The following is a 108,364-nucleotide window of genomic DNA, read 5'->3' on the forward strand; positions in this document are numbered from 1 at the left end:
GTTTTAAGTCTAAACCAATTTTTCTCTCGCACGTTTTCTCCGTGTCACTTAGTCCTTTATAGGCTCCCATCTCACACCTTATCTCATTCGTTCCTTCATTGCCTCCTCGTCCATCTCTTATATCCTTCCTCTCTTTTTCCTTCTCTCCCTTCCTCCCTCTCTCTTCGTTCCTCGTTCATCACCATTCCCCCATCTATTATCTACACTTATTCTCTATTTCGTTTCCCCTGTTTCCTCCGACCAATGTCATCCTCCTTTCTCACCTCTTCTCTCATCATTGGTCTTCAGCCTCGCTTCTCTCCATTGCGAATGACAGCAGAAAAACACGGGTAATGTCGCACCATGAAACATTATTATTGCATTGGAAGCGTTTTGCTAACACACCGATCATACGACTCTTCAACGATCTACGCCTTGAATTTCCCTGGCTGGTTGCAGGCTGGGCTGCTCCTCACCTCAACTCTATTGTTCGTGGCTGAGGGACGATGATACTAAAACGAGCTGGGTAACTGGCTAAACGTGATTTTTAGTGAAACACACAAACATTAAATTCGGTTGAAACGGCGGAAGCAGTTCAGAAGACGATGTTATAGATACAAGTATCAAAGAGGTGGGAGTAACGATTATAGAATCCAGTACGGACACAGTTAAGTTAAGACTTTTCAGTGTGTGCTCCTCTTAACGTAATTATTTCATCAACATTCTTTAGATCCGAGAGAATGCTTTTTAAATCCTTTATATTAAGTTCACTTGCTTGCTTGCGCGCTTACGACCGTGCAAATCTTTCGGTCGTTTTTTAACCCACTTCCCGTGATCCAGTCGAGCTGACATTTCGCACACAGACTCGTTGTGCGTGACAATGTATTTTCGTGAAAAAAAATTCCAAAATGTTACACTTTTTAGGAAAAAAATAATTATATTTAATTACCAATTGCTTAATGGTGGCAGGCAATCATCTGATCCATAGGTGGCAGCCATCTCAAGCCAGAGGACGAGAGGACTCTAGCCGCCACGCATATAAAGGATTTATAGTGAAAAACTTTGTTTTTACGGGTTAATTTTTTTCTTACTTTACAACACATATTATATTGGTAATTTATTTCGTAAAAAATAATCTGAGTACAGGATTGTGAGAAGAGTAGTTGTGTATGTCAATGTCAGCTGTCCACTACAAAGCAAAGTATTTTCTACACGCAATCATCATTATAATGAAATTTATTTCTTTAAAAAAAAAAGTTATATCGATGCTTAAGACCGCTTTCCTGCAGGCTGCTGCATTTGGATGTTTAATCAATTGAATGTTGATTGTTGTTTTGGAACTTTGGAAACCCTCCACCATACAATGGGGATGGCACTTTCAGGTCCGCTCCTCAGAACAGGTCGGGAACTCACTTGCTGTACTGCCATCTCCTGGCCACCTGTCAGAAGCAGGCTTGTGATTCTAGATTTGAAGCTTTCGTGACTGCAAGGATTCATATTCTTGGGTTTTTTCGGTAAAGTCACGTAGGCAAAAATTTAAATTAAAATTAATAAAAGTCAAATAAAAATAAAATAAAAATCACGACGTTTCAGAGGCAACACAAGCTTCCGTCTTCAGGTGGAACCGTCACAGCACGCTTGCTGTATCAAGTAAATTAAAAATTCCAAGAGATCCGACCCCGGATCTCTTGTGATTGCCACAAACCTATTCACGACCCAGCAGCCCCGTGCGCTGAATCGTTGGCATGCGGCCTGCGTCACCACGTCCTGCTCCGAGTCTAAGACGAGTGTCATCACTCATTGTCAGCTGGGTCCTCCTGGCGATGTTCGGATAATTCCTTATAGAGCTCTCGTTTTGTTTATGTCACGTGGGAGGGAAAACTTTTCCATGAGAAACCCCACGACAATTATTGGGCCGTCCATAAACGACGTCACGCGATTTTGGACGATTTTTGACCCCCCTCGTCACACAGCGTCACAAAAAGGCAGACCCCCCATAAAATATGACGTCACAAAGCTCTGCCCCCCCCCCCCCCCAAAAATAAAACATGCTTCAAATCGCTTTAAACTATTGTCATTGTAGTGCGTATTTTATGTGCTGCTGCACTCTGATGTTGTAATAGAAAAAGTCTATTTAATTAAGTAGAACGTGTTGTCTATATTTCTTTAAAGTTGCGCATTTTGATGTGACGTCACATTTCTCCCCCCCCCCTCGTCATACATCGTCACAAATGTCTGACCCCCCCCCCCCTAGGTGCGTGACGTCATTTATGGACGGCCCCTATAGGAGGCCACTTGGCCACCAAACCTGGGCGGTGCTTTGAGGGTTTGAGTCAGCACCTGCCCCAGGATTGTAACTCTCAAATTCCCTGCTTGAAGCTAAAAGTGGATAGAATACTGCCTTATCCACATACATGTTTTATTAAAACAGTATATTTCTGTAAAAAGATGTAACACCCATTCTTGTGCTGCGCTTGCTTGTTGATACATCTGAGTGACAGATCTCTTGTAATGTTACAACACTCCGTTAAATTAAAATATATAATTGCGATATTTCAGGCAATAGCCATCCCAAGATGTGCTAATAAGGACCATTGTCCAAAACGTCAACAACTGAATGTACATTTTAATTTTAAGGCCGCTGTGTTGTTGAGCATTGTTTTAATGATCAAGTTTAAACAAATGAAACGCGTTCATTTTGAACTGATTTTACGTCTCTCACCCCGCACCTCCGATTAGTACGGTTGGCTATGTACGGTGTGAAAAAAATAAGAACATACATACGTAAATTACATTGTTAATTGCGTAAGATAGTGTGAGTGGACGAAGCGTATACCCCTCGTCTGCTCTCAGTCAAAAGGCGGCATGTATATTCCTGGTAATAACCCGACTGTTAAATTTCACAGCAAAGTAGTACAGCATCCCCTGGTGGTCATGGTGAAAATGACGATGGTGATCGAGTGCGAGGACAGAGTTTATTATGGGGATGATGACGATGATGATAACGAAATTTGTAAAGGTGATGGTGTTAATGACGAGGTTGATGATGGTGTCTGTGATGTTGATGATGGGGAATTGGATTAGGTCAATGGCGTATTTTATGGCTTTGTCACTGCTGCTGAGGATTACTTACAAAATAGAGATGATATTTGGGTTCATAGGAAAGTGACATGGTTCATAATAGAGTTGTTTTGGTTTAGATCGCGTAAATATACAAATGTGTCGTTAAACCCGCCACCACCCGACATAACCAACTAGAACTAGTAAGGGTTGTCACATTAACAGAACGTGCCAATTCGTCACTAGTACAGCACTAACCGGTGTGTTGGAGAGCCAAGCCACAACATTTACAATCTGATTACGACGTTTCGCCAGTAATTACAACTAGCTTCATCAGGCGACAGCCAGATTTGTGGAGAAATCTACCTGTTTCGTCCCTTATATAGAGGCGTAGATGTGGTGACCACACTTATGCACATTTGCGCAAACTAGGGGGGGGGATTCATGAGTCAACGTACATTATGCATGCGCATTATGCGAGCCCATTGATCTTGTCCTTTCTGTCCATTGTGTGTATTAAAATAGCCGTACCAATGGTAATCTCTATTGAATTATGGTGGCCTGCATTTAAACAATATGTTATTTTGATTTGAAGCTTTCGTGACTGCAGGAATCCATACTCTTTGGTTCTTTCGGTAAAGTCACGTAGGTATAAAATGAAGTTAAATTTTATTTTAATTTTATTTTATACCGACGTGACTTTATTTGATGATTAGCTTCCACGCATCACGAAGTCGGTAGCTTTCCGAACGGTTAAAAGTTTTTTTTTTTTAAATTTCGATATATTCTCAAATTATTCTTGGCCAGTAGTACCTAGTTTTGCACAGAACTTCAACATTATCAAAATCAATTGAGTGTCCTTGTTGGCACGCGTGTTCTGCTACTGCTGACAGTTGTATTTGTGAGTATATATATTTCTCACGCTGGCTGGAAATACTTCAAGAGTGCTCGTTCCGAGTTAGATATCGTAAAGGGGTGCGACATTGTAATGCGGATGCGTTGTCCCGCTTGCCCCTGATGGAGCGTTGTGCATGTTCGTCGGGCGCGGGCCACTGTAAACCACCCGTGGCGGGGCCACTGAACGTCATGGCAGCGCTCGGTTAAAGGGGGAGCCCCCCAAGGTGGTAGCGCCAGGGGACAGCACTTTGAATCTCACGAGCGCCGAGTGGGGGCGGTTGCAGATGGAGGATGGGTCCATCATGGTCTTGCGGCGTCGCGCTGAGTTGCAGCACAAAGGGTCTGCATGTTGAGCGACGTGTACAATCTGGTAAAAGGTTGCACGGATTGCACGCGCCGGAAACCGCCGCTGAGGAACTCCCAGCCTCCGTTGCAGTCCATTTCGGTGTCTCGGATTAACGAGTTGATCGCACTCGACATTCTGGGACCCTTCCCGGCCACGCAGAGTGGGAATACATTTCTCCTAGTAGGGGTTGAATATTTCTCTAGGTGGCCTGGCCATTGCCCGTCCAATCGGCCGCATCTATTGCCGATGCATTTTTGCACGGCTACGGAATGGATAAGGAAGCCCCCGAGCAGCTTCTCACGGATCAGGGCCGAAATTTATCATCGAAACTGCTGCGTGAGGTGTGCGACGCGCTAGGCACTAAGAAGGTTATAACGTCACCATACCATCCCAAAACGGACGGTATGGTGGAACGCCGGCACAGAACTTTGACACCTATGCTCTGTAAGGCGGTCAAGGCGGCACAAACCAATTGAGACTTGCACGTTCCAGGGGTCTTGGCGGCGTACAGGATGGCCCCACACGCTCCCAAGGGATTTTCGCCATTTTTCCTCATGAATTAACCCCCCATTGAGGTCAAATTGGGCATGTCAGGGGGCAGGGTAAAAACGGCCTTGCCCACGCCCCTGCAAGTTACGTTGAGTTGCATGTTGGCAGCATGTGACGCGGCTAGGGTAAATACCGCCAGAGCGCAGGTGGCCAATGAAAAGAACGCAGTGCAGCACGAGTGTGTGCTTCCATGGACCATAGGGGACAAGGCATGGTTGCACTGCCTGCAGGTGCCCCTGGGAGCGTCCCCTAAACTGCATCGGCCATGGCAGGGTCCCGTGGAAGTGGTGGAGATTAAACGGCCATAGTGTGTGCGTATACAGGTGGGCCGTCGCCGTTGGTTTGTCCATCCGTCGCGGTTGAAACCATACATTCATCCCCAAACTGACAGCTCATCTCCAAGCACCGTACGGCCAGTGTCTGATGTGTCCGACGAGCCGGGGGAATTGGCCACAGAGAATGTGCATCAGAAGGATTTTGTTGTGCCGCCTACAGTTTCCGATCCCCTGAACCACCGGCTTCAGCCCGGTTCACGTCTTATAAGGAATCAGGGGAGGAGCCGACCTCTTTAAGGCTTTTATGCAAGTCCCCATCGCCCGGAGAGAAGAAAAAATGTGCCCCCAAGGATGAACCGGCGTCGAGGACCAGGTCGAAATGTGCTATGTTCCGTTCATAGGAATCTCCCTGTGTGTGGGGGGAGTACGTTGGGGTCGGGTTGCCAGCAACGCGCGTCGGGTTGTATTTTATTTCTATCTCTCTATCCCTTACAGTTATTATGGATGTTAGGATTTCTTCTTTCAATTTTGTTCTCCTTTTCGATAGCGGATTTTGTTCTGCCCTAAAATGTGTTATTATCGGGATTTTATGGGGTTCTTGTTTACGGAATTGTTCTGCCTAAATTGTATAATTGTTGGTATTAGCCAGGACGGCTATCTTTTAAACATCGGGGGGGGGGGGGGTGATGTAGTGACAGAGTGCCGTCTGCTGACCATGGAAGCTAATTACGGGTATGGGTGCAGTATAGAACAGCACACATATGTTGTATAGTACTTCTTGACACCCAGGAGACTTGTAGAACCAGACGGAGACAAGGATTCTTACTTAAGGCTGCTTGCCGTTAATTCACACTCTTACACACACTGTCCACTGTACACTCACTGGTTGTTTACACTCTCTGCACTCGACGCTTACACCCGTTATGGCGCACGTCAGAACTCTGTCCTTAACGCGGACATCCCTTCAGCTATCCACGCCCTGGTACGGCTCCCCTTTGTCTACCCCCTCGTCTGCCCCGGGCGAGGGATCATCCATCACCGCCCGGCGACGAGGTGAGACCTCTACATCTCTAGCCAGAGGTGTGGACTCGAGTCATGTGACTTGGACTCGAGTCAGACTCGAGTCATGAATTTGATGACTTCAGACTCGACTTGGACTTGCATAACAATGACTTTGTCCCACCTCTGAGGTGTGGACTCGAGTCATGTGACTTGGACTCGAGTCAGACTCGAGTCATGAATTTGATGACTTCAGACTCGACTTGGACTTGCATAACAATGACTTTGTCCCACCTCTGAGGTGTGGACTCGAGTCATGTGACTTGGACTCGAGTCAGACTCGAGTCATGAATTTGATGACTTCAGACTCGACTTGGACTTGCATAACAATGACTTTGTCCCACCTCTGTCTCTAGCCTTTCTTCGGCGGCAGCTGGGATGTCGTCCACGCAGGCTCTCCTTCCTCTCCCACGCTGTCGTCATGGGGTCCCCCTTAAGTACCCCTTGGCGGCTCCTCCCCCTAGCTCGGACCCGCCTTTGTTTCACAAAGGTGTACCCCCTTACAGCATCCGTGACATGACGTCATTCTCCACTGTCAACTCGCTCGCACCTCCCTGTGTATGCCCTCTCATGAAGTAACTTAGTGCTTATGTTTAATCCGTGACCGTGTCCTTAAAGTATCGAGAAATAAATAAGAAATCCTCTACAAGTCTCGGAAGTCATCTCATTACACATGTACAAACAAATTCGCTATCACAGGAGACAAAGGAGAGCCCATTGCTGCTCCTTCCTTTTGTTTATAAAAGTTACCTTTCCACAAGAAATAGGTGTTCTTTAGACAGTGTTCAGCTAGTCTTCAGATATCTTTGGCTAAACCTATGTTCGGTACCAGAGTGTTCTCTGCAAGCCATCTGGCTATCATGAGAGATTCGTTCATGAGGCGATCCACATATACAAACACAGAGACAATTTCAACCGAGAAGATGGATTCTGGCTTAGCAATCATTGGAAGGACGTAATAAACCATTTCGGATCTTAACTGATTGTGTTCACGTTTACGGTGACTTTCAGACCGCGTTCCACTCACTGGCATGGTATTCTCCGCAGGGAATGGATTCTTTGCTCCGCTGCAAGTTTCCCCCCACGACTCACCCATTGACACGACGGTCAATGGTACAGTGTATAATAACAAATAGTATAACATTTATATGCTTAATACAATGTACAAAGTATTATATAGTATCGTAATTGTATAGTAAACATATAGCAGTGTGATACACATTAGGGTGGATAGAATAATACATAGTGTTATATTAAAATGTATAAGGTATAGGGTGGTTTATAGCAATACAGTATATAATTTAATGTTGGGTTTGTCTATGGCAGTATATAGTACGGTGTAGACTCGTGTGATGTAAGAGAACAAAGTTTAGATGGAAGCATATTATATAATTTTTATGACGTAGAATTGTAATGTATTACTTACTGTTAGTAACTCAGCTTATTGTAGAGTATAGTAAGTATACTGATGATGCTATGTAGTTTATACTTTAGTTGTTTATGTAGTTTATACTTTAGTTTTTTACGTGGTTGTTTAGCAACTGCAGCTACATACTATTAACATTCATTTCCTTTGTTAATGCTACCCCCGTTCCCCCTCCCTTTGATGCTGCTAATCCTGCATAATGCACGGGCATAATATTAATTTGAAACCCCCCCGCCCACCTCCTACGCATTTTCCATATGTTAAATTCCTCTTGATATGCTAATTATTTTGTCTAGGCACTCTTCTTCCCACCTCCCCCCCTCCAACCCAGCTTAAATATACGCTCCAAGCTTGGTGGTGTTTCATTCTTCACCTGAGGACGGCTGCTTGCGTTGTGGCCGAAACGTCGTGAGAATTATTTTATTATGTTTAATTTGTATTATTTTATTACTTCCCTTCTACGTGACTTTACCGAAAGAACCAAGAAGATGAATCCCTGCAGTCACGAAAGCTTTAAATCGAAATTTGCACTGTCCTTGAAGTTGATTGGTCCACACCCGAGACAGCTTTCCTTAGAGCCTAGTCTCACATGGGTTGGACCAGATGACGCCAAAAAAAAAAGGTGTCAGTTTTGTTGCCAGATAGAAGGGTTAAAAAACAATTATCAAGTCACATCAAAGCTTACGAGAATATCATTAGGGTTAAGCTTAATATATTTAATTACTAGCTGTACTACCCGGCTTCGCCCGGGTCTTGGATCCACGACGCCAGGCCGCCTTTGTCTCCCCAGTGGCAATGTTCATACGCCACACCAGTTACTCGTTTTGAGGCTGAGTCGACCTAGGGGAGGCCCACGACCGGTTCAAATAATCGTCACCGGCGGTGGCCGTGAGCGGGAATGGAACTTGGGTGGCCGGGTTCGTAGCGCGGCGCGCTAACCACGACACTCCAATGCGTTACGCTTACATGACATATTTGACGTCACAGGTAAATTGGTGTGCCAAAATATATGCATTATTGAGCTCACCCCCTCCCCTAAAAAAAGTGTATTTTGAGAATGTTTGCATGGTGTACAGTCCACAGGCTACAGTGTACATTATATACTGGCAGTCCGCTCAGCCAGCTGAATGACTATTTGCACAGTCAACTTTGAAAGAAGAGATTTTTTGCGCGTCGGGTTAAAAAGTAATTAGACAGTTTTTTTGTCATTGCTATGTAATGTTGAAAAGATTTATTAAGATTTAAAATGTATTTTCCCCCCGGGCAACGCTGGGTATAGCGACTTTATACGACAAAGTCGTCGCTTGACACGGGTGTGGAGGCGTAGTACTGTGCAGAGCCTCTGGCCTCGCCTAAATTGCCTGCCAGGCATGACGCTGGGTCGGGGTGGCGTCCCCCCCCCCCCCCCGTGCTACAATAATACTGTGTAATCGCTATAATTTAATAATGTAGCGACCCTATAAAAGTAATTTCACACATTGTGGTGGGGGGGGGAGTCAAGAGGAGGTGAAACTTTGATGCATTTACCTGACAGTCGCGTGTTGGGTGTCGAGGCGTAGTAGCGTGCAGAGCCTCCGGCCTCGCCTAAATAGGGCACCCGGTCGTGAAACTTTGATGAATGAACGTGAGAGTCGCGTGTCGATGCGTGCGCCTATTTGTAAGGGTAATTAAAAATGGCGACACACACACACAGACAGACAGACAGATTCGCGATTTTATATATATAGATAGTTACGAGATGTTCAGAGATTTTGATGAATGAAGAGGTCCTACCGATGTAGGACTATTTTTGTGTCCTTACGTATTGTGCTAATTTGTATGTGGCACAGCCTATTCTACTATGGGTCTTAATGGGACATTAGGTTTGTAATGTTTTGGTAGCCCATTAAGTCTTGGTGGTTTTTATGCCCTTGGTTTGATCAGGTATTGCTCTTCCTTGGGAATTGATGACTTGGCAATGATTGCCGTTGTTTTACGTTCCAAGGTGTTGGTTGGGTCTCGTGTAATTTTAAGGTAGGTACCTTCATCGAGTAAATCTTTGATTTTATATTCGTAGTCCTATTCAGATTGTAAATGTTGTGGCTTGGCTCTCCAACACACCGGTGCGCTGTACTCGTGACGAATTGGCATGTTCTGTTTACGTGACAACCCTTACTAGTTGGCTGTGTCTGGTGGTGGCGGGTTTAACGACGCATTTATAGATTTAGGCGATCTAATCCAAAAAACCTCTATTATGGATATTGGTCACGAAAGCCTCCGTATTAAACTGACATGGTTCAGAGGTTTATGCTTTGAATTTGCAAGGCTGCCCTATTGACATTCCAGACCAATACAAATAAGTGGTGATTATATTAAAGAAATGATTTGATGATACTCAATTGGCAGTGGTGCTCAAGCACACATAACGAAAACACGCAACGTATTCGTCAATAACACAAGTTTTTTGCACGTGTACTTTTAGGCAGGATGCAACCACTCCTGACAAAACATTGTCGCCTACAGAAATCAAGATGGATGCTGTGCTTGCACTAAGCCTACTTGCGGAACCGCACTGTGAGTTTGATCGTCCATTGGGGTGTCAGGGTAGCGAGACGTTAACTACCTCGCCTGGTGTACAGGCCAGAGGTGGGACAAAGTCATTGTTATGCAAGTCCAAGTCGAGTCTGAAGTCATCAAATTCATGACTCGAGTCTGACTCGAGTCCAAGTCACATGACTCGAGTCCACACCTCAGAGGTGGGACAAAGTCATTGTTATGCAAGTCCAAGTCGAGTCTGAAGTCATCAAATTCATGACTCGAGTCTGACTCGAGTCCAAGTCACATGACTCGAGTCCACACCTCAGAGGTGGGACAAAGTCATTGTTATGCAAGTCCAAGTCGAGTCTGAAGTCATCAAATTCATGACTCGAGTCTGACTCGAGTCCAAGTCACATGATTCGAGTCCACACCTCAGAGGTGGGACAAATTCATTGTTATGCAAGTCCAAGTCGAGTCTGAAGTCATCAAATTCATGACTCGAGTCTGACTCGAGTCCAAGTCACATGACTCGAGTCCACACCTCAGAGGTGGGACAAAGTCATTGTTATGCAAGTCCAAGTCGAGTCTGAAGTCATCAAATTCATGACTCGAGTCTGACTCGAGTCCAAGTCACATGACTCGAGTCCACACCTCAGAGGTGGGACAAAGTCATTGTTATGCAAGTCCAAGTCGAGTCTGAAGTCATCAAATTCATGACTCGAGTCTGACTCGAGTCCAAGTCACATGACTCGAGTCCACACCTCAGAGGTGGGACAAAGTCATTGTTATGCAAGTCCAAGTCGAGTCTGAAGTCATCAAATTCATGACTCGAGTCTGACTCGAGTCCAAGTCACATGACTCGAGTCCACACCTCAGAGGTGGGACAAAGTCATTGTTATGCAAGTCCAAGTCGAGTCTGAAGTCATCAAATTCATGACTCGAGTCTGACTCGAGTCCAAGTCACATGACTCGAGTCCACACCTCAGAGGTGGGACAAAGTCATTGTTATGCAAGTCCAAGTCGAGTCTGAAGTCATCAAATTCATGACTCGAGTCTGACTCGAGTCCAAGTCACATGACTCGAGTCCACACCTCAGAGGTGGGACAAAGTCATTGTTATGCAAGTCCAAGTCGAGTCTGAAGTCATCAAATTCATGACTCGAGTCTGACTCGAGTCCAAGTCACATGACTCGAGTCCACACCTCAGAGGTGGGACAAAGTCATTGTTATGCAAGTCCAAGTCGAGTCTGAAGTCATCAAATTCATGACTCGAGTCTGACTCGAGTCCAAGTCACATGACTCGAGTCCACACCTCTGGTACAGGAGGTTGTGGGTTCGATCCCGATCCCGACCCTGACGCCTGGTGTATATTTGGAGTTTGCATGTTCTTCCCGCGCTCATGTGGATATTTCTCCACCTCCTCCGGGTTTTCCCCTCCATATTTAGAAACATGCATTCATAGTATTTGGCTGCTATAAATTTCCACGTGATAAGCCACTTCTTTGAGCTATAACTTTTGGCCAGGTTGCTTCTGAAAAAGAGCTATATAGCTTTGCGGTCAAATTTTAAAGTTTAATTTACATTTATTTGAAGATGGCTTTTGACTCTGTGGATCAACCTGCTCTCTGATCTGCCTTCAGGGATTTGGATCCCTGGCATCCTGCTGGACACTGTGAAAGATTTACATGCAGGCACCAGCACAAGGGTCCGTGTCGGGTCCGTGTCGGGTCCGGACTTTCCCCACAATTCGAAACCACATCTGGAGTACGTCAAGTGTGGGGCCTTATCCCGGCGCTCTTCTGTTGGATTGACATGGTGTTTGAAAACATGACCCACTACCTTGGAGTCACGATTTGCCGGCACCACTTTACTGACCTCAATTACACTGATGATGCAGCTCAGTTTGTTGAAAAGTCTGAAACATGCACACCAGGCCTCCAAAATGTACACAAAAATGTGAAAAAAATGGTTCATGGCAATAAACAGAAGATACAACTTGAGTTTCAGTCCTAAAAAAGTACCCTGTATAATCAAAGACAACACTGTCGAAGAAGTGGAGAACTTGGTCTTCCTGGGTTCTGCACAGAGCCCTGATGGATGATGTAGACCAGATGTCACACGCCGAATCGGCTTAGCCTCAGGCGTAGTGACAGTTTGAACCGGATTTAGTCTCAGAAATTATTAAATCTGAGCACGAACTTGAGGGTCTACCTGTGGCTGTGTCGTCAGCTTCGTTGTGTGGTGCAGAGGCCTGGACATTGCTTCAATTCTGGTCTGGATCAGCTGCAGTCCTTCCACATGCGATGTCAAAGAGAGCTTCTTGGCATCTTCATGTGGAATTTCACCATTGCATCTACGACCGGTCTACTAGCCATTGAGAGCTTAGCACGAAGGTGATGGCCGTCACTTTTTGGAAACGTCGCCTGTCTTGATGCGCCCTCTCCAGCAAATTGCGCACTTCGGTTGGCGGTCGACGTTCGAAGTGGAATGCGACCCTCTAAAGAATGGTGCCACTTCCATGGGCGCCCCACCCCGTGAGCTTTGGATCAAACAAATCACTGCAGACTCCGGCATGGCAGCAAAAGCAGCTTGTGCAAATGCTTCTCGCAAGAGACCACACGGCCCTTCACTGACTATGCGTGATGAATGATTGATTCACTGTGCAAACTGACCTACATTCCTCAACCACTTCGTGCTATGGATAAAAACTCAATGGGGAGGTTTCGTCTGGAAAAGGGGCTAAAGTCTCACATTCGCCCGTGTCTGCTGAGGGAGCCAGGGCGTTGTATTTAATGTGTGGAGTGTGTTTGCTGGAAGCACAGCCTTGGCGTCACAAAGAATAAGTCAAACACAGACAATTCTCAATAAATAAATCAAGCTTCATTTCATATATCGCACTTCACAAGAAAACCGTTGCAGAGCACTTCATAGCATGCCATCACAAACACTTTTATAAATACAAAAGTACGAAGCAGACTCCAGGGAACACGATGGGGACCCCCCCCCCCCCCCCCATTGCACGGGTACTGCCTGGAGTTCATGGGTCTGCACGTTGAACGGTCTCTCGATTCACCCCGCTCGAGTGACCGTGCGTCTGCAGCTTGGTGCAACCTCTACAGATGTCTCACTGCGTACGCTTTGATTCGCTGCCAGAGGCCTTTCTTCTGGCTCTGCCCTGCAACCGGCTCCTGTGCCGTCTCCTGCTCCACACACCTGCCCTTAATCAACTCCGCCTGGCACTCAGGTATGATGATCTCCGCAATCCCCTCTTTGCCGATGCGCATAAACTCAAGCCTGATTGTCTTCTGCGGCTGTTGTTGTTGTTGCAGCTGCTGCAAATAATCATGGTGCTCCTGCATGTCTATTCTCAGCCGCTCCTCCTGCTCCTGGTCTGCATGCGTGTTCTTTTGCAGTACTACGTGGCTGTGCAGCGATGAGCCGACATTCAGCGTGTGCAGCGCCCTTGCGGAGACTGTGTGATACAGTGGGGAAAGATTAAATAGAAGACAGCAGTCAATATTGGAAACACAGGCACATTGCGTTCACTGCAGCAATGGTCAAAAAAACTTTTTTTTATCAAAGTTGGAATTTTCTTTCGGAAGGTTACCAAAATCCTGCCCGGCTCTGCTCAATGGATCCACCATGAAGCACTTTGATCAATTGATGTTGCTATGCTCATGCCAGCCATCCTCTGTCATTTATTTACTTCCTTGCCACTAATTTATAGGTATTACCACAGCCATAGTTCTTATAAATATCCTGTATTGATACCTCTGCTAATGTCAAGTACTCAACTGACAAAGGTTGACCTTTGCTGACCTCTACCATATTCACCCATCATTAGAGAATAACAGATTCATCTTCCTCCTTTCTGTCTGCACACTGCTTGACTTTAAAACTCTCTTCCAGTTCTTATAACCTTGTTCATTATCATATGACCTTGCTTATTATCATAAATAACGCATTCCTGCGGAGGGAGCTGGTAGGAACGTTGGGTTGCTCGGTCAATGGCCAGGGTCAACGGCGGCGTGGTGTATTCCGCAAATATGCCCGACTGTGAGGGCGGGCACAAGCCGGCGTGAGTAGGTTAAACGTTGAGTTTTATAAGGGCACCACGGGGTGACCAGCCCCTCCCCACCCAGCCCCACCCCTCCCACCCCCCACCCAGCTCCACCCTCCCCACCCAGCCCCTCCCCAGCCCCAACCTCCCCACCCAGCCCCACCCTCCACACCCAGCCCCACCCTCCCCACCCAGCCCCTCCCTGCACGACGGACGGACACAATAATCCCCTGTGAGCTGGTGTAACCAGGAGGTTCCTACCAGTAATAAGCAACTTACAGCCCGTTGGCAATCCATTGCTTCATAATGGCCTCCTCCTGCCATATAAGTCATGGGAGTTGTTATACCATGCCAGTCACCCCAGATTGGTGAAGGAGGTAGGCCATAACCTGTTTTGATATCACCAGCCAATGATGTTAGCTGTGGCTGAGACTCAAACGCCGGTCACCGCGTCATAGTATCACTGTGCCACTGCTCCGTAATATAATGGGTACCAACGTCATTATTTCTGGCTCTCCCCTGCCCCGAGTTGGCAATGTCATATGCTGCTTACCCTGCAGCAGCGGGTCGCAGGGCTGCCTGCGCTGTGGATACGCACTGCCTTTGATCACCAGGCTAGCATCCGGAGCAGTGGCGGTGGTCCTCCTCGCGATGCGGATGCAATTTTTCATGCTGCGGATACGAGAAACAAAAAGCGGGCAGAATGTCAAAAGGCTGAATTTTGGCAATAGAATGGAGGAGATGGGCGAGTAGCTCATCTTTAACAACTAGCCAAGCAGCTGCTTGGACTGGCCCACCCACTGAAGCTAACTAATTTGCCAACTATATACAGATCAGAGCCCTCCCAATGACCATACTTTCAACCCCACCCATACATCTGGAAATTGATTATATTGATTATGACCACTTTTCAATAAATGCTTGATTTTCAGTTCATGGTAATCATGGTGCCCCAGTAGCAAGGGTAAATTTTCTGGGTTGGAAAATGAAAAGAAAACAATTCCATTTATGATAAAAAAAAAATATGTATTGAACCTCCGCTGGGTAGTGCTACGACTATTTCATATTTCAATACACGATACAGGTGAGCATTGAAATTACATGTACGAGTTACTGCGTAAATGAAATAAATATATAAAAGCATCGTGAAGCTGAGGTGAATGGTACAATCCAATGGTACTCCTCTGTCAGTGTCATGCATTATACGTACGATATAAGTGAGATGAAGTTGCGATAGATTGTGATGGATATAACACGCCCAATATTCACTGCTTCCAACAAATCAGAGACGAGCGTGCTTGTGTAGCCCAGCATTCGGAAACCCTCCACCTTGAACAACACGTCTCCTGTAGGGTGGAACAGACACAACGTTCATCTGCTGTTAGCTCGTGTTTGTGCATGGGTGTACGTGTGTCTGTGTCAATCTGCCCCATGACCTGTCAACGTGCCTTTGACACTTCACGTGGCTTCGAATATATACGTAGACTCACACAAGTACCGTGGTGAACAGGGGCGGTTTCTTCATTAGGGCGATTGGGCGACGCACCACCAATCTCATTCAACCACAGAGTTCCGCGAGCCGTTACTGTGCCTCTGGATATAGTCCAATCAGCGTCATGTCACGTTCTGTGGAGTACCGCCTCTTTTTGGGCGATTTCACTCCGGCTGAGAATCGCCCAGAGTGTCCCCATAGACTTACATTCAAAGATGTTTTTTATCGAACGGCGGGCGCTGCAATGCATTCTCTATGGCTTCCGGGAGGGCTCGCACTAACGTGCTTACGTCATCATATGTCAGCACGTTTCAGTCAACAATATTATTTGTCGCCACCTAGTGGAATCTTTAATAAAAGAAACTGAGTGGATTGTAATAATAGTGAGTATAGAAACAAACAAGATGTATTGTAAGAGTCACTTTATTTTTCATTAATATTAAAGAAGTGAAGTTGCCTTTACATGCTTAAGCTGTTAATTTATCCATTGCATGGGTGGATTATCAATCATCCAGATATTTGCCCCCCCTGAGAGATTTTGCAGGAGCCGCCACTGGTGGTGACATTTCCACCATCTCGTGAAAGATCATGCTTCACCCTAAATTGCATCTGCATAAACCGAGGCAGATGTGGATACCTGCCCATGTAGAACTTGCCCCATCGGTCTCTGAGCTGGAATTCACCGGAATAATTTGAACATCAAACTTAACATGATGTTACCAATCTTGTCATTGATGACCGAGCTGAGACCAAATCAGTTTTACTCGCAGGCAGCTGAAACCCAGATTCAAAAACCAGGATATTAATGCTTCCAGCTCCGTGATCTCTGATCGACCCAGCCATGTCTGATATAGTGTTGTTGTTATCGTTTTTTTTAAAACATGATAAACCCAATGGCCATCCCTGCACCCCATCTTATAGTGTTTTGCCCGTGCATATTTTTGCAGTGTCTCACCTGGCTGAAGTTTTCCTCTTAGATGAGCATAACTTCCTGGAGCAAGGACAACCAGTTGCACATAATCTCCACGCTGTACAAATTCCAGCCCATAGCCAACATATCGCTCCCTCATTATTGTTGCCCGAACAGTCTTCGCAAAGTTGGGCTCCAGTTCCAAGCTGTGCTTGATGCATTCACCTGGAGGGGGGAGAGAGGAGGAGAAGGGAGGAAAGAGAGTTAGCAATAGAAGTGGTGATCAGCATGATTAAAACTGTTGTTTGTGGCGAGGTTTTTTTCATTCAATTAATCAAAATAGCATTGCTGAGAATAAGAAATGTTTGGTCGAGTTGATTTCGTGCGTAACGAGCACTGAGGCAGTGCTCGTTTTCCTTTTAAAGCCCAAAGCTAACCAGCAGAACCTCCCGATTTTAAATCCTTTATATTAAGTTCGCTTGCTTGCGTGCTTGCTTGCTTGCTTACGACCGTGTAAATCTTTCGGTCGTTTTTTAACCCACTTCCCACGATCCAATCGAGTTGACATTTTCCACACAGACTTGTTGTGCGTGACAATTAATGTTCGTGAAATTTTTTTTCCAAAATTTTACACTTTATAGGACAAAAAAATTACATTTAATTACCAATTGTTTAATACTGCAGACAATCATCTGACCCATAGGTGGCAGCCATCTCAAGCCAGAGGACGAGAGGACTCAAGCCGCCACGCATATAAAGGATTTAGAGTGAAAAACTTTGTTTTTACGGGTTTACTTATTCTGAATTAAGCAGCATTTTTTTTCGTGCAAACCACACGTGCATCGCTAGCCTGCAACCTTCGAGGTTACCAAGGCCCTCCATATCTGTATTTGACTTCAAAGCGGAATACAATTGTGTATCATCAGCATATTAATGGCGCTTAATGTCATGCGACCAGATGACATCAGCAATCGGCGAGATCTATGTTGAAAATAGGAAAGGTCCAAGGACGGACCCCTGTGGAACGCCAACTAGGCATAGACGCAGCTTTGTGGGCAGGACAGTATCCAGCAGTGGGTTGATAATGGCTAATAATGATGGTGGGGGTGAGTCTTTCCACAGGACAACCACTGTTGACATTTCCATGCAGTGATAGTGAATTTATTGACCTCGGAAGCATGATGCGTTGTCAACCCCAAACCCAGGTTTCAACTCACAATGTGATTACGAGCTGATCATTCCGAGCCATCTGGCTGGTAGTTTTAATATACATTCCATAAATAGTTTTTGCGGGGCAACTAAAATTGTGTGGGCTTAGCGTGGATACATCATCCTGAAACATTATCTGGTGCAAGGTGGTAGACTGCTTATAGTGACAATTCACAGAAATGCCCTTCTGATGTCATGCCAATAGCAAATAATAAAATGTATCACCCATAACAGCAACAAACCCACTGTTATCATCCACAAATCCCATGAACACATCACTAAGAACGCGCCCGATGTCATCACATGTCAAAATCTAGGCAGAGTTAGGTCTGAACAAAGCTGGGATGGGCAACCACTCTGATTAAACAACCCACGAGGTGTATGTCGGTGGTCCTCATCCAGCAGTAGATTGATAAAGAGATACAAATTGTTACAGAATAACTGTTATCCTTGGCCCTATTATTAGCAACTCCTATTAACTTATGTTTCCAATACAGTGGTACCTCGGTATACGACCGCTTTGGAATACGTCAAATTTGGTATACATCGTGTTTTGACATGAAAAAAATGTCTTGGGATACGACGCGCTTGCTATAACTTGTATGGGTCTGGATGAGTCACCGCTTACCCGCGTACAGTATATCCCGTTCACGACTGAAACAAAGCGCCGCTCCTCAGTCTGCCTGTAAGTCTCGTTCAGTGCACAACCCTTGCTATAGCTCTGTGAATTTTCACGTGTTTTTTGTCATTTTAACGTACATTTTTTGCGAATTAATTCCTGAGAAGGTTAGTGAGAAAAGCAGAAAAATACTACCCCAATAAAGCTCTAACAAGCCATAACAGTATTGTGTGGAATGACCAGACAATGTCACACTTCAGGAACATTCTTAGAAGAAGGCAAAAACAAACTTCAATGGACAGGTTTAAAGTAAAACTCAAACCTGGTGAACCTCAACCAGGTCCATGTCAAGAAAAAAGACAGAAAAGAGAAAGAGAAAAAACCCCAGAATTTCAGCTTCCTGAAGTTTAAATGGAAGGGGACTCTCCTTCCAAAAAATAACATCTCCTCCTCCTCCTCGCCTTCCTCACCACCATCCTCATAGGCTATCAACTCCTCTCAGCAAGGTAAAGTGACGTTAAAGTTTGTTAAAATTTATTTATTTATGCGTTTATTTTAATTTATGTATGCATTTTAGTAATAAGTAGTGTCTACATTTATATTTAAGACTGCAGTCCACTCGCTGGCATTGACTATATATCCTTTGTATTCTCCTCAGGGAATGGAGTCTTTGCTCCGCTGCAAGTCTCCCCACACCACTCTCCCATTGACATATTTCGTTGCTTCCTCTTAGTACCTTTCACGTGACGGTCAATGGTATAGTGTATAGCAGATTGTATTATAATAATAATAAATAGTATAAAAGTGTAATGTTTAATATAATGTATAAGGTAACATATAGTATCGTAATTGTATAGTGAATATATAGCAGTGTGGTATACAGTAGGGTGTGTAGAATAATACATAGTGTAATATTACAATGTATAGTCTAAGTAACGCAGTGTATAATTTAATGTTGGGTTTGTCTATGGCAGTGTAAAGTACGGGATATATCCGTGTTTAGCTGGAGGAATTGTAATGTATGACTTACTGGTAGTAGCTCAGCTTATTGGAGAGTATATTGAGTAAATTGATGATATTGATGCAGTTTATATTTTAGTTTTTTACGTGGTGGTTTGGCTGCTGCAGCTCCTTACTATTAAAATTTCCCTCCTTTTATTACTGCTAATCCTACTTCCTCCCTTTATTATTGCTAATCCTACATAGTACACGAGCATAATAGGACTTTGAGACCCCCCCCCCACCACCTACACATTCTACAAGTAGTGACTAATCCCATATCTGAATTTTCCATAAACATGCTAAATTCCTCTGTTGATATGCAAATTCCTTTGTCAAGGCGCTCTCCTCCTCTACACAAGCTTAAATATACGCTGCCAAGCTTGGTGATGTTCATTCGGACGCTGTCTTTCCGACAGCCCTGTTCTTCACCTGAGGACGGCTGCTTGCGTTGTGGCCGAAACGTCGTGAAAATTGTATTTTATTATGTTTTATTTTTATTATTTTATTATTTCCCTTCTACGTGACTTTACCGAAAGAACCTAAGAAGAAGTAGTGTCTAAATTATTTAATACAACCCCATTAATGTATAATATGCCATATAAAATATCATTTCTTATACTCTGGAACGGATTATTTCCTTTCCCTTTATTTCTTATGGGAAAAATTCGTTTGGTGTACGTCATTTTCGGTATAAGGTCCTCCTACCTTCTGGGACGAATTAACGACGTATACCGAGGTACCACTGTAAATAAGTCTTGTGCTAAATACACCTGGAGACACCCAGAGACGTGGATACACAGAAAGACGCAGAGACACACACAGAGACACATTCACAGAGGTACACACAAACATACGGGAACAGAGAGAGAGACACAGAGACGCAACATATACACAGGGAGATAGGGACAAAGAAAGGCAAGGTCCAAAGACAGAGATGGAGACACGTACAGCATAGACAGACCTAGGGGAGGCCCAGGACCGGTTGTGTAAACATCGCCACTGGGGAGATAACGGCGGCCGGGCGTGGTGCTGGTCACCCACCCCCTCGTGTGCCGTGCCGGACAGCCTCCTAAGGCTACACGGGGGGGGGGGATCTTTGTCTGTGCCCACACACAAACACCCACACACGGTGGTACCTACGTAGGCCTCGACAATCCGCTTGATGTATTTCGTTTTCATGTCGAGAAACTTTTTTCTCGTCGTCGACAAAAGGCGCGGCGCTCGATTCGCCACCAAGCACGCGTCTCGACCACAGCTGTTGTCGTCACCGCGACCACGTGGGGTGCTTCTGTGACGTTACAATCTTCTGCCCGCCCCCTGCAAGGCCCCGCCCACCTACGCTCGCCCCTCCCCCTTCCAACGCTCGCCCCTCCCCCTTCCAACGCTCGCCCCTCCCCCTTCCAACGCTCGCCCCTCCCCTTTCCAACGCTCGCCCCTCCCCCTTCCAAAGCTCGCCCCTCCCCCTTCCAACGCTCGCCCCTCCCCCTCCAACGCTCGCCCCTCCCCCTCCAAAGCTCGCCCCTCCCCCTTCCAACGCTCGCCCCTCCCCCCAACGCTCGCCCCTCCCCCTTCCAAAGCTCGCCCCTCCCCCCAACGCTCGCCCCTCCCCCTTCCAACGCTCGCCCCTCCCCCTTCCAACGCTCGCCCCTCCCCCCAACGCTCGCCCCTCCCCCCAACGCTCGCCCCGCCCCCTTCCAACGCTCGCCCCTCCCCCCAACGCTCGCCCCTCCCCCCAACGCTCGCTCCTCCCCCCAATGCTCGCCCCTCCCCCCCAACGCTCGCCCCTCCCCCTTCCAACGCTCGCCCCGCCCCCTTCCAACGCTCGCCCCTCCCCCCCCAACGCTCGCCCCTCCCCCTTCCAACGCTCGCCCCTCCCCCCAACGCTCGCCCCTCCCCCTTCCAAAGCTCGCCCCTCCCCCTTCCAACGCTCGCCCCTCCCCCCAACGCTCGCCCCTCCCCCCAACGCTCGCTCCTCCCCCCAATGCTCGCCCCTCCCCCCAACGCTCGCCCCTCCCCCTTCCAACGCTCGCCCCGCCCCTTCCAACGCTCGCCCCTCCCCCCCAACGCTCGCCCCTCCCCCTTCCAACGCTCGCCCCTCCCCCCAACGCTCGCCCCTCCCCCTTCCAAAGCTCGCCCCTCCCCCTTCCAACGCTCGCCCCTCCCCCCAACGCTCACCCCTCCCCCTTCCAAAGCTCGCCCCTCCCCCTTCCAACGCTCGCCCCTCCCCCCAACGCTCGCCCCTCCCCCTTCCAACGCTCGCCCCTCCCCCTTCCAACGCTCGCCCCTCCCCCCAACGCTCGCCCCTCCCCCCCAACGTTCGCCCCTCCCCCTTCCAACGCTCGCCCCTCCCCACAACGCTCGCCCCTCCCCCTTCCAACGCTCGCCCCTCCCCCCCAACGCTCGCCCCTCCCCCTTCCAACGCTCGCCCCTCCCCCCAACGCTCGCCTCTCCCCCTTCCAAAGCTCGCCCCTCCCCCTTCCAACGCTCGTCCCTCCCCCCAACGCTCGCCCCTCCCCCTTCCAACGCTCGCCCCTCCCCCTTCCAACGCTCGCCCCTCCCCCTTCCAACGCTCGCCCCTCCCCCCAACGCTCGCCCCTCCCCCCCAACGCTCGCCCCGCCCTCTTCCAACGCCCCACCCCTCCCCCTAACGGTAGCCCCCTCCCCTGACCCCCCCCCCCCTCTCCCTGCTGCTGCGATTGTCCCGAGTCGCCGCTGTCTTTGATTTTTTTCCGCGCTTGCTGAGCACAGGGCCCAAACAAATTACACAGATCTCGTAAAGAAATAAGATGTAACACGGATCTCGAATTGAGAACGGTTATAAGAGCTTGCCTGTATCATGGGACCTTGTTGCCAGGATCAAGGTATTCGAAATAAGAATCTTTTACCCATTCTGGCAAAACAACAGGTGGTGTTAAGATGTTGAAACACTAAATAGACACCTTTCAAAGACAATGCATATATGATCAGAGCATTTAAATTTCGATTAAAAGCTTTCGTGACTGCAGGGATTCATCTTCTTGGTTCTTTCGGTAAAGTCACGTAGAAGGGAAATAATAAAATAATAAAAAATTTAACATAATTTAATAATTCTCACGACGTTTCGGCCACAACGCAAGCAGCCGTCCTCAGGTGAAGACTAGGTCTGTCGGAAAGACAGCGTCTGAATGAACACCACCAGGCTTGGCAGCGTATATTTAAGCTGGGTTGGAGGGGGAAGAGCGCCTTGACAAAGGAATTTGCATATCAAGAGGAATTTAGCATATTTACGGGAAATGCAGATATGGGATTAGTCACTACTTGTGGAATGTGTAGGAGGTGGGCGGGGAGTTTCAAAGTCATATTATGTCCGTGTGATGTAAGAGAAAAAAGTTTAGCTGGAGGCATATTATATTTTTGCGACATAGAATTGTAATGCATGACTTACTGTTAGTAGCTCAGCTTATTGGAGAGTATATTTAGTATATTGATGATACTGATGTAGTTTATATTTTAGTTGTTTACGTGGTGGTTTAGCTGCTGCAGCTCCATACTATTAACATTCCTTCCTCTTGGTTCTTTCGGTAAAGTCACATAGAAGGGAAGTAATAAAATAATAAATATAAAACATAATAAAATAATTCTCACGACGTTTCGGCCACAACGCAAGCAGCAGGTGAAAACCAGGTCTGTCGCCTCGACAGACCTGGTTTTCACCTGAGGACGGCTGCTTGCGTTGTGGCCAAAACGTCGTGAAAATTATTTTATTATGTTTTATTTTTATTATTTTATTACTTCCCTTCTACGTGACTTTACCGAAAGAACCAAGATGATGAATCCCTGCAGTCACGAAAGCTTTAAATCGAAATTTAACATTCCTTCCCTTTATTAATGCTAATCCTACTCCCTCCCTTTGTTGCTGCTAATCCTGCATACTGCACGGGCATAATATGACTTTGAAACCCCCCGCCCACCTCCTACGCATTCCACAAGTAGTGACTAATCCCATATCTGCATTTCCCATAAATATGCTAAATTCCTCTTGATATGCATATTCCTTTGTCAAGGCGCTCTTCCCCCTCCAACCCAGCTTAAATATACGCTGCCAAGCGTGGTGGTGTTCATTCAGACGCTGTCTTTCCGACAGACCTGTTCTTCATCTGACGGCTGCTTGCGTTGTGGCCGAAACGTCGTGAGAATTATTTAATGTTTTATTTTTATTATTGTATTATTTCCCTTCTACGTAAATTTACCGAAAAAACCAATAATATGATCAGAGCATGTTTGTTTGCATGTTCACCACAAGCACGTGTGATTAATGCAGACTTAATTACTTGGAAAATGTATATATTTGCTGTTTGATCATCTCAACACCTGTTGTATTGCCAGAAAGGGTAAAACTTCCTCTTATTTTTCAAAAGCTTTCCTGTAAATGAAAACCTCAAACCATCGCAATTTCTGAATAAACTTTCAAAACGAGCCACACTTATGAAGAGGGTGTGCGTTCAATGGCAGTGTTGCATGATCCATACCCCAGTGCTGTTTGGTGTGCAGAATGATGGTACGTGATGTACATGATATGTTTGTCTTTTGCAAATAACACGCTGTGATTTGCTTTTGATGTTATTTGATGCTTTACACAAAGGGGAGTTTGGACTTGAAAGGGGCCCACTGGCTTCAGTTAAACGGGACGAGATGTCATGAGTGGTCCCAGTTAAATCATCCACTCACCCCTCCCTGGACTTCCCTCCCACTCGACTTTCTCCGCCACTTGCCCGTGTCTCTTAGTCCTTGATTGCCTCCCTCCTCTGATGTGGTCATTCATTATCATCTTTTCTATCTCTTATTCCTCTTCAATACCCGTCCCATTTCTCATTTCCCCTCTCACTTCTTGGCTCTTCGTTCCTGTCCAATCTCCCCTCTCTCCACGGCAAATGCCAGCGGCAAAAAAACATTTTATTTCGAACAATGTTATTGCATTTGAAGATGTTTGTTTACACAATGTCATTTATTCATAAAAAGCCTTCTCAATGTGTAAGACTCATGGGAAAATGTAACACGTTTAAAACGCACTATCAAGCCAGCAGACATTGTGGATGTTTTGCCTGTACGAGACAAGCCAATTCAACGGCATTTCAAATAAACAACGAACTCAATGGGCTTTTAGTCTTTAATTTAAATGTAATAGTTGTTCAATAGGTTGCCTTTGACAGTGAACATCACGTGTTACTGTTAAGTCTTCGAGAAACGTTTTCCTGTACTCCAGTGGCAAATAATTAATCTCATTAGTGCATGTTGGTATTGACAGTTTGAAAATAGTTTGCCTGCAATATTTACTTGTACATAATTACAACTCACATGATTTAGAAAATTAACATGCAAGGGTCTATTTCATCACGTAACCAAATAACATTATAAGTGCATTGGGCTATGGGACTTCTTGACCAGCATAATTTGTTCAATCTGGCAGAACACACAATGCTTCATGATGCTAAGCGGTAGAAAACATTGGGGCAGAATACCCTTTCGCCAAATTGACTGAAATAAAATGTACTTAGTTTTTTTTTTTTACAAAATCGACGTTCATTTATTATCTGATCATCCACAACCTACCAAAATAACACACGTTTTGTATTTACACGAGTCAACACAGCCATCAATACAATGCTCACACACATGCACAAGAGACTCTTAGGCATTCGTTACAGCACTGATTGTGGAGATCGGCACTCACATGAGTTACGGTACAGCCACTGTCATGCCTATCAATGTGCCTGTGTCAACGCCTATCTTCTATCCAGTGTCAACCTCATAATTGAGGGTCAATGCTCATGACAGATGCTTTCCACCTTGTGATCTTCAGCGTCTCTCACAGAGAGTCCTGTTCTGTTATTGTGAATGTTGTTACAACTTTTGCGGCTCAGAAAAGTAAGCGACAGTTCAATTTTCAAACATGTTTTGATAGAATATTCCACAGATAACACAGTGAGATGTGAGCGGACAAACAAGAGCATCCAGGAAGCAGAGGTACGCCGACGTGTGTACACCACAAAACGATCGTTAATTTTATAGGGGTGAACGGACTGTGTTTAACACAAGGATAATTACTGGCCCCAGCAAGTGCTCAATAACACATGATACAGCACTGCACCCCCGTTCCATTCCTAAAAACGATCACATCAACGGTCATAACTTGGGATTGTAATTCATAGCAAACATTGATTTTGCCTTTTATTTTTGACATTCCATTTGCCAAAATGTGAGTCTCTTCATTTGCATTACAATTTTAAATCGCACATAATCCCATTGTACGATTCATTGCGTATATGGTGTTAACATTTTTATCGATGCATCGATGAGTTGTTACAGTACTTGGCTAATTAAGAGTAAAAGTTGATTGCCATTAGGGATGCAAGACTTTTCAATCACATAAAACACCAAGCATATCAACAGCATAACTGAGCACTGCCTTTCACCACACACCGTTTATACAATAATGCTGTTTTTGCAACGCCACCTCAGAGGTGTTCAATGGATAGGCTGCTGTGACATTCAAGGTTCACTGATCCACCGCGTATGCAGCTTGCAGTCACAAGTTCAACCGCAATGAAGCTTGTAGAGCTGAATGGAGTTCAAAATAACTCACAAACACATTGTGAAAGACCCAACGCAAAGATCTCTGGGTTTGATCCTACACGAAGTTCATGGTCCACTCTAAACCGCATCCACAAAAACATAGCAGATGCAGATACCCGATGCACAAATGGAAAATTAAAAACTCTCCAGTGTGTGACTGTGGTCGTCCAGAACAGACCATACAACATATACCAATGTAATGCCTGATTGACAAATACCAAAGAGACATCACAGCGATACACTCTGATACTCCTGACGCGGTTATCTGGCTTCACTACCTTAATGTCAAATTGTAGTTGTTGCTTTGAATCTACATCAGCGACATGAAAGCTGGGTCACAATTCAAGTTGAACCCATCGAAATAAAAATGGAGCACTACATTCTCACAAAATGTACCATTTTGAATAACTTTTCAAGCACCGATCTTATTTAGTAAAATTGTTACAAATTACCCGACTGAAATATGCAGCTTTTAAAAATAATATCGATAACAAGTGTCACCAAACTGCACTGCACTTTGGACCCACAATATTAATACCACGTTCCATCAATCGGCAATGAAAGCGCAAATCAATTTCCTAAAACACATTAAGTTTGTATAAATTAAAAATTATTTACACCCATTTACCTTCCCACTCTGTTGTCGATGTTGGTGTCAAATCATGTTCGTCTTCTGTTACCGCCAGTGGTTGCCCAGCAGAACCATTAACCTTTGATTACTTATGCAGTCACATCAATGCTTTAACAAATTCAAGAGTTGGTGCAGACAAAGGACATTATTGCCACTCGCATACAGTAAAGTCCATTCCTACCGATCAAAAGATTTCCGCAAAATACATTTCGCTTTGCGATTCATAGCTATTTGGCAGGTTCAGAGGCAATAAAAAAAAAACCTTTTGCAGAACAGATGGATGCTTGTCTGCAAACCTAGCCTCAATTGCACCGACGGCCACACAGCTGTCACTTGCGAGAGCCGCCAATGTCTCCGAGAAGCCCACAAGAGCTGCGGGAAATCGAACGAAAGCGGCGAGCCGACGGATACCATCGCTACCAATGCCGCGTGTGGACCAGCTCAGCCCTCAGGCTAAGGCGCTTCAGAGTCTCGTATCCCAGGACGACAAGCATTGACGTGGGCGCAGAGGATGCGATGCGCGCCGACAGGCCCTTGGTGAAGCCCCACATGCCCTCCTGTGCCCACAACTGCCGCAATGCTTCCAAGATGGAAGAACGGCCCTCCACCTGCAAAGCCGGTAGCACACAAAGAATAAGCAACGCAAGGTGTGCGTGTAACAGCATATCGTCTCTGACTGCAACTTAAGTCTTTGGTGGCTGGGTGGCTTACGATGTTAATAATGTCTGTGAAGCACTAAGCCAGCGCCAGAGAATTTGAATTTAGGTATTGACCACCTGTGATTTAACTGGGCTCACAAATATGGTGAGATTATTTTGTAGCAACATTCACGAAACAGGTAAAAAATTAAACGATTCACGTGACGAGAACACTCTTTTAAGAGCGAATAAAATCTATGCCGGAGCGTGGAAAAATACCCTGACTGAAAGTTACTTTTTAAGTGCAATACAAAACGCAATTCCATCCGGGCTCACCTGCAGACGAGTCCGAATAACGTCCATGGGGTTTGTCAGCACGGAGGCTGTGACGGACGCCATGGGACCGGCGACTGCTTGGAGGACCAGGTGAGGACAGTTGCTGGGGGCCCTACTAGACAGCTGCTCTGCACAGCAACGTGGGAAGTGGTTTGAGTTGGGACAGCAAAACTGAAATCGACTGGTCAAACCAAGTGCACGAGCATACTCCGAGACACTGCAAAGCAACGATTCAATTGTACGAAATGTAGACAATCATCTTTTTTAAAGTATCAGGTGTACAGCACCAACTCACCAGCATATAAGTGATAGAAGGGCCACCAGACGGCGCTGCTGGGGATGTAGGTGAGCAGTGAGGCCAGGTAGCCCCTGTAGAACCCTCGCATGCCGTCCACCTGCCGAATCTGCCTCACAATGTCCCTGGCTTGCCCAAAGGACGGGCGCCCCCGTCTGCCCTCCGTCGGATCGGTGCCCACCTGGGCCGCGTGGCCGTTCAGACCCCGCTTTGGATGGTCCTGCACTTTGAAGCGCCCGCCACCCTCCCCGGCCTGGCCCTGCATCATGAGGTGCTGTGACACGACATCGATGGGCACCGTGATGCTCTGCGCCACCAGTGAAGCCACCCCGCCGCCTGCCAGTGACCTGAAGGGAATACCGGCGGTGAGGCTGGTGTGCCAACGGAAGCGTGCATCTGTAATCGAGCATTTGAAAGTAGTGCTGTTGGATTGCCTATGACTAGATCATCCAGAATACGCCCGATTTCGTCAGACCCTGGATGATAAACAGGATTCAGCCTGGATTCTGCTTGGAATGACTACTATGCATAATATAGGTGCAAACAAATGCTGCAGGGCCATATAATGGGCAGCAGAGGGCAGTACAGAAATGATTTTGCGTACTCTCGTATGCTCTGTCGATGCTCACCACATTCACCAACCTACAATGACCGGCGTGGTGACGCATGGGCAAATAATCCCCACAACTCACACAGCAAAGGGAGAGCCTTATCCAACAGTGCATTGACAAGAGGACTCTAAATTATCGTGAAAAGTACAAGGACGGAGTCATCAGGTGTGTGAGACTCCCAACTGTGTTAGAAATGTATAAATCTTACTTAAGGTGTAGGAAATAAAGAAAAGCTTCCCACAGGGGCTGCGTACTTCAATGTGTTGTCAGCTCCCAGCCTGCCGGCTTGGTCTCGCACGAGTTCATAGGTCGTGATGTAGAACTGTCCTGACACCAGAGTTAATGCGTTGACAGCGAAGCCCCGATAGAGACCCAGCACTCCCTCCCTCTGCAGGATCTTGATGAAGGCGTCTGCCGTACCGCGGTACTGGCTGCTGCCTCGCTGCACCTGAACAACATATTCATATCAAATTACGAGTTGACACAATACATTTACAGGTGTTTACAGATTACCATCCATTCACAATCACCAAAAAATAATATGTTGTAACATTCACATCCTATTCACATGCAATAATGGGTTCACACAGACATTCACATTCATTCACACGCCATTCATGGGCTTCCATGTTCATATACCTGACATCTACAAAACTGTGCGCATGTGCTCACACACCAGACGCTCACATGATATACAACATTCACACTGCTCATATACAACCGTATGTCCACACACCACATGAACTCACAAACCATTCTCGGCTCACATGCCGCCACAGTCAGTTGCCAGACGACCATGCATCATCACGTTTTCACAAGTGTTCAAATGTCACCACTCATTCACACATCAGATGTTCACACGAGTTGACATGCTACCATGTGTTCATCATCTTAACATACACGCCCACATTGCTACGACAGTGGTAACATAAAAATACCAAATGAAACAAAATAATACTTTAATACAGGGTGTCCATAAAATCCCAAACTATTTTATTGAAATCAAAGCAATTCAGGGTAAATTATGCAATAATTGAATCAAAGGTATATTTATTAATAGCTGTTAAGAATTAGATTATACATGAGCATCCTCAATATTTCTGCACAGCCCAAATCTGTCAGCTGCATTACAGCATCTATGGAGTTATTTTTGCAACTGCTGCTGCTATACAATCGAATAAATCATGCAGATCTGTAACTCTCGTTTGATACACCTCTGACTAGATGAGGCCCCATACAAAGACATCCCAAGGTGTTAAATCCGGAGATGGAACCGTTTGGGGCCTTGTTGCCGCTGCGTCCAATCCAGAAATTTGGAAAACGTTCGTTAAGGTGCTCCGGAATCATGTTTGTGTAATGCGGTTGTAAACGGCCCTTCTGAGGTGCCGTCAGGGGGGGAGGAGTTAGGTCACGTGGGGGGAGAGGGGTTGAGTATAGAAGGAGGGGAACCGGAAGAGCAGAGGGAGTGACTGGGAGCCAGGAACAGAGGAAGGCCACGTAGGGCGAAGCGGGGTGTGGCGAGATCGCCACGAACACGGGGGAAGCGAGGATCGGCACCGTTGGCCAGCGGTGACCGACCCGAAGCAGCAAGGAGGCTGCAGTCAGCAGCGGGGCTGCACAGAGAGAGTGGGCAGCGGGTCTGCATACAGTGACAGCCAGAGGGTCTGCACATAGGGGTAGCAGCGAGTCTGCAGGGAGGAGGTTACAGTAGATGAAGCAGAGAGTCAGAGGGGTGAGGAAGCTATAATAGCAGTGAATAGCCGGGGGCTACAAATACAGGAGTTATAACAGAGTGCCGTGTGGGTAAAGACGTGAACCTGAATAAAGACACGAAGACAGAAAGAAGTGTTCGAGTCCTTTTATTACACTGGAGTCAGAAGTGAAACGGCATGGCGAAACAACTGAGGAAGAAGAATATCCCATCTCCGGCGTCGGCTTCATCATCGGACGACGACGATCTTCCTCCTGAGGTCGGCTTCACTTCGGCGGAGGGAGAGATCCGTGAGGGCCCGGGTGTGGAGGAGGTTGCCGCTGCGCCCGACCCATCTGCGTTGAAGGACGAAGATTTAAGATGGACCCGGATGGCGGAGCAACTGGCGACCCTAAAAACCGTCATCACGGAGTTGTGTGACCTTGTCACGCCAAGGGCGGCGTTGGAAGGTGATGGTGGTGATCGGCAGGAGCCCGGGTCGTCTTCGATGGCGCCGCCATCGACCACGCGGCGTGAAGACGCCATCTTGGGCGTGGCGCACCACGGAAGGCGGGAAGCCGCCATCTTGGGGCCGCCACGAAGATCGTCCGCCATCTTGGCGACACCGCGTTGCGACGCCTTGCTGAACTTGCCGCCGGAAGAGTCGGTGACGGACGGAAGCAGGCCAAGGAGCCGCAGTCGTCACCTTACAACTGTTAAGGAGTTCTCCATCGGGGGCGATTGGAGTGCGTTCGCTTGTCGATTTTTGGCGGCGGTACGAACGGCAAGGTGGACGGACGCCGAGGCGCTGGAGGTGCTTCCGACTCTCCTTGACGATGAGTCTGTTCGTTTTTTTCGCTCTATAAAAGCTGCGAAGAAGAAAACATTGCGTGGAGTGTTCGACGAAATGGCGGACGCGTACGAGCCACCGGATGACGCCCATCGCCGCTTCGTGCAGCGGCAACGCGCACCGGAGGAGTCGCCTGTAGCGTACAGGGGCGCCGTGCTGGAACTCGCGATGGCCGCTTACCCGGAGACGGAGCCTGACCTGCTGGAACCTCTCATCTTGGGGAAGATGTTGGAGTTATCCCGGGATCTGGGCATTCCTATGCCGGCTTGCGGTCACGAGAAACTCACGTCCCGGACCGCGGCTAAGTGTTTGGACGCCCAGTTCAATCTCCGCCGCTGGAAACAAGTCACGGCGTGGACGGGCGGTCCTGTCGTCGATGGGGGGGCCGTAGGGTGGGACCCTACAAAGGCCGTGTACGTGCCGGATGCGACCGGCCCAAAGGAGCTGTCGGCCGCCTCCACTCCGTGGCCGGCTCGAAGCGAGCCGGGGCCGCGGGCTCCGCCGCCGGCGCGGCCACGTCGGGACGGGGTGCCTGCTGCGCGCCGACCCGACGTCGACTGTTTCCGCTGCGGCCGTCGGGGCCACTATGCCAGGGACTGCTGGGCCCGGGTTCCGGGGCCGCCCCAGCAGGAGGCCTCGATCGCGGACGTCCCAAAGAAAGACCCTCCGGCACAGACAAGCCGGCCGTGACAGCGCAGGGAGGAGGACCTTCCGCTTGTGGGACGCCGACCGGAGCCGCAGAACCCACGGGACCTGCAGCTCTTCCTATCCCTCCGCGGACGCGAGTACGGGATGTTTCTGGACGCGAGCGGGACAGTGGCGGGCCTCCAATGGCGACGGAAGAACTTGCGCCCGTCGCCCCTAAAACCCTTCCACGTTCCCGCTCGGCGGGTGGGCCGCCGACCGTCCGGGACGGCCCGGCTACCCGTACTCGCTCGAAATCCCTCACGTTTCGTTAGATTGTGTTGCGTTGTGTTATTGTTATAATGTCTTCAATGCTTCGTGTCTTTTTGCGTGTTGGCCCTTTACACCCGCATTGCTTTTCAGGTTGCAATTCAGCCGAGGTCGGCTGGATTTTCTTTAGGGGGGAGGGTGATGTAATGCGGTTGTAAACGGCCCTTCTGAGGTGCCGTCAGGGGGGGAGGAGTTAGGTCACGTGGGGGGAGAGGGGTTGAGTATAGAAGGAGGGGAACCGGAAGAGCAGAGGGAGTGACTGGGAGCCAGGAACAGAGGAAGGCCACGTAGGGCGAAGCGGGGTGTGGCGAGATCGCCACGAACACGGGGGAAGCGAGGATCGGCACCGTTGGCCAGCGGTGACCGACCCGAAGCAGCAAGGAGGCTGCAGTCAGCAGCGGGGCTGCACAGAGAGAGTGGGCAGCGGGTCTGCATACAGTGACAGCCAGAGGGTCTGCACATAGGGGTAGCAGCGAGTCTGCAGGGAGGAGGTTACAGTAGATGAAGCAGAGAGTCAGAGGGGTGAGGAAGCTATAATAGCAGTGAATAGCCGGGGGCTACAAATACAGGAGTTATAACAGAGTGCCGTGTGGGTAAAGACGTGAACCTGAATAAAGACACGAAGACAGAAAGAAGTGTTCGAGTCCTTTTATTACATTTGTATAATGACAAGGAGCCCCATCTTATGAAAAGTCGTATTACCATCACGCGTTCTTGTATATACATATTCATATGGTCCTGAAAATAAACATTATATATACCGTGAGTTCAATCAAATACATAGGGACTTTTTGGACACCCTGTATAATACATATGACTGATATTGCTGAATAGGCAGGCTACTGCTGCTGGACACTAAAAGGGACCCTACCTGCAGCCTCGTGCGAATGAGCGTGAAGGGGTAGACCGTGGCCCGCACGCTCAGCATCATGAACACGCCAAGGGAGTAGAACTTGTGCTTGTCCAGGTCTGCCCACTCGATCACGCGAATGTTCCTTTTCTCCTGCATTGTTCCACCCTTGCAGCGTGCGGTGCTAACAGGAGGTCCTGCGGTCTTCCACTGTCAAATCTTCAAGCCTACAACGACCACTGAAATGGGTAAAATTTGAATGACTATTAACATTCGAACACCATGGATGTATAAAATAGGAAGTATTCAACTTGAGGCATATGTGGCAGACCGATTTGAGGTCTGTATCATCATCGATCGTCTACCCACTGCTGGATGAAGGTCTCCCCACACACCATCGTCATTCCTCATGGTCCTGTGATCACTGAGTCCATGTAACTCCTGAACATAAACACATCCTATTCTTGGGTGCATGCTCCCTTTTAGCATGCCATCACTAGCTAGTCTTGTCCATCGGACATCATCTCTTCGTGATGCATCCTACCCAAGGCTACTACTTACTTTTCTCAACAGTCAATGATGCCTCTAATTTGCAAATGTTCTCCAATCAATGTTTCCGTCTCTCGGTATGGGATGTACGGGTGTATGCAGAGGACATATAGAAGGCTAGGATGGGACAAGCTTGAATCACACCATACTTGTTGGGTCTTTTCACACGAGCAAAACTGACGTCGATTTAAGTATGTCGAATCGATTTAAGGATGATCAAAGTGCCAAGTGAAAAGGTTTCGGGGTCAAAAGGCGTAAAATTTAGGAGGGTTTTTTTCCCCCTCGGGAAACTAAAGGCTGCATTTCGTGTCGACGTCAAGTCCGGATTTATTGTGTCTAACCAGGGGAACATTCAAGAGACAAGGACAGACTCAATTGCAAGTTTACTCGGTCACCAAAATTACAGAATTATAACAAGAACAAAGACGTTTAAAAAAATTCAAGATTTGAAGTTCATACTCTTTGGTTCTTTCGGTAAAGTCACGTAGATAAAAAAATAATAATAATAAAAAGAAAAATAACTAATTTAGTTATTTTCGGTTTTTTTAATGCTCTGGTTCTTTCGGTTAAGTCACATAGACGAAAAAAATAATAATAAAAATAATAAAATGAAAATAACTAATTTAATTATTTTCATTTTATAATGTAGTTATTTTCATTTTATTATTTTTATTTTTCATCTACGTGACTTTACCGAAAGAACCAAAGAGCATTATAAAAAAACTTTCATTCTGAATCACGAGGAATTGAAAATGGAGCATATCAAAGGTGAATCAATGTTCAGTCAAACTTCACTTTGTCGACGAGTTCGTTCGACACAAACTTCACACCTGGCCAGGCGTGGTGAGGATTAGAAACTGGCGTTCAATACATCAAATGACAACCACTGATCACTTACATGTGGCCCGTGTTTGTGTCAACCGAGTCAACTCCGGACCGGAATATGAACGTGGGCTGCTGAATAAGTTGTTTCATCTACCAAGCAGAATCACAAACGTCCACTGCTGCAAGCAGTGAGCACTGGTCACTAATACTGAAATAGCTCTTCAGACGAAACCGGTCCACAGTCGTGCATCTGTTCATCGCTGTTGTGAGTCGGTCACGTTTACTCAAATTTATTAAATGGTGACCCGAGAAAAAAAGAACAATGCACTTCTTCAAAAAATCGTAGTTTTTTTTTTACACACAATTCACAAAAGTTACGTTTACGGAAAAACAAAACTTCCACATCAGCGTTAGGAAGGTCATTTTAGGCGCTCTAGTGACGCTCCTTTCACGTTCCCAAACGTCAGTGCACCGACTCATGGACGGACAATGTCAGCAACTTCGGTCATTTTGATTCCACTCATCCGACATCAACCCTCGTGCAGGGGAGCCTGGGGGGGCACACACTCCCCACAGCAGCCCACTGGGTTACAACGTTGCATGTCACTTCGCCACAATGGTCACCAACCCAGCCGTAAAACAACTAAAACACAGCATCAATGACAGCAGTGACCGTTGGCGTGACCGCTAAAGTCCATTGCTGCCCGTACAGTAACCATCAGTTCCATACCATTAGCAACGCCCTGGCCGAGGAAGAACCAGCCGTACCTTTCGTCCGGCGTCGGCTGAACCACGAGGGTCCCCGTGTCTCTGTCCGTCTCTCTCTCTCTCTCTTGCCCGGGAGACTCGGCGTGGTGTCAGACCCCCCTCCCTCACCTCCCCGTCAGTCTTCGCGCGGGGTTAAGAGGTGGAGCAGCGGCAGCAATCGGCGCCCAAGTCGCTCAACGCCGATCCCACGCTGGCCACTGTGCCGCCGTTCACCGGGAGGCAGAGGGCCTCCGTTCAGCTGATCGGTGACGTCACCGCGGCATCGAGTTGTGCTGGGTGACGTCATTCGGCGTTATCTTTGCGGTGACGTCACGACGAGAGGATGGGAGTGGGATGGTCGGTGACGTCACCGCGGCATCGAGTTGTGCTGGGTGACGTCATTCGGCGTTATCTTTGCGGTGACGTCACGGCTATGGGAGGAGAGTCGGATGATCGGTGACGTCATTGCCGCGCGTGTGTAAATCGATCGCTTACGGCAAGACGAGAGGGATACAAACGCGTTTCGTAAAGCTTTTGAAGATTAAATTTCGATTTAAAGTTTTGGTGACTGCAGGGATTATTATTCTTGGTTCTTTCGGTAAAGCCACGTGACTTTACCTTTTGAAGATTGTGAAAAGTGTTGTGTTTTGGTTAAATTAGTTTTGAGGTTTTTAATTTGTTTATTGCTACACGGATCATGCCGTTTAGTCAGTTGCCCGGTTACTTTACAGCAGCAGCAGCAACAAAAATAAACGACAAACGAATCAATATTGCAGAGAACGAGTTATTATATAGGCTCGATAATGAATATTGCACAGTTAGCAATCGAGGTACGGTATTTAACGCTGGAAAAGGAAGCGCTCAGGTTTTAAATAAACAGCGCAGATATAATGTGAGAGTAAGAGACACCAGAAAAAGTTGGGTGTCTGTACTCTTAGGTTTTTTCGGTAAAGTCACGTAGGTAAAAAATTAATTATAAAAATTAATAATAAAAATAATAGGAAAAAAGATTGTATTACTATATTATTTTATTTTTATAATTTTTCCTATTTTTATTTTTTTTATTTTTTACCTACGTGATTTTACCGACAAAAACCTAAGAGTATGAATCCTTGCAGTCACGAAAGCTTCAAATCTAGAATCCGTACAGAAGGTCACTCAAGTCGGGAGTCGAACCCAGGGTACCTGCTGGGTCAACGCCGCCTGGATGGTTGACTGGCCCCGGATACATTTTAAAGGTTTTGTTGACCGAGCATGAAGCAAATGTAACAACATAAATCCGCATTGTCTTCTTCGTATATACCAAGGCCATAGCCATGGAGTCAACATTGGGGGGGACCAAATCTTCCAGGGGGTCTGGGGTCCTCCCCCAGAAAAATATCTAAATTTGAAAACTAATTTCCTGCCTAAACTATTAAAAAATTCACTAACACATGGGATGGACTTTTTATTTATTTTTTTGAATAATGTCTAATAGTGTATTGCATTACATTGCTGTTTTTTTTTACCTTTTCTTGTTTCATTGTATGTAATGGCAGAGGTTAGGGATTCATAAAGTACAACCATAATCACAAACATATAAACGTAAATTTATGCATTGTTATATGAAGACAAGTCCAGATATTGTGGCCAAGGTTTAGCAAATTGTTGTTTTTATTTACATAGCATAGCAAATTTTATATTTAATAGCAATATATTGGGGGGGACATTTTGAGCATATTTGATTATTGGGGGGGGGACACACCCCCCCCCCCCATAATCAATATATATTATAATTACGGCCTTGGTATATACAATTGTTTTAAATTAATATAAACCATACGAACAACTTTGGATAAATAAAAGAGGAAGTGGTTCAACTTGAGGCATATGTGGCAGACCGATTTCAGATCTGTATCGTCATTCATTGTCTAACCACTACTGGATGAAGATCTCCCCACACCACAAGTGTTTTATTCACAACCCATCAGCAGCAAGCACGATCTTCTGCAAGTGCATAATCTCAGCGGCATTGATTCAATCAAGCCTGGCTGCTGCTGATGAGATACTGAATGTGGGAAACCCGTCTCATTTGCTTGCCTTGAACCAATGCTGCTGAAATGATGCACACTCGAGATGCTGTGCGGCCGATGGATTGTTTCAGCAATACTTTACTTTTACGTGGAAACGGATATATTCAGGCATATTGTGTTTATTCTCTACAACGACGCTATTGATTATATTGATGTGGTTAATTACAGAGGGCGTGACGCGTGATAAAAGGGGCGCGCGATTATCAGTCACTGCTCAAGAGCAGAGCGTCATGTATCGATTGCCCAAGTGTTGTTTTTAATATCACAGTTTCACGTTTAAGTTTCATCTTTTCAGTCTCCTTTGTCCAATACCAATAACCCGCCATTCGCCACTAAGTAACGGTGACGTCACCACGGCGCCTGTGCCAGGCTAGGTGCACTTTGAGGCCACGTGAAGTGTCGAAAGTTCGCTGCTGACAGGTCACGGGACAGACCCAGCAGATGCCATGGGTTGGCTGACTGAGATGACAGGTAGATGCACCACCAGCTGTACCCCCCTAATGTGCCAGGCTAGGTGCAGGAGGAGGTCTCGGGACAGACCCAGCAGGTGCCATGGGTTGGCTGACTGAGATGACAGGTAGATGCACCACCAGCTGTACCCCCCTACTGTGCCAGGCTAGGTGCAGGAGGTCTCGGGACAGACCCAGCAGGTGCCATGGGTTGGCTGACTGAGATGACAAGTAGATGCACCACCAGCTGTACCCCCCTACTGTACCAGGCTAGGTGCAGGAGGAGGTCACGGGACAGACCCAGCAGATGCCATGGGTTGGCTGACTGAGATGACTGGTAGATGTACCACCAGCTGTACCCCCTACTGTGCCAGGCTAGGTGCAGGAGGAGGTCTCGGGACAGACCCAGCAGGTGCCATGGGTTGGTTGAGTGAGATGACAGGTAGATGCACCACCAGCTGTATCCCCTACTGTGCCAGGCTAGGTGCAGGAGGAGGTCTCGGGACAGACCCAGCAGGTGCCATGGGTTGGCTGAGATGACAGGTAGATGCACCACCAGCTGTAACCCCTACTGTGCCAGGCTAGGTGCAGGAGGAGGTCTCGGGACAGACCCAGCAGATGCCATGGGTTGGCTGACTGAGATGACAGGTAGATGCACCACCAGCTGTAACCCCTACTGTGCCAGGCTATGTGCAGGAGGTCTCGGGACAGACCCAGCAGGTGCCATGGGTTGGCTGACTGAGATGACAGGTAGATGCACCACCAGCTGTAACCCCTACTGTGCCAGGCTAGGTGCAGGAGGTCTCGGGACAGACCCAGCAGGTGCCATGGGTTGGCTGACTGAGATGACAGGTAGATGCACCACCAGCTGTAACCCCTACTGTGCCAGGCTAGGTGCAGGAGGTCTCGGGACAGACCCAGCAGGTGCCATGGGTTGGCTGACTGAGATGACAGGTAGATGCACCACCAGCTGTATCCCCTACTGTACCAGGCTAGGTGCAGGAGGAGGTCTCGGGACAGACCCAGCAGGTGCCATGGGTTGGCTGAGATGACAGGTAGATGCACCACCAGCTGTAACCCCTACTGTGCCAGGCTAGGTGCAGGAGGAGGTCTCGGGACAGACCCAGCAGATGCCATGGGTTGGCTGACTGAGATGACAGGTAGATGCACCACCAGCTGTAACCCCTACTGTGCCAGGCTAGGTGCAGGAGGTCTCGGGACAGACCCAGCAGGTGCCATGGGTTGGCTGACTGAGATGACAGGTAGATGCACCACCAGCTGTAACCCCTACTGTGCCAGGCTAGGTGCAGGAGGTCTCGGGACAGACCCAACAGGTGCCATGGGTTGGCTGACTGAGATGACAGGTAGATGCACCACCAGCTGTAACCCCTACTGTGCCAGGCTATGTGCAGGAGGTCTCGGGACAGACCCAGCAGGTGCCATGGGTTGGCTGACTGAGATGACAGGTAGATGCACCACCAGCTGTAACCCCTACTGTGCCAGGCTAGGTGCAGGAGGTCTCGGGACAGACCCAGCAGGTGCCATGAGTTGGCTGACAGATGATAGGAAGATGCACCACCAGCTGTAACCCCTACTGTGCCAGGCTAGGTGCAGGAGGAGGTCTCGGGACAGACCCAGCAGGTGCCATGAGTTGGCTGAGATGATAGGTAGATGCACCACCAGCTGCACCGTGCCAACTTGCTGTGTTTTAGCCGCCCGGCATAATCTCACGTTCACGCGACTATTATTGTTAACACGCACGATTCGATACACGTTACATACGCGAGTGTACGAATCTCAGTGAGATTTGGCGAGGTCGCGCTGTTGCCGTGGCTCGGCGGCAGGGGGTAGGTCTCGCCTGCTGTTGGACTTCTCGCCCGAGGTCGGATGAGGAACCCTCTCTCGGTGGGTGGTGTGGTGGGGCGTGCGATGTGGGCTGCTGTGGGGCAGTAGCTATTGGGCAGTGTGACCTCTCGGCTTTTGGTAGGCGCGGTCTGGGGAACTTGGGGAATTCATTATTGGTCTGTGGGATGTGGCCTGGGCCGAGCTATGGACAATTCCAATTGGTTGGCTGGGCGGTCGTTGACGTCGTCTCGATGGGTGGGCATTGTGAGTATTTATTTGGGCGCAGCCAATTGGGTCCGGTGGACTTTTTTTCGTCGAGGCTTTTATTCGGCGTTGCTTGGGTCTTGTCTTCTGCGGGCGTGGCTTCTCATCGGTAGGCGTAGCCTGACCTACGGTGGGCGTGGCTTCTTATCGGTAGGCGTGGCTTCTCGTCGGTAGGCGTGGCTACTCGTCGGTAGGCGTGGCTTGACCTACGGTGGGCGTGGCCTGGCCTGCTGTGGGCATGGCCTGACCCGGCTTTCGACGTTGTCTGTCCTAATGTGGGCGTGGCTTGGTCTGATGTGGGCGTGGCTTAGTCTGATATGGGCGTGGTTTGGTTTTATGTGGGCGTGGCTTGGTCTGATGTGGGCGTGGCCTGACCTGCTGTGGGCGTTGCTTGGTCTGAGTGGGCGTGGCTTGGTCTGATGTGGGCGTGGCCTGACCTGCTGTGGGCGTGGCTCGTAGGAGGAGGGCCCCGAGGCCTCGCTCTAGAATCGGAAGCGCTTCGTGCGGCTCCAGTGCGAGGCGATGGCGGCGGCGGAGGGTGAGACGGTCGCAGGTGGGAGATTCATCATCATCATTATTATCACCACAACAACAACATCATCACAATAGTCAACAACAACATCGCAGCCTGAATCACCGTCCTCGCATCTGTCATCAGGACCACACCGGTATCATCACCCACCAGCATCGTGGTCAACAACATCGCCCATCAACTCGACAGCATCACCACGATCGTAACCTTTGTCATGTTCATCATCACACGATCATAATTATTCTTATCGTATACATCACGTCAACAACACAAACATCGATATAGTACTTGTGACCGTCATCGGCACCATTGTTATCAACATAAAATCCAACATTATCGTCAACAGCATCATCGGGAACGTCATCAAATCATTAATAATTGTAATTCACGATCATCGATATTTCCACCATTTGCATCATAACGCATTAACATCAACATGATTACATCCACAACATACTCATTCACCATCGCCGTTCTTATATAATTAACCACAATTATCAGCCGCAAATGATTATCAACATCAATACCATCACCAGACACCTTAATTATAACCAGAATGACCATCATAAACGTCACTGTCATCACAACCACCATTACCATCGCAACCACTACCATCTCAAACTATCAAAAACATAACCACAACTACCACAATCATCACAATCACCATATACAGAGCCACTGTAATCACCACACCCACTGTAAAGCCATCACGACCGCCATCATCGTCACAACCATCACCACAAAACCATCATCACTAAAACCATCACCACAAAAACCATCATCACTAAAACCAACAAAGACAAAGATCCCCCGTGTAGCCTTAACAGACTTGGGGCAAGTGCTGTTAAAGGCCGGCACGGCACACGAGGGCTGAGTGGCCAGCACCACGGCAGGCCGCCTTTGTCTTCCTAGTGGCGATGTTTACCACACTAGGTACTCATTTGAGACTGAGTCGACCTAGGGTAGGCCCAGTACCGCTGTTGACCGTGAGCCGGAATCGAACCCTAATACTGCAACCACGAATTTCATTACAACCATACATAACCCACTATCATCGCCACAACAACCACCACAACCATCGCCCACCAACATAACCACTGCAGCAGTCGCAGCCATAAACAAAAATCACGCGTCGTTTTCACAATTTCCACCATCATCACCACTAGCGCCATCATCATCATCACCACTACCGCCATCATCATCATCACCACTAGCGCCATCATCATCATCACCACTAGCGCCATCATCATCATCACCACTACCGCCATCATCATCATCACCACTAGCACCATCATCATCATCACCACTACCGACACTGGAAAACGCCTTCACCACTAGGCCGAGGAGTCCCTACGGAGTGAGCCGACCTCGACACTGGCTGTCTTTGCCAAAGTGGCTTTGTGTGTCCTCTCCGTGTTTGTGCCTCTTCTTGAATTTTTTTGGAAGAGGGCCGGCGATGATGTGTGTTGGGGTTTTTGTTGTTTGTGGGTAGCGATGTTTGTTTTAACGGCTGTTGTTGGGTGGTGTGTGTGTGTGATGGTGCTTTTAGTTTTGGTAAATGTATTCCAATTTTGGAACATTTTCCCAGGAAAGCCTCACTTTCAAGGAGGGCGGATATTTGTCAGATATTTGTCAATGCCGCCACTGTAATCGGTAGATTCATGTGGGAGGAAACCGCCGGAGTACCTGATGAAAAGTTACTCGTCATTGTTGTGGCGGTGTTGATCGTGGTGGTGATCATGTTGGCAGTGGTTGCTGTGTTTGTTTGAGACAATGTTGTTGATGGTTGATAGTGTTGGTGATGATGTTAGTACTAGCGTAGTGGCTAGTGGTGTTAAAGGTGATCTTGACGGTGTTGCTCGTAAGCCTGTTGATGTTGGGTGGTGTGATGCGTTCGTAATATTGATGTTATTATTAGTAAATTTATTGGTGGATGGTGGTGATGGTGTTTCTAATGTTGATGGGAGGTAGTATCAGTAGTGTTGATGGATGGCGGTGATGGGTGTTGTTCATAAGATTTATGTTGGTGATGTTGCTAATATTCATATTGGATGGTGTTTTTTGTGTCGATGATGGTGGGTATTTAATATTGATTGTATGGGGTGTTTTTTATGGCTTTAATATAGTTTGTGTGATTAGTAATATTGTTATGGTTGTGAATGTTGGTGTTGCTAATATTATTGATGATGGTGATTTTGTTGATGTATTCATCGTGATGGTTGTGATCCTGATGAGGCTAGTGATACTGTTGATGGTAGTTATAATACGCTATTGCTGTTGTTAATGTTGACGTTACTTATGACATTGATCGTGGTGGTGTTACTTTTTATGGTGGAGTGATAGTCATGATGATGTTATCGATATACTCTATTTGTTTTTGATAGTGATAATGTTGGTAATGGTGGAATTGGTGTTGAAGGTAGTATTATTTTTAATGGCCATGTTTCTATTCTATTTCTGTTAGTGGTTTGATGGTTATATTGTGGTGATGAGTTGAAGGTAGTGTTGATGATGGTTATGTATCTGTTGTGATATTGATGATAGTGTTGGTGGTGATGTATTGGTGTCGATGGTGTTGAAGGTAATATTTATAGTGTGGTGTTGATGGCTGTGGTATTGGTGAAGGTACTGTAGGTAGTGTTGATCGTATTGATATGTTCTCATGGCTGAACACTTTCCAATATTCCATATTGTCAGACCTTTAAAATATATATTCGTCGTTATGTGACTACTGTGACTGCACATTTTATATGTGGCTTTTACTTTGCAACTTGATTCACATCACCAATTATACTGAATATTTTTCATGACCATGCTAATCTATCTTTTGGGCCCTGCGTCCTGTCCCCTTTAATTGGCTTCCATGAAGCATTCAAGCACACTTGCTTTTAAAATAAGGAAAATCATTGTCTGGCCGGTACTATAATATACATACATTCAGAGTTAGAAACCTCTCTTCCAAATATGCTTTGATGTATGGGTTCTGAGACGGTCTTTTTTTAGCGTTACAAAAGCCAATTTTGTGTTTTCAATTTTCCGCAGTCGCGAACCGTTTGAAAACGCATCTCAATATCAAAGGTTAATCGTTAGCGTTTTTTTGTGCTTAAATTTGAATGGTTTATTTTAATGCTCGTCCAATCAATGGACAAGCTGACGCAAAGGCTCCATTTAAGCTGTGCCGTACACAGAAAATTGACGATCACAAACACGAATCATTAGAGACCTTTTCATTTACACAACGTATGCCCAAATCTCTTGTCCACCACAGTGTATGCTGTGGAGGGCAAGAGCTTTGGACATCTGTAAGGACACATTATTATTGCACCGAGCCTGTGCTAGGTCAAGTCGTCACTTGTCATTGTGTCATGGTCACGATGTTTAAACAATGGTTAACCTACTTTTAGTGTCCCTTGCCCAACATCGGCACCTTTTACCCCCAATGTCTTCTCCCCCCCCCAACTCAGCCTTAAAAACTCCTTGAGTCAGCACACCTGTGTGTCACTACCTGAACCTCCCTACAGGTTTACTCGCGTATTTAAGTGCGCAGTTTCTAGGTACACAATTTTAAGGCTATTTATGTACGTGAGGTGTGAACACGAGTCCGGCAGACGTCAGGAGTATTGGGTAACACTCTTGGAAAAGTAAGCTTTGGTTAATTGTGTTTCAGGAATTCAATGTGGCTAGAGAATACATGAACCATACGCATTGTTAAATATGCATGCTCTGCGTTTAAGTTAACGTTATGCTGAGTCACTGTGATTGGAAGCGCATCGGCGTTGTCACGGGACACCCCCCCCCCCCTCCCCATGGCGAATAGTTTAGAGAAAACAATTTTTTCCGATGGAGCCCATCGGTGGACCCCCTGGGGGTGGGGAGGAGGGGTTAAGACAAATAATGAACATGCTTTCGAGGCTGTGTGTGCGGTTACTGCTGGGTTACACGGAAACTCGTGTTTCACGGTTCAGTTTTCCTCCCCCCCCTCCCTCCAAATAGATCGCTTTGTGACTTTTTACCTTGAGCCGTGAGCCGCCATTTGTGGCAGCGTTGAGTTCAAGTGGGACGAACTTTTCGATTGTCATGCAGTGATGACCGATTGATTATCGACTGAGCAAATAAGCGGTTGTAAAGTTTTCTGTAAATGAAGAGAAACACAGCTGACGGAAAAGTGTTTAACAATCTGGAAAGAAAGAAGTGATAATACACGCAAAAGTAGTTTTTTTAGACAGCAAAAAGGCAAAATTGCGACATTTAGTATGTTAACAATAATTTCAACATCTCACAGCACTATACCAAAAATATATCAGATTAATAAGAAAAAAATGACAAGACTCGAATTGACTATTCGCTTTCTTTCTAAGAAAGAGGGACTCGGGAGACACGAGGAACCACAGACAAGCAGGAAAGGCAGCCACGCAGTTGGCCTGGGCCAAATTCACCCCCCCCCCCCAAAGCTCTGAAATCCTCTATATATTAAGCTGTTATCAACAAATTAACGAGTGTTTACATGATTGTTCCTCGTTGTAAATGTGTAAACACGCATACATGTACTGAAGCTTGTCAGGAGATTGGCAGCAGCATCATCAAAGGAGTTTGCTTCTAAATTTTAAGGAATGTCATCAGTCAGGCTGGAGCAGTTTGAGAGCGGAGATTGCTTGATATATTGTCCATTTCGGAGACACGTTACCTAACGCTTTCCCAGTATTCATTGGAAGCTTTACACAAACGCTGCCTTACAACAAAACACAATTGAGCTGGGAATGTTTACAGCCCTGGACAAACAGTTGTCTTTGTGTGTGTTAAGAGACCCTTGTTATCATGGTGACCTTGTTCTGAGAAAAATTTGAATTTCTCACGTCAGGTTTTTTTGTTCGTTGTCACTTCCAAATTGCTGTTATCAATCTAAAACTAAACTCAAAGTGTAGTTTTTATGAGAGCTTCGTTTTTTTCTGCAGTTTAGCCGTGAAATTATAGCAGTAAATGTGGTTATAGCTTTTGATGAGATTCATTTGATCTTGTCTATGTTATGGATTGATTGCTATCCAGTCTGAATCCGCTGCTAGATCAAGGCCTCCTGGTGCCATGTTAGTCATGATGGTCGTTTGACCATACTTCACGCTGGTCAGTGCAGGTTGCTAAATGAATCTGGTGGGAGGTCCGCACTCGTCACTGATGTTAGCAGTAGCTGGAAATCAAACTGAGGTCACCAGGTTCATCACACAGTGCGCTAAACCACTGGGCCACCATTCGCCCACCCCCAGTCCATAACATGTCTAACCACAATTTTTAAATGAGTGTGCCGTATGGGAAAATTTAATTATGTGGGTGTGCAGAGCATGCTCGTAACTCGTGACAAGCCTGCCTGTTGTTTTATCCAAGTAGAGTATTCAACTCGGGTCATTTTAAAATGCTCTGTTTAGGGACATGTTGATACTCTCATCCATGTTTGTCTCAATTATGCAAGCGCTGTTGGGTTGAACTGTGCACAGACAGCATATGTTCTGTTACTGATAGCTTGCTTGGAGGGGAGATAAAAACAGTGCTGGCAGAAACTTGTGGAGTTGTGCAACATTCCTCAGCTGTGTCAAAAGTGACCGGCTTAAAAAGGAGTTTTTTTTTAAGTTTAATAAACAAGGTGAAAATACTGGTAAAATATACGAGTGTAATTCCAATGATTGTTTTCTACGTTTGAGAGCTGCCCAGTTTGCAAGGTAGTTGCCTACTTCGTCTTGTGGTGGCTTTGCTTGTTCGATTGCTCAATGCTTGCACGTTGCCTAATATGCTGTCCGGACGTCAGTTGTGTAACGCTATACTGTACGTTGTTGAACTGGACGTGTAATTTTAATTAACTTTTCAGATTGTGTATTGTTTCATGTTTATGACCACCATAATTTAAATTCATTTATAGTAATTGTGCGTTTGCTTATCTTCATTCGATGACTGCGCAACTGAAATTTTTTGGTTTTTCAGAAAATCCATATCTGCACTTGGTGGAACCTCTACATGAAGACAACCCAGACCACAAATTCTTTAACCTCCTAAAGTTGAATGATCCCCGATACGGTAAGAAAACTTATCCTGATTTAACCAAGTACACTTTTGATGCCCATAAATATAACTAATACAATAAACTCCTTAAAAAAGTTTATTTTTAAACAACGGTTTTATTCACAACTTCGTTTAACTCGCCCTCGAGAAGTACCTCAATTATGCGGTGCCTGCTCCCACATCAACGCTTACTTGAAATAATTGGTTATTTTATAAATTAATCTTCAATGTACTATTTTTTGTGTGGAGTGATGGTGCCCTTACTCGTTCACACGGAGCAGATGTGCCTGAGATACACTCGCCTGCTTTTTGTGCAAGGTGATTTGACAGTTTAGGGACCGCGGCGTTTTTTACCTACGCAAAAATATATAATTAATAAGGCGTCCATACTAAAATTGTAATTGCTTGAAACGAGCCAATTAATTGATGAATTCATGCCGATTTTGATACGGGCATGTATTGTCTCCGGATCTGAGAGTGTGTAAAATTTTAAATTGATTGGACAACAGGAAGTAGACTAACTTTTGATTACAAGATTTGACCACAACAAACATGAGTGAAGTTAAATAAAACCGTTGATTAAAAATCAGTTCTTTGGCTTAACGTCCATGTTTGAGGGATTTTTTGTGTGTTTATGAATATGGTTCCAGAGAGATTACCTTTCTGCATTCGCATCCTGCTGGAGTCCACGATCCGGCACTGTGATGGCTTCCACATTCGCCCAGTCGATGTTGAGAACATCCTGGACTGGAGAGAAACAGGGACATGTAAATTGGAGGTCCCATTTCGCCCAGCACGTGTCATCTTGCAGGATTTCACGTGAGTGTGTCACCCTCCATCATTATCCTCACTGCTGCCACCACCACTTTTTTGCTTTCACTGTTAAACAGCATGTGCAAACTCTCATCTCACTATCAGCACCATCACCACTAGCACCAGCGCCATCAGCACTGCCATTACCCAAGCACCTATTATTCCTTTATTGATTTTTATAAACTACACCAGATACTGACTCATTTAAGACTGAGTCGACCTCAGGTAGAATCAAAACCAGCTCTTATCACTCACCATTGATGTTGGTAATCAAACTCGTGTTACTGGGTCCGTAGCGCAGTGTGCTAACCACAAACCAGCTGCTAGCAGTACTGCCAGCATCATCATCACCACCACCAATGGCAGAGCAGCGATTGGTGAAGCCAAACTGTTGAACGATGCCCACAATGGAACTAACACAGGATCGCACACATTTGCAGTGGCATCCCCGCGGTGGTGGACTTTGCGGCGATGCGAGACGCCGTACAGCGTCTGGGCGGAGATCCCAGCCGAGTGAACCCCACGTGCCCAGCCGACCTGGTCATTGACCACTCGGTGCAGGTGGACGTGAGCCGCAAGTGAGTGGAAGAAACCCTCTCCCCCAAACTGCCCTGCGCATCCTGGGACCTGGCCCCCTCTCAGTCGTAGAATTTCAACCGTTGCGAATATAACATGCGGACGTTAAATTGTAGTATTAAGCATGTAACGATGCATCGATTCGTCGATTTAAAATAGATTCTTACACTCATTGATTGTGTGCTAAATCGTGGCTGTGACAGTCTGTTATTTTGCATTTGTAGTTGTGGTACATCTTTAGTTCACGTAAACCATTTTACATTGCACATTCAGTCTAAAGGCATGAAATAAAATAATCTATGTTTGAATGTAATTGCAACCCCAATTTGAGATAATCGAATCACATGGCACGAGAATCATCGTTACATGCCTATTAAAGTATATTTTGATGCATTGGATCAGAACTATGTTGTTCGTAGAGAGCCGGGCAACAAATGCCATTGTTTTACCGCACTCTACTCTAACATCTGTGCGACCCACCTGCACGAGCCCACACTGACCAGCATCGTGAAATATGATCAAATAACCACGCCATGTAATGGGGTGAGGATGCTGTCATCCAGCAGTAAATTAACGAAATGACTGCACATGCATTAGGCAAGGTCCAGTCCGTAATTTTACATTCAGGGAAGGATATGATGGCGAGCTGCTGCTACGGGTTGTCACGTGCCAGCCTCTTGTTATTTGCATTGCCTAGAACACCTCTATTGACCTTTGTCTCCCACTCACACTGCTACTCGCTTTCTGGCTTGCCGTTCTCCCAAGTGAGATTAACCATTTTTGTGTATCTGGTGCTTCTACCTCCCGTTGGCATGCCACACAACAAACTTACACCTGGGCTTGTCCTCTAGTTTTATGAAAGCTCCTATTTTTAGACGTGGCATTTAATTACAAATTGGTTATAGCCACATCATTTTAGTATCATTGTCATTCCAGCTTATTTCTATGAAAGATGAGATGACGTCTGGTGGTTCCAGTGAAATATTCATGAATAATACAGATGCTGTGAGAGTTTAATTGATTTAGGATCATAATTTTATATCCTGGCAATACCTATTGTGGAGCCCATCTGCCAATGGAACCGCCAATTGGGTTTTGAAGGGGTGGGATTTATTCCGATATAACTTGATGTTTATTGTACTCGACATTGACGATGTATTGGTCATAGTTCGATTTAGCCAAACTCTTAAACACCTCGAATAACATTTTGGTTTGTGCCATTTCTTGGTGAATCGCACTGGTAAAACTAGCGGACAATTTCGGTCTATAATATAATCACACGCATGTTGTCGTATGAAATGGCAGCGTTAATATGCAGTGGTGCGATCCGTTAAAACTCGAGGCTTTTTTCAAATGCGCCCACCCCCACCCCGTCCCCCGTGTTCTGTCTGCCTTTTCCCTGTTCTTTCCCCCCCACCCCATGTCTCCGGCTGCCGGTGTGCTAGCGCCCCCCCGATTGCCGCTAGCCCAGCTTCGTGGGCGCCCGCCACAACAGCAGCGGGCTGTGCGGACTGCAGCGCTCTGTGTCAGAAAATGAGGCACAAAGACCCGAGCCCAGCCAGCCTGCCCGGCCACGTAGACAGCAGCTCACTCTGCCCCTTCCACTTACAGCCGCTGCCAGGGTACAGCTGTCTTTTAGCATTTCTCCTTGTCGAGAGGGCTTCCCCAAATTTGGGCAAATGCTTTTGTTTGTTTTGTTGGGTTTTCTGAGTATTACTGGGGAAACTTACGTATGTGGGTGGAAGGACATGGTGGGTGGTGGTGGTTAAGAGATTATTACCCTTTCTTAATCTTGCCATTGTTTGCTGTTGGCTTGCAGTGTATTCCTCACATTTGCATTTACATTTGAAGGTGCCCATGTGAGTTCTAAAGTTGTTATGAGTTGGGCAACAACAAAAACACTTTTTGTTTGTATTTTTGTTGCAGGCCTGACAGCCTGCAGAAAAACCAAGAGCTGGAATTTGAAAGAAACAAAGAGAGGTTCCAGTTCCTTAAGGTACAGTTCAAGTTTAACTTTAAATGTAGTTTACATTTGAGGTTTCCAAAAGCTGAAAAGTCTAGCAAGCCACGATTGAAATACAATCTATATAAATAAAACAATACACAAGTTTATGCATATTGCATATATGAATACACATGTACTGTATAGTATGCAATTTAATATACATGATTGTGTGTAGTGTCTTAGTGTACAGATCAAAATGTTTACGGTATGGTTTTCTATTGAGAACTGTACTATATATTTTTGTATGTTGGTCCGAGGGTGCCGTCAGTGACCACCCATCCCCCTTCCCCACAATTCTCCACCAGCCCTTTCTCACAACTAACCTATTATTTTAAGTCAATTTAACACGCTTTGACTACGCATTTCACACGCTGTAAGAGTTGTATTGCATTTTATTATGCATTATATATTTAATGGCACATTACAAAGTATTTAGTTTGTCACTTCTCTTATTTTTACATATATAGAGTTGAGATTTTTTACGAGCCGACCAAGTGTAAAATCCATCTAGCTGGGATATTACCATTTGTATCGTGAGCTTACTAAGTTATAAGAATCAATTAATCTGTTGCATTTTTCCACCCTTCTCATCAATGACAGAAAATGTTGCTTTGATGTGTTTCGTGTTAGGCAAAGTCCTGAAGTTAAGACTGCCTCTAATCCAGTTACACACAAGCCAGCTCCACGGGCACTAACATGGTCAATTCTATGCACGCACTTACGTGTGTGTGTGGGAAGTGGTAGTGTAGCGGTTAGCGCACTGCTCTACGAACCCGACGGCCCGAGTTGGTTTCCTGCTCCCGGCCAGCACCAGGGACGATTATCTGAACCGGTCCTGAGCCTCCTTTAGGTCAACCCACCCTCAAATGAGTACCCGGTGCGGTGTGTAAATATCAGCACTGGCGAGACAAAGGTGGCTAAGCGTGGTGCTGGCCACCCACCCCCTCCGTGTGCCGTGCTGGCCTTCGTAAGTGCTCGCTAACAGCACTTGCACCAACAGTCTGTTGAAGGCTATATTGGGGGATCTTTTGTCTTTGTTTGCGTTTGTGCCAACAGTGGGGGTCTCACACGTTCAAGAACATGCTGGTGGTGCCCCCGGGCACGGGCATCGTTCACCAGGTGAACTTGGAGTACCTGGCCCGACTCGTCTTCTTGCTCGATGGGCTCTACTACCCCGACAGCCTGGTTGGCACCGACTCCCACACTACCATGATCAACGGCCTTGGCATCCTTGGCTGGGGTCAGTTTGTAAAAATCTACTCTTGTTACATGAGAGATCGTTGTGTTGTAATCGGTTGTTGACGCCCACGTAGATGAGCGCTGACTGATAGCATGTGTATCCTTTCCCTGTTGTTGATGGTTTATGGTGTCGGCCTGATCACCAAGGAATACACAAATACATCAAAATAAGTTTGTTTTTCCACTTCACTTAGCTTTTTCCAGCACTGAGGATTAACATTTTGGTGTGATTGATATGCAACGAATAATCTTTACACGGTAGATGAAAGATGTGCCATAGTGTGGCTTTAGAGAGGCCTATCTATCTGCTGTCATCCACTGGGGCCATTCTGTAAAACGAAGGGTGATGTTCTGTTCACTGTGAGTCTGAAGTGAAAATTCGTAATCTTGTGGCAAAACGCTGATGGGAAATTTTCAGTAAAATTGATAAAAAATAAACTGAGCGGCAAGTCATCCTTCAAATAAGAATGAGTTAAAATGTATAAGTTTGAGATGCTGCTGCGATTAGCTGCCATTATTATCTACATTGCATTATCAATTGAATTGCTTGTTCATCAGGTGTGGGTGGCATCGAGGCTGAGTCTGTGATGCTGGGCCAGCCGATCAGCCTCATGCTGCCAGAGGTGGTTGGATACAAACTAACAGGACGGGTCAGCCCTCTTGCCACCTCCACCGATGTGGTGCTCACCATCACAAAGGTGAGTACATTGGCAAGGCAGTTGCTCCGTTTCCTGGGCCTGTAGCGTAATATAAAGTGCTCGGTAGTAGGAGATATGATGATTCATTTTACGCTATAAGAGGTGATGGCGAATGGATTAGGCTAGTGATGGAGTTCCAGTCAAAGGAGCGAATATGCTCCAAAGTAAAGAATGGAGCTTTGAGGTCAATTCATTCACAGTAGTCGACTGAATTGTGGCATCGTAGGACCATGGGGGGTTGGCGATGATATGAGGATGTCTTCATCCAACAGTTAATAGTCAATGGGTCTATGATGGAACAATTCACTCCCTCCACAATTTAATAGACTTTATACTCTTTGGGTCTTTCGGTAAAGTCACGTAGATAGAAAAAAAATAAAAAAATCACGATGTTTCGATCGCAACACAAGCAATCGTCTTCAGGTGAAAAAATACATCAGGAGAACTGCTGAGGCAGGAGAAATATTGCGGGAGAGCTGCTGCAGCAAAAGGTTATATATGTTTGAGATGGGTGGCAAGATGACAAACTTGCCATCTACGTATCTATTCCACAAGGAAGGACGTAGGATGGATGCCTGGATGGCATCTGTCTCAAAATTTTCCATGAAAATATTGGCTACCACTAGACTTTCACAATGCAGCTCGCATAATTAACTTTATGAATTGATTCTACATTGATTCTTGAGGTGCAAGTGTAATATATTATGGCTGCAGAATTTCCATGAACAAATCATGTCCAACATATATAAATGCTATACTCTGTGAACATCCAAAGGTGTTTTAAAGACCTATTTGGCCATAAGTAAGGAAAATGGTTCCCCACCACTGTTAGCTCCAGTGTTTAACATTCCAAGCCTTAAATTGTATTTGTGTAAACCATTTACAGCACCTGCGACAGGTTGGGGTGGTGAGCAAGTTTGTGGAGTTCTTCGGGCCAGGAGTGGTGCAGCTGTCTATCGCCGACCGCGCCACCATCGCCAACATGTGCCCCGAGTACGGAGCCACGGCCGCCTTCTTCCCTTTTGACACCGTCGGCATGATGTACCTTCAGCAGACCGGTGCGTCGCCCCGCTCCCCACACCGCCTGGCTTAGGCAGACTTAACAGCATTAGCGCCTGGAAAGCTTCGACATGTGACCAAGCTTTTAAGCTCAATGAACCATTGATGCTTTAACGCACCGTGGCCAAAGCAAGTTGTAATTGAGACGTTTCATCTGTGCTTTTCTCTACAGGTCGAGAAGAGGCCAAAATGAAATATGTCGAGGACTACCTAAAGGCTGTCAAACTCTTCAGGGACTACAGCGATACGTCGCAGGATCCCGACTACTCTCAGGTAACCCATACTGCCTGGTTTTACTGGTAGGAACCTCCTGGTTACACCAGGCCACAGGGGATTATTGTGTCCGTCCGTCGTGCATCCAAAAATGGGAGGGGTGGGGCTGGGTGGAGAGGGTGGGGAGGGGCTGGGTGGGGAGGGGCTGGGTGGGGAGGGGAGGGTGGGAGGGGTGGGGCTGGGTGGGGAGGGGCTGGTCACCCTGTGGGTGCCCTTATAAAACTCAACGTTTAACCTACTCACGCCGGCTTGTGCCCGCCCTCACAGTCGGCCATATTTGCCGAATGCACCATGCCGCCGTTGACCCTGGCCATTAACCGAGCAACCCAACGTTCCTACCAGCTCCCTCCGCAGGAATGTGTAATGGGTTAACACGGTGTTTACTACTCGAGTATCAATGCAGGACAGGCAGATTTGCTTGGGTGCAGTGTCCATGCCTTCAGGTTAATTTGTTGATACCAAGTGAGTCACTTTTTATGAGAAGTCAGCTTTATTCTTGCAATAGGAATGTGGACCCCCCCCCTCACTTTTGGGTTAAGAAAGACGGAAATGTAAGTAACCTAAATAGATTAACCACCAGTGCTCTCCAGTTGGTTCTCTCTTAAAGATAATTGCATATAACCAATCGTCATGCCAAGTCCCAAAAATAATTCTGAAATATATACATGTCTTTTTTAAAGTATAATGCTCCCATTACTTGGGACAAAGGGAAATCCTGTCAATATTTTCTCATCTGCAGTTGATCCCGCTCGATACAATTAAATGTTGTTCAAGGTTTTAAAAGTTGGGCTTAAGATAAATGTGAGCAAAACAAAATTAACGTGCAACATCCATTAGAGTGTGTATACCTGGGACAGTTACTCGGGGCGGACTCGGATCAAAATGATAAAATCAATGTTGATGTGCCTAAAGGATCAGAGAACGAATGCTGATTACTCAACAGAACGTAGCGAAGCTCTTGTCTTGTTCTGTCCCTCGGAGAAGAGCACTGTAATCAATACTGGTGTGTGCGTGCGGACACCAGGTGGTGGAGCTAGACCTAGCGTCGGTCGTGCCATCGGTGAGCGGCCCGAAGCGACCCCAGGACCGCGTCGCCGTGGAAGACATGAAAACAGACTTCCAATGCTGTCTCAACCAGAAGGTGATGTGTGTCCGCGTGATCAGATTTTTTAGATGTGTTACGGATGTCAGGAGATCTACTGGGATTGTCGCAAGTTAACGCTTGGTGTAAAGGTCACTTCACAACGCTTTACAACACCATAGTCTCACAGTTTCATGTCAAAAATGCAAAAAAAAAATACCCTTGAATTTGAGAAATATAACCATGAGCTACTTATAAACTGATGGTCGAGTGATGCAATGCATGTGATGTCTCTTGCAATTGGAAATTTGCGAGGTCAAGCCTTGACTTGGAACTTAATTCCCCTCGGGTGAATTAAAGGAGAACCACTCTTTGAGAAGTTAATAGACGTGTTTATAAATGCACTTAGGAATAGATGCCCTGTGCATTGACTCCCACCCATCTTGGTAATGTGGAATTTACATCCTTGCTCAAGGGCTGTACACTGGAAGGGTAGGTGGCTGTGCAGAGAATAAAAGTAAGGCTTACTTGACATCAAATTACAGACTACCACTTCCAGTAAAAGTTTTAGTGAGCACTTATCTGCACAGCAGTAGTAAATACAACAAAGAATATACGAACGCTGTTCATGAACACCACGTGGGTGCTTATTTGAATGGGAAACCACTTCTCACAAAGCTGACTTTGAAAGATGAACCTCTGCGTAACGAACGTCGCTTCACGATCAGCTTGGCAACGTCAAAGTTAAGCCACATGACTTCTTGCGCATTTGAAAATCTAAACTCCGTGTCATAAAATCGGGGTGTGCGTCGGGCGATTGCTGCGCAGGTTGGCTTCAAGGGATTCCAGGTGCCTCCCGAGAGGCAGAGGGACGTGTGCCCGTTCCGGTTCGAGGAAGACGTGGAGCAGGCCGAGTACGAGCTCGCGCACGGCTCCGTGGTCATCGCCGCCATCACCAGCTGTACCAACACGAGCAACCCGTCGGTCATGCTTGCAGCTGGTAAAGGCTTCCTCGCATTTCACGTCTTCGCACTGTGACCAAATCTCCCTGAATTTGCCCTCGATCTCATCAGATCTCGGAAGATAATGAGGATTGAGCCTGGTTATTAGTACTAGGATGGGAGACTGTTTGGGAATACGCAGGTGTTGGAGTCTTAATGCACAATTATTGTGTTTTAGATATTTTCTTATTTGATTTGGAAACGTATCTTAATTGGTATATTGTTTGTTAACTTTTTGTTTACAGTTTAGCTATTTTTATACATTTGCTCACTTGAAAGCGACTCCTGGATTGGGACCAGTAGGCTATTAATGTGTACTTAGAAAGGTGCTGTTATTATACCTCAGTCCTATATTGTTTCACAGAACATTTAGTTCCATTGGAAACCCCATGAGACCCCTGAGTGCTGTGTTGTTTGCCACTCTCATTTAATTAAAGTCCCTTATGTAGCCCAGTGAAACAGATAATTGTAGCCACTCAGTTCTCTGTAGTCCTCACACCATAGTTATTTATAATAATGTCCCTTTAGTTACCCAGCAAAGCCTCGCCGAGTTTCGAGGCTGTTCTTTCAGGAGGGTCCTGCATTGCGGTGTTTGGCCAACTGTTCCGAATGAGTGTTTGGCTTGTGGGAGAAAACGAGCATACCCAAAGAAAACGCACACCACGCATACGAGGGGGAATACCACTTTTAAACATTTTGTCCTTGATTACGCATGCTTGGAGAAGGGTCTCGGCTCAGAGCTGTGATGTGAATTTGTGTGACTTTGTGCAGGGTTGCTGGCAAAAAAGGCAGTGGAAGCAGGCCTGAGCGTGAAGCCGTACATCAAGACCAGCCTGTCCCCGGGCAGCGGCGTGGTCACCTACTACCTCAATGCCAGCGGCGTGCTGCCCTACATGGAGAAGCTCGGGTGGGCGTCGCAACTATAACAACTGCTTCTCCGTCACGGGTGTTCGCTCGGAGAAACTGGTTTCACCATTTTATAATCCATCCTTTTGCCTCTGCTGACCTTGGGGAACAGGTGTCAACTTGACAACGGCCGTGGGATTTAGTATAACGAAGGCCTCTTGACCTTGATGTATGCCTGTTGCACACATCAGAACATGGGGCTCACGAAAAGTTTCTGTTTGTCATTTTGTGTCACTTCTACGTCCGTGTTCCAGGTTTGAAGTTGTTGGCTACGGGTGCATGACTTGCGTCGGGAACAGCGGGCCTCTACCGGATTCTGTTGTTCAGGCCATCTCTCAGGTAGCGTTATAACTCGAGCGCTGGCTTTAACTTTTCTTCACTTCCTTAGTTTTTTTCCTGTCATTATAAAGCAGCATACCACTCACCCATGCCTTCGTCTCACTTAGGCGAACCTGGTGGCGTGCGGCGTGCTGTCGGGAAACCGCAACTTCGAAGGACGCATCCATCCGTCTGCCCGTGCCAACTACCTGGCCTCTCCGCCCCTAGTCATCGCTTACGCCATCGCTGGCACCGTCAGCATTGATCTCAAGTCTGAGCCGCTTGGTGAGACTCCTGAGCGTAGACACGGGTCCACTGCCTGGTTCACTTGCACCTACCAATCCACGCAGGAAATTCGGCGAGTGACCAACCTGCTGATGGTGCCCCCCCCTCGTGGTGGTGTTTGTGACTGGTACCCTTTGGTTGTGCCTGACGCAGGTGTGAATGCCGAGGGGAAGGAGGTGTTCCTACAAGACATATGGCCCACCCGGGAGGAGATCCAGGAAGTTGAAAGGCAGTTTGTCATCCCGTCCATGTTCCGTGAAGTCTACGACAAGCTGGAGGTCAGGGTAACTCGCCGCGCGGGAGTTTTGTTTTCCCACTTGGCCACGCGAGGCAAGTGACTGAGAGAGATTGTCTTTTTTCCCCTTTTATCGTGCGAACCGCAGAAAGGGAATGATCGCTGGAACTCGCTGCCGTACCCAGACATGACACTGTATCCCTGGGACACAAAGTCTACCTTCATTAAGAGTCCGTCTTTCTTTGAGAAGCTGGTAAGTAGACTTCTGCAGAAATGAGGCTTTTAAAAACTGTATACACAGCTGTTGACTTTAAAAGTGAGGTTGACCATCACTTATTTCTAAACAAGATTTATTTTTCACAGTCGTTGGAGCCCAAGCCGGTGGAGACAATTGTAGAAGCACACGTGCTTCTGTTCCTGGGAGACTCCATTACCACGGACCACATATCTCCGGCTGGCAGCATTCCCCGCAACAGCCCTGCTGCCCGCTTCCTTGCCAACCTTGGGTACCCATTATTATTTATTTCAGCTGCTTAAGTAGGCATTAGTGATTCACACGCCCTCCACACATCCCCAGTAATGCTATGAATGATTACAGTTCTGGGTCTCCATTTGATTCAATAATCGTAAAATGTTTTGGGTTTTGTCCATCTCGTGCGTGATGTTTAATTCGTATTGTCTTCCTTGTTTGTATTTTCTTGTTCCAATTGTCTAAAGATACATTAGCATTTAATTTGCAAAAACCGTATATAATTCTTGCGTGCATTGTTCGATGACATATATTGTGTCGATAATAATTGACTGCAATCGGTGGATTGTTGCACACCCATTCATAATCCCCCCCCCCATCGGAACTATACAGTCACTCGCGCATTGCTTCCAGCACCACAGTTAACCTTCACTGAACCCCCCCCCCCCCCCACCGCTCTCTTGTGCAGGATGACTCCACGAGAGTTCAACTCGTATGGTGCTCGACGGGGCAACGATGCCGTAATGACAAGAGGGGACGTTCGCCAATGCCCGCCTCTTAAACAAGCTCGTTGGAAAGCCGGGACCCAAGACACTGCACGTGCCTTCAGGCGACACGGTACGCAGCTGGGACTGCAGATTGCAGCAAGGTCTAACCTGGAGAATTCCTGCACGTGATCAGAAATAGCCATCGGGATGTGGCGTGGTGTCGGTGGCTTGAGGGTGATTCTGTGTCGGAACAGAGAGCCGGTACTTCTACATTTGTGTGTTGCATTCTAGGTTTCAGCTGTCTGTGATTAAACATTTCTCGAGTGTAGCGAGTTGATCTTTTCAGCCCAATCACTAATAACTGTATAAATATCTTTAAAATTTGGGTTTCCACTTGATTTGGCTAAATTCTAGCTTTGCAAGGCACATAAGTTTGAAAAATGAGGCCTCTTAAAGTGACTTGAGAAGTACTTGTCTGACATTTAAGGGTCATTCTTTACACACGGTAGTGCAATGCTTGATTCAAAAGTTCCTTTACTGATATGTATTCATCTCAAAAGAGAGATGACACCCACAGTAGCACAATTTCAATAAAACTGGGTGAGAAAAATGGAAATAAAGCCGCCTGGCAGATGGTGAAACCTGCGCGTGCGATCCTGTGTTGTGCCAGCTGGACATCTACGATGCAGCCGAGCGCTACCAGCAGCATGGGCAACCGCTCGTCATCCTGGCGGGAAAGGACTACGGGTCGGGCAGCTCCCGAGACTGGGCAGCCAAAGGGCCTTACCTCCTGGTAACAACGCACGTTATCCGGTCACCGTGTTGAATGCCTGTAAAGAGTTGTCGGCAGTTTGTCTTGAGAAATCTGTCTAGACAGTCTTGACAAAGAGAGTCCTTTGCCTAGACAGCCCAACTGTGTACGCAAATTGTCACCACACCAGTGTGTGTGGGAATCTATGTTATTTTTCACAGCTACTTGGTATATTCTCGTGGTATTACCAAACTGAAATTGCTGCTGAATCAGCGGATGTTAAAGACACTGGCATCATTTGCAGTGCTCTGCATGCCATCATATCCAGAACTTAAATTTAAACAGCTCCTGCAACTTAGTTGTGTAAAACACCCCTCATGATGCAGTCTTACTGTCTCAAAATTATATTATCAATTCATAACTATTTTCTTAACATTTTGTATTATTTTCAAATCGCCTCACTGGACACTGGAATCTCCAACCATGAAGTTGATAAATCTATCTGCATCCTCTTTTTGACCTGAAGGGCTGTGGCCTAAAACTTTAATTCACTGTAGAGCTTTCAAATGTTACCTTTTAAACTCGTAGAACGAGACTAAACGGACGAGAGATATTAATCAAAACCCATGCAATGATGCATCTCTTTACATCGATTTTTACGGTCAAGATAAAATAGTGAATTGTGCATGAGAGAAACTTTTCTTTTTCATATAATGATCATATGCAAATTGTCTTAATGTATTCAGGTTAGTCGAGAAAACATTACAAATGAGATAGAGAACATGAAATAGTCATCACTCCAAATCTTGGCCAATTCATTACGTCACGGTGATGAGACAATGTTGATGATACATGTGATTTTTTTCTCATATCTCTACTTACCCGCACCTCTGATTAGCACCGTTGGCTATGTACAATGCGAAAGAAGTTCTCCATACATACCCAAGCCAGCCTTGCTAGGCGACCCCCGCCGCTAAACTGTGTGTATGTCTGCGGGGGCAGGGCGTGAGAGCTGTACTTGCCGAGAGCTACGACCGCGTGCACAGGAGCAACCTGGTGGGGGTCGGCATAGTGCCGCTGCAGTTCATGCCCGAGCAGAACGCCCAGAGCCTTGGCCTGACAGGCCGCGAGAAGTTCACCATTCTCATTCCGGAGAGGCCCATGCCGGGGATGGCGATTGATGTGCAGGTGAGAGAGGCGGTGGGTGGGGAGAGCGAACGGGTCGTGATTTTGGGAGGTGGGGCTGGAGGCCATCCACACCGTGGTGGGTTGTCCGCATTTGCCGGTGTCGCCCAACATTTTTACTGTCTGAATGTTAGAGAATAAGATCCACTTGTAGTGACCAGGACATTGGCCTTTTATTGCAAAAAAAGTGGTTTCCCAAACACACGACTCAGACCCAATAGCTACCAAAATGACCCAAATTTTTGTTTTGGTAAAATTTAGTTTTCATGTTTAAATTCAGTACATGAGCTCTACAATTGTGATTTACGCATACGAATAAGTGTAGCGTGCTGTGCCCGTTGCATGTAACCGAATGGCACTCATTAGCACTTTGCTGTCCCATGTGCTGCTCAGCTGAGCACAGGGAAAACGTTCCAAGCCATCATGCGCCTGGAGACGGAGGTGGAGCTCGCTTACTACCAGCACGGGGGCATCCTCAACTACATGGTGCGCAACCTGCTCAAGGCGTGACAACCATCCCCTTGGCAGCGGGAGGTGGTGGCCGCGGTGTGGCGATGCCGGAGGGCTTGCTAATAAACATCCCCAAGTTCAGAGGGCGGGTGGCACAGGCTTTGCACAATTTGTTTCGTTGTTGCAACAAATTGGATAAATGTAAATTGAAAATCTGACAATGTTCAAGCTGCTCATTTTCTCTTGAATGGAAATGTGATTATCACCAAAGCCTTGTTTTGCTCTGCCTTCCTTCAAATGGCAAACATACTTGTGCAGTTTTTGTAATGGGAAAAAAAAAACATTAATAAAATCTGAAACACTGCTTGCAGCTTATTTTTGCAAATAATGTTAATTTACATTACACTTTAAATTTTGTCATTCTTTGTGCACAAATTTTAATTACTGCTGTGTAAATTATTAAACCCCCACTGGCAGTGTTATCCACAGATACTCTTAAGGACACTCCAGTCAGAGTATCTGTAAAGAACGTTAACACAGTTAACAACTCTAAATAACTTTAATCTTTAAGAAAATGTTTCCCTATTACTGTACCTAAATTAAGAAATTCTCAACAATTAATAAGATTCATCTCACAATACTTAAGCTTTATGGAGGATTGTATTTACCAATTGCAATCGAGGCAAAAGCTTTCAAAGAGAAAGACATTGGCAGAGCCATCATGCAATTAGCATGCTATGAAGTGAGAGTTGGGCACCTGAAATGCATTAAGGGGTATAGCCAACCAGGCCCATGACATGTTTTAACCTTCGAGGTGTCTGGAGCACTGTACACTACATTGGTTCTTTTGGGCAGCAGGGTGGCGCAGTGGTAACAAAAGGGCCCTGGGTTGGATTCCCTTTTTAGGCCTCGTTTCTGTGTGGAGTTTGTGTTCTCTCCCCTGTTCTGTATGGGTTTCCTCTATCTAACAAAACACTGTAACTGGTATTGGCCACGCAACGATAAAACATGTATTGCAAATTACTCAATTGGGATTACCATATCACCCACGACTGCAACAATTTGTCAAAACCTTTGTGAAAGGGAGTCTTGATGCTCGGTAAGACTTTCCTGGATAAACAGGCTTAGATTCTAGTAATTAAGGGCATGCTGTCAATTGCCATCAAGGCATCGAATGCATAAAACCTAAAGTAATTTTTACTTTAAATTTTAAAACTGCAGTTTCACGATATCACACCCTTTTAAAATAAAGGATTTGAAACCATAAAGCACCCTCAAGATGTGGTTATTAAAGTTTTAATGTATGAATTTACATTCAGGAATTATTGCAAAAACTGATTTTCTTTTGGCACCACAGACCATCGAGTTGGTCGCCGATCGTCGCCACCACCGTCCGCAATATTCACAGCAGCTTGGTGCTCGGCAGCGTTGATGGTTTACAGGCCTGCGACATGCACGACTTAAGACCTCCCCCCCCCCCCCCCAAGTGCATGGAATAAAAACTGTGCACTTCGAAACGTGGCTAACTTCTGGATAAAGATTACTGTAAAGGTGAATTGTTTTGTAATAGTTGGAGGTGGCAGATGCCGATGCGTGTAAACCTGTTGAGCGTTCGGAGTTTAATCGACTGGGTTCAGAACATGAAGTCAAATGAGCCAAAGTGCCATATGCAAACGCTGTTTTCTTATGTGTTCTTTTTTTTAATCTAGCAGTAATGAATATCCTGTAATATAGTACTTCAAATTTAAATGATTAAAATCCATAGAGTATATAAAAAATATATAAATATACCTAAGGCACGCTTCATAATTATGTTCAGAACTGCACTGAAATCAAGCCTTCAAGGTTCTGAGCCCAGCAGTTTTGTGTCGTTTGCATATTTGGCCCATCTGAACCTTTTCTCGAAGGAAAAGATGCACAATATTCAATCAAACCAGCAGTCACTGAAGACAACATTTTAAACAGAAATTGAGGCTTCTTTGTGAAGCTCCTATACGACGTGAAACCCTTAGCTCCTGATGCGTCATAACAAGGCTGCCACTTCGCTGTACGTTGCATTACCCACTGTGGCTTCCCTCCTTTTGTTAGAAAGCTCAGACTCCTGTGTTCAGACTTCACCGTTTATTATCATCTTTTAGTGTGAGATTGAAGTCAGTCGATGATAACGCTGTTTTCAATAAATGATACATTACTGCAGTTGGCTTTTTGTGCTTTATATACACTATTTTTTACATTATTACAAAGTATTGAGGTCTCGTGGCCTCTTACGGCACTTAAAACATTGTTCTTAATTTTTCTAAAAGGTTTACACAAATCATTGCACTTCACACTTCCGACATAACGGAGATCTGCAAATCCCCAATTCTCCATAACATTGCACTTATAGCACAACACACATCCGATTATAATGTAGTATCAGCAGCAGCAGCGGCGCACTTGGATCTGAGGCTAGGATCGGATGATGTCCAAATATCGGACAGAAGGAAACAGCGCGGTGGCTAACGTGGCGAGAAGGTGGTTGGCGTCGTGCAGGCAGTGTTGGTGCTCTCGGGTGAATTGGCACACACCCTGGATTTCACCCTGGAATTCCACGTACTGCTTGTTCAATCCGAGCGCCTCCAAGGAAGACAGTGCCTATGCATGGGAACAGCAAGAGGTAGCATTGTGATGTCGGTAGGGTTTTAGCTATTTCTTTTGACATTACCGGTAACCGTGTAAAAACGTGTCACCGGTTTTCCGCACGTATAGAAACGTCCAGCATTTACCTTCGGTAAAGTCACGTAGGTATAAAATAAATTACGACGTTTCGGGCGCAACACAAGCATTCATCATCAGGTGGGAAAGCATCGTCTGCTGCTGAGGCAGACTTTTAAAGGGTCATCGTCTGCTGCTGAGGCAGACTTTTAAAAGGTCTTTTATCTTATTAAAACAGTCTGCCTCAGCAGCAGACCATGCTTTCCCACCTGATGATGGACGCTTGTGTTGCGCCCGAAACGTCGTGATTTATTTTCTACCCACGTGACTTTACCGAAAGAACCAAAGAGTATGGATTCCTGCAGTCACGAAAGCTTCAAATCAAGATTAAAACATTTACCTTTTTAAGTGAGAAAGGGAGCTGATGTGGTCTCATGATTGGCACACTGGACTTGCAATCTAGAGGGCACCGGTTAGATCCCATTCCTGACATAGTAGTTAAAAGAACCGGCAAGTTTCTTAAACCCTTTGCCTCTACACCCAGCAGTATAGAAAAGTGCAGCACACCATTGGCAGGTCACGTGTTGGGGTAAATTGTGGTCATTGTTATCTCTTACAACTTCTTGGTCGGTGTGGAAGAGTAGATCAAATACCCTCCAGAACTCCTAGTTGGGAGGTCCCTCTTATGCCAGCAGTGGCGTAAGAAAACCATTGCAGGGTTGCACCTTGACAAGGGTAAATGTAACCGCGCGGTGACTTAGGCCGCCGTGCCGTTTGAATTACAAGGCTCTCAGGAGTGGCCCGCCGAGACAAGACAAAAACGGACAAATGTGATTTTTTTAAAATATACACGAGAGGTAATGATGATGCGAGAGCTGGAGACCGGAAGCACAAACCAGTGGGGTCACATGGAGAGCCATGATGACACCCCAGCACATTGTGACCTGCCTAAAATTAGTGATGTACATACATCGTGTATGTTAATTAACTGTGAATAACCAAACATAATAGATATGCATTGTAATTTATATGAATACATTAGCGTGCCACCCCCCCTGGTCTTATCACCTGATTGGCTCAAGTGACATCACATTTATCCCTCTAAGACTGAATCAGGATTCTCTCCACAGCTCTGGCTGTCACCTGATGAAGCTGGTTGTAATTAGCGGCTAAACGTCACGGCACTTGAATTGTAAATGTTGTGGGTTTACCCTCCAAAACACACCGGTGTGCTGAACTGGTAACAAATTGGCACGTTTTGTGTAAGTGACAAACCTCACTAAATGTGTTGTCGGGTGGTGGCAGCTTTAACGACATTCATATTTAAAGTGATCTAACCCAACAAAAAAAAACCCTGTTATTGTGGATAACATAGTTCAAAGACGCCTGCTTGAGCGGACCTGTGCGGCGCGGGGGGTCAGCTGCAGCAGGGAGCTTGGTTGCAGACGCAGGGTGTGCTCGTCAACGAGCTGTGCCTGCAGGAAGACGGCCATGCTCCGTGCCGCCAGCCGGAACCTGCAACGACAAAAATTGGCGCGCTCACCACCGCGCTACCAAAGATACCTTGCCACCGTGTCGCTGCAGCTGCTGTCCGCTAGCACAGCCGCGATTCGTGGGAGATGGGTGTGCAAACCCCTCTCCGACTCTCTCACTTGTCTTCATGCGAACGTGCCTTGTTGTGTGTTCTCTGTTACCTGCAAAATATCTACTGTGACGCGGGTGGCAGTGAGAGGTTGGTCATGAAGCTGTTACGTCTATGTTTTGTCTGCTGTTCAGAGCAGGTTACCCTCTCAAAATATTGACTCATTTTCCACTTTCTCTTCTCAAGTTGTAGGCGGAATTGCAAACCTCTTAAGAAAATCAATCCTCGAGCAGCATAACTGACAACCAGTGAGTGGAAAGATATTTCCTTGGCAAAACTAATTTGATGTATCATTAGGTTGCAAACATATGGGTCGTCATGGCCAAGCATCCCTTCGAGGTTGGTAAAATTTAGACTACTCTGTGGGTTTCTACGTGACTTTACCGAAAGAACCAAGAAGATACTCTGTGGGTATGAATGTGTTGTTCTGTGGATAGTGCGATTTTCATAAGAATGTGGAAGTTCAACGTACCTAAGGGCATGGAGGAGGAAACCATGATTTTTTGTGTCTTTGCAGAATGAGTAAAAACTGTAGTAATAGTAATAGGTTTTTACCATTTAAACTGGTACAAAAACTGACACCTTTATACAAGGCATCATGTTTGCAATAACCACAACACAAGCAGTCGTGTTGTGGTTATTGCAAACATGATCCCTTATATAAAGGTGTCAGTTTTTGTACCAGTTGAAAGCGTAAAAACCTATTACTATATTTTGCCACTGGTAAAGGAGGTCTCATAGTGTAAATGCTTACCCCGAGCTCTCAATACTCTGATAGTGCGCTGTTTTTGAGTTGTACGCCTTTTGGCGTCATCTGGTCCAACACCAATGGAGACTAGGCTCTAAGAAAAGCTGTCTCGGGTGTGGACCAATCAACTTCAAGGACAGTGTATATCATTATCAGAGTTGTTTCTTTTTGTTTGCATTTTGACTGCTTGTGTTGTGGTTATTGCAAACATGATGCCTTGTATAAAGGTGTCAGTTTATGTACCAGTTGAAAGGGTAAAAACATATTACTATATTTTGCCACTGGTAAAGGAGGTCTCAAGAGTAAAATCTGCTTCACCAATCGTGCTCTATGCGCTGGGCCAGGACTTGCAGCATCGTTACAAGGAAAATACAGTTTGCCTCCAGACCCATGGGGGCTCTGGGCAACTTGACTAAGATTGATCAACAGCACTGAGCAGAGAATGACCCCGGAACTTGCCTGGGCGACAGCGGGGACTTGTGACCCAGACCCAGCACCCCGAGCAGACCCGACATGACTCGCTCCTCGGCCAGCTGGGTTAGGGAAGACACAAGGCTTCGGAGGACGCGAGCCATCTCTCCCAGCGGCAGCTTCTTGTTGTGCTGCAGCTGCAAAAGCAGCAGTTCCAACGCTTTGTGCCACCACAGCAGCAGCTTGGGCTCTTGGGAGATAGTCCTGGGAGGGGTGGACGAATAGACGTAAGGATGGACAAACGATTGAATGGATAGACAAATGGATAGATGGATGAACAACGATGAAAAGGACAGATGGAAAAACAGGCAGATAATCACAGATGGAGAGGCAGACGAGAGAACGGATGAATGGACGGATTGGATTTTTGGAACAAATGGACAGTTGGAAAGATGAATGAATGAACGGATCAATTAAGTAATTCATGCCACTACTACCACAGACAGACGGAATAATGATTTGCGCCTTGCCACATAAAATATTAACACAAAGCTATAGAACACTTACATTACTTGCTCTATTACTTCATAATTTGTCAAATAAAATCACCAACTGCAGTTGTACTTCACATACTTAAAATGACTGAGATTGTTGTTTGTCATTATCAATCATGATCCATCCATTGCTAGATTAAGGCTTCCCCAATTCGTTTTCATTTATCACAATCCTAGCTCCTGCAATCGAGCCGGTTTCATCATTCCGCCTCCAAGGTCAACATCATCTGGGCATGTTCACTGCCACCACTGGTAGTCCATCATTAGTCTTGACCATTGGCCATCATCCCTACTAGCATGGTGTCCCACCAAAACCAACTTATTTTCTTGACAGCGAATATATGATGTCTCCAACTTGCACATGTCCTCCGTTTCACACGTTCCTCCTGTCTCTCAGCGTAATTAGAAACACGCTCCAACATCCTGCCACCACAGGCGCCTCAAAGAAGACATTTAAAGTGATACTTGTGTGACTTCACCATCGAGCCTTTTTCTAACCCGGGGTGATGAACTACTTGCTGTGAGAGGGAATCGTTTTCGTCTCGCGAGATGAAGCCGACTGTCATTCCCTGACAAGGTGGCGCACTTCTCTCTGCGAATGCTGCCAACTAAAATGTATTAATTCCACGGCATGAGGCCGAAAAATAAAATAAATGCTTCATAAAATGAAAGCTTCAACATTGAGTCTGCACAGTGATGTGAAGCCAATACGATACTGCACATGGTCAAACGGCAGACTTGCAGAGATCTCACAGATGCATTCCCAGCTAAAAATCAATGTTTGGCTTCAATTTGTGCATCGGACATGCCCTTATGGGGCACTTCAAAGTGTCATTATTCACGGTCGTGCATTCTGCCAGGACAGAATGCACGCGTTCAAGAATTCAAGCAAGGCATCTGAACAATACTCGTACATATTTACACAGCCGTTTACAAATACCAACAACGCACGAATAGTGCAAAATAGTAACGGTATCCCCGACTTTATGCGTCAGACTTTAGGTGGTCCCAACAACAACAACACTGTTATATAACTCGCAACTAGCGGGATTGCGAGTTAAAATTCCAGCTCACAGGGCCAATAAACCAAGCACCAGTTTGCGAAACATCAACAGTGATTGTCATGAAGGTCTGACTGGTCCTTGCCATAGCACTGTGGAAGTGACTCCTCTGGCTCAGGGCCACCAATAGATGCAATGAACACTGCCCAACATTGACTGAGCATGGAGGCACCACTTTGACTGAAAACTGCAGGGTGATATTTTATGGTACTGTCAATAGGATTTTTCTATCCATGGCAATTTTAGGAGTTGATCGATAGCCTCTGTTAATAGACTCACATACACATCTCAAATCTGGGCTCCCGGCTACAAGGACGTATACCATCGTAATGGGTTTCAAATTCCGCTGTACGTGCTGGGCTCCATGGACTAATACGGAGAGGTTCCAAAGCATTCATTGCGCGTCCTGACGAAGCGTCTTCCTCACAAACTCAAACACTACTCAACTAAGTTTTACAAGGTGAGGCCCAATGAACTTCATCATTCTTTTACAGAAGTGACCTGGCCACAAATGATAGCTCAAAGAAGTGGCTTCTCACGTAGAAATTTATAGCAGCCAAATAAATACTCTAAATGCATGTTTATAAATGTGGAGCGAAAAACTGGAGGACCTAGAAAAAAATTCACTCGATCATTGGAAGAACATGCAAACACCAAATACACAGACGTTAGGGTAGGGATCAAACCCACAACCTCCTGCATACCAGGTGAGGGAGATAACATCTTGCCACCGCGACACCACACATTTTCACAACGCCCCACATTTTCACAACAACATGCAGGAAGCGGGCCGCACAAGCTCATGACGCTGCTCGGCTCCCTTACTTGGGCACGGCGCACGCGATCCACCCCACGACCTGCAACAGCAGCTGCATCTCGTAAACCAGCGTCTCGTTGCGGTGCTGCAGCTGCAGCAGATGAGCGTGCAGTGTGAGGAACGCACCCAGCGACATGCACTCGTCTACAAACGCCTTGAGCGTCAGCTCGGGCATGTGCAGGGCGGAGAGTACGGGCGCCCAAGCCTCGCTCCCCTGCGCCGCCTGGATGCCTGTGGGAGCACGGAGGTGGGGATGTTGTCAATGGAGCGAAGTTCGTTGGTGAAGCGCCCTGGCCCCCCATATGGACGCCCGAGGAATTGGTGAATTGTGCAAAGAAAAAATTACGACGATGATGTTGATGGATAGATCACAATCAGAATCTTTATTTAGACTGGAGGAATCCGATGAGCAATGAAGCTCTTTTTCACCAATGTGCAGTAGGTGAAATAATGAATAGATAATAACGGTGGCAGCAGTGATGATGTTGCGATAACGAATGAACGATCGATGGCGGTGGTGTTGGTAGTGGCGAAGGTGACAACGATGATGACTGCAACGACAATGGTGACAATTACAACCACACGTGGGTTGAGGCGATAGTGGGGTGGGTACCTGCAAAGTGTGCAGCGATGCTGGTCTCAACGAGCTCGGCCATGTGCCGCACGGACGCCAGGCTGCGACAAGCAGCAGTGAGTACGGGCAGCACGAGTGGGCTGTGTGGGTGCCCATCGAGCCACGCGGTCAGGCCACTCACGAGGGGCGCCGACTTCTCTAGGCTGCCCTGGTTCAGCAAGACCAGCAGCTCCACCACCAGTTCTGTGTGGATGGTATACAGGGTCTGCACGTCCAAGCCTGCCAGCCAAGAAGTGCGGCCAACAAGAAGGCGCAGGTGTTAGCAGCGGGTGTGGTGGCTGTGCGCTTGTGGGGCGAGCGGAAGCACAGTGGTTAGCGTAACTGTGCTACGAACCTGACAACTCGAGTTCAATTCCAACTTATGGCCAACATCAGTGCTCAATAATTGCACTGGTCACTGGCCTACTCTAGGTCGAGGGAATACATGAGGTGGCCAGGCGTGGTGCTAGCCACACCAACCCCTTGCATGCCGTGTTGGCCTTCATAGGTGCTCGCTAACGGCTCTTACCCTAATATTCTGTGAAGGCAAAATGTGGGATTTTTTGTGTGATTGTGGGGCGAGCGGGAGTGCAATGGTTCGTGCAACCCGAGTTAAGTTCTCACACATGGCTAGCATTAATCGCCAGTTACATCTGAACCAGGTGAGTTTGTGTGTATCTGTGTATGCACCTCTGTGTTTGTATATCTCTATGTGTATGTCCATGTGGCAGTGAGGTGGTGGTTGCCAATCTGTAAGCTCTTTCCATTACACATTATTGCTTGCTCTGCAGGTCAGGTCACACTCTCTTACAAAAGCCAAATTGCATTTGGAAAGGGGATGCTTTTTGCACAGTTAATGGTGAATTGCTCATCCTTGTACTACTTTGGTTCTTGAGCTAGAAGCGGAATAGTAAACATTCTTCAAGAAATAACTAAGAGTTTAACTTACAATCAGCGAGTGTAAAAGCTGTCCATTGACAAATTAGATCGGGAAGTAACGACTTACAATTCATCGACTAAAACCAACTCCTACTCTCACAATTCAGTGATGCACAATGAAGCAACGCAGTTGGAGATTGCTTATCCTTGCACTTGTTTTCGTTCTTGCAGCCATCGGCGAAACAACAACAATCACGAAGCCCTTTGCTGGGTCCGCTGCACCTTGTGAAAAACTGTGAATAAACAAAATAAAATTAAACAAAACGCGAGTTGTACGGCCCTGTTAGGTCAGGTTCCCGGCCAACTCATTACCTGGTGGAGCGAAGTTCTGGACGTCCTCCAGCAGGCCGGTGAGGGTGGCGGCGGCGTTGGGGTGAGCGATCTCCTTGGAGAGCAGCCCCACCAGCAGCTTCACATACGCCCGGCACTTGAGCAACGCGTCCTAAAGGAACCACGTGGCCACGCGGCAAAAAAGGTCAGCGACCTCGTTAGCAAAATAACACTGGGTCCAATTTGGTTCATGTGAATAACATGTTTTGTTTAAAGGTCAACTGTAGAACAAAAGAGCCGTGTTACCGTACAGGGAGGAAGTTAGCGGCGTGACGACGAGAAGGTTGATGTCAGAGTAAGAGACTTTGTTTGACCAGGGAATACATTTAGTCTACTTGGGAAATTTTACAAAGTCGACCCCGTCAAGTGGGCCATACAATTCAAACGAAGATATAACGCAAGCAAGCAGCAAGGTATTTAAAGTTACCATAAATATAGGGGTATGGTACGACGAGGTAATGAAAGATGTTCATGATAAATTACAAAATCATAAGAACACATATACACATGCAAATAAAATGACAACAATCATTCCAGTCACTGGATTGCTAACAGTGGTCATTTACAGAAGGTGAAGTGAATAGATTAAAGTAACGACACCACAACGGAAAAAAATGGTACAGGGTGTTTGCAGACTCGTGTTGGATATTACCGTGACATCTACATTCAAATAGCTTCCGGACCAGAGCATTGAAGGTAGGCAAGGTCAGGAGGTCTTTAAGATTTAAATTAGAGGCTGACAACATGGGATGCAGTGACACAAAAGGCATGCATGGTGGGTACAGAAGTCGGGGTTGTGAATAAGTGGCACAGAGAAGCTCTTTCATCCAACAATCGAGCGAGAGAATGGCTGACGATAATTTATGTTTGTACGAATTAAAAAAGTATAAACTAAATTATTCTACAAATGCGATGCTTTACAGACAGAGTTGTGCCTCTCTCAGTTACTGATTTTCCAGATGGAGTACAGCAAGTAGGTTCCTGAAATATCCGTGCATAATTTGTGTAGAGTTCCTCAGTAAGTTCTCTCCCACTTCTTGTGGGCAAACACTCAGCAATTGAATGATTTTTGTTTAATGATTCAGGGCCCCAATTCGATTCAAGATATGATAGCTTTTTCATATTTAACATGCTGTTTAAGCCACAATGAACATATCAATAACCACATGAACGATCGAATGAACGGGGGGGGGGGGGGGGGCAGGGAGGAGACGACACATCTGTTGCAGGCTGCACGCCGGCACCTACGGGGTGTGGGCCAGCGCAAGTTCCCGGCGTGAGCCCGGCGGCCGCCTTGAGCACGGGCAGGAGGCGCGAGGCGGCGTCCCCGGGCGCGCCCAGCACCAGCGATGCCTGGAAGTGTCCGCCCACGTACTTGGCCACCGACTCGTATGCGGCGGGATCCACCAGCTGCCAGGGGAAGGCGGCTGCCTGCGCCATTAGGATCGGCAGGGGGCCATCCTGCGGGGTGCGGGGGCGGTGGGGTTAGCGGGGGGCCACCGGTTTTTGTAATATGTTGAACTTCTTTAGCACCGTACGTAGCCGAACCTGTGCTGATCGGAGGTGCTAATCGGAGGACGCGGCCAAAATAGTCGCCGGGTGGTGTTTGTTGAATTATAGTTGTGTACGCATCGTCGCATTGTAATGTTCAACTTTTCGGGTACTCTTCTGGGGCCTGGCTGCCGCAAGGAATGTTGTTGCGTGGACTCTCATGGCGCTTTCTCATCGCTACGTTTGATGTGGCGGTGTCGATATGTGGTTGGTGACTGTCGCTGGTGGGGTGTTAAGATGGTGGCCCCGGGCTGGCTGCTTTTTCTTCTTTCGTGTTTTCTGGACTTGGTGCTGGGACTCGAGGTTAACTATCTGTGTCTGCATGGGTCGCTGGAACAATTCAAGTTACGTGGAAAACCAAATGTGATGCAGTCATTGGTTGACTGGGCTGTCAACGTCAACTTGCAAAACTTGAGACCCCAGTTGAATCACAGCAAGGTTGAAACTCAGGCTCTCATCAAGTGCTGGTTCAGGGCTCTGACTGGAGCGCCACGAGGCCACTTCCCCTTACCTTGTATGTAACCATCTCCTTTCCCCCCGTGTGTAAATGTGCCCGTGCGATAGCGGAGCCAGCAGCAGATGCCAAGCTTACGGGTGCGTCGAGGAAGCTGCTCTCTCTTGCGAGCGCGGCCAGCGTGTACAGGAGGTACGTCAGCATGGCGCACGTCTCTCCGCTCGGGAAGGGGCCCCAGGCGCCAGCCAGCACTTCGAGCCAGTTCACCTGGCACAGCGCCGAGCCCAGGAAGCGGAAGCAGCTCGCCTGCCCCCCGCACTCCACCTGCGGAGCGACACGCGTGGAGCGACGATTGTGTCGCGTCAAATTCGGCTCAACAACAGCAATCCGGTAGTGACACGACTGACGAGAACCGGTGAACAAATGCTTACACGATCATCCGCGACATCACACAAACCAAGACAGCGTGGGTGCGTGTGATGCACAGCACGGTATTCTGGGTTTTGCGATGACAATGAAAAACATATAACCGAGGTGAAGAAATACATAGCTCTCCCAGCTTTAGGTGAAAAACGATGAACTGCATCACTGTAAGTAGGATATACACTGTTCCTGTAATAGTGCGTCAGTTATTACATTAAAACAGATCATTGCTTTCATGACACACGTTTTGAATTGATGTATGTAAATGGCCATACATCCCAACGTAAATATCTCCTGGAAAAAAAAGCTCTTGATATTTAGGGAGGCTTTCATGGGCAGTAGAAATTCATTTATTGCTGCTTTCAATTGCGTTTGCCTATACGTAACAAACAAACAGTGTTAAAGTACGGGAGGTACATGAACACCGTTTGTTTCTTTAGAACTGCTTTTCGTGTCTAGTTTGTTGTACTTCCCCTGCACCTCCAATTAGCACGGTGAGCTATGTACGGTGCGAAAGAAGTTCAACAACAACATATTTACAAACGCACTGGGAATGCAGGAAGCAATTGCCGTAGCCAGAGACCAGAAAGAGTGAAGAAATTCCATCCAGCCTCATCCTCGACCTCCTGCCGACAGCTGACAGAAGGGGATTAAATAGGTGCAAAGGGGCGGCTCTCGGGACCGATGCGATGGCTCACCTTGAAGAAGGCCTGCATGGCCTGAATGTCCGGCTGGAAGTGAGCCCAGGGCAGCGCAGAAAACTCGGAGTGGTAGACAGCCAGCACGTGATCAGGGATGCCAGGCTGTGCCATGGTGCTGCAGTAGTGCTGCCAGTGCAGCCAGAGGCTGCCCTTGCCTCCAAATCGCAGCATATCTATAGGATGGGCATGGAGATAATAATTAGGAAAATCCTTGCTTTGATAACATCAATGAAATGATGATGGCGTTAAATGAAGTTGCATGAATGTATAATGATAATACTAACTTTATAGACATGCGTCAATCCACTGCTGGACAAAAGCCACTCGTGTTAGGTCGGGCAAGGTGGTTGTTTCCGCGCACTTCAACAGGCAGGCGAGTGAGTGTTGGTGAAGGGAGAGGCCCAATAGCGCTCCAGACATCACCCACCACCGGTGTTAGCCGTGGTCAGAAGTGATCAAACTCACATCGCCAAATTTACAGCCCAGTGTGCTAACCACTGCACCACCGCTCCATTCATTGACTCGATTATTTTAATAGAATAAACCTGGGAGGCACACGCTGCCTCAATAAAAAAAAAATCTAGATTGAAAACTAATTTCTTTAGAACTGCTTTCTGCATTCAGTTTGTTGTCTGTCCCCCGCACCTCCGATTAGCATAGGCTGGCTACGTACTATGAGAAAGAAGTTCAACATACATGCACACGTACGTACCGCCAAAGAGCTCGTGCAGCGCACGCACGCAGTCGCAGAAGAGGTGGACCATGGTGCAGGCGAGAGCGGAGTCAACGTCGAGCCACGGAGAACTCCGTGGGCAACTGCGGAATGAGAGAGGTGCATCATCTCAAGACCGAGGCTCCGAGTCGCACGCAAAAAACTGGGGCTGAGCCACACTGACAAAGCCAGGGCTCTGAACCACATGCACGAAGCCAGGGCTCTTGAGCCACACGCACAAAACCAGGGCTCGCAGTCACACGAACATAACCAGGGCTCTTAGTCACATGCCGCACGACGGGCGTGCAAGTCCACCAAGAGTTCAGCCTCTCTACCAATCCACGGCCAGATGAAGGCCTCCCCCATGCCACGTCGGTCATTTGGCCATACTTCTCCATATTATTCAAGACGATTGTTGAGAGAGCACCCAGGCACATTTCAAATATTACTTGCCACTGATGTTAGTCAGAGCCAGGAGTGGAACGGAGGTCATCGGGTATATCGTAGAGTGTGTTAGCCACTGCGCCACTGTGAATTGTAATTTTGGAAAGTAGTGTAATACCACTCCACATTAGAGAACAGCCTCTGGAAGGTGTTATCATAGAACTACTTCTGAGGTTCCTTCAGATGTCTATAATAGTTTTACTTGGGGTGCTTAACTCGATAGAGATATTCATCACATGGCAGCCATCCATTGTTTTTGTTTATGCCCCAGAGAGAGAAATATGCCAAATGAAGAAAATACTACTTTCGAGAATTTAAGAGAACATCACGAAGAGAATGCCTCACCTTTTGTCGCCTGTTTCCAAGTACAGGATCCATGGTTTGAAGAGATCAGTCAACAGCGAATAAATCGACTGAACAGCTGCACGAGAGCACAACATGTTTCTGTGTATTATTTCCTGGTTTACTTAAAGAGTCTCTTTAATGTGTAGATCACGAGGTCTAACGGAGGCACGTTCGACGGGCAGGCATCCACCTTTATTTTTAAAACCACTGAAGTAAGATGTAACATCATTAAACGTACAACTTAACTGCTACATGAGCCACATTGCTGCTTCTTTTGCTGCACACGTAATTTTACCTTTCCTTAACTGCTTAAAGTTGTTGATTTATCTGTTTTAACACTCGGTATTGTGACAGCTCACAGTGGGACAGCTCCATTTGTTAGGGGGGGGGGGGGTCGGCTCAACTGATCAACACCGATCGCAGTGGCCAGGCCCAGAGCTGAGCAGCAACGGGGCAGCGCGTTTATACCGACATTTTTAGCGGCCGCACTAGGGCAGAGTGGTCCTGGGTCCTGTTGGTTTAATTTAGCTACAGCCCCCCATGGAGGATGAAATATCTCCACGCTTATTTGTGTACTCTTAAGCTGTGTTTGTCAGTGTCTAAGAATCACTCGGTACACATGGGACACGTTTTTGATTGAGGATTTCTTATTAACAGGAAATACTTTGTTGCTTATGTTAATATTAAGCCAATTGGAGTTATGTCTTGGCCCACCACCTCTGTCATCGCCCACCCCCTACACAAACACACTCAGTCTGTCAGATTGCGGGGGGCTCAATAGCTCATCCTGCTCCCCTGCAACGCCGCCGCTAGCACCGCCCCTTACCGGCCTCCGCATCGGGCGTGCCGGCCTTGCCGTTCCGCACCAGCCGCGCCCTCTCGGCTCGGAGGAGGTTCCGGCCCAGGAACCCGCAGAGCGAGGCAATGGCCGGAACGTACGGGCGCCATGCGGAGTAGAGGCCGAAGCTGCGGCGGCCCTGGCGCAAGAGGCGCAGTGCCAGCAGCTGCCGCGCAAGCCACTCCATCGTCTCCCGCACCTGCAGCGTGCGGGCGACAGGCTGAGCGCACGGCCGCACGTTCAGGGCCATCGTGGTCGAAACTCGGTGGCGAGATATTAACTACCTCTCCTCTATATTTGGAGTTTGCATGTTCTCTCTCCCCGTGGTCGCGTGGATTTTTCCTCCAGGTCCTCCCGTTTTTCCCTCCACATTTAGAATCAACGTGTGTTTGGAGTATTTGGCTGCTTTAAATTTCTACGTGATAAGCCACTTGGTTGAGCTAACACTTGTGGCCAGGTCGCTTCTGAAGAAGAGTTATATAGCTCAAGTGGGCCTTACCTGGGAGAATTTGTAATTATTCGTAGTTTTAACTCAACCTTGGTTAGGAAACTGCAACAGCTGTGCAGGCGAGGAGTGGTAACGCTACAATGCCAACGTCGAGATTTGACTTCAGCGTAGCTGAAAAGGAAGTCATTGGGACACCAGATTAACATCAACAACTTCTCTCCATTGTATATCGCGTCTAAAGGCAACTCAAGATACTTCACACAAAAATAAAGATGGGTGCAAGAAGAGGGGAGATATGTTCTGGACAAGGAGCTTGGGTCAGGACCCTAGCAGTTGCATTCTAATGATGCGGAAAGTCATCACGCATCGGTCATCGCGATCCTGGGAGATGGTGCCACATCACCTGCACGTCGGACAGCAACCCCGCGCGATCCGACTCAATGGTGATAGCAGCGGCAGCGGTCGCAGTGGTGACGGTGGCGGCTGGTGCTGTACAGGCTTCGTTTGGGCCGGCCTCCGTGCAGCCCAGAGTGAGCAGCACGTCGCTCCAAACCTCCGGGCTCAGCTTCTGCTCGTCCGATCCTACGCGACACAACCCAGGCACCTCCAATTAATACCGTGTCCCTTCCCGACCGTCCCTCCACTGGGTGAATGGTCGACACCATCGTGGGGCGTCATGGTGGCGAGATGTTAACTACCTCACGTGGTGTACAAAGAACATGGGTTCGATCCCGACCCCGATACCTGTATATTTGGAGTTTGCATGTTCTCCCAATGGTTGCGTGGATTTTTCTCAGGGTCCTCCGGTTTTTCCATCCACAGTTTTGAAATATGTGTGATAGAGTATTTGGCTGCAATAAATTTCCATGTGATAAGCCACTTCGTTGAGCTATCATTTGTTGCCAGGTCGCTTCTGAGAAAGAGCTATGTAGCTTAGTAGGCAATACCTGCTCAAATATAAAAACAAATAAAAACTAGTTTCGCGATGTTTATTAACGTCAGTGAATGCTCAAATGCTGAATTGCGAATTCACAGAGGCAGCAGTGTTGAGTAGGCACCCCTTGCCGCCAAAGGGGGGCATGGGATAGATGCTGAGCATGCAAGGATACATCGATTAATCCATGAAAATTGATGTTTATGATACACAATATGAATTGTGCACATGAGAAAAAATTACATCTAATTTATAGAAATGTATATGCAATTGATAAGCTCAAATTACATTGAGGCTAATGAAGCAATAAATACTCGCACAAACTAAACATGACAAATGAGAACAAATATAAAGCAGAGGTTAAAACAAAGACTAAAAAAATATGAACCTGTAAAAACAAAGTTTTTCACTATAAATCCTTTATATGCGTGGCATCGGTTTTATTTTATTATTCATTTCTGTTTTTCTTGAGTAAAAGTTTCATTTTTATCATTATTTTGAATTAAATATGAAATATTTTTTTTCCTAAAAAGTGGAAAAATTTTTTAAAAATTTTCACGAAAATAAATTGTCACGCACAACGAGTCTGTGTGCAAAATCTCAGCTCGATTGGATCACGGGAAGTGGGTTAAAAAACGACCGAAAGATTTGCATGGTCGTAAGCGTGCAAGCAAGCAAGTGAACTTAATATAAAGGATTGTAAAATGAACGTATTCTCTGAATTTAATGCAGAACACGAAGCATAAAAGTTAATCGTCGAAAGGGGGGGGGGGGCCCGGTGGCGAAAGAGGCGGCGATGAATCGTTCCACCCCTAGCATTGAGAACGCCGTTGCGTAACACGAGCGTGAATGAAACGATTTGTTACTGTTCGAATGGGAGTTTCTTCTAAAAGCAGCGCCTCGCTGTTTACTCAAGTGCACCTGCCACCTGTGCTCGGACAAGGCGTCAAACTCTTCGAGAGAAAACACCGCAGCTTCGGTGGCCCGCTAATTACAGGGTAACAGATCTCCACGGGTATTGAGACCGCGATTATTTTTTCATACTGAAAGGCAGCAGCGCTAAGACTTTAGTGTGGGCTGTGCCATTCATATTTTAAACATTTCGAATGTTTTAACAACTCAATGCCTTAGTGTCTTGGAGCCAATGTTTTTTTTTTATAATACATGAGCACAAATAAATGCACTGCACGCGTTCTACACCCTTTTAAAATAACCTGGGTAATTATAACCGTGCCAAGTGCTTGTTTGCAGGGTGTGAGACCTCTTTTTCCCATAACGGCCAGTTTTCCAGTTGCCCCTGCAACAATTAATGATTTGTATTTGAAAAAAACGATTGTACATGCCTTTATTTTCACTCATCTTTATCTTGAGCCCAACTCAGCATCCCTATTTGTTAAGTCACCGATTGTATCCTGCATGTATGCATGTACGTTAAACTTCTTTCACACCATACGTAGCCAACCGTGCTAAATCAGAGGTGCAGTTAATTTCCACCGGTTGTTATAATGACTTCTTCATCGGCGAATCCGAGGTGGTCAAGCCTCGACACGTCATCCAGAGCAGCAGCATTTTGCAAAACGGAAGGAACACATGTGCGTGCACGTGAGCTTCACGCAGCACCAAGATCCCCCCTCACCATCGACGAGCATCCGGAGAGTCTCGCCATAGTGGTCAGGGAAGTGGTGCGCCAGCAGCTTGCGCCAGTGCGAGCGGAGCAGCCCGGACGACGCCACCATCTCCGCCGAGGGCTGGGCGCCGCACGTGCACAGCGCCGCACACACCCCTGCCAGCAGCTCGCTCCGCCACGGCAGGGGAGGGCGGGCGACACTCAGCCACTGCGAGACGTCAAACTGGGAAGAAGACGGACAAGGGCTCGGAGTCTTCCACGCCAGGGATTTTTCCTTATCCGGGAGTGGAAAAGGATTTTTAAGTATCCTTGGAGGGCCACGCATCAGTTGACACTAAACAATGGTAGAAATGCTCGGACTAGATGCATTGAATCTGTGCACAGAACTACTTTTTGCTTGCTCTACCATAATCACCGCCCCACGCACACCTTAGTGAGAAGCATGAAGACCGTGTCGCTGGTGTCGGCGCTCAGAGTGGCGGCCACGAGGCCGTACATCCCGACGAAGGCGCGCGGGGCGGCGTTGGGTGTGAAGTGCGGCGACAGGAGGCTGCACAGGCAGCTGTTCTTGAGCACGGTCTGCAGCAGCCGTTCGCTCTCGGTCTCCACGCCAGAGATGAACATCTGTGGGCCACCAAGCAAACGGTGAGCTTTGGCGCAAGGGACGTAACGGCGTCGCTCACTCCATATTCCGACAGCTGTCACGGTTCAGAATGACTTTTCAATAAGTTTATCACCATCGATATAGGCACAATTTCCAGTGGTTGCAATGATTTCGAAAACATGGATAAATAGGAAACAATCGACTCTCCCACATGTAAATGAAAGCATGATTTGTAAATATAAGCACTGATTTAAATCCATGATAAAAAAGTTTTTTTATTAGTGTTGACCATCGAAATTGTTTCACTTAATCACTGAATTATGTCCCTATTTGGTCACGGACAGGTACAATATCCCTATTTGGCTATTTTCACATTGCTCCCCAGATAAGGCATTTAAAAGTAATAATATTAATAAGATCAGCATGTGATCTGAGCATTTCATGCTCAGCATTTAAGTCAATAAGCTTCCCCCAGTCAACTGTGCGGCCTACTCCCTACTTCCCTCTTTTACTCAGCCCATGGCTGACCACCACCGTCTCTGCACAGCGTCTTGAGATAAGGTCATATTTAGATGCTGTCCAAAATCGAGTCGCGTTGCTTTGTACCTGTCCGAGGACCTCGAGGCAGGAGGAAAGGAACTGGCGGCTGGGTGGGTATCGCGTCGTCTCCTCGCTCACAAACGACACCATGAGGTAGAAGAGCGCCACCCCCGTCTCCCGCATCCCCACCTTGGGCTGCACCTTGTACTCATTGATCAGGGCTCTGTGGAGAGAAGTTCAGTGTTCGAGTCCCGATTAAATCGATGGGTCTCGACCTAAGCCATGAGTGACTTGGGCCGGGACCATTAACGAGTGGCACTCGAGAACCTGGGTTAATAAAGGGTGGCTAAAACCCAAAATGAAACCCAGGATGTTAACCGTGGTAACACGGCCACCCCAGGTGCGCATTCCTCACGTGAGCAGCTCCTCTGTGTGCACGACGGCCTCGGGAACGCGGCGGTGTGGCAGCTGACTCGTCTCAGCCAGCAGCTGCTTGGCCTCCACGCGTGTGTCATGCAGCTGCTGCTTGATTCGCTCATTCATGTAGGCGCGCTCAAACTGCTCGCGGTGGATGAGAGGCAGATGGAGAGAAGCAGAATAAACCCTCTCAAAGCTGCTGCTGCTGCTGCTTCCACTAATGAATGTCTATAATGAGTAGGCTGCTGCAGCGGAAGTCAAGCCTACGCATATCAAGAACAGTCAGTTTTGCAAATCCAATGCTGGATGAGGACGTACCAATGCTGTGCAGGTCATAGAAGTTATTTGACCATGCTTCACAATGCTGGTAAATGGGCGGTGATGAAGGTGGGAAGCATATACATGGGGAAATGGGAGTACATCAATGGATTTTGCGGTCCGATGAAAACCTAACGTGGATGTACACCCACATGACAGAGAGGCGAGTTTGTCGATAGGAGCACAATCCAGCAACCACACTCACCCACCCCAATATTCATCTTCTTGGTTCTTTCGGTAAAGTCACGTAGAAGGGAAATAATAAAATAATAAAAATAAAACATAATAAAATAATTCTCACGACGTTTCGGCCATAACGCAAGCAGCCATCCTCAGGTGAAAAACAGGTCTGTTGGGAAGACAGCGCCTGAATGTTTAATTTGTATTATTTTATTATTTCCCTTCTACGTGACTTTACCGAAAGAACCAAGAAGATGAATTCCTGCAGTCACGAAAACTTTAAATCGAAATTTCACCCCAATATTGCTCACACTGGTAACATGAACATGGGAGGAGGCAGACCTTGATGGTGACGGTGGCAGCCCCAGTGCAGGAGTGCGTGGAGGAGGAGGTGTAGCCGGGCCTGCACTCCAGCTGCAGCACCTCCTGGTCCTCCCCGTTGTAGTAGAGCCCGGGCAGCAACTCGAGCAGGTCCTGGTCCAGCGCCACCTGCCTGCACTCCCGCACTGTTGCTTGGCTGCACACACGAAGACAAAGATCCCCTGTAAAGCCTTAATAGACTATTGGGGCAGGTACTGTTAGCGAGCACCTATGAAGGCCAGCACGGTACATTGTCTCCCCAGTGGCGATGTTTACACACTCCACCAGAAACTCATTTGAGGCCGAGTCGACCTAAGGGAAGGCCAGGAACAGTTGAAATAATCGTCCCTGGTGGTCCTCATGAGCGGAAATTGAACACGGGTCACCGGGTTTCTAAGGCAGTGTGCTAATCTCTGCACTACAACTCCCCCCACACAAGTGTCGCCTAACAGACCATTGAGCATTGCTCGTAAGCCTATTAATTCTGGCACGGCGATAGGGTGATGTGGCCAGCAGCAAACACAGTTCTTACGTCTCCCCAGCGCTGATGTTTGCAGGCTGAGTCAACCTCAGGGAGTCCCAGGACAAGTTCTGATACCACTTAAAGCAGATGTTAGCCATGGGTGGTAATCGAATTCAGGTCGCTCAATTAGTACCCCTCGATCACATGTAAACCATTATCTAAATAAAAAATGCATTAATTAGATCATGCGAAGCAATGTCAGTTCAAATAACTACTTCAGAGCTATGTAAAATGAACACGACCCTCTTTCCATGCAGCAAACGCCCCACGTGCACACAAATCAGATCAAGTTATTTTTGTATTTTTCCACGTCCCACTTAAAAGGCTTATTAGCCATGTGGGACCACGTAGCCCAAGGTGCACAGGGATGTCACAAGAGAGACTGACCGTCCTTTCAGCTACAATATTTCCAGTAGCCATGCAACGATGCAAGGGGGGTGTTTTAAGGTAATCTTTAACTTCCTAATTTCCAGTGTGAATGGGCAGCTCAGGTGGTCAATGCCATGGCACAGAACTGAGCCAGCACTGCTTAGAACCCTCGCTCCAAATTCACATCCGGACAACCAACGGTGCTCAAACTGTCATTTCGAGTGCAGAGAATTATGGACTAATCGAAGTGACTCATATTAAACTTCACTTCTTCTGCCACGCTTTTTTCTCGCACTCATGTGGGGATCTCTGCTGTCCTTGCCAACGTTCTCCCTGCTGCCCTGCCCTGCCCCATCTCTCTTTCTACTCCTCAGGCCACCATGTCTGATCGCATCACATTGCCTCACTTCTGCTTCTGCCTTTCTCTTGATCTCTTTCCTTACACTTGCATCACTAGCACCTTCTGACCCACGTAATTTTCCTGTCGTCTCTCAACATGATCAGATTAAACTCGACTCTTTGCAGCAATTCCAGCTCTATGGATGAAACATTTCATATATGACTGCCATGTGAAGAACACTCTGTCCCACACATATAACATTTGGCACGGTTGCTGGTTTTGTAAAAATATGGCCCTTTATTTACCCAGGAAATCTGCATTGGGATGTTGGTCAATTAAATTAGCAATGTACAGGTAGTCCTCTACTTACGATGGAGATGCGTTACGACGACCCCATCGTAAGTCAAAAATATCGTAAGTCGAAGATGGCCTAGCCTACCCAGGAGTCTTAAAGAATGGTGATAATTTAGCAAAACAGAGCAATTTACAGTACCGTACTGTATAAACTATATACCGTATGTATTTATTAATTACAATACTGTATTGCACAGTAAAATGTAAAGTAAAAAAAACAAGGTAAATTCTTAGCCTACCTATATGAACTGCAATTTAATAGAAAGTTTTTTCAGGAAACAATCCTATCTGCTATAAAAACTTTGAACATGCATTGAACACTGAGACAACTTAACTTAACTGCCATCGTAAGATCGAAATATCGTAAGTCGGACCATCGCAACTCGAGGACTATCTGTATATTATAATTTGGAAATACGTGGAAAAGGAAAAAGAAAATCCAACGAGTCATGACATAACCATGGTTGAGAATATCATCAACGTGTCATCATCACAATCATCATCAAGAGAATTTCAAACTTATTTGCGTCAACATGTGATGAGCATAAGTCTCACGGAGACCCCGTAGTGCACTGTGGCAATACTTCAGCTCAATGTAAATAATACACAGTTGAGTTTGCAAAAATGTTTAATTCTTTGTGCTACATCAGGGCATAGCAATGTGTTGTTTAATTGTTTTAGCTATGTCAACACCAGTGTAAAACTGTAATTGAAATCAATAACTGCAAAATTATTCAAGACAAATACTCTGATGATGCAATTAATTGCGCTTTTCAGGGCATTCACCACACATGCTCACCATTACACACACCTGCTCGCCACACACTAAAATCACCAACCACACTCACCCAATACACTCACCATACCTCCCGACACTCATCAGGCCCTGTACACTCAGCAGATCGATCCCACTCACCAGACCCACCACACTCCCCCGCACACTCAGCAGGCCTCCCAAGCTCACCAGGCCTGCTGCTGCAGCACCTGCAGGTCTTTGGCGACGAGCTGCTCGGCGACCCGGTCGTCGCACAGGCAGGACGCCACCACAGCCGGCACCGGGGCCTTCAGCCAGGGCAGCGGGGGAGGCTCACAAGGCCGCTTGGGTCTCGGAGGTAAACCCCGGCTTACGCTCTTCCCAAGCTCTGCTCAACGACAAACGTGGCAAAGCAAGGGTTGGGTCTGGGCAGTGCTCGCGAGGGAGACTGCCAGGGTCTTGTAGGCGACGTGGACTTTTAAAAATGATTACAATAATTTCGGTGGTTAGAGGCAAATATTGTTTATTCCAACAACTTGCAATTCCATGTGACAACAGGTTTGCAAGAGGATGTATGATTTTATTGGCTCGGCAAACGTTAATAGGAATGCTTTATTTACCATTTAAACGATTATGATAAGTCATTATTAAGCACTAATAACTCAGCCCCACACTGATTATACGAAGTCACAATTAATGGTTGCAATTAGGTTCACGGATCTATTCTTTTTCATCTCTTTAAAACACCTCCTTCAATTCTTCCTGTCTCATTTGTTTAGCCAAGTTCACGCCATCAGCCAAAATCCCGCATTGGCATATCTTTGCTAATAATATGCCCATATAAGAAGTAATCTATCTGTACCCATGTGATTTGATGCAATTTCTCGCGAGCGGAAGAATCGATGATAATTGACGCATTTGTGCAAGCCTCGTTATTATTGATAGCGGTAACAGAAGGGGTCAATTGGACACTGGACACTCACCCCCAGGTGCCGTGTTGCTGCCAGGGGTCAAAACACCATTATTCTGCAGCTCCTTCAGCCAATCGTTACGGCATCCCGCAAGGTCGCGACCTATCAGGGTCATGTCCACAAACTCCAGCCACAGGTCCTGCAGCAAAAACGTGTCAAACTCAGACTCATTACAATACCGATCACCTGTCACGTTATCTGTTGTTACACTATCTGCTGTCACACTATGTTACTACATTAAGGTACAGTATCTTCATACCACTATCTGCTATCATATTATATCTTATCACCTTATCAGTCTATCACTCTATGGTAACAAATAGTCTGTTATAAACCTATCTGCTGTCAAAACTATCTGATATCACTAATAACAAGCAGTGTCAGACACTTAATAACATCTCAACAATCCACACAATAATATTCAACAGGCATGATTTCCCACAAACTTACCATTCCGCAATATTTGGTATAATTATGAAAAAATAAACATTTATATTTATTACGATGATAGTGACAATATTGATGGCCACAACGATGTCAGTTTTCAAAGAAAAGCACCAACCACGTGAGTGAACATTTACACTGAGTAAGCATACAGCACCCTCACCTGGTCGTTGTTGAAGATGCGCACCATCCTGTGGGGGTCGTAGTGCAGAGGAACAGATGGGAGGTACAGGTCGGCGCCCTGCAGCTTCTCGTCATCAAGCCAACAATGGAACAGGTGAAACAGCCTGGGGCAGCCAGAAGGTGAAACACACGAGGCACACATCACAAGTGGGGACCCTAGAGGTGAATGTGCCTCACTACTACATAAACCCTTCATCCCGGGATTGAGGCTCCTTAACAAGTTGTGTGTGCATCTTTGTCTCTGTGTATATATCTGTGTGCATGTGTGTGTAGGAGTGAGGTGCTCACTAACAGCACTTGCCCTAATGGTCTGTTCAGGCTATACTGGGGGATATTTGTCTTTTGTGGGGGTGAGGTGGCATGGTGAGGTCAGTGCACTTTGCTACAAAGCTTGGCGACCCGAGTTCTATTCCCAGCCACGGAAAACATCAGTGGCGAATACCTGAAGTGTTTATGAGACTCCCCAAAGGCGACTCAGCCTTGAATTAGTACCTCGTGAAGTGTGTAAATATCAGCAGTGGGGTAGACAAAGGTAGCTGAGTACAGTATTGGCAATGCCACCCCATTGTGTGCCATGCAGGCCTTAACAGGTTCTCGCTCAACAGCTTGTTTACCATTTTCTGTATGTATATTTGTACACATTTTCGCATGTTTATCTTTGTGTCAGTGTATCTATGTACATGTCTGTGGATGTATCTGGATGTCTGTGCATGTATCCTATTGCAGTGTGTGCCTGTGCGTGTGGTTGTGACGCTGGGGAGCATTCTCACAGGGGTCAGCGCGCTACTCTACGCACCCGGCAACCCGAGTTCAATTGATGATTATCTAAACAGGTCCTGGGCATTCCCTAGGTCGACTCGGCCTCAAATTAGTTTCTGGTGCGGTATGTAAACATCGCCATTAGGGAGACAAAGGCGGCCTGGCGTGGTGTTTTACAGCCACTCTCTCTCGTGTGCCGTGCCAGCCTTAATAGGTGCTCGCAAACAGTACTTGCCCCAAAAGTATGTTACGGCTATGTGGGGAATCTTTGGTCTTTGTGGCTGTGACGATACTTTAATACAACAGGACAGCGACACAGCAATTAAGTAAATAACTTAAGACCAGCAGCATACTTCACAAGCTCCTTGTGCAGTTCAAGCGCAGTCGCTGCAGCCGTAGCAGAAGGGGCGGACGGAGAGGTGTGAGGCTGCTGCGGCCGTGCAGGCGACGACGATGATGTAGGAACCGGAGGCGCTGGTGGACCTGTGGTGCCGACATTGAAGGTCTGCGGGGCTCGAACCGCTTTGCTGGCACCATGGTGGTAGTCGGCAAGCTCTGCCAGTCGCTTCTTCAGCCTGTCCAGCAGAGCGCGCTGCGCCGGCGCCTGGAAGAAGCGGCTACCCACGCTGCCCCCGTATGGCATCCTGCAAACACAGCGTGCGTATGACTCGCACAGCGAGCATGTATTCATTCATTGTGCATTCATTTTTCTGTTTTTCACAATTTTATGAATACTGTGATATCGCTGTCAAAGTATGAGATGAAGTGACCATTCTGAATGATTTCAGAGCAGCATGTCACCTGATGTTAATAGTCCGCTGAAGGAGATATCAAAGAACTACTTCTCTTCAAGTGACCTTTTTAATCCACACAGTAGGGCGTTGCAATTTCTGGCATGTCCTGCTACAGAGTGAAATGTTCATCGCATGACACTGAGACCTATATTGACTTCTCAGAGCCAGACCTCTGACAATATATATAAAAAACCTCAGCGAATGTAATGTTTGTTTTGTGCAGTCATTGTCAGTCAGGCTGAAACCACCAATTAACCAATCTGCTTTAATCAGTGGCAGCTAGAACCCAGGTTCACAATCCAGGATCTCTGCAGTGTCAGCTCAGTGCTCTGACCCCTGCTCGACCAGGTCACCTCCAACTGCATTGCTTGCAACTGTGAATGGTGCCCATACCCGGTCTCCTGGCCTGGCCTGTGCAGGTAGAGGAGGAGAAATTTCTGCCAGATGAGAGGGAGCACGGGGTGGTCCTCTGGTGTGACCAGAGCCTGCTGTGCCCAGCGGTACACCATGAGACGCTGGGGCGATGGCGCCACTGGCATTTTCAGCTTGCTCTGTGCCTTCTGCGAAGACAGCAATTTAACGAGTACCACTGACCATCGAGTGTTATAAACAACTGCAACCCGCAAATAAATGTTGTAAACACACACCTGTATTGTGTAATAACTAGGCATGCAACAATACACAATAACTTTTGTTTTACTTTGTTGTGAATGTAGCATCTCTAGCAGTTGCAGGGACACGTTAACAATCACATGCAAGAGATAAGTGAAAAAGTCAACTATTAAAATAACGATGTAGTCAAGGTACCAAGAGCAAAGCAATGACTTTAACTGATTAATTATTGCACGGTTACAAGCAAAGTAGCAGTAATAATATCCGCATTGCATGTTTATTTTAACAAGTAGTGTTAATGAAGAAGGTGCAACAACAGAGGTGTGTGGTTAGAGATGTTTTTGTGAATCCTGCACCTTCAGGGCTTGCTCGGGGCTGAACATGGGGTTCGTCTGCAACTCCAACTCCACGTGCTTCCTGACCTGGGAGTCCTCCTCGAAGATTGCTTCTGTGTTCAGCACCGTCCATGCAAACCACACCTGCAAAACACAAAACACTCCTCGTGAAGGCATATGGACCGTTAGCGGGCACCTATTTGGGTTAGCACAGCACGTGTTTCGTAGAGTGGCATGACTCAAAGCCATGCACTCCTGGTGATCTTTGTATCTCCGGGGTAGACAATGATACACGGTAACAGATGTTCATTTTAGGCTGAGTCGACCGAGGACAACTACAGACCACAAATTCAATTAAGAATAGAAATCAATTTGGGTAAACAGGAATTTGGAGCCAGAACACCAGAAGCATAGTATGGTGGAAATGGCAGCCACGAGTCGCTGCATGGGGACATGTGAACCTATTGGGCAGTAACACGGCTGAGTGGAAGCGTGTTTGGTCCTTGGTGCAGAGGGTCACAAGTACAAATCGAGCGGCAGCCAGCGATTATCACTGTGGGTGTAAAAGCCTCAATAAAAGCCATCTGTTTCACAACAGACATTAAAGATTTCGTGACGTTATTCGCAAGAGTTGGCCATTGTGTGCCAGCGTCAGGATCCACATTTTTCAAAGGAGAAAATGATCCGCAAATTACTAATTTGGGATTACACTGGAGCAATTATTGTCCTCATACTGGCAGAACAATGCCTGTTTGTAGACCAGGTGCTGAGTCATCTTGTGTCTACAGAGACAGCTGCCACTTGGGGTGCCTTTCAAAATTGATTAGAGATGAGAGGTAAAGCGGTCCGGAGATGCTCCGGCATAATAGGGTGATACATCAAAAATGAATCATTATTATGACATACAACATATGTACGCATGAAAAAAATCAAGGATTCTTGCATCAATGCATCTTTACACGCATAATACCAAATGACAAATGTTGATGGCGCGAAAGAAGTTCAACATAAGTAGAACATAGAGCACAAGTTTGTCTGTGTAGTGGTTAGCACACTGCGCTATGAACCCAGCGACCCGAGTTCATTTCCCGCATCACGGCCAACACCAGTGACGATAATCTGAACCGGTCCTGGGCCTCCGCTAGGTCGACTCAAATGAGTACCTGGTGCGGTGTGTAAACATCGACACAAGGGAGACAAATGCGGCCGGGCGTAGTGCCTCGCCACCCACCCTCTCGTGTGCTGTTCCGGCCTTCATGGGTGCCCGCTAAGAGCACTTGCCCCAACAGTCTGTTAAGGCTATACAGGGGATATCTTTTATCTTTGTCACTGTTCCCTCACCTCTGAAGAATTCGCCTCTCCCTCTATGAAAGAAGGCGTTGGATTTCCTGACACCACCCAGCTGATCAGGGACGAGACAATTCCCTTGTCCCCGTGGTACCCGAGGGCGGTCTGTGATGGCAAACCAACAGAAGGCACACAGGACAAAATGATACTATTTAAATGAATAATACCGGTCATTCCATTGAAAACCCATCACTTTTAACCATTCCATTTGCATTTTCCTGGTAAAGCCTCACCGAGTCTCAAGATTTTTTATTCTAGAGGGTTCTGGAATGTTAGGCCAATTCCATTAATGAGCATTGTGCATGTATGCGAGTGGATATCACTCAGAGCACTGTACAGATAGAATCAACCCACAAATAGATCCCATCCAGTGAACAATCTGTGGATTTAATTCAATGCTGGCCATCTTGCGGGCCCATGCCTAAAGCATCTTGGGATACAATTATATTTAGATGGTATATACATCCAAACAATACTGTATTGTTACATCCGGTATGTACTGGAAAGTCATCCATCCCGTTACTAATAAGGCACAATACGGGTTTTATCCAGGCACTCCAATTTCCTCACACGAAAATAAATCATAAAAATTGGCCAAACATTCCAATGCAGAACACACCTTAAAAAGGGTTCTTGAGACTCAGAGATGCTCACGTAGACAGCTTAATGAGGTTATACAATTGAGGCCACTGGCCCTCCTTCCCCTGGGTCACCTTGTGGAGGAGGTAGAAGACTTTGTGCAGAACTTCCTCCTGGCCGGTGGTAGAAAGCCGCCTTGCACAGCTGGTCAAGCAGGAAGAGGCCGAGCGGCTCGCGGTACCAGCCCCCGAAACTCGTGAGCAGCTGGCACCAGAAGTCCAGCACGGCCGCAGGACCCACACCTCCCGGGTGGCAGCTGTCGGAAACATGGGCCTGGAAAAGGGCCGTCAGAAAAAGAGGGCAAAAAGAGGGGCGTCACAACGGAGAGGGCTGCGACGGACGTCTCTGAGAAAGGAACAACCAGTGGGGGGGGGCTATTGAGCGTGCAGGTGATGCATAGGGGGCACAAGGGGCAGCATGGAACCCACAGGCACCAGGCGATGAAGAGGGGGATACTCGACAAGGGCGGGGGTTTCTCCCATTTAATTCCTCGCACCAAGGTGCATTCCAGTCACTTCTAAGGCACTGGACACAATGCGCTCCTTTCTTGTCTATGCATAAAGCCACACTTGAGGTGAGATGTTTGTGACTTTAATTTAAGAGGCTGTACGTTGTAATTGTCAATGTCAACTTTTATGCGTCTGAAATGCAACAAGCATTGTCTATGAATATTGACAGAGTACTGCGCTAGGCAAGTGAAGAAGCATCAATTAAAATGGATTCTGCCAAAATACCTCAACATTACTTCCTTCAATCTGCCAGTTAGTGCAACTGTTGCACAGTTCACGACACATTCTAATTCTTGAGTTCTCTGCCCAAGCACAGGTTCCTGGATCAAGTTGCCTCCCATATTATCCGATGTCAATTCCCTCCAAACGCATTGCAACACCACACTATGTGCCGAGGTTCTTGAGCCAGAACTATTGAAGGAGAATTGCAATGACATCTATTGGCCTTCCTCAAAAGTATCTTTCTATTGACATCATCACTGCACGACTGGCTAACAAGATCATAATTGGATCCATGACCAGCAGTGAGCCAGACATGGAGTGCGGTGCGCACAAAAGACAAAGATCCCCGTAAAGCCTTAACAAGACTGTTTGGGGCAAGAGCTGTTAGCGAGCACCTATTCGGGCTGGCACAGCACACGAGGGGGTGGGGTGGCCAAGCACCATGGCGAGCCGCTTTTGTCTCCCTAGTGGCAATGTTTACATAACGCACCTCCTGAGGACCGGTTCAGATAATCGTCACTGGTGGTGAGCGGGAATCGAACTCGGGTCACTGGTTTTGTAGCGCAGTGCGCTAACCACTACACTACCGGGGTGCGCACACACACACACAGACACCTGTATGACGCTGTTCAGGAGCCGGACATTTTCTCCGAAAGCCAGGGCGCTGGAGAAATGCTGTGTGACTTTGTGGGTCACCTGCTGAGTCACACCCTGCGCCACCCCGCCGTCCACCTGCAGGAACGTCTGCACCAGCTGCAGAAATCTGGGACGGGCAATGCCGACAATCATTGAAATTACAACAAAAATTCCAAGCTGTTACTGGTGGCTCTAACCCTACTTTTAGCAACTTGAGGAAACTTACTTTGAGCCAAGACTAAGTGTTGTTGCCAACTGTATCTACGTGACTTTACCGAAAGAACCAAAGAGTATGTTTCGTCCAAGTTTTTGGTACAAGAATGTCTTAATGATAACAATGGGGAAAATGTATTTTAAAAAACTGTTTCGCCCATTTTGTGGAAAGTGAACCATTAGATAGTCAATTGCTAGGATACGTGAGTGGCTATTTAAGTAAGGCAGTGATGTCGACTACGGAACTGTTGGTTCTTGAGGAGGTAGAATGGGCATGAGTAGAAGCGGGGCAGGATCTTGGCCAGAGTGAACACGGTGGCCCGGAGGCAGCGAGCGTCCACCAGTGCGGAAAGCAAAAGCACGCCCTTTGCACAGAATTCTTCCACACTGGGGGGACAAAGACAACCACAAAAGATCAGAGGAAGACACGACCCAAAACGACTCTAATGCTCTGGTTCAATGTGCCATTGGCTACGTACGGTGCACAAGAAGTACAACATACATACATACTCCCATACGTTTTACCACAATGCCAATGCAGTGAAGTCAGGAGAGAAACGAAGGACTTTTACAAAGCACCTGAATGTGAATTTTAGCAGGCTTTTTTCTCATTCGTAATAGTGTAACAACACCGACGACCGAATCACTAGTAATCACATGGAATGAGGAAGATCTCATCAGATCTCAGAGTGGGCAACCACCATGCACGTCAGGTTGTCATAGGCATCTCCACGGTTGTGCTACCTGGTAGGCAGCAGAGGGCAGCGCACGAAACGCCATCGCTGATCTGTGACCGATGCGCCAACGTCTATGCTGCCCCGCCTTCACCAACGCGCATTGACCAGTGCGCGGTGCGGTGTGATAAAATAACCCACACGGTGCACGCAGAGTGGGGAAGCCCTCATCCAGCAGTGGATTGACAAAAGGGCTAAGACATGCACAGCAAAAGCTCTGTTATCTGGCATCCATGGGGAATGGAGGGTGCCGGTTAATCAAATATGCCGGTTATCTGAGAGTAATATTTATGGTTCACCAAAAGTACTTTTCAAGAAAGAAACTAAGCCAAAATTTTTACAATATTATAAATTATATACTATTTTACAGAGGTACCCACCAGTCAGTTGTACAGATTTCTAAGTTGATTATAGATCAGCAGTGGGGCCGTTTAGAGTACAGTATATTATAGTACAGTACTATACGTACAGACTGCCATCACTGCTATCACTCGGCAGCGTCCTAAAACTTCCGTAAACAACAAAAGATCTATGATAAGCGCACGGCAAGATGCCGGATGGCTGCTGGTATTTTTCCGGATACATGGAGGAGGATTTGTATTGCCGTCTATGACAGATGCCGTCTAATAAGAGCATTCCGGATGGTGAAGTGCCAGATAACAGAGCTTTCTCTGCACATGAATGTTAAGCCACCGCACCTGTGCCCCAGCGTGGTGATGGACAACGCCAGGTAGCAGCCCAGCGGGATCCCAGCGGCCACCGCCTTGCGCAGGGGGTGCAGCTCCGTGTCGGCCGCCAAGTCCGGCACGGCGCGCGGTGGCGGCGGCGTCGTCACACCCGCCCCCCCTGGGAGGATCCAGTCCATGTGGTGCAGCTTCAGCCGCAGCACCAGCTCCCACGCCCATGCATTGAAGATGCTCTCGGGAGATTGACTGGCACGCACCACGCTGGCCAGGTACGACACCTGCGATCAGGCAAGGTGTGATAAAATTAAAACAGTTTTGTGGGAAGTTTACAATGGTTGCTATATGGAGAAGTTGGCTGTTATCTTAGGAATATGGAATTCTAGATTTGAAGCTTTCGTGACTGCAAGGATTCATACTCTTAGGTTTGTTCGATAAAGTCACGTAGGTCAAAATAATAATAAAATAAATGAAAATAACTAAATTAAATCACGACGTTTCGGAAGCAACACAAGAACTCCGTCATCAGGTGTAACTGCTCCACACGCTACAGTAATTTTACTGGAGCAGTTACACCTGATGACGGAGGCTTGTGTTGCTTCCGAAACGTCGTGATTTAATTTAGTTATTTTCATTTATTATTATTTTATTATTATTATTTTTACCTACGTGACTTTACCGAAAAAACCTAAGATATTGAATTGTCCCTACTGGCTTAGGGACCCCAACAGAGCTGCCAACGATCCTCTCTCTACTCTACATCAAGATGCATAACTTCTGAGTCTTTAACAACAGTGCACAGATGCCCCCCTTTGGTAAAGTGCTCTTACTGGATATTTATAGAACTACATTACTGGGACTGCCAAGGATCAATAGCATGTTGAGCACGTAAACTTTTGCGACCAATATTATTCATAATAAAGGTTTTTGGGTTAGATCACGTAAATATGTGACGTTACGCATCACCACCCGACAGAACCAATTAGTAAGGTTTGTCATGTAAACAAAATGTGCCAATTATTCCTAGTTCAGCACACCAGTGTGTTGGAAAGTAAACCCACAACATTTACAATTTGAGTACAACATTTCGCTGGTGATTACAACCAGTTTCATCAAGCAACTTGTCAGAATTGTAAAAAAGTATTCGTTTCCGGTCTTAAATAGAGTAAGATGATGTCATCACAGTATGTCTATCAGATGTGAAGATCAGCGGGGGGTTGATTTAGTAATATCAATTATAATGGATTATGTTCATCTGTCAAAGCTTTTGCGGCCGTTTGCAACGCTCTTCCTTCTGATAATATGAAGCCACTGGAGCTACGTACTTTTAAATCTAGATTGAAAACTAATTTCTTTAGGACTGCTTTTTGTGTTTAGTTTATTGTCCTTCACCTGCACCTCCGATTAGCATGGTTGGCTACGTACGATGCGAACAAAGTTCAACATACATACATGCATGTCACAATCGGTTTCACTCAAAGCGAGCGCAGCTACCTGCTTGATGCTCTCGCTGATGATGCCCCCGTATGGCTTGTTGGCGAGGAAGCGCTGGTAGGCCTCCATCACCAGCAAGGCCACCTCCAGATGTACAGAAGAATCCACAGCGAGGCCAGTGCCCTGTAGCAGACATGCAGTCGATTAAAGTGACACAGTATTATAGAGGACACGTTAAATACAGAATGAAGATGTAATTCAATTCTATGTCCAAGATATTCAGTGGTTATCATTTGGTCATGAATATAACTTTGCTTTGAAAATGTAAATAAAATAATCAGCTTAAATTAACTTGAAAAAGCATTTCATAATTTACGGACGTGTGTTAATCCACTGCTGGATGAAGGGCACTGCATTCCGTGTGAATCAGTGCAGGTTTGTAAAGGGGCAGAAGGTAAGTGAAAGAGCCAGCACCAATTCAGATATCACTCGCTGCTGATGTTAGCCGTGGCAGAGAAACTACGTCAGGTTGACAGTGGAGTGCATTAAACTCTGGGCAACCGCTCCACCCATATAAATATAAAGTCTAAAAATATTACCAATCAAGAAAAAAGGGGGATTGATTGGTAAGAGACATCGCTAGAAAGGGTGACAGCCAATACACAATTCGAGCAACAGCCAAAAAGAATACTCGACAGAAGGACCACTGTTGAGAGAGATGAGATCAATCCATGCCGAAGAGTGAGAAACGTTGTGGCATCACAGGCGATGGAATCAAGAGGCCATCATCTGGTGCATAAACTATGGTGAATGACGATGGGTTGCCTAAAGACTGGTGTCCACTAAACTCACTCACCTGTGCATTCAGGCCCCAGTTCATGCCCTCCAAGATGAGGCACGTGAGCTTATTCTGAACAGTCAGGAGCCCATTCTCAACCAACCAGTTCCCAAGCAGGATCATGTCCTCTGACGTGGGCCGCCACCAAGTCAACGGAAGCTCCTTGAAGAGGTACAAAGCAGCCTGCCGGAGGAAGCCATGAAACCGCAGTGAATATGGAAGGGAATTACAGGAAATTAAGGATAAATTAAGGGATCCATTGCTCTGCAAATAAGCAAAATCCCTCGGAAGTAAGCACTAGATAACCATAACACCTGGGTTAACTTTTTCACATCCTGAAAAGAGATGGATAAGGTTACAAAGAGCCAGCTGATGGGCTTACCGTATATTTATTACAACCACAAGTACAAATAACTTGAACACCACGTACGTAGTCAAACACAAAACCTTAGCTTGCCAGGTAAAGCACCCTGAGCTATTAGCACTTATTCCGAAGTGACCTGCCTGCACATGATGGCTCTTCGAAGTGGCTTACCAAATAATCTAAACACAGGCATTACATTCTGAAACTCTTGCAAGGAACAAATCATAATGGATTTGCAGATTCATACTTGCTCACTAATACCTTTGCCACCGCTTTAATGAAGTAATAATTTTGGCAAACAACATAAACATGCAAATGCACAAGTTTACATGTCATTCAAATATATTTAAATTGGTGTAATCTACATCATTGCAACTCAGGGTGATCATCTTAATCAGACGTCTCCTGTGATGGTTGGAGGTCCAATTTTATAACGACAAGATGGCCTTCCTTTGTGGCTGGTGATCGAACAAAGAATGGTCACTGCACTGCGCGCTTTCAGAGCCGCTTCTGCGGCTATCTGGAACGCTCTTCATTCCGATATTAGGAAGCCACTAGAGCTATGCACTTTTAAATCTAGACTGAAAACTAATTTCTTTAGAACTGCTTTTTGTGTTTTTGTTGTCCTTCCTCCCCCACACATCCGATTTACATGGTTGGCTACGTACGGTGCGAAATAAGTTCAACATACATACAATAATAGATAACACTGTTATAGAAATCAGCATTATTATTTTTAAAAGATCGTGTCTACTGGACGCACCAATCCGACCTGGTCCAGGTTGTCTTTTGCCTGCGCCAGCAGCAGCGACACGACGTATGGGTGAGCACCGGCGATGACCACCAGCAGCTCCCGGCCCACCTTGGAGCACAGCTCCCTGGTCTGGGCGCTCACGTATGCGACCTGACGGCACAGACCCCGGAGGCAAGACACTGAAAACACAACGCAGTCATCCGCTTGGGTAGAACTGCTAGGATTAAAAGGAAGACGTAACCCAACAAACAGACAAGCAGCTATTGTTGTCTTGTAGATTTATCACCAATGTTGAAATAAAAAAAGATTCTAGAATTCGAGTCTAGCACCTTGAATCGTGACAATTCATTGAATCACCAATGAAGGTGTTTCGTTCTACCCAATGGCGGAGCCAGGCTTTTCAGGTAGGGGGGGCAACCCCTCCAGCAATGGAAAATGATAGGAATTGTTAGTAAATAAGGACTTGTCCCTTGCTTTTTATTCGACGTGTGTGCGGCGATAGCGCAGCCATCGATCGAGGGTCGAATTCAAACCGTGTGTGATCGGCATCGCGCTCGCTGAAGGTGTTTGCCTTCAGGGAAGTCGTGTACTGTATACGCAACTGCGCACAATTCTGTGAGTCACCTCTAACCGCTTTGCTGTTACTTATTGCCAATTATGTACTCAGACTATTGTCCTTTCATCTCATAGTGTCCCTGGCACGTAATAATATGCTACACAGTGGCAGTGGGGGTCACAAAATGCTGATTTATTACTAATAAACCCCAATGATCCTATCGCAATTAGGGATTTCGATTGGATCATTGGGGGGGCATGTGCCACCCCACTCCCCCACTGGCTCTGCCAGTGTTTCTACCTCCTCGCAGATTATAGGTATCTACGAGAATTACATTTTATACATTGCATCTCCCTTTAAGACCTCCTAATTTGTACAGAAGACGTTGTGTGTAGACAATCATAACCCTGCATAATGATGAGCAGCTCTTACCCGGTATATCTCCAGTGTTATGGTGCTCACTAGCTCCTCGTCGTCATCCTCTCTCTGTGCCTGGGCCATTTTTCCGAAAGCGGTGAGAAGGAAGATCGCCTCTGACTCATCCAGGCCGGACAAGTACTCTTCAAACGTGTCGCAAAACTCTTTGTCTTCAGGATAAAAAAAACGAACACCAACAACAAAATAATTTACAGGGCTGGCCTATCCCAACTTCACTTACTGCAACACAGCATTGGGATGATTGGCCAATTTCCATGTGTCTGGCTTGTGAAAATAAACCGGACAACCAGGAGAAAATCCAGGCATATCAGGAGATAACACTCAAAGCTCCACATAGGAAGCTGAAATACTTCTGAAAGGAACATTTCCCGTCTCATGACACTAACAACACGTATGTTTGCGTACCGATTGATTTCCTTGCAAATAACAAATTTGAGCACACCAGGAACTAAATTCAAGAAAAAAAATATGTAGAGAATAAGAAATACATCTGGATCGAGCTGCAAATGTGTTGACTATAATTACCAAGTAGCTTAGCCTTGCACTCGGTCACAGACAGACGCATGTATGGCTCCAGCCCCTCACGCTCTGAGAGATGCAAGCTGCAATATAGCCGCCACAGCATGGGCATGGACAGCCTTCCGTATGGCATCTCCGACATGAACTGCCAAATTCCCAACCTGCGTGCAGCATACGGCGAAGGTCACACGCGGCATCACACAGCGAGTTAACAAAAAACCCAACCCACCAGATCAACTGTAACCACAACCGCCCAAAAACAATTCAGGCAAGGGTGTTGTACAATTATAAAAAAAACTGCACCAACTGGTTAAATATTAGGTCCCCTTTATACAACACGGTGGTATGCCGATGAACAACAACTGTGCAATGCTGTATGTCAGATCTCCCTTGAACCAGGTCTCCTGGTTCAGAAAATTCTCCGAAATGGGATCTCACCTGGTCGCAAAAAAGCTTCACACATAGTAAGATGATAAAAAAAATTTCTGTTTTTACATGTAGTTTAGCTTTTTGCATGAACAATGTATGGCTTTGCAGGTGAGTTCTCCCTTGCAAGAAACTTAGTCTAAACGAGCTCACATGAGTTCACATGTGTCCTACTAATTCATGACTGCACCACAGCATGGTCTCTCTCTAGCATGGGCAGCCTATGCTATCAACCTATTGACATGCAGCGACATGCGTACCTCCCACCAACATCTCTACCAATAGCAATGTAACTGTGCACATGGCCTTGTACGCAGTCTCTGCTTGTGCAAAGTAAAATCATTGCCATCATTTGTCTCGTTCCCTTAATATTGCAGTTGCTTATAAATGCCACGCAGATGCTCGCCACGTGAATGTAGAATTTTCATTGCTCATTTGAGCAGGGAGACGCTCAGACTTTTTGACTTGACATTTTGCAACGCGCGAACATTTTTCTTTTGACCCATCGCACCTCCAATAAGCATGGTTGGCTACGTGTGGTGCGAAAGAAGTTCAACATACATACAAGAAAAAAACATCCGTTAAAAAATTCAAGAAGACTAAAATGGTTTGGACATGTTTCACAAATGAACACAGAAAATGTACCACAACTCACAATCCTTACTGAAGTACAAATAAAAAGTAGAGCGAGACAAAAAAGGCGTTGATGTAATAAAGAGCATTGAATAATCTGGGGTGTACGTATGACTGAAGCAACAGAGCTGGTCGCGAACAAAGATGGAGGGAATAAATGGGCCCAAATTGGGAAAGAAAAAAAGTGGAGATTGACAAAGGAGGCATCACCAACCGCTTAGTCCTCATCACGAACGCGGCCGTGCGGAGAAAGAGCTGGTCAAACTCGGCCTGCAGCTTGCCCAGACCGTACTGCCGAAGGGCGGCAGCCGAGGCGACGGAATCGCGGTGCTGTTGAGAAAAGCGGCTCCAGCAGTCGCTCACGTGCGACACGGTGAGCCTGGACCGAGCACGGGTGGCACAGCACAACGCAAAGTGAGCTCGCGATAAAGGTATCGGATTGCGTGCGTAGGAATCTTTAATATTTACTTCGTATATGTTGTACGTCTATCCGAGGAGGTATATAAACATCTTAGTTAATCGACGATGACAAGCAGAGACAAATCAATCCTGTTAACTGGGCAGTATTATCATTACACACATTTTATATGATTATTTTATTGTACAATCATTGGTGACTTGGGAAAAACCATCAACTTGTTACAGTTCAGAATCCAATTTCATATTCGGTGGCTGAAACTCATATTCAAACCCAGCACCTTATTGTTGCTGGCTGTGTCCTCTAACACGGTATTAGCCCCCTGAACCACCCGGCTACCTCACTGGGTGTTAAGTTTCACGTCAAGTTAAAGCATCTCAGAAAATAAAATTGAGTATTACAACGACAACACAATTTGATCAAAGGGTGACTTGGGGGCACGTGCCACCGGCCCCTCACCTCATCGTCTGCCCGATGCGCTTGACAAACTGTCGATAGCGAACCCTGTTGAAGGTTTCCAGGCCTGAGGCCAGGACCTCGATGACAGCTCCCGCCACAGCCAGCAGCTTCATCATCTCACCGCTTGTTGATTGGGCCACTGTGTACGTGCCATCATCTAAAACACACACATACACATAATACACGTATATATAGAGACACACACATACACCCCCACACTGTGAAATACTTTGAAAACTATTTATCAATAGGTGTATCAATTATCGAAATGTTCATGCTGTAAACATTTTGGAAAGATGTCCTGTTAGGCCTATAATAACAATACAATTTATAACCCGCGTAATGTTGCAGACCGAAGACGCACTGCCAAGCTCCGTGTCAGATCGCATCCCACAGTTCAAGGGAGACTCAGTTAAATGTCGACTAATGTTAGCAAGCACCTGATAATGTTAGCACAGCAAAGCACGATACAACCGGCAACAAGAGAGATACCGATTCAAAGTTTTCTAAAATATATATTGATTCATAAAACAATTATACGTGTATCAAATCATTGAAAAAATTATCTCTTTTCCATTAATTCCTATAAAATTATTGCCGAGATTCAGGGAGCAACCACATAAGACCCATGGAAATTCCTTGGGTTCAGTGTTAATTCCTGATGCTCTGACAAAATAAGGCCCTATAATGAATCCTATGGTTCAATATTAATTGCAAAGGCTCCATATGCTACATGGACCTATCTCATATATCAATAATAGTAATGGCACAGTTCAAAATTCCAAAACTGGGACTTATACCGAGTCATAGTGAATGTTAACTAAAGCTACGCTGCAGACTAATTACTCTGACAGCAGAAAAGCAAATGAAGACAAGTCGGCCGGCTACCTTGCATTCCCAGAAGTTTCTGAAAGAGCTCTTGGAAAGGGAACTGGCAGAAGAGTGCGACCAGGTCATTTTCGAGCAGTAGAAGCCAGCTGTCTTCATTTTCTTCCTAAACAAACACAGCGTCAACTCAGCAAGGGGAGCAGTCACTAAATCCGGTAAAAAAAAAGCTGGTGAGAGTACGTACAAATCCAAAAAACAAAACACGTACATTTCAAAACGCAGTGCGAGAAACCAAATATAATAAATGGTAAAGAATAAAAGTTTTTAAAAAGGTCCCATTATAAATACCTATATTGAGCAACACATACTTTCTAAATACAAATTGTTGATGAGGCTGGGTAGCTTAATAAAAAACCAAAAAAAAATCGACAACAACTAGATATCAGCCAGTGGGTCTCTCGTGAGCCAGCGCCGAGATGAGAACACAGGGCAAGGTGTGGAACAAAGCTTAAAGCGAGCCAGTTTCTATGTCTTTGGTGCCCGCATACAAAGCCCAACTTTGGCACAGCCATCGTCAACGGAGCTATGATTTGTGGTGCACGAAGTTCACCTCTTCTCCGGCTTCATCCACAAACGTCCAGAGCTGCTGCTTCTCACCGGCGGCTTGAGCCGACACGGGGAATGGCGGTTTCTCCACCGCTTTCAGCTGGCACAGGAACTCACTGCGATTGCTAAACATCGAACAGCGCCGAAAATCTCAGTTGAAGAAAAAGCCTTCAAATTAAATCAAGAAATTCATAATAGGCACAACAAAACCTGGGAGTGCATAAAGTGTAGCAAAACCTACCGCACAGGTGACATGAGCACTGCCAAAGGCTTCATAAACCGAGACACAATCCCTGGCCCTTCGCCCATTCTGATCTGAAAAATCACACAAACGGCCAATTGTTAGATCGTGACACCAATGCTCATGATAACCTATTCGCTATACACGGTGTGTGTGGCTTGATAATTTTTACAAATCAACGCAAAAATCATGTAGATACGTACCTAGCAGAGGTGAGACTATTCACACTCCCAGGGATTCAATGAACTGTCGCGATTTAGAGTCTTAGTTCAATTGCTAAATCGACTACTTAATTCACTTTGCAAGAAAGTACCCGCCACCAGTGGGAGCAAGGGTGATTGGAACACATTACAAACAATAAGAATCTAAAAACATTTGCAATTACACATGCGGTTCGACACATGCATCATAAACTGTAGATTAGATATTAATCAATGAATCAATAAAATGTCACACCACTAGCTCCTAGGCTTGTGTCCTGGGATTTGGTCATGAGGAGCAAGACCTTAAATTTACTTTCAGGTGTGAGCAACAACACACATTGGTGATATCACTGTCAAGACAATGCATGAAAAGCTAAAGCAGCCCTAACAGCGAAATAATGTGCTACAACACAAATACTGTCACTGTAAAATGATTTTTTTCCTTCACATTACCAAAACCTCAATCTTTTGTAGAGCAGGACTAGATGAATGAAATGGATAAATAATTTTCGATTTAAAGCTTTTGTGACTGCAGGGATTCATCTTCTTGGTTCTTTCGGTAAAGTCACGTAGAAGGGAAAAAATAAAATAATAAAAATAAAACATAATTGAATAAAATTCTCACGACGTTTCGGCCACAACGCAAGCAGCCGTCCTCAAGTGAAGAACAGGGCTGTCGGAAAGACAGCGTCCGAATGAACGTTGTGGCCGAAACGTCGTGAGAATTTTATTTTATTATGTTTTATTTTTATTATTTTATTATTTCCCTTCTACGTGACTTTACCGAAAGAACCAAGAAGATGGATAAATAATTGTGAAATATAACAATGGCTCCTTTTTTGTTTGTGTCGCTCTTGGGCTTATTTTGAGCAACTGCCTTACCTGCAAAAAGGGCGCAGCCCACTCAGCCACTCCTGCTGGGCAGCGAAGAACGTGGTTCAAAAGAAAAATATCCTCATTTATCGAGCCGACCCTCAGGAGCACAGCCACCTGTGTAGAAACAACACGGATTACAAACCAAACGGAAGAATACATCCTGCTCGCTCACGAATCGTAGAGAGAGCAAGAAAGGCCACAGGTGATTGGGAGGATTTTGACAGCGCGAGGAGAGCCGACGACAGCTCACCAATTGTTGCAGCCACCCTTGCACGTCCGAGTTGAACTGTGCATCGGCGATAGATCGACGCTTGAAGCCGAACAGAACGCTGACGCTTCTCGTCAGCTGCAGCAGCTCGCTGACCGTGCACTTAGACTTCGCAGTGCGTCGTTCTGAAACGAGCAGAAAGAAGTGGGCATCTGTGAGCAGCAGTAACTCCCGATGGACGCAAATACAATCGCAGAAGACGCACGCAACTCCAGTCGATGGGATAGTTGTCTTGTTCTTAAAATATTAGTGAACAATGCAGAGTTAAAACACCAGGAGGAAACAAAGGGGTAACAGCTAGTTAATTTTTGAATAATATAAAAACTAACCACATTCATCATTTGCCAAATAATTTGTATAAATAATAGGTTTCTCTAAAGATTGTTTTCGATAATAAATATTAAATTCTGTTATCTTCATGCACTTGCACCCTCAATACTTGGCAACCACCAAAATATGAAAAACAGCATCAACAATTCAGCAGCAATTTTGGACATTAATTATAACATTGTGGGGCAGTGAAACTGTCGGGAAACAAGAGTTACAAATCTAAGAGAAAAAGCGGTGAACCGGATCGTTGCGCCACTGAAGCAGACCCTGGTGCGAGGCGAGACCTGGGGGGCTGTCCACGCTGTGCGTGAAGGCACGGAAGGCGGGTGTCTGGCGCAGCAGGTGGTGGAGGTAGGACTCCACCTGCAAGCGAGACAGCACCGAAGTGTACGTGTGCAGTGCCAGCGTCTGGTAAAGCAGCTCCGACCGGGCCTTGAGCAGCCGTTGCAGCTCCGTGAACGCCCCGGCGTTCAGCTCCACCGTCTGGAAGTGGTGCTTCCCAGTAACCTTCACCTTGTCTGCACATATGCCCTGGATGAAGTGTGCAACGGAAACAAAACGTCATCGAACATCAGTGGGTCACAAGCCTCTATCAAGTCTCTAATTTTGCCACAGAGCCACAAAAACAAGACTGTTGACTCAAAGTGGCCACGACACGTTTCAAAGGTTTGACATCAGAGGCAACAGTAGTATTGTGGTGGCTATAGAAGCACAGGAGCTGCCCCCTAACCTGTGCAGTGGCTTGGCCCTCAGTGAAGATCCACAGGCGGCGCTTGAGGGCCTTGTATTCGGACAGCATGGCCTGGAGCTGAGCCTGGGCCGAGAGCAGCTCACGCCGGCAGCGCAGGTAGTGCAGCAGCAGCTCGTGCAGCTCGTGGCCCTCCTGCCGAGCCTGCGCCGAAAACTCCTCCTCCATGGTCACCATTGCCACCGGGCCCTCAAGCCAGGAGCACGGGTAGAGCATGCGCAGCTGCTCGTACGAGAAAGCTGCATCGGCTTCCTGCAAACAGGAACATGGCATTGCGGCAAGAGACATGTTAGGGTAGGCAACTGAATTTGTATAAACGGTGCCGGTTAGTGGAAGCAGGTGTTTTTACGCCATTTAATAGGCATGCACAAAAAGTAATCAGATTTTCACATGCATGACTTGGAATGTAAGAATTGATTTCAAAAGATGAATCTCAGGATTATTGTATGCCTACTGTTAATCTCAGAACAGAAAAAGGCATTTAAGGATATTTAATTTGACCAATTTGGGAAATAAGAGGCACACTTTTGACGGCATATTTGAGGCGCATGATACACACATGCAGCAAATCATACATGCAAGATTTGATCGTTTATAATTTCTGGAAATTATATGATATACAGAAAATAAACTAGGCATATAAAGGAAAAAATAGACAATGAATGATTCGACTCTTGATTAAATCTTAGCAATTTTCTAATAGTTGGGGGTGTGAATTTTTTCACACCTAAAAACTTTCATTGAAAATTTGAGAAACTGTACCTTCTCCTCTTCAATTTCTTTCTCTTGTGATGCGTGAACCCTCTCGTCTGCCACTTCCCTCGGTAACTCCGGGTAAAGCTTCTCGATGGTCACGCTGCTCATTTGCGCGACAAGTTCCCTGTGGGACCGCAACCTCTCAGCACTTTTGGCAACGTGCAGTACCGCCGTACTTTTGCCCAACTCAAACGATGCCCCCACGTCCATGCTTGGGAATGCTTCGACAAGATCCGCTGCCTCTTCTGAAACCTCCACAAGTGCTGCACCTTCTCCTTCCACTTGGCTCAGCGCAGGATACAAAGGGGCAGGCGCTTCTGCCGGAACACGACATTTGGTGCCCACCAGTCGGCCTTCGGGAACGTGAACCTCTGACTCCAAGTCTGTCCACGAATCCTTTGCCAAGTCTACATGCGTGGAGACATCAGTGGGGGCAGTTGGGAGCAGTTTTTGTACTTTTCCCACATCGCCAGCCTTCCACGCGTCCGGGAGAATCGGTTGTGCGCTCTCCAATTTGGCAGTTTCCTCCGGCGCCTTGGGCAAGGACTCTGGCGTCTCTGGTCCAGCGCATGTTCTTTCACGCTGTTGCTCCCCACGTACTCTGTGTTCGCCAGCGATTTCATGAGAACTGTCCACCTGAGAGTCTTCTCTTGTGGCTTTGGGAGGTCCGGGTTGTTCAACATCATCGTAGGTCTTTGATAACTTGTTTTTGTCCTAGGCAGAGATGAAGCAATGTTACTTGTACTTAGAATACCAATGGCAGCTGTAACATGTATTCACTTCATATCATGTGGATTAACTAATAAAGGTACTGTTTTGGTTTTTATTTCAGGGAGCCAAATAAGCTCCTTTTGATATTCCTGGGAAATATTGTATGCGTCCCTCAGTCAGAGGCCGATTTCAAAATCAAATAAAATTAAAGAACATCTGAACTTATACCAAAGTACAACGCAGCTCACCAACAACATACCTCATATCTGTGTAGAGTTGAGTAAGTTTGGCAATAAAGAGGTATTTAGATTTTTACAAAGTAACGTTGATACATTAACTTGTGTGGGTTCGATCGTGCGGTGCATGAGTGTTATTTGAAGTGCATATACATTTTTCCGTGACCACAATCCTTTTGTACAAATACATCCACACGCAAAAATGGAAGTTCCCATTATAACCCAGCATGACAACTTGTTTTTAATACGTGTCCAATTACTGAATGTTGACTTCATTATGTCTTCTTGTTTCTTTCGGTAAAGTCACGTAGAAGGGAAGTAATAAAATAATAAAAATAAAACATAATAATGTTTTATTATGTTTTATTTTTATTATTTTATTACTTCCCTTCTACGTGACTTTACCGAAAGAAACAAGAAGATGAATCCCTGCAGTCACGAAAGCTTTAAATCGAAATTCATTATGTCTGTGAACTGTTAGACATGAAATTATACATGCACAAAAATATTGTCCATTTAGAACAAAAACACGTGTTAAAATTTCACAACACGTGGATAACAGATCAAAATTAACCTCCTCACCGTCTACTCTTGTCATGCACATGTACAGATTTTTTGTCAATCTACTGCTGGATGAAGGCTCCCCACACCGTTCGGGCAGTGGGGATTATCAGACCATAAATCACCATGCTGGTTAGTGCGTGTTGATGAAAAGAGCATAGTTGTGGCACCGTAGTAGTACAGTACGATGGATTTTAAGGCAATGCCCACAACGTAGCGCTGCAGCCTACAACACCTGTTACGCAATGTGCTTACTCATTCAAGTACTAGCCAGGGTCAATATAGCCTAGCTTCTGAGCTCTGAAGAGATGAGGTGCATTCCGGTTGATTTGGTCATCAGCGTCTTCTACAACAGTATATAAACGGTGAAGTGACAAAGCGATAAAACTAGAACGCAGGCACACAACAATGGGTCTCTCTTCATGAGATACACACATGGAGGCAATTTCAGTAGCAAACATGAGAACCCATGATTAACATGTTTGCCAATAAACTCAGCTATGTAAACGTCCTCCGTTGATTCACGTTCGGTCAACCAGCAAAACATTGCACAGTACTGAATATAGTAAGTACGTAATCTGTCAAAAAATACAGCGGAAAAAATGTAAGAGGCACATGACAAGCACACGAGATTCCCACACAAGCGCTGACGAAAATATTTGGGGCTGTAAAGCCCCATGAATTTAAACTTATGCTACGTTTCCATGACATACAAAGCAAAGGACTTTGGAATTGGATTTTGGGTCATGGGGGCTCTAAGTTCTAGGTTAGAGACTACAGGTGTTCATTAAAGGTAGAAATTACAGGGATCAGAGATATGGGCAAGAAATCTTGAAGTGATCAGGTTTTAGGCTCCAGGAACCAATGCTTTTTGATTCTAGGATCCAAGGTTTGAGGCAACAAGAAACCTGGCTGTAGAACTCTTGAAAACCCATGATTTCGGAACCAGAAATCCAAGACCTGCGGCCCAGGAATTAAGAAGACACGTAAAATCAAGGTTTGTGACGTTAGGAAGCCAGGCTTTAACACTCAGAAAATACAGTCTGGATATCAGAGGCGCAAAGTTTCGAGTCCTAAATACCACCAGAATTTGGGACTAAAAGACTGCAGGCCTTTGGACCAATAAAACCCAGGCTTTGGAACAGTGACCCCAATGTTTACGGTCCCTGCAGATATCCCAACATTCAAGACTAGCACCCTGAGAATCCACACTTAAGGATAGAGAAACACAGGTTTTAAGACCAAAGGGACAGATTTTATGTCATCCAGAGATGCAAGGCTGCGAGACCCATGGTACCCAGGCTTTTGACACGTAAACAAGACACCTCTTTGGAACCTAAGCCACACATGTTCAATCCTGTACTGTACATACATACAAAACAAAGGTTTCACTTTCTACGACACCAAACACTTCAGGAACCAGGGACACCAAGGCTCAAGAACCAAGGCAGCCAATGTTTTGGATGAATACATTGTGCCCCGTGACCCCAGTGTTCATGACCCCGGGGACACGAAATGTCCGTGGGGAAACCCAGAAACTCCCCGAGTTTGAGACCCAAAACACTTCAGGAACCAGGGACACCAAGGCTCAAGAACCAAGGCAGCCAATGTTTTGGATGAATACATTGTGCCCCATGACCCCAGGCTTCATGACCCCGGAGACATGAAATGTCCGTGGGGATACCAGAAACTCCCCGAGTTTGAGACCCCCCCCCCCAGACCCGTTTACCCAAAGTCTGTGGGTCTCACAGACTCCCCCGGTCACCCGCGGTGAGCCCCGCGAGAGAACGACCCACCTTGGCCGGGGCCGCGCGCTGTCTTTGTTTACGACGAGGCCGCACGGCCTCCGCCATGCCGCCACTGACGCCGCCACCACCACTACTGTACTACTACTGCCGCCACCACCACCACCACTACTGTACTACTACTGACGCCACCACCACTACTACTACTACTGTACTACTACTGACACCACCACCACCACTACTGTACTACTACTGACGCCACCACCACTACTACTACTACTGTACTACTACTGACACCACCACCACTACTGTACTACTACTGACGCCACCACCACTACTACTACTACTGTACTACTACTGACACCACCACCACCACCACTACTGTACTACTACTGACACCACCACCACTACTGTACTACTACTGACGCCACCACCACTACTACTACTACTGTACTACTACTGACACCACCACCACTACTGTACTACTACTGACACCACCACCACTACTGTACTACTACTGACGCCACCACCACTACTACTACTGTACTACTACTGACGCCACCACCACTACTACTACTGCCGCCACCGCCGCCGAGTCGTAAACATCCCACTGCGCTTGCGCATGCCCCGGATACCCTCGGCAACCACGTGACCCGTGCGGCGTTCTGTGCAGGCTATGGAATGTAAACAGCTGATGGAGGGGGGAGGTTTGAAGGGAGGGGGGGTTTAAAGGGGGGGGGGGGTTTGAAGGAGGGAGTTTGAAGGGAAGGGGGTTTGAAGGGGGGGGGGTTTGAAGGGGGGGGGGGTTTGAAGGGGGGGGGGGGTTTGAAGGGGGGGGGGGGTTGAAGGGGGGGGGGGTTTGAAGGGGGGGGGTTTGAAGGGGGGGGTTTGAAGGGGGGGGGGTTTGAAGGGGGGGGTGAGGGGGGGTTTGAAGGGGGGGGTTGAAGGGGGGAGTTTGAAGGGGGGGGGTTTGAAGGGGGGGGTTTGAAGGGGGGGGGGGTTTGAAGGGGGGGGTTTGAAGGGGGGGGTTGAAGGGGGGAGTTTGAAGGGGGGGGGGTTTGAAGGGGGGGGGGTTTGAAGGGGGGGGGTTTGAAGGGGGGGGTTTGAAGGGGGGGGGGTTTGAAGGGGGGGTTTGAAGGGGGGGGGGGTTTGAAGGGGGGAGTTTGAAGGGGGGGGTTTGAAGGGGGGGGGGGGTTTGAAGGGGGGGGGGGTTGAAGGGGGGGGTTTGAAGGGGGGGGGGTTTGAAGGGGGGGGGTTTGAAGGG

General features: G+C 46.6%; 4 protein-coding genes across 6 annotated transcripts; 1 reads left to right on the forward strand and 3 right to left on the reverse strand.

Moving 5' to 3' along the window:
* Positions 1–13,212: 13,212 nt before the first annotated feature.
* On the reverse strand, positions 13,213–20,647 carry LOC133343582 (uncharacterized). The gene is made up of 5 exons (XM_061553270.1): positions 20,540–20,647; positions 16,615–16,794; positions 15,378–15,513; positions 14,721–14,839; positions 13,213–13,579 (listed from the first exon to the last, which is right to left on the reverse strand). The coding sequence occupies exons 2-5, from the start codon at positions 16,727–16,729 to the stop codon at positions 13,221–13,223; spliced, it is 729 nt and encodes a 242-aa protein (XP_061409254.1). The 5' UTR covers positions 16,730–16,794; positions 20,540–20,647; the 3' UTR covers positions 13,213–13,220.
* Positions 20,648–24,422: 3,775 nt separating this feature from the next.
* LOC133343715 (solute carrier family 25 member 44-like) lies at positions 24,423–35,272 on the reverse strand. Of its 3 annotated transcripts, none has more exons than XM_061553474.1 (6): positions 35,009–35,272; positions 32,888–33,105; positions 28,777–28,970; positions 27,912–28,258; positions 27,617–27,744; positions 24,424–27,250 (listed from the first exon to the last, which is right to left on the reverse strand). In XM_061553474.1, exons 2-6 carry the CDS (start codon positions 33,023–33,025, stop codon positions 27,059–27,061), a joined length of 999 nt encoding a protein of 332 aa, XP_061409458.1. In that variant the 5' UTR covers positions 33,026–33,105; positions 35,009–35,272; the 3' UTR covers positions 24,424–27,058. The 3 variants fall into 3 exon arrangements, 2 of the variants coding, with proteins under 2 accessions (XP_061409459.1, XP_061409458.1); XR_009755280.1 differs by having other exon boundaries at positions 27,199–27,250; positions 27,617–27,739; XM_061553475.1 differs by lacking the exon at positions 35,009–35,272 and having other exon boundaries at positions 24,423–27,250; positions 32,888–33,072.
* A 4,786-nt stretch (positions 35,273–40,058) lies between these two features.
* LOC133343717 (cytoplasmic aconitate hydratase-like) lies at positions 40,059–62,222 on the forward strand. The gene is given in 23 exon segments (XM_061553478.1): positions 40,059–40,170; positions 46,117–46,209; positions 46,845–47,013; positions 47,448–47,585; positions 49,029–49,205; positions 49,510–49,579; positions 50,645–50,828; positions 51,386–51,525; positions 52,412–52,583; positions 52,757–52,857; positions 53,882–53,998; positions 54,767–54,938; positions 55,711–55,846; positions 56,100–56,184; positions 56,292–56,448; positions 56,602–56,726; positions 56,832–56,936; positions 57,047–57,189; positions 57,622–57,685; positions 57,687–57,770; positions 58,311–58,433; positions 59,394–59,579; positions 59,970–62,222. Coding segments are annotated over 23 exon segments (2,889 nt in total). The 5' UTR covers positions 40,059–40,139; the 3' UTR covers positions 60,087–62,222.
* Positions 61,714–107,564, reverse strand: EPG5 (ectopic P-granules 5 autophagy tethering factor). Its single transcript, XM_061553477.1, is given in 46 exon segments — positions 61,714–62,660; positions 64,121–64,235; positions 65,570–65,785; positions 67,962–68,184; positions 68,567–68,806; positions 69,818–69,947; positions 71,084–71,296; positions 71,979–72,164; positions 72,962–73,137; positions 73,677–73,780; positions 74,466–74,541; positions 75,292–75,502; positions 76,155–76,333; positions 78,322–78,535; positions 78,742–78,936; positions 79,523–79,679; positions 79,872–80,014; positions 80,714–80,888; positions 83,282–83,459; positions 84,055–84,181; positions 84,650–84,773; positions 85,782–86,072; positions 86,616–86,782; positions 87,191–87,313; positions 88,511–88,621; positions 89,230–89,271; positions 89,273–89,428; positions 90,502–90,649; positions 90,982–91,122; positions 92,168–92,433; positions 93,647–93,769; positions 94,443–94,607; positions 95,552–95,692; positions 96,531–96,685; positions 97,062–97,216; positions 98,329–98,493; positions 98,992–99,148; positions 99,880–99,985; positions 100,430–100,550; positions 100,667–100,740; positions 101,752–101,859; positions 101,996–102,138; positions 102,628–102,874; positions 103,074–103,343; positions 103,854–104,561; positions 107,152–107,564. Coding segments are annotated over 46 exon segments (7,908 nt in total). The 5' UTR covers positions 107,209–107,564; the 3' UTR covers positions 61,714–62,474.
* Between the last annotated feature and the right edge of the window lie 800 nt (positions 107,565–108,364).

Source organism: Lethenteron reissneri, chromosome 18, assembly GCF_015708825.2.
Source record: "Lethenteron reissneri isolate LAM-NWPU_2019-01 chromosome 18, ASM1570882v1, whole genome shotgun sequence".
In the NCBI taxonomy this organism is placed as follows: domain Eukaryota; kingdom Metazoa; phylum Chordata; class Hyperoartia; order Petromyzontiformes; family Petromyzontidae; genus Lethenteron; species Lethenteron reissneri.

Excerpts from the sequence above, each read along its gene's own strand:
- LOC133343582 (XM_061553270.1), bottom strand. The coding sequence starts at position 16,729 with ATGAGGGAGCGATATGTTGGCTATGGGCTGGAATTTGTACAGCGTGGA. Across the intron at positions 14,840-15,377 it reads AACTTCATCTCACTTATATC|CATGAAAAATTGCATCCGCA; the intron begins GTACGTATAATG and ends TCGTATCCGCAG. Across the intron at positions 13,580-14,720 it reads CTGCGACCCGCTGCTGCAGG|TCTCCGCAAGGGCGCTGCAC; the intron begins GTAAGCAGCATA and ends TGTATCACACAG.
- LOC133343715 (XM_061553475.1), bottom strand. The coding sequence starts at position 33,025 with ATGCAGGAGAAAAGGAACATTCGCGTGATCGAGTGGGCAGACCTGGAC. Across the intron at positions 28,259-28,776 it reads GGAGCTGACAACACATTGAA|GTCACTGGCAGGCGGCGGGG; the intron begins GTACGCAGCCCC and ends TATTCCCTTCAG. Across the intron at positions 27,745-27,911 it reads CTTCTATCACTTATATGCTG|AGCAGCTGTCTAGTAGGGCC; the intron begins GTGAGTTGGTGC and ends GTTGCTGTGCAG.